Genomic DNA, 131,203 nt, shown 5'->3' on the forward strand with positions numbered 1-131,203 from the left:
CTCGGATCACGAGGAGATGGAAAGGCTGCTCATCAGGAACTTTAGAAGATCTGATCCAATAAGACAATGTGGACTTTTCAATTGCCTTAAGAAAAACCCTGTTTGAAAGAGGATATATCTGGAGGATATATAGCTTCTGCTCAAGCACAAAGGACATCCATAGATTTCCTCAGTTTTATCTTACCCCCTGAAGGGAGATGACTGAAAAAGGTCAACGTGATTTTATTTGGTTTCTATAAGTCAAATAAATTAATTATTCTTAAAGATCCACCATATTTGGGCACTGGGGACACCAGGACAAACGATGTGTGCCCTGCCCTCAAGGAACTTCCAAGAATTTCTCTGTACACCATTCATTTAGAATGAGGTGTTTTATTCCCCAACAGAGAAAATCACTACTAAGTGGATTTCACAGTTTTCTGCCCTTTTGTCAGTAATTCCAAGTCTTCATTTAAAATGTCAGAGGGGAAAAGGCAATGCCCTCTAGAGAGACCAGAGCCGCTAACTCTTTCTTCACACCAGCCGGAAATCTGAAAGATGTCTGTGACTTTTCCTTCTCCCTCACCCTTCACATCCACTCGGTCACCTTGAACTAGTCTTCCACATTTCTCATTTCCACTGCCACGGTCCTAATTAGGGCTTCATTGCATCTCACCTGGAAGATTTTGAGTGCATTCTGGCTCCACCCTCTGTCAGTCTTATCTAGCACTTAACCACTCCCCAGACTCTATCATAACTGCCTTTTTCTATGTCAACCTTTATGCTAGATCATAAGCCCTTGAAGGCAGGCACTGAGTTTTTAACCTCTGCATCCTGGGCACCTGGCACAGTGAAAGGCTAAGAGCAGTCACTCAGCCATGTTTGTGAAATGTATGCAAGGAAGGTAGAAGGACATATGTGGGCATGAATGTCTCCAGACACTGCGTTTGCAGTTCCTCCTCTTCAGTTTTCTCTCCAACGTCAACAATCACTTAGATGCTTTAGCAGCAATACTGCTTCTTATTCATTTATTTTTACTACCCTAATACATTGTTAGTTTTCATCTACTACAGGCCAGCAAACCGGACAATCAGTTTTTAGAGAGTGTGTATATAAGTAAGGATGACTGGCTCTGTCTGGGTCCCTTTTCTACAATTAGAGCAGCTAAGCTTTGGGGCACGGTGTTTTCCAGAGCTGTTTCAGCACCTTGGGAACTGGGTTCCACTGCTGGGTTGCAGACTGCAGAATTGTCAATATGCCTGAATTAAATTTTTCAGTAATCGGTGATTTCAATTTTTAATTTCATTTCAACAGGAATCTTTCAAATTTGCTTCTGGAAATGTACACAGCATGACTCGCTTTTACTACATTTTTAAAATAACAAATATGAATCTTTAAAATGTTATTAAAATTTACCTCATTTATATCTTTGCTGTTTAACTGTTTCAATCACAGTGTAATATGAAATGAGACAGCATATAAAAAAATCCTTATTAGGCTGGCCAGTGTTGCTCAGTGGTTGAGCATCGACCTATAAATCAGGAGGTCACGGTTTAATTACTAGTCAGAGCACAGGCCTGGGTTGATCCCCAGTGGGGGGTGTGCAGGAGATAGCCCATCAGTGATTCTCATCATTGATGTTTCCATCTCTCTCTCCCCCTCCTTTTCTCTCTGAAATCTATATCTATATATCTATCTATATCTATATCTATATCTATATCTATATCTATATCTATATCTATATCTATCTATATATACATATATAGATATATTTTAATGTTCAGGTTAAAATGAATATAGAGTATCCTCAATTGTAAATGCATGGACATTGTATTATCCTGTTAAAAATCTCTACTTAATTCTATTTTTATTGGGTTCTTTATCAATGGAGAGCTGAGCAACACAGCCCTGAAATAGTTCTCAGCATAGAGCACTGATTTCTGCTTTTCCTTTTAAAACTATGGTTGGTTATATTTGCAAGTGAAAATGCTGAACACCCTTGAAAAAAGCAGTTGAGCTTGGAATTGAAGCCAACTTCTCCTCCATAAAAGCACAGCCTACACCACCTCCTTTGAAATGACCTTCCACCTGAGCTCCTGCAAATATAAGCCTGGACAGCCAGGAACACGTGTGAACACCTGACATTGGATCAACAAATCCACAGGCAGGACTAAGCCAATTGGATACTTTTTCCTGGAAATGTAGAGCCAGGGCTCTGAGACAGAATTAATGGGTTGATGTTGAGCACTTGACCTGAAGGGATGGAATTGAACTTGCTGGACTATACGCAACCTGGAAAAGCTCATTTAGAGAGAGAGGAAGCAAAGAGAAGCATTTTGAGGCTCTAGGAGAGACACAGAGTGGACCTCAATCTGTATAACTTGCAGGGTCTAGTGCAAAAGGCAAATGTGAAGCCCCTTTTCATAAGCAGGAAAAATGCCATTAAAGGTGCTAAAATATAAGGATTTTTCTTTTAAAAATATTTCATGATTTATAAAATGTATAGGCATATATTAGTCAGCTCAGGCTGCCATAACAAAATACCACGTTTCTGGAGAATAGAAGTCCAAGATCAAGATGCCGTCAGGGTTTCTGGTAAGACCTCTCTTTCTCACTTGCAGATGGTTGTCTTCTTGCTGTATCTCACATAACATTACTCTGTGTAGAGAAAGAGAGAGAGAGAGAGAGAGAGAGAGAGAGAGAGAGAGAGAGAGAGAATATCTAAGGACTCTTCCTCTTCTTATAAGGACACTAGTCCTATGGGATCAGAGCTCAACCATTATGACCTTATTTAACCTCAATTACCTCTTTAATGGCCCTATCTCCAAACACAGTCACACAGAAGGTTAGGACCTCAACATATGACTTTGGGGTGGGTGGACAAAATTCAGTCTTTAACAAGGGGTAACAGTGATACATAAGTAACAACATAAACTTACAAATTGAAGGAAATGATATTTTGGGTGTTATAATCTGAAATATGATAAGTAATATTTTATTATTATTCTAGATTGATTGATTATAATATATTTCTGGCTCACTTCTGCAAACATATTAGATCATTGAAACGTATACTGTTAACAACTTCATTTTCAATTGGTATTGTGGAAAGTAACATGAGTTGCTCTTAGAAAATTCAAAATTACAAATAATGTTTTATCATTTTTCATTTTGAGGAAGATCTATCTGCTAATGCCACTGTTGCTGGAGCTGTAAAGAGTATTTTATAGGCTGTGAAAACATTAGGACAAACTTCTGATTAACTATTTTGAAATACAAATATTAGCACAGTTAGAACTGATGATTCTGGAAAAACATTTTTCCTAAAAAATAATTAACCCTTTATACAAATCAGTTTCATGTGTCTAAATTTAATTTTAAATATAAATTTGTACAATGGTATTTTAATATTTCCTCTTACATTTCCTGCACCTTACGGAGGTTATACAAAAAACTGACTTCATAATTTATATATTATTCAAACACCTGTTTTTACATCCTATCTCTGTATGTTGAATTACAAGAGAAAATTAATTTAAAAATTATCTTCATTAATAATTGGTTCATCTGATGCTTCATATGAAAATAGTGTTCTTTTCCATAAAATGTGATGGGCTTTAAATTTAATTTCTATTTGTAAGCTTGTGGATACTTGTTTTTCAATGTTGTGGCAGTTTTCAAAACCCAAGATTTTTAAACTATGAAGAATTCTACTAACTCCCTGGTAGGCTTTATTGCAATGTCCGTGTGTGTGGTTTAATTTTTTAATAATTTACTGATGAAGATTTACCACCCGAGTGCCAACAGTTCCTAGCCAAAGATTAAGATTTGTGTTGATACCCCAGAGATGGACTCCAGGGTCAGACTAGCAAACTAGCCTCCTGCCATGGGTCATTGTCCTCACATGGGGCCCCTCCTTTCTCACCAGGGTTATGGCTACCGCTGCCACTGTTGCCATCACCATCATCACCACCAATCTGGCCCAGGTCTGGCCTTGGCATGTGCAGCCAGGCTAACTGCTACATGCACGTTGGCCGCTGCTCACCGTGCCACAGGACTAAGTCAATGTGTGTGTCTATGCTATAGCTTCACATATCTCCTCCTCCCATGCATGTTCCACCAGACTTAACACACAAGCTCCTCATCGGCCAGTTCGGCACCGTCCCTCAGGAATCCAAGCTGTGCTTGTATCATGTTCTTGGATGCCCATAAGATAGCCCTTTGTATTTTTACCAAAAAAATCCCCCATCTGGTAGATACTGCTGGATGCCCAGTCATTGCCCATTTTCTCTTCTTTGTTAAAAGAAAGTTATTCTTTCCAGGGGAGCCAAGTGCCAACTTCCCAAAACTCCTTACATCTAAAGTAATTAGCTAACTCAGAGTCAGTGAAAAATAATCACAAGTGTTCTAGAGATTTCTGGGAAATGTTTGCTTTCCTGATTCACAGTCTTCTTCTTCCTGCCAGGAATGCAGACATAGGCTGAAGATGAAAGAGCTATCATGAAGCAACAAGCAAGACAGAGTGGGAACATTGTTCTCTGATAACATCAAAAAGCAGTTACACCATCCCGGACTGCCATCCTCTGAACTCTTTATATTAGAAGCATAAACTCGCTTGGTTAGGCACTGAGTCTGGTTTCTCTTACATGCAGCCAAATGCAATCTTAATTGAGATACTCCTTTACTTAAGTTAGCTTGGGTAGATTTTTGTTTCTTGTAACTTGCTGTTTGTGCTCCAACCATTTCCTATGAGATCATTTTGTGCACAAAGGCCTTCCCTTAAGTTGTTTTCACTCCTACCAACCAGTATCTGCAACTCACTGTTAGAAGGCTGCTTCGTAAGAGTCATAAGTGCATGGGAATTTACATTGACTGGCAGCTATCCGTAACCCTCCCCCTAATTGGGTTATGGATAGCTCCCAATTAGGGTTGAGTCAGAGTTATGTCCTGTGGGACTTTAATATAACCCTCTTGCATGTCTGCACTCCCCCACCAGTTTCTTCTGGGGACATTTCCTAATAAACTACTTTTACATTAATCTTACTCTCAGAGTTCACTTCTGGGAAACCCAACCTAAGATGCAGTCCAAAAATGCCTGACTAGAATAGGTATTACCATGTGGTGTGGACTGAATGTTTGTTTCCCCTCAAAACTCCTTTGTTGAAACCCTAATCTTCAATTTGACAGGATTTGAAGGTTGGACCCTTGATAAGTAATTAGGTAATAGGTGGACTACCATGATGGCATTAGTGCCCTTATAAAAAGAGGAAGTGATGCAAAAAAATCTTTTTCTTTTTTTAATATTATTTTTTTATTGATTTCAGAGAGGAAGGGAAAGGGAGAGAGAGATAGAAACATTAATGATGAGAGAGAATCATTGATTGGCTGCCTCCCGCAGGCCCCAAACGGGATTGAGCCTGCAACCCAGGCATGTGCTCTGACCAGGAATCAAACCATGACCTCTTGGTCCCCAGGTCGACGCTCAACCACCGAGCCATGCTAGCCAGGCAAAACCTCTCTCTTTTTGTGTGCATATGCCAAGAAAAATCGATGTGAGGGCTTGACCAGGAGGAAGAATCCTCATTAAGAACCTGAACATTCTGGCACCCCATTCTCAGACTTCTAGCCCCCAGACCATGAAAAATAAATGTTTGTTGTTTGAGACACGCAGTCACTGGTAATTTATTATAGCAGCCTAAACTGACTAAGATACTAGGGATTTAAAAGCAATTTAAAATCCAATCAGTTTTGACATTTTTGGTGTATTCAAGGCTTCAATAGAAAGAAAGGCATCCTTCTTTGCAAAATGCATAAGCTCAGAAAAAAAATCCCATCCCTCTTCCTATATCCCATCTGATAGCAGCCCAGGAATTTTTTGATAGTTGAACTATATAATATGATACTTCAAATAAATATTTATTTATTTGTTTAAAAATAATACAAAGATAATCACCGAAAGAAGAGAATGCCACTATCTTGATACCAAAAAGATGAACAAAATACAAATATATGTTGGCCAACATGTTGATTTGGGGCTGTCTTCCACACCTCAGGGCCCCTTTGTGGGAGGAGCACTGCAGTATGGCGCTGACTCCAGGGGGACCACAATTTGTCACTCCCAACCTCCCAACACTGTACTTTCCTCACCCTAAAGTGCTAATTATCTTGATAGTTTTTTTTTGTTGGCCACATAAGACATGCATTTCAGAGCTGTAGCAGCTTTATTCACAGTGTGAATATCTTTTATCTTGATGCTATGAGTCGCCACTTTGATGTTAGCAGGGCTAGGGATTATTTTTAAAGACCTAAATCAGTACTTTCATTGAGAAAATTGAATCGTGCTGGCTTGTAAGCTCCAGATGAAAAGCTGAAACCCTTTCCAACAGCTCACTTCTGAGGGCTAAGATCAGGGCAGACGGCTCAGAGTTCCTTGATATGATTTGATTACCTGTCACTGCCAGATGCCCAGTCTGCGGTACGTGAAGAGAAGCACAGACAGCTGTAGCTACAGAGTTTAGGAAACAGAGGTGCCCTTTCAATTCAATGACTGAAAAGCAAAATGCTCCTGCAGATTTTAAGAAAACACAATTTTTGAAAATGGGAGATGTCTTCGTATCTTAAGAGGTCTGTCTAAACACATTCCCTTCTGCCTCTTGGTTTTCACTGACTCTGACATCATGCTAGAGTTCTACCAAGCTGGGTTTAGGAAATACCTTTCTGGGGTTGGCACCTACAAAAGCTAAGGTATGACAAGAAGACATTAGGCAGCACGGATGCAGAGAGAGGACACAAGAACTACATATATACTGCGAGTGTATGATTGCCTTGCAGGTGCCTCATATGCAATATCCAAGGCCATTTTCAGCCCATCCCCACTCGGAATGGGTGAGTGAGTGGTATTCTCTAAAGGCAGCAGAGGTCAGATGGGGCTAGAGGACATAACAGGGCGGAGGCAGCGGGTTCAGGAGACACGTCTAAATAGAAAGGGCTGTGCAAGAGGGTAGGGTGGGGCCCTGGCTGACGGACCAAAGACTGAAAACCAAACCTCATTTAGGAGCTGGGAAATGAGCTGGACAATGTATAGGAACCACCCCTAACCACGACCTCCCATCTCCACCCCGACTTCCTCCTTGAGTTCTGAATTGATTGGAAGACAAACTCAAACCTAAAGTCAATAACTGTTTTGTGCCTGAACTAGCTCACATACCAAATAAAAAGCAATTCTAAAATAAAGAATAGTTAATAAATTAATAGAAGAGTTTCTGAGTACCTATTCCCAGATGTATTTTACTATCTAATACTCTCTCCTGCTTTTCCATCAACATCTAGTTCAAAACTTAATGCCCTCCGTACCTTTTTAGATATGTGTATGTCATAGTAAAAACCAAACTATTAGGTTCAAATGCCTGCTTCACCATTTGCCAGCTGTGCAATTTCCAATAGATTGCATAATCTCTTTGTGACTTGTTTTCTTCATCTGAATAGTAGAGAATAAAACACTTTATAGCATTGTCAGAAAGATTAGTATGATAAGGCAAGGAAATCACTTGGAAAGTGCTCAATACATAATGAATACATCATAAACAGTGTGTATGTGTATGTGTTTTTTTAATGTGTTGTTTTCAACATTATACTTGGAAAGTTCTATAATATCACCATTATAAATGGAATGAGTGTGTTTTTAAAAACACACACTTTTCTTCACTGGCATTCCTGTAAGGAAGTGTTGTACATTTATTTGAAAGAAATATTTTAATAAACTGATTGGGATTGATGGTAAAACCTCAAAATCAGGCTTTAGGTGACAAGAATACTGTTCAGATTCAAGAAGCAAGTTGAGAAATTTGTTTAGCTTCTGAGAAAGGGAGAAGAGGAGAAAAGCCAAATGGGAAGTAGAACGAGAGAATGAAAGGAGAGAGCAACTCCCAAATTTCATGCCCAGGTTAACTAACCAGGAAGACACACAGGAGAGGGTATTCACAGCTAGACTGTCTGGCCTAGGAGAAAATTGTTCCTTTGGGATTTTGGAAAGGATTTTCATATAGTTTTGTGAAGCTCATTCATTTTGCAGAGGGACAAATGCCAGGACTGGACGAGCCATTTCTTCTAATCTACAAGCTGGGCAATCAACAAGATCATGTCTCCAGAAATACTGACAGGGCACCAGGAGCTATGAAACTACAGTCATGGGAAGGGGTACTAACTTAAGATATCCACTTCCAAATAGACATGGCCACACATTTTGACTCAGTACTTCCCTACCTTTATTGTTTTCAGCCTTCCAGAGACCTATCACTTCAGGGAAGTTAAGGCAATTTAATATGTGCACACACTCCATTAGTCTGGGGTACACCTGGACTGTTTCAGTTTTTTCACCCTATAATATTTACTTTATTTTGGAACACAGGCTTAGCTTTTGGCAGTTTAATTCTCTTGCCATATCAGGAAGGCCAACTGGGAAAAATTAGCCTCTGTTATCCATTTATATCTAAAGTTTATCCGAGGTCAACAAGCCTGGTGATGCCATTTGGCATTAATTATATTCCATCACGGCAAGAACTATAAAACTCATGAGACAGATATTAAATAGACTGTTTGCAAATGAAATTAAGATCTGCCCCAACTCAGTCACAAATCAGAGACTGCAGATAAGACATTGAAGCCCAGAGGGTATTTTATTTTACATGGTAGAAAGTATGGTGGTAAAGTTAGTCCAAACTTGTTACCTGTAATGCACAGGCATAGATCACTCCCTAGCCTCGGTCATTCCCCAAGTGTTGGGCAATGGGAACTGAGGCAACTTCATTCAAAGAATTGCTTTCCTTTTTTTTTTTTTTTTGAGGTGTAAAGAGAAATTAGAACAATGGTAATGAAGATTACCAGAAAACTTTTTAACATAAAAAAAAAAATCTTCTCCCCACCCTCTACACACACACAGATTCACACAGAAGATACAATCAGTGATCCTACCAGTGATTAGGTGACTAATTGCTTGGCTTTTGTACACCAGCCAGATGCGCTGGAAAGGCAAGCTCTGGAAATTGAAGAGAGGGAGAGAGGGTGCCTTAGCATGTAGAAAAGGCACCCGAGTTGGGGAAGTCATCTAAAGGAGAAGTGGAGGTCGGAAAGGCCTAGTTCACAATCTGCCTGGTGTCCCTGTCTGCATCTTCCTGACCCTCATGCCCATCAGCTGAGAATCTCAAAGGGAACCTCCCCAGGGAGCTGAGCCACATAAAGGGCCAGTTTAAGGCACGAAAACAAATGCTGGTATGTACTATTTGTTCAGGACATTCTGTTATGCAATGAAGTAAAAAAATGGTATCACACATGATCACCTGTGGGTAAACAGTCTCTGGAGCTAACTTTGTGTGTTTTTTGGATTTCTGTTGCATCAGTTTTGAAAACTGGTTTCGCATACTCGGGGTAAAAATCTACATTAAGCAAATTCAATTTCAGCCATCTACATTTGAACAAAAAGAAAGCGAAATGAGTTACCGCTTTTTTTGCATTTATAAAAATAATACAAGTGTATTGGATAAATACAGAAAATATAAGGAAGAAAATTTAAAAATCAACATTAATTCTAGCACCAAGGGAAAAACCCTATTAATATTTAAGTATTTACCCTCAAGTTTTTTCTATTCATATGTTTAGAAATACTTTTTATCGTTGTCCTATATTATATGCAGGTTTTACCTTTGAAATTATTTTAAAAGATAAGACATATATCTGGCATTAAATTCAAAAGGCCACACAATGAAAATAAAACTCCAGCTACCAAACTGCATTTTCCAGAGGCACCTAGTGAACAGTTTATTTTAGACTAGAGGCCCAGTGCATGAAATCCGTGCACTGGTAGGGTCCCTAGCACCTGCCGGCTGCCTGCTGGGTACTTCCTCCCTTCCCCTGTCAGGCCCCTCCCCTTGGCCGAACTCCAGGAAGAACTCCCAGTCGAGGGGACAATCTGCATACTATGCTTTTATTATATAGGATTCTTCAGAGAGAGAGAGCACTGCCCTGATGACACCTTGATTTTGGACTTGTTGCCTTCAGAACTGTGAGAGAGAGAAAAAAGTCTGTTGTTTTAAGTCACCGAGTTTGTGGTACTTCCTTACAATAGGCCTAGGACATGAAAGACTCTCTTTATAATATATAAAATACTCTTATGGACTATTTTCTGTTTCTTAGTTTTATTGATATATATCTATTATCTATTTTATTAAAGTTTTAAAAATTTATTTTAATACTCAGTACTTTTCCCTCATTACTTTTCTGAATTTTCTTAGTAATCTGACAAATTCTTCTTTACAATGTTTTAATTTTAGAATGAATATAAGTCCTATTTTCTGTAAAACACAAATCTAGTCATTTCTATATATACCGTGATTTCTTACTTAACGACAACAAAAATTCACAATATGGTTACTTTAAATAACGGAAGCTCCATTCATTTAAGATATGATTTGGATTTTAAAAGCTGATTTGCATTTAACAATTTACATTTATTCCAGGAAATTGCACCAATGTGTGTTTTTAAAACAATTATAGATCTTAAAGAATTATAAAATGTTTGTATTGAAGGAAACTATAGTTTGAAATGATAATATAGTGTTATTGGTAATAATGCATGTTTCTTTGATTTCTGCATTATTTAAAATGTTTAAAAACTCTTTCCCATCATTTATTTCAAGACATTCTACCTAAAGGATGTTTCCATTCACCATCCATCCAGCCCAGTGCCCCAGCTTCAATCATAAATGTTTTTCCAAAATCCTTCCCCACCTATCTCAAAGTCTTCCTATTTCTACATCATGAATGTTTGGACTCCACCAATCCTTCAAAGCCCCTCCAGAGTTTCTGACACCTTGAAGCCTTCCAGCCACCCTAGTTAGAAGTAATTTCTCCCCCCCTAAACTTGTTTATAGTCCATCTTATACTTATTATTTAATTGTGTAATAATGTTATCTTTTATCTATGTTTGGAGTTTGAACTAAGATTTATTAAGTCACATTTATTTGAGCAATATATCATGTTACATTGCACACTAAGATGTTTTTTAAAATCAGATTGGCAAATTCCACTTACTCCTCCTAAATTTGTTCTTCCAAGTTACCTGTTCTTGACATGGAACTGGCCTCACCTAAGACATGTCTGGAAAGGGGAATGCCCAGCACAGAAGGTGCACCTTTATGTAGGTCAGGGTTGGTCCCTACAGCGATTCCTCTGCGTACTAGTTACGGTCATGAGTACCACAGTGCTGTTTGCCAACATGCTGCAAACAGGACTTTGCCAGTGTGAGGAAATAAGCACTGGGCACAGGGCCAGAAAGGCTGGGTTCAAGTTCTGACTCTGTTCTAATCTGTCACTTCTCTGGGCCCATTTCTTCATCTGCATAATGATGTTATTGCACTAGAGCGCTGCCACGATTTTGTTGTTTTAGTTTGTATTTTCTTTGCTTTGTTTTGTTTTTGTTTTGCTTTTATTGCAGCAGCAGTAAAGACTTCTTTAAAAATTAAAGTGAAGGGAGGGGCAATAATACATAACAGAGAAGCTTCCCTGGTAGAAGCTGGGAGAAAGGGCTGGAAGCCTGCCTCTGGATCCCCCCACCCGCAACTCCCCACACCCCCACTGCAGCTCAGAAAGCTCTTCTCTGTCTTGAATCCCAGGGTAGTTCCTGAGAACACACTTTGAAAGCATTAAACTAGGTCAGGGTTTTCTAAGCTTTAGGCATCCATATACCAACTTGTGATTTTTGCCAGAATCAGCATCTACTATGTGCTATGTATTCATTCATTCATCCCATCAGCGAAGATGTAGTGAGGCCCTGTTCTTTACTGGGGACTCAGCAAAATCAGGGCTCCTTTCCTGGGGGAGGAGGGTACAGATTACATTCGACAGAGCTGTATCTCATGCTGTTAGGAGTCCACACTCTAAATTTAGACAGATCTGGTTTGTCTGGATTCAGACAGTTCTGTCCCTTATACTTGTGTGAATTGGAGCAAGTTACACAACTTTTCTTTGCTTCAATTTGGTTTCCCATAAAATGGAACTCAATTAAACTCATAGAGTGGTTTGTGAAGATTAAGTGAGGAACTACATACAAAGCAGTTAGTCTAATACTCGGCACACAGCACTTACTAGTAATAATGACAGCTGTTATTTTTCTAATCTATTTCCCTTTTAAATTAAGTATTTCTTTAGCCTCATTCTAAGCAAATAAATTTAATATACTAACCATGCATTTCTAACACACTTAAAGATATAACACAATTCCATTTAAAAATGTTCTTCACACTAAGAGTCAGTTCAGTAGCCCTTGGTAGGTGTGACCCATTTGGGAGGCATAGCTGCCCTCCTTTCTTCCAGCTTGAGCAGCCATGCCCTGGTTGAATGCCACAGAAGGACCTCATTTTCCTTTGTGTATGGCTCTCACTCCTATCCATCTTGAGAAAACAGTCATTAGGTGCCTAATTATTGCCTGGTTTCTATCTAGGGAACAGCTGGCACCCCTTTCTTCACCATCCAGATAATAATCAAAGACACACTAAGGTGTGATGAAACCACATGCCAGGTCAAGCAGGTACCTTGACAAAGATAATAAACCAATTCATGGAAAGGTGATCACTCACGCCTATCATATACTGCTTAGGAAGGATTTTTCAGAGATAGAGGCAAGAGTGAGGTACTGAGAGTGAGGTTGGCAATGGGAGCTCCATGGTCAGGTGACAAGTCCACCCGTCTTCCCAGTGGCCACACTCCCTCCACAAGGGCCTGGCTGCTGCCTATGAGAAGCCTGCAGTGTTCCTCTCTCCTCTCTCCATTGCCCCTGGGACAGAACCTGGACTCTGCAAGGGTCAGGTCACTAGGGAACCCCAGGCTAAGGAACTTGCTAGCCTCCTATTATGCCAACACAGAAGTGCAGCCTTTTCTAAAAAACAGACCCTTCCTAGGGCCTGCCTTTCCAACTCCCACTGCATCCAACTATGCACGAACTTCTGTTACCATGAATTACCTGCCATCTACTAGTATTGAAAGATTGCTATGGCAACCAGACCAAGGTAGAGAATCTTAGAAGTGAATGCAGACGTTTCCGGGTGACGGGGCTGCGGCCAGACCTCTGTGTAATTCGGGAACTCTCTCTCTAGACACCTAGTTTCTGCTTCAACCTTAAACAGAGGCCGCCCCCCCCGCCCCCCCCCCCCCCCCCCCCCCCGCCACACACACACATCCTCCAGGTACAGCTTGCATCCTGATTGGTGGCCATATCCATGTAGAGTCAAAGACCTGCATTCTAGTCCCTGCTCTGTCTATTACCAGGTCTGTGACATTGAGCAAGTGTAACACCTCTTGGCCTATTTTCCCCTTTTGTAAACTGGGGAGTGTGTTTGATGGGATTTCTAAGATCCCTTCCATAATAACTAGCATTTAATCAATCTGATTTCAACCGTCTCTCTACTTCATGGCAGCTCTTCAAATATTTAACTGCAGTATTCATGTCATCTCTTCCTCAGCAAATGTCCCCCCTTCTTTTGCACACGTCCCCGTCATGCCTGGTTTCCAGATCCCTCTCTGCCCTGGTCACCCTCCTCTGGAAGGGGGCCAGCTCATCAGCTCGGTTCAGATAAGGGGCACAGCAGAGCTCGCCTGGGATTTCTTCCAGAGCACCTGCTCATTGCCAGAACCGAGACTGTCTGCCTCAATTAGAACATCTGGTCACCTTCCCTTGTCCCCCTAATCCTATTGCAAAACCACTGGCTTCATAGATACACAGGGTTAGATGTATAGTAATGGCTATTAGGGAAAAGACCAAAAAGGTACCTGCCGATGCATAACCTCATCTTTTCCAAGATATTCATTTAAAAAAGAAAAACACGAATAAAAATCCTTGTAATAAGAACTGTGATGATTCTCTCCAGCTTCTCATACAGCAACTTATTTCTGAAAGTAGTAGCAGAGAGAAAAACCATTTCTTTTTCTGTAGTTATAGAAAAAGCGCTAAGCCACTGAACACAGCCAAGAAGATACTGCTGCCACCTTGTGGTGACAGTTATTATATAGCACCTGTCCATCAACAGGACTTATTGTTGAATCACCGAGTAAAAACAAAAAAAAAGGATATTGGCTGATTTTCATACTAGGAGTGCCTAGACAGAGAAAATTAATGGAAATAGCACAATTGTCCAAGACTTCGCCCAGATTCATTCCCTCCTGTTTATTTCTCTCACCTCTCAGACCGAATGTGCTTACCAAGCCCCAGCAGTGTGGTGTCCACTCCTAGGGTAGAGGCGGCAGCATCTGTGACTGCCCACCTGAGTCCCAGAGTTTCAGACGATTCCTGAACCACAGCAGCTTGCTCTCTCTCTCTCTCATTTCCTTGCCCCTACCCAAGCGATGTAAGCAGTGGCAGATTTCTCTGTGATTCTCCTCATTCCCTCAAACTAGTTTAACCCCATGGCCCAGTACTCAAATAACACCACTGTAGAGTAAACATATTTGTCCACAGTCTGCTAGGTGCAGCATGGGACCCCCTGAGGTCTGACTTCCATCTCTGCAGGGAAGATGAGCCACCTCCCCTCTTAGCATTATGGACATGTGATCGGTGTCATGTATGGTCTCCACCCAGAACTCTACCTAGAGATCTGCGTGCTTGGTGGAGGCTCTGGGGTAGATGGACAGGGCTCCAGGGTGGATGGGATGCACGGTCACAGATTCTGACGGTTGGTCTCTCTGGATTCCAAGATCCAGGTGCCTGTCTTCATGAGGATCTACGATACCAGCTTCTCCCCCTCAAAAATGTGTCCCCTTTCCTCCCAAGTGTCCTAGTGCAGGACCATAGAAGTGGAGGAGAAGCAACATCCAGGAAGCAGGGGTGTCTATCTAGTCTAGTGATAATCCCAGGGGCTGATTTCAGGAAGTTTGTCAACCTTAAAATAACTTACTTTCCCCATCACTAGCTCACAAGTGCTATGAGCTGCGGGGCGGGGGGGGGGGGGGGGGGGGCGCGGGGTTGGGAGGAAAGGTGCAAAGAAGAAGGAGGTAGTCAATTAATCAGTAATGGAAAAGTGCTAAAGTAAGCTTCTTTTGCAGCACAAACTGATATTTACCTAAGTACCTTTCCCTGGCAGCCACAGAAAGAACTGTTGCTATCTTAAAAGAGAGAAAGGGACCCACGTGTTCTGGTTATAGGACGATAAGGAGAAATCATGTGGGGTCAGGGGAGGAGGAGGAGGAATGATGGAAACATAAACCAAATGGAACACACTGAGTACTCGCTTCATGGTCTGGAGCAGAAGATAGAGCCACCAACGCATCATAAACCTGTAGTTTATGGGAGGAGGGATTTGCAGACCAACCAGTAACCACGTAGAGCTGCTTGGCCAATGCAAGCAGCTGACCTCTGTGTGTTACAGAGTCATCCATGCAGTGGGGCCCATGGCCAAGAATGCTGTATTAGTCCCTCCAGGTCAGTGGGACACAAGTCCCATGAAATACCTAAAAGAGTATCTGGAAAGATCCATACTGACCTGTGACTGCAGTTACCTTTGGGAGTGTAGCTGGGAAGATAGGAATAGAGATGGGTGGTTAATGGGAATATTAGCCTATAATACTTTTTTTCCTTTTCAAAGAGAATGTATTCATTTGTCATGGGTAATTTTAAAAATACATTAAAATATGTTACCAAAAACCAGCAGGAGGAGCATGAGCATAAGTTGCACACCTAGGTCAGGTGTCAGCTCTATCTCTAGTTTACTAGTGTTGAGCTTTGGGTAAGACACCAAAATGCTCGAGTCTCAGTTTCCTTGTCTATAAAACGGAAGCATTAAAACCTAATAATGGGGTTGTTGCGTTGACTGAGACGGTAATAGGATGTACTTGAAATTCAGTTGGTCCTAAATAAATAATTGAGAAAATGGAGAGATTATTGCTGAGACCAGAGGTAATGCAGGCTTATGAGGATGGTGGCAAACAAGACAAAAAAGGAGAAAGATGGGAGAAACATTTCAAAGACAGAAAATAAGATGATTTGCCAACAAAGCTGAGGCTTACAGCCCGAAGCCTCCTTCCCTGCACCCCTCGCCGTCCCTGGCCGTCCTTCTGTTATGCTTTTCTCCTTCCTGGTGGCCAGCATGTTGCCGTTGTTTGAGAATATCAAGGAAAAGAGAGAAAAGATTATGGCAGTCCTGCCATCTCTAAGAGTCTATATCTTGGAACATATTTCTACTTAATATTATAGGGTATAGAGGTTTGTGGAATTTTACTTATATTGTTGCCTTTGCTAAATATTTTGGATCCTGTTTATAATTTATCTGATATTTTGAACAGATAGGAAATTATAATCCATTTAACCATACACCATGACACATCATAGTTTCCAAAGGGAATATTTATACCAACAGAAGAAGCCTGTTGTATACATTTTTAAACAATCACACTCAATCTGTTGGATGGTTGAATGGATGGATGGATGGATGGATGGATGGGCAAATAGGTAACTAAATGAATAAATGTTCTTGCTATCTATTATTAGATATAATTCACAGGTGACAGCTAGGAAATTAAGTGGCAGGTGTATGTCTTTCGGCAATTAAGGATGTTGGACATTGTCCCTATTCTAATAATAGGCCTATGGGTGGGTCTGCATTTTGTGTTCTAAGCACACTTCCCCAAGGGCTTATTGGCACTTTCATTAGACTCCCTGCTTTCTCTCTAGTGACACATTTGAACAACATGCTGCCTTTGCTGACAGCGGCCAACGACCACGCTGATGCCTGTAATAACAAGAAAAGTCTCTCTGGTGATACATTTCCTTGGTCCCTTTTCCCTTAGGGATTATGACATTTATAGGTTGCTGCTCAAAAGTCAGAGTATAGCCCAGCCAGTGTGGCTCAGTGGTGGAGCATCAACCCATGAACCAAGAGGTCACCAGTTCCACTCCTGGTCAGGGCACATGCAGAAGGCCGCCAATTGATGTTTCTCTCCCATCAATGTTTCTATCCCTCTCCCTTCCTCCCTTTCTAAAATAAATAAAACATTTTTAAAAAATAGCTCTCTCTCCAGGGAGTAAGCCAGTGCCTTTCCCCCCTCCCCCATTCCTGCCCCCCTCCCCCTGCTCTTCCCCTCCCCGCTCCAGAAAAAGAGTCAAAGTGTGTTTTCTTCTTCCACAATATCCCACAAACAAACAAACAATCTAGAAGCGCAGACACCCTACACACTTTGCACCGCTTACAACGTCAGTAAAAATGTTAAGGTATCAAGAGCAGTGACACATTGTCAGTATTTCTACGAGGAAATTTTCAATCTAGAAGGGCTTTTTTAAAGCAGTTTTCTATTTTGCCCTAACAAATTAACATAATAAAATAGCTGTTGTTTTATTATTTAAGTATTCCCAACTGATATATAAAGCCCAATTGACAAAAGCGAATTCTAATATCCAGGCGGAGAAACTCCATGGCATATGCTTCCTCTGTTCCCCATTCAGCAGAAGATCTCCATTGTCAACACTACCCTGTGATCCTTGCTTTAGTGGCCACTTCCTGCAGCTGCCATGGGGCTGATTAGAAGGGGTAAAGGCATGTGGTGACAAACCCCAAGATCATTACTCCAAGCCTTTGGGAAACAGAAGGAAATGCTTGGGATTCTAACTAGAGACCCGGGACCCACTAATAGACAGTTCCAGCAGCCTCCAAGAGAAGAGGGTATGTCTGGGAGCAGCTCATCCCTCCACGTGTCATATTCCACACTCTCCATTAGGGTCCTCCTTTCACTTTAGAATAGTCTCTGTGCTTTATTGTTTGTCTCAATTACAAATCTGAGTGTTTAACCAAGACCCCATTATTAACAGCTAAGAATTTCCCCTGTGCATTGGGCCTACAATCGCACCAGGGTGGAGTTAAATTCTGGGAACTCAAGGCAAATAAGGTAAACTCCTGTCCTAAAAGTATTTAAAACAGTCAATTTGTTTTTTTGTTTTTGTTTTTTTTTTCTTGACCGGAATCAAACCTGGGACCTTTCAGTCCGCAGACCGACGCTCCATCCACTGAGCCAAACCGGTTTTGGCTAAAACAGTCAATTTGATACTCCCCACTGCCTCATATTTTTCTTTATTTTTTTTCTTCCTTCCTTCCTTCTTTTTGAATTTTTCATCATATAGCCCAGGGGTTTAGAATGCAGTCTCTGAGTCCACACTAGATTGAAATCCCCACTCTATTTTTTTTTTAATATATTTTATTGATTTTGTACAGAGAGTAAGGGAGAGGGATAGAGAGTTAGAAACATCGATGAGAGAGAAACATTGATCAGCTGCCTCCTGCATACCCCCCACTGGAAATGTGCCTGCAACCAAGGTACATGCCCTTGACTGGAATCAAACCCGGGACCCTTGAGTCTGCAGGCTGACACTCTATCCACTGAGCCAAACCAGTCAGAGCCCCCTCTACTTTTTTTAGTATGTGATTTAGACAAGTTATTTAACATCATGGGCCTCCATTTTCTTATCTGCAAAGTAGGAGAAATGATAGCTCTTGCTTTGTAGAGGTGCTTAGAAGATGTTAAACGAATAGGACATGTTAGCTATTATTAATGATACATCATTTTCTCTTGTACTGTCAACAGTGGCATTATCTTGTCTTTCATCTCCATAAAAATTATAACTAAGATCAGAAAGGCAACACTGGAACTGTCAATCAATGTCAGCAGGTAGCTGAAACATATTAATTGGAGTTCTGATTATTGCTTTAATTACTAGAGAAGTTGAATGTTTCTTTACACATGTATCACCCCTGTGTTAGGGGGGCATTCAGAGTCCCTGGATGTGGGTGTTTCATATCGTACATTTGGGGGCATCCAGGCAACTTCATTTGGTCTTTTTTAGTGAAGAGGAAGTTTGCATTTTCTTTGAAAATGGAATTACCTTCATTGTTCCCCCTGATTATAAGGATTAGTCATGTTCAGTACAGAATTTTTGGAAAATACAGTAAAGTATAGCCAAGAAAAAAAGCCACTGAAAATATCAACTGAAATAATAACTGGGAGGATTTTCATATATATCCCTCATGAATTTTTATGCACATATATTTAATAAAATAGTAAAGATAAAAGTTAACAATGGTGAGAACTTATCTTAGGCCAGACACTATTCCATAAAGTGCTATACATGTATACCTTAATTTTCACAATAACCCTGTGAGATGGACTACCAATAGTATCTCATTTTACAACAAAAGAGACCAAGCACAGAAGAAAATACTGTAGGTAAAATGCCGGATCAGAGTACTCGCTTTTTAATACTTTTCATGTTTGGTGCCAAGTTGCCCTCCAGAGACCTCCCTCCATTAGGGTTTGAGAGTGTTTCCCCCACACTTTTGCCAAAACTGATAAAATTTTCATCAGTCTGAGAAGTGAAAATATCATTGTTTTTTCAAATTTCTATTTCTTGATTAGTACCTGAATATTTCTTTATTACTTAATTATCTTTTATAATACTTTTAATAATAGCCTTGTCCTCCTTTTTTCGAATGGAGTTTTTAAATTTTTCTTATTGATTGTAATTTTGATTTGTGTATTAAAATTAACCTTTTTATGTCTGATATTAGATGTTGAATATTTTCCTTAGTACTTTATGAACTTGGCAAAGGAGGGTTCTTTTTCCTCCTTCTCAATGCCAAAATTATATAGTTCCTTAAGAAAAAACCACTAAGATTTTCATGCAACCACTCTGATGGGGACCATAAGACATTTTGGGGTGCTAGCAATCTGAATTTGTTCCAGTAACTTGCCTTCTCCTGCACACTCTTGCTGGCCGATAATTAACTCCATTTGTAAAAGAATGTAGGAGACTAACAGCCGGACTCTGTACCTAGTTAATCAGTGTCCCTGATGCACATTCCTGATAGCCTATAATGAAGTCACTGCCCCTTCCTTAATTATCTGGTCTTGCAAGAGCTATTTACCTAAATACTCCCAATTTACAAGGGCCATAAACCAAGGACGTAACAGCTTAACTAGAGGGAGGTCATTGGCGCCATGCAGGATGGGCATTAGATACAATCTAAATTAACTATTCTAACTGACTGGGGGGGGGGGGGGGGGGAGCTGTGAGAGCCCACTACAGAAGCTTGGTAGTTAGGAAACAAAGAAACTCAGACATACATAAAGGGAAAATCTCATTGTCTAAGTTGTTCAGGACTGGATCTTAGAGTCCCCTGAACCATCAGGGTGGCTTTGAATAAAGGCTTTTCCTGAACCTCCCGAGTGTTCAACTGTCTTCGTCCACGCCTATTCCATAACAACTGTTAGGTCTGATCAAATAATTGAATGGATGCCCCCCCCCCCCCCGGAACTGACCTTTAGGCCACTTCACAGTGGACATTCCACTTGCTTAGACCTCATTCCACCTGCTAAGACCGTTATCTCTCCCCTCCCGAGTTTCCCAGAATCCACACCTGCACAGAGAATTCTCCGCCCAGAAAAAGCCCACCTAGAGTCCTTTAAAAACCTCTGACTCCCCGTCTTTGGGTGCTGGCGCCATTTTGGGGCTCAGCCCACCTGGTATCCAGATGACCTAATAAATTTATAATCCCTTACCATTTTGTCCTCGAGCGTTCCTCCTTTGGTGATCCTAACAACTACCACTTTATGGATACCAATAAAGGAAAGAAGACATTCCCTAAACAAACCAGAAAAAAAAAAAAAAAAAAAACCACAAGAAAACAAACAAAAAAAAACTACTAAGCTGAAAACTTGGGTTTATAATAGTTTTAAAGCCAGGGAAAGGGCCAATACCAGGCTAATAGAGAAACGATTTCACAGGTGAGGAGCGGGAGGTTGAGTTATTGCATGACTTGGCCAGACTCACAGTAGAGGCAGGGGGGTTACAGGAGTCTCCTGGCTCTATGCTCCATTGTCCCATCAGACTGCACTTAAAACACACAAATTTAAAGATCAATCAGAACTGCAAGAGGGTGACCAAAAATATTGGGATGTGGGGTCCCTTCTGGGTGTGGGCCTGGTGTGACAGCACTGGTCGCTCACCCAGGCAGCCAGCCCTGCCATGGCTCCTCTTTCTCAATCGGAGCTCCCCGCCCCCCCCCCGCCTCCCCCCCCCCCCCACACCCCCCGCCTGAGGATTGGTCTGCGCACACTGAGCCACGTTTATCTTTCTTCCTCCTCTCCTCACCACCCCAGCCCACTACCACTAAGCTGGCTGAGATAAGCACAAGCCACCACAAGGAAAGACAAGCTGCCCTCCCATGTGAGGTCTGCGGCTGGTGCACCAGAAGTGCATTCCACTTAATTACTGGGAGAAATTCTCCAGGATTGCTTTGATACTATTCCCAGAACCAATAAGCAGGAACCTTTCATTTGCATGCAACGTGAAGATGCAAAAACAAATAACTGTGGTGTTGTATTTTAACAGCTTAAACCGTTCTGTTTGTTTAGTTTACCCAGATGAATAGCTTTCCAGAAATACACAGAAGAGCACTTCAGGGCCTGACAAACACATAACAATGACAGCTGCGAAGTCACAGAGGACGTACCATTTAGGTGGCATTTGTTAATGAGTTGTATTTTGGGAGAGAAAGAAAAAAGTTGTAAAAATAATGAAAGGCAAAGCCAAAATAAAAACCACTGCAATTCCAGGGAATACAGTTAACATTGTTGTACTTGGTCCATCATCCTTGCTCTGCTCATGTCTAACTGCCTACCACAAAAGCAGTGCTGAAAACTATGAAACTCATTTCCAAATATTTTCTTCAATTTTAAAGTTATTCAAAACAAGTTAACAGAAGAGTTTCATGAACTTGGAATTCAAGCAAAGATTTTTTTGTTCTGTTTTGTTAATTCTCACCCAACGATATTTTTCCATTGATTTTTTTAAAGAATAATTCTTTATTGTTGAAAGCATACATATGTCCTTCACACACACACCCCGCCCTCCCCCTGCCCCTCCCCACTCCTTCCAGCCAGCCCTAGGCCCTCAAGGCCCCATTGTCTGTGGCCATGGGGCTCATGCATATATGCATATAAGGCTCTTGGTCGGTTACTTCCCACCCCCACCCCCCCAGCATGGAACAGAGTCCACTGATTTTTAAAGAGAGTGGAAGGGAGCAGGAGAGAGAGAATAGAAACATGGATGTGAAAGAGATACATCAATTGGTTTCCTCCAGCTCCTGCCCCAACCCAGGCCAAGAACTGAGCCTGCAACCCACGTACATGCCCTTGACGAGAATCAAGCCCGGACCCTTCAGTCCAGGGGCTGATGCTCTATCCACTGAGCTAAACCAGCCAGGGCTTAAACAAAGATTTTTTTAAATTAATTGTATTTCTTTCTTTTCATCTATTCATTCAAAGATGGTCTTTAAAAATTAGCTTAACTGCTTTTCCACCTTAACAAGCTAATCTTAACATGGATAATTTTGAATTATGTTGATAACAGTGTAAGCCTGATAGCAAACATTCCCTGAATTTATACAGACCTATCGATTTAATCTGTCTGATCAAATTAATAGACTGATCAGAGAAATGGCCTGTTTCTGAATGACACTCAAAATGTTCGTGTTTTATTACACACAAAATGCAGATCCTTAGTAGTTTTGAAAGAGCTGAGAGATAGTATACTCTGGTTGAAAGATAACTGAACTGTATTATCCCAGGTCTGTGGACATTTTTATTTAATTTGAGGAGAGTAAGCAACATCTGCTGCTAAAACCGTGCTAATGACAGAAACCAGTGACACAGAATCAACCTGCCCACTATTTATCCTAAATCCTCTCATTTCTCCCAAACTGTATCTTTCCTATCTTCTCATCTTGACCTGTTTTATAAACCTCACATTCTAATTTTATTTCATTTCTTAACTGAAATCCTGAATAAAAATCAGCTCCTCCAATAGACACAAGACAATAACCCTGGGATCTAAAACATTGTGCTCGAGCTGATGAGTCAGTGTCTAATTTATAACACAGAGGGGCAGCCACAGCCAAACCTGAATTAACTCCTGTGTGTCCTTTCAGTGCTTCCCTAGTTTCCTTGACTGGTGCTGCCTTCTTCCTGCTCACTTCTCCCAACCTTGTCATCCCAAACCTTCAAAAAGAGTTTTGTTTGGGGGTAAGAGATCAACCGAAGGACTTGTACGCATGCATATAAGCATAACCAGTGGACATAAGACACTGGGGGGTAGGGGAGGCCGGCGGGAATGTGAAGGGGGGGGGGGAGTTTTGTTTGGGTGGTGTTTTTTTTTTACCAACTTTTTCATTTTGAAGACCTATCCAAATGGTACTCAAAATAGGCACAGGTAGTTTTGTGGAAATCAATTCCAAGATCCTCAGCATCTATATGGGTTTTTCCCCCAAAACCATTTTACCTGAGAAAGAGTCTGTGATCCAGGTGTTCTGATGGTTTTCTGTTTCCATCTCCCCTTACACAGGCACTCCTGTCACCTAAAAAAGTGAAGGCACATCAGGGCTCATCACTTAGGACTTAAAACCTCTGAGGCATCCAAGATAGAACCAATTTTAAATAGTGGGGTTGGTGTTGGTATTGAGACCATGAATGACTCTAATGACTGGCTAACAAATCCTTCTGCAAGTCAAATGCTTCTGGTTTTTTTAAGAGCTGATAAAACATTAAAAATAATTTTCATCATAGATTAATATGTAACTTTGTTAGGATGTATCTTGGGGAAGTGAATGGCTTTCCTACACCATTAAAACTCTTTCCATTAATTACCATCTACTTATTTAGTGAATAAAATTTCTCAACACATCTATAAAAAGGACAAATATAATGAGAATTGGATCTGAAACTTGTCTTTTCTAACCATAATTAATATTCATCAATGAATACATGAAATAACTTTTAAATACCTCATCTATCTCATTAAGAAATGCAGTTCCAATATAATATTATTTTTATATTTAGTAACTATTAACATTTGTAGCATAATGATGCTGAGGACCCACTGAGTACTAATAATAATTGTAATGATAATTCCATTCCAGAGAAATATCTTTAAACATTTAGGTCCTGTAATGAAAAAATTAATTTCAACTGGTATGCATATTCTGTTTCAGAAAAATAATTAAAACTTTCAAGCATAGAAAACACTGGGATAAAATTTCTATAGGGGAATGGAATAGAAATATTATTTCAAAGAGGTTATGGAAAAAGGAGGATGATATAAAATGCACATGTCTTTCTTATTACTATGGGATTTAGGCTCTGTTGACTACATTAATAATTACATACCAATTTTGTTTTAAATAAAATAAAAGTGGAAATTACATCATTTGCAACTGCACAAACTCAAGTTGAAAGTTTTTAGATATCAACCTACACATGTGCAAAGAATCAAAGAATACATAGCTTTTGAAAATTCTCTTTGAGGAGATAAAAGCAAAAACATTTTAAGACTACTGGTCTACCACATTCTACTCTACACCTTTTACATCCCCCCACCTTGGCTCCCCCCTCCCCGCCCCCAGCATTACCATCCAGAATGTTCTGCTTTCAGCTATGGTGCAGTGGTCAAGAGCATATGCTTTGGAGTCAGGAGGGCCTATGTATAATATTGGGGGCTAGAGTGAGGCAGGCAAGGAACCCAGGGGGCAAAACTTGAGACACTCCCAGGTTCATGCAAGCATCAACCTGCCCTTGCACAAACCTGAGAGTTTGCCTCCTTAAATTTTGCCCTCTAGGAGCCTCTCTTGCCTCACCCTGGTATTTTCCACTATTATTGAGTGAGCTCAATAAATTATTTAGCTTCTCTGAGCCTCAGTGTCCCTAATAATAAGCAGGAAAAATAACACTGCTTTACAGGGTTGCACTAGGATTAAAGTAGAGAACAGGCAGAGTATTTAGCAAAGTGCTGCCTGTTATCACCAATCAATAGTAAATGTCTCTGCTATATTCCAACACTGATAAACCAATTCATAACGAGGCGATAATCACTGAAAGGCTTAAAGGATTATCATTCACAGATGGTCCGATTTTAGAAGGCCCTTGGAGAGGCAATATTTTCACACTCGTGCACACACACACACACACACACACACAGATACCCCGAATAGCCAGGTGGCTGACAGGTAGAGGCTTCCCCCTTTTCCTCTCTTCTGTCCTCTCCCACCACCCTCTTGCTCTGCTGAGACTGACATGTGCTTTCTCTGGGCTCAGGACTGTCTCTGTTTTTCAAAACAAACCTGAAAAGGACTTGGACTTGCCTTCCTCTGCGATAAGCATAGATATAAGCACTTAATCTGCATAATGCTTTAAACATAATACAATATAACCTAACCACCTGGTCTCCAAAATGTCATTATTAGTGAAAATATTAAAATGTGCAGGGAGGGTTGGTTTCCACATGGGTGCGATGAATAATTTTGTGAGAAGCCTAGTGAAGATTTGATAAGTCTCCTTTCATCCCCTGCCTGTCTTAGTCCATTTGTGCTGCCTGCATAAAAAATACCACAGACCAGGTGGCTTATAAACAGTAGACATTTATTTCTCACAGTTCTGGAGGCTGGGAAGTCCACGGTCAAGGCACCAGCAGATTCTGTGTCCAGTGAAAGCCTGCTTCCTTGTTCATAGACTGCCTCTTCTTGGTAGACGGGGACAAGGGAGCTCTCTGGGGTCTCTTTAGTAAGGGCACTAATCTCATTCATGAGGGCTGCATCCTCATGACATAAACACCTTCCAAAACCCCCACCTCTTAATACCATCACACAGGCATTAGGGTTCAACATATAAATTCTGGGGGAACACAACCTCTCAGACCCTAGCACTTCCCACTGTTAGGGTCTGCCTGCAGGACCTGGCTCCTCCCTCAACATCTGGTTACCAACACTGAGTGTGGATTATGCAGGACACAGTTCCGGGGCTGGATAGGATGCAGAGGTGAGTCTCTTTGCTGATTACTTTCTAGCCTCACAACACCAAAACTGATATTTTTGTTTGTTTGCAAACAAACAATAATATACAGAGTCATGCCCAGAGTCACAGAGCTACTAAATGTTCACTCAAATATTTATTCATCAATAAATTTGAACTGCCTGGTATATGCCAGGCAGCTGTGTGGGTGCAGAGGCTGCAGCAGAAACAAAGTATATTAAAAAATCCTTGCTCTCAAGATAAATATTTTTTGGAGAGAAGTGAGATAAAGGAGGTGTCTCTCTTAATAATTTAAAACATAAACCCATAAGGTTCAGGCAGCCAGGGAGAGCCCAGCCTCTCTCTGCAGCTAGCTGTACCTAATGCTCCATTTATATTATTGTTTACAGGTGGCTCTGTAGATATTCTCCGGGAGGATATATAAATTACCTGAGGAAACCACACCAACTGATTGGCAATAATCTGAGGACAACATGAGAAAAGTCCATAAATAAGCATAGGTATGAATGTAGCTGCTGAGAGTGTGGGCCCAAAATGTGGTCAGAGGAGCAGGAGGGAGAGGCAGGGAAGGCCTCTTTGAAGGAGTAGAACTTGGATCAACGTGGGATAAAAACTGACGGGAAAGAGGGTATTACTAAGAACCTCCACTGCTACCTTGCCCACTCCCAATATCTCCCCTCTCCATTATCTTCTCCCCTGTAAATTATCTCAATCTCAGCAGCCACCACAGCAGGTGACTGGGGGCCTGGCCACAGCCTCTGAGGCATTGATGGCTGTGTTTAATGGAAAGAAACAAAAAGAATTTGAAGAGATCTTAACTCTGTAGAAAAAATGAGGCTTTGGGTGATCACCCTTTCATTCCCATTTTATTGGTAGAACACCCACTGAAAATAAAGCAATAGTAAATGCCAACTCTAAGGGGCTTCCTTTCACCTGGGCAAAGTGAATTTTTGTAATTGTAAGGTGGCTGTTTCTTACAGATATTGATCTCCACAAAAAGTACAAAATTTCCTCAGTATTGCATATCCCCACCCACCCACCCTCAATGATTTTCCATCATCGCAAGGTCATGGGATAAATATTCTTTTCCTTTTAAGTTAAGTTGATCTAGACTTTGATGTAGAATAACAATGAAGAGGCTTATTAATAAAGATAATTTTCACCATTTGCCCCTGTATTTTTATCTTCTATGCTTATTTTTCTGAGGAAAAAGAGAAGAGGTCAAAAATATAACTAGCACTTACTTGACTTCCAAGGAACAAAATCTTTGTTTCTGTGGGATTGGTCGGCCCCTGCTCAGCAGTAATTTCATTCTAATGGACACTCTGTTCTGTTTTTGCAATTTACATATGAATTCTAAATATTTTTCTTTGATGCATTTCCAAAGAAAGGGTCAGACAAACATCTTTTTTCTTTTCTTTTAAGGGTAATATTAACATCTCATTCTATACCAGTTCTCTAGCTGCCTCATTAAGTTTTTAAAGTCATCACCTTTGTTCTATCCATGGAGGTTTGTTAGAAGGGGGAGGGGGGGGAGGTTAGAACAAGATGAAGATGTTTTCCTCAGAGGAGAATTGTTCCAGGATGAAAAGCTCTCAGGAATATATAATGTGTTTCAGAGGAATTAAGGAGGAAAAAGCAAAGGCAGGGAGGAATCTGATGCTGTGGGTGTCAGACTCACTAGAGAGCCTGACTGCTCACACATGACATGTTTCAGATCATTTGACACGGTCATGCAAGCAACAGAAAGTTATATGGTTTTTAGTCTTCAGGTAGCAGTGAAATGACAATGTGGGCGGATCAGGAGAAAAATGAACTTCTCTTTTTTTTTTTTTATTAAAATTACTTTTGAGCTAGTTCTAGACTGTGGGGGAGTTGATAAGCCACCAAGTTCAAACACACATATACCTCCTTCCACCTCCACAGCCACAGCAAAGTTTTCTGCAGACTTGCTCTGGCCAACTCATCACTCACTCAGATTGCACTCACGGAGGGACTGGTGCGTGTGTTATGCCCAGGAAAACAGATGAAAGAACACATTTCCTGCCTCTAAGGTAAATGTCAGACAGGTAGACAAACAATCACAACACAGAGCGGGAAGTCTACTGGTATGAGCAGAATTCTATGAGCCAGGTGCCCAACCCAACTGGGGATGGTGTATGGAGGGGGGAAGCCTTCCCAGAGGGTCTGACAGTTGGCTGTGTTTTGAAATATGGACAGAAATTGTTCAGGAAAGAGGAAGGACATTCTTGACAATCCCAGCTGCATAATTCCAGGACAAAGAGATGGGATGGAGCCCTACCTGGTTTGGTTCAATGGATAGAGAGTTGGCCTGCGGACTGAAGGGTCCCCGGTTCAATCCTAGCAAACGCACATGCTCTCAGTAGGTGGGTGAGCAGAAGGCAGCCAATCAATGATTCTGGCTCATCATTGATGTTTCTATCTTTCCCTTCCTCTCTGAAATCAATAAAAATATACTTTTTTAAAAAGCAAAGCTAAATGGAAAAATATCCTCGGGTGAGGATTAAAATTTTTTTAAAAAAAGATATGGAATGGAAAAGTTAAGTTTGGAAAAGAAAGCCGGGGCAATCACAAAAGGTCTTTGAGGCTATACTAACAGTTTGAACTTCATTCTGAAGTAGATGGGATTACTAGGGTTTTTAAGAAGGGAATAATCACATTCACATTCACAGCACCAGTAGTGGGCTTAGGGTGTCACCGCCTCTCTAAATGACTCAGATCAGGAAAACCAACAGGATAAAAGCAGGGCTAGAGCAGTGAGCATGAAGACAAAGAAACATACGTGACTCAAGAGCATTTGTAAGAAAGAGGTGTACCAAGTGTGTTGATGGATTGAATGCCAGTATAGAGTCAGAGATGAGGCAACAGCATAGATGGTCCAATTCAGAGCTCAGGAATAAGGGACCTCATAAAGAAGGAGGAAGTAGAGGGAGTGGCAGTAGTAGGCACAGTTGTTTGAGATGAGTTTAATCAATGGAAGCATCCCATGGGCAGTTAATATAGAGATCTAATGCTCAGGAGCCAGGGCAGGGTAGAAAGATACACTAGGGTTCCATTCAAGGGGTAGAAGTCACAGCTGGGGATGAGATGGTCGAGGAGAGACAGGGAGCCCTGGGGGATACCTGCACTTAAGGGACCCTGAGAAAGAGACTGAGAAGGAAAGGGCAGTTGGGCAGAATTAAAACCATAAGAGCCATGTAAAAGTAAAGGAGAGGAATGTTTTTTAGAGGCAGAGTGATCAAATGCCACAGAAAAGTAATGTGATTTAGCTAAAGAAGGGATTTGGGTTTTGAAACCATGACATCCTTGAAGATCTCAGTGAAGAGTTTTAATGAAGTGGTCAGAGGATGACCCAGATCTCAGGGGCTGAAGACTAGATGGGAGAAGGGAAAGCAGAAACAGCAGCACACACTCGAATTTCAGGAAGCTTGATATCAAAAGCAAGTAGAAGGGACAGAAAATACAAGGTCAAAGGAGAGAGAGAGAGAGAGAGAGAGAGAGAGAGAGAGAGAGAGACAGTTGGGGGGACGTGAGCTTTGCTTTAAGAATGTGCCATCTCCTTTAATTTCCTGCCTGGTGAGAACTCTGGGACTAATCTAATACAATTCTCAGGTTTGAAACAAAAAAATACTGGTGTAGGAATTCATAAAATGGTTACCACATGTCAGAAGCTTTATGTATTTTTTTTCTCTTTTATCACCCCAGCAAGTAACTGAGTCAGAAAGGTTGCCAGCATGTGAACAATAGAGTTGGAATTTGGTTCCAGATCTATCTGAATGTAACGCCTGGAGGCCCTGGGAGTGAAAGGGTCAGCCACTCTCTAGTAGTTCCATCTCTAGCAGCCTGTAGTGGTTCCTGTGAAAAGAAAGCTTTGGACTGTGAGGTGACAATCACAACTTGCTTATTCTCTCTGGTGCACTGCGCAGTCCAAACCCAAGTGTTCCAATTAAGGAGCAAACCATGTGAAAATCCATCCATTTGTTTTCTTGCCACCTTAACTCCCATTAACACCCCTGAGCACACAATTCTATTATTTTCAAACTCTATTTTAAGTGTAGGAGGAATCAGGTTAGTTTTAGCACCTTAATGGCTGGCTCAGCATGATGAAGGCCCATTACACTAAACACAAATGCCCTTCCCAGCTAATTTCAGAAGAGCTAGTCTGGTAAGGAGATCTTTCTTCTTTATACCGGTTGCTTGATATGTATTTTTAAATTTTAACTGATATGTAATATGCATTCACAATGTGTACACCCCCTAAGTATTTAGCTTGATGAATTTTTACCAGATGAACCCATCCATGTAACCAGCACCCAGATGGTTGACTCTTTTTGAAAATTATTTGCTCTTTGTTTTCACAGTTATAAAGCTTACTTGGTAATTCAACTCTACCTCACAGTGAATTGAGAAGGGCTAGCTAATTATAGCTTAACTGTAAAACACTTTGACAAACTTGAAGTAGAGAGCTGCTTAAATTGATTATACTGTCACATGGTTCCTACTTGAAGTATTTCACCTGAGAGAATGTCAAACTGTCCTCATTAACAGATCATGAGAGAGATATGTTTGAAATTCAATTTAAGGGAGACTTGTGAATTCTTCTTTTTTCGGCTTTTATTTATTTTATTTTTTCAGTGATCATGATAAATGAGACTAGAGCAAGGCCAAACAGCTATAACTTTCAAATAAACATTTTTAAAAATATACTAGACATTAGTTATAAAATACAACGTTTTAATGTCAGAATTTACCTTTCAAAAATAAATACATCAAAAATAAAGACAAGTTGGACTTTAAGAAACTATTAATGTCTTGCCAAATTAATCTTATCCTGTGGTTGGCAAATTGTGGCTCGTGAGCCACATGCGGCTCTTTGGCCCCTTGAGTATGGCTCTTCCTAAGCCTTAGGAGTATCCTAATTAAGTTAATAACAATGTACCTACCTATATAGTTTAAGTTTAAAAAACTTGGCTCTCAAAAGAAATTTCAGTCGTTGTACTGTTGATATTTGGCTCTGTTGACTAATGACTTTGCCGACCACTGGTATAGGCTATAATGTAAAATAGTAGCTAACATAATTAGTTATTATTCTGTACACTCCAATACATCAGTGCTCTGTGCTATTTTATTTTTCTTTATTGATTAAGGTATTACATATGTGTCCTTATCCCCTCATAGCCCCCCCCCCCCCAATTAATGCCCTTACACCCTTGGTGTCTGTGTCCATTGGTTAGGCTTATATGCATGCATACAAGTCTTTTGGTTGATCTCGCCCCCTTACCCACACCCTCCCCTATCTTCCCTCTGAGGTTTAAAGGTCTGATCAATGGATACTTGTGAGTTAAACTATTGACAGATTGTAACCCGAAATTTTCCTATTTATATTCTCCGAGTCAGCCTTTTTCCCTTCCCATAACTCTTTCTACATTCCTTCTGTAGCAATGGGAAATTTTGCGTTTGAAAGTAATGGTGGTCACCAAAACCTCCATGTATTACACGTCATATGATTGGCTATCCCTGCTTCTCAGCCTCAATTCCTATTTTGCAAACATTGTTAATGATGCTTTGTACAAAGCAACATTCAGATTCCAGCCTTCTCCAGAAATAGGCCATCTTTCAGAGTCTCATCTTATTCTAGGTCATTTCTAATCTGAAAGGCCATGCTTTAAAATGGTTCAAGTGCCCAGCCGGTATGGCTCAGAGGTTGAACATCAACCTATGAACCAGGAGGTCACAGTTCAATTCCCTGTCAGGGCAATGTACAGGTTGCGGGCTTGATCCCCAATGGGAGGTGTGTAGAAGGCAGCTGATCAATGAGTCTCTATCATCATTGATGTTTCTATCTCTCTCTCCCTCTCTCTTCCTCTCTGAAATCAATAAAAATCTATTTTAAAAAACTAAAACAGTTCACGTGGACTCATCTCAATGTAGGAGGAGTGAGCAGAAAAGCTACTGCCTCTTTTGAGGATTATGTTTCTACCTCTGCAAGGGGAAGTGGGGGGGGGCAGGGGGAAAACTTCTATGTGATAAGGACTCCGATGGTGAAATCTAATGAAGAGCAAGAAAAAAAGTTGACTAAAATGTGCAAGATTTTGATCCCAGAAAGTCTATATGTTACTCCACAATGACACGAACCAAAGAATAATAATGCCTCTTGTAGCACATGAAAGATATCTCATTAATATGACTTGTATTTACTCGTGCTTTGTGTCCAGTCATTCCAACATGGCTGGGAATTGCTGGAATCATTGGTCTCCTTTCCAGTAATTATTTTAATAAATCTAGTCATTTTATATCATTTCTGGGAAATGAGTTTTTTTCCTACTTAGACAGATAGTTTTCATTCCCAAATTATATACTTCCAACCTTCCAGGCTTAGAGACTTACCAAGAGAGTAAAATTTAGCCCAGCTTTGGTGGTTACTAACTTTATTCTGCCTTGGAGCAAACATCTATAGTTTGCAAATTAAAGGTCTGTTTTTGGTGGTGTTTGTTTATTTTTTTTTGTTTTTGGCACTGGCTTTTGGTACTACCTAATTTTGATTTGTCATAAAAGTTGTATAAATTCAAAAAGTCTCTTTTGAAATTTAAACCAATGTTGCAGATAATAAACAAATCAGCCATTTGATAAGGTTGAGTATCACTCAGAGAGAGTAACACCTTTTCTTTGATAATTCTAATAATAGCTTCAGGTGAAGACCAATCATAATCCATCTTAGAAAAGGTAAGACTTTTCCCCCATGAGCAGCTAACAAAACCATCACAAATGCTTCCCTACACAATGTTTCAACTTATATTCTTATTATTGGCTTTATCAATTTGTACAGTCTCTGGAAAACATCATTTTACATATCTGACAATGAAAATTATTCTCTCAGCAAAGTGCAGCACCTCTCTTAAGCAAATTCATAAGAATGACATGAATAGAAGGAAACGAAAAAGGTTCTTGGGGATGACTGTAAATGAACAATGTAGGGATTTCATTGACCTTCTCAGAGAAGACAGTCTTTATACTACTTAACTAGTGGTATTATTAAGTATTTCAAATGCAAAATGTGAATATGTCTATTTTGCTAATTAAGATGTCTTTTCAACTCAAGTATCAGGCACCTCATTTAAATAATTATCTAGTAGGTATATTGCACTTCTGTGTTGTATATTAAAAGTGTTCTATCAGGAGCAATTTTAGCCTGCTTCAGAATGTTTGTTAATTAAAAAATTTGGAGATTTATTTATTTATTTTTAAAAATATATTTTATTGATTTTTTTACAGAGAGGAAGGGAGAGGGATAGAGAGTTAGAAACATTGATGAGAGAGAAACATCGATCAGCTGCCTCCTGCACACTCCGCACTGGGGATGTGCCCCCAACCAAGGTACATGCCCTTGACTGGAATCGAACCTGGGACCCTTGAGTCCACAGGCCAACGCTCTATTCACTGAGCCAAACAGGTTAGGGCAGATTTGGAGATTTAAATGGAGTACCTCCAGCTTTGGGAAAATCCTCAAAGTTGAGCCAATAAAAACTACAGCTCTTATTGTTCATCCAGAACTAACAGCATGTTCGAGCAGGCATTTGAATGCACCCTCAGCCACACAGAAGTAGCTCCACGGAAGAGACCACTTTACTGCCCTTCCAGGGCTGGACTCTTCCTACTTGTCCAGCTTTGCTAGTCTCCCCAATGACCTTTTTTCTGAATCTGAAAACAAAACAAAGTTTTTTGTCTCTAACTGTCCAGCTTACTTAAAAATGACTTGCACAAGTTTGAGGATAACATAATTTGCAAGTAACAGATTAATGGTCAACATAATAAAAAGAGAAGGAGAGTTAACTGAATATCCATTTTAATATTTTGACAATACAATAACAGGAAATTCAGGAAGGATTTTCAATACATCATCTTTTTCAAGGTCTGTTACTAAAGGGCCAGTGAATTTCTTTATTATGACTGTTTCTTTGATTTTCATGACGAGTTTTTGAAATTCTGTTTTAAAAAATAGTTTCAATAACCAAAACCCATTCCAAGTGCACCAGAACAGATTCATGCATTGAGCAAGCATTTGCTAAATGCCTACTAGGTGCTATAAATCAGTTATGAGGAGCATAAAGATGAACAAATATAAATAAAGCTACAACAAATACACAAATATAAATAAAGCTACAACCAGAACTTCAACAGGTGTTGATAGACCCTACTAGGCTCGGCTTGAGAAAGTGGGAAAGGCTCCTCACATATGGTAACTGTCTACCTAAATGAACTGTATTTCAAATACTTCTGTAAACCAAAACATTTATTTCTTTTCTTAGCTTCATTGTCACATATTAAGCTTTAAAAAATTACCTGAGGAATACTCATCATTGTTAAAATAAAACAAAAAACCTTATTCCTGAAGCTCTTTGATCATCCCAATTTTTAAAGAGAAAAATGGAGGCCACCCTGCATAATAATGGGGACCTGCTGCCACGCACATATTCATGGTTTGCAGGTCTCTATACAACTCTTTATCTTCCTGCGAACACAACTGGAGGCCTCGCTAATTAAATCTGGTTTCTATTTCAGCAATTAGTCAACTGTCTTCTAAAATGGGAAAAACTGCCTTAATTTTTCTTATTGAAACATTAAACTTAAGAATGCTCCTAAATCCAGAACTTCTATTGGAGTCTCATATAATTCCTCTAATTATGTGCACTTTTCCCCCTTGCATTTGAGTCTGGGACTACATATTTTCTTTTTATCATTGTGTTTTAATCAGAGATTTCCTTGATTTTGACTTAGATTGTGTTTGCACTGGATACATACCCCACATCACTGGTGCCCCTACAATGTACCTTAGACTTCTTCAGGGTCACCAATTCACTCCCACTAGCAAACTCTTCTGTTGTCCTTAAAAAGGATTCCTTTCTCAACAATAAGAAAACAACCCCATTAAAAAATGGGCCAAATAGCTAATTGACATCTTACCAAAGAAGACATACAGATGGAAAATAAGCATATGAAAAGATGCTCCAGATCATATGTCAAAAGGGAAATACAAACTAAAACAACAATATGATACCACTACGTACCTATTATATGGCCAAAATCTAGAACACTGACAACACCAAACGCTAACAAGGATATGTGGCAACAGAACTCTCAAACATTGCTCGTCAAAATGCAACATAGACCATTCAGCAGTTCATTATCAAACTAAACATACTCTTACCACATAATCCAGCAATCACACTCCTTGGTAACAGAGAAGTTAAAACTTTTGGGTCCATACAAAAACCTGCAGGTAGATTATTATAACCTCTTTGTTCATAATTGCCAAAATTTGGAAGCAACCACAATGTCCTTCAGTGGGTGAATGGATAAATTGTGGTACATGTGGGCAATGGAATACCGTTCAAAACTAAAAAGAAATGAGTTATCAAGCCATGAAAAGGCCTGGAAACTTACATGTATATTATTAAGTGAAAGAAGGCAATCTAAAAATTACTTGCTGTATGATTTCAACTATATGACATTCTGGGAAAGACAAACTATGCAGACAGTAGAAAGATCACTAGTTGCCATGGGTGGAGGTAGGGAATGAGAGGGAAAGGGATGAATAATAAGAGCACAGAGGATTTGGGGGCAGTGAACATAATCTGTATGATACCATAATAATGGATAGATATTATTAGACATTTATTCAAACTCAGAATGTATAACACCAAAAGTAAATGCTAATGTAATCTATGTACTTTGGGTGATAATGATGTATCAATATGCTAGTATATTCAGCAATTGTAACAAATGTACCGTCTGGTGGGGGAGAGAGGGGGCAGCTATGACTGTGTGGGGGCAGGATGAATATAGAAAAATCTCTGTACCTTCCTCTCAATTTTGCCATGAACCTAAAACTGCCTTAAAAAATAGGATTTTGTTTTGTTTTGTTTTTTACAAAGAAGGAATACCTCCCTGTTTTCTGCTCATTCACCCTCTGCTATGGCTCCTTCTTCCCTCACTCACTTGGTTCACTTTCTTGCTATCTCTTTTGCTTCATGTTATCTTTGGCTATTGATCAGCTTCTCTAAGATAACTCAATGCTAACCTAGTAGCTGCTAACTGTTCTGTTCAGACCAACGTTCCCCCAAGCTCTGCATGACTGGTAACCCAGGGTGTCCTCTATGATGGGGCCCCATTAGGGAAACTGCTGGCCTCCACTGGGCTCAGTCTAGTCATTTCCCAATTATTAGTTATATTGATTACCACACCCAGAGGGAGGACAGAAATCCTGGCTCAGATATTAACTCCACAATACAGAACAAATCTGTTCATCTGCCAGGAGCGCTTTCAATTCTGTTCAAAAGATTAAAGAAAAGCCAGGACAACTTCACCCTTTATTTTTTTGTCTGACCTATTTTCTCCCTTCCCTGTCTGAATTGTTAACAATGTTCTATATTATTTTTCAAGACAAGCATCCTAGCCAAAAAAAAAAAAATTCTTTATGAACATTTTTATTGGATTGAGCCACAGCAAGTCTCCTAAAATTTGACTGCATGGAGCCTTGGGGCGCCAAGTGTGCTTGGCCAAGCTCTCCTTACTGAGTAGACTTCCTAACAGCCTGCACCGAGCCATCCTGCCTCCCTGCCTTTGCAGAGACTACACAGCTGATTCCTTATCCAGCAGATTCAATTTACAGCATTTTATTTTCCAAGAATGGCACTATAGGGAAATCAGGCTAACCTATCAGGCCATCTTAAAAGGAGCTTATAACCCAATGGAGTTTCCAATTGAATGAGAAAACTGAAGTTGTGTTTTGATTTCATGACTTGGATTTCTTTTGCCAATCAGCAAGTACTTATTGAGTAGTAAACAATGTTCAAGACACAGCATTGGGCAGGGGGAAGTAGAAAAGCAGATAAGACAGTGGAATGCCTGCCTCAGTGTGGTGAACTGTCCAGGCTACTATCTCCCTTTCTGCAATCATCTCTCCATATAGTTATGGAATTCGAGGGGATGATATTTGCTTACAAAGTCATTCATCAAATACAAAAGGTAGTACCATCCTGTGATTACAGCAGTGCTCTGGAAGGCTTAAGTAATACTAGGCAAAGTTAATTTCCTTTTATACTATTGCAATGACAGTAAGTGCCTACAGAAATGGCTGCTTACCAAGTCAGTAATAACATTTATAAAATATATTGCAGATTTTGGAAGGCAGCCACTAGGTGAATGGCAAATGTAAACCTCTTCCCTATTTGCCTACCCAATTCATTTAAAAACTGAACATCATTTCTTAAAAATGGGGACCTAACAATTTGAACTGGGTTGCTTATTATGGGGTATTTTAAGGGTAACTGGGCACAGAAATTATTGATGAGGAAGAATGGTAGCCCTCTAGAGAATTGGGCAATCAGTGTGAAAGCATTCCATGTACAGCCAGGGTTTTTGAATTTCAGTCATGACCTATGTAACTCCTACTCAGCCAAGGTAAGGTTTCTCTCCAGCAGAGATTTATAACTGTTGGCATTTTATTAAATCACACAATAGATTAACATCCTAGACTCATCATAATTGCATGGAAAGCCGGCCCCAAGAGCAACAGCACCTCTCATTTATTAAGAGATCTTGATACAAGGAAACACACACACACACACACACACACACACACACACCCCACATATGAATGAAGCCAAATAGCCAAACATAAAGCAAGAAATTTAGGTCACTGACCAGATACTCTAAATTAGGTACTCTGCATTGGGGTACAAGAACATCAAGATGAATAGGGGTTTAAAATTTTTCAACCTGGTGTTTTGGCATGAAATGTTTAGAATCAAAGGTTCTCTCTTCCATCACATCAAAAGAAAAGGTTGATCTAGAGGCAGGAATGGATCAAACACATTTGGAATTACATCACGTGGAGGGACAATATCAAAGGCATGCCCTTTGCTAATAAGTAATGACTCTTTCTGTTGCATCTTTATTTCATGGATTATTTTCAAAACAATTATATGACTGAGGTCAATCTATTATTACATTCTTGCAAGCTTCAAAGATCTACCAAATCATCGTATGATAAAGAAGGGACTTGAGAAAAATGATGGTTTCTATCCTTTTCTTTTCTTTCTTTCTTTTTATTTTTTTAATCCTCACGCGAGGATATTTTTCCATTGATTTTTAGAGAGAGTGGAAAGAGAGAGGGAAAAAGAGAGAGAAATGTCGATGTGCGGAACACATCAGTTGGGCCTGGGACGAGCCTGCAACCGAGGTACATGTGTGCCCTTGACCGGAATCGAACCCGGGACCCTTCACTTCGCAGACCAATGATCTATCCACTGAGCCAAACTGGGTAGGGCTAGCCTTTTGTTTCTGTGTTCTAAAATATTTTCTGCAGTGAAATAAAAGAAACAAATGACAAATAGATATTATTAAGACAGGTAGGGAATTTATTGATTTTGCTCTTTTTAATATAGTTTATATATTCAATTGACTCTCAGCATAAACCACAAACTAATTTTTTAGTTCTTCAATAGATTATTGTTATTCATTGAAACTCAATCAGTTGTTAATGAAATACGTGAAAAGGCTGAATAATCATAGCTTACTCTTATATAGAGTACTGTGCTTTTAACAGCTCTGTAAATTAAAGGTAAAATTGTGTAGCTGTACAGGGAGTACAGAGCCTTGGGCATTACTGATCACTAGCTTGGTATAGGTCTGGATGAGGGAGGGAAAGAGTAGAAGAAAGAGGGCAGAAAGAAGCCCTCAAAATCACTCTTTCTCAGGCAAATGTTTTTATCTGAATACTAGCTAAGCTACCAAAATACAAAGAGCCCCAAGTACAAGAGCTCAACACAAAAAGCTCATTCTCTCTCACAAGAGTCTGCAAGTAGGGATGGGGCTGGAATGGTAGAAAGCCTCACTCCCAGCTTTCTTCTGCATGTGCTCTGACATTCCCGAGTTTCATCCTAACTGGTCAGTGCCACATCCACAGTGGAGCCCAGGGATTGGAAAGAGAGAAGGGAAAGGATAACAGGTTCCTTTTACTTTTTACAAACAGTTTTATTAAGATATTAAAGGCCCCGTGCACAAAATTTGTGCAGTGGGGGCGTGGGGAGGAGGTCCCTCAGCCCAGCCTGGACCTCTTGCAGTCCGGGACCCCTCAGGGGGATGTCTGCCTGCCAGCTTAGGCCCTCTCTGCGGGGTTCGGGCCTAAGCTGGCAGTCAGACATCCCTCTCGCAGTCCAGGATCCCTTGCTCCTTACCGCCGCCTGCTTGCTGCTCCTTAGCACTTGGCTCGCTGCTCCTTAGCGCTGCCACAGAGGCGGGAGAGGCTCCCACCACTGCCGCTGCGCTTGCCAGCCATTAGCTGGGCTTCTGGCTGAGCGGCACTCCCCCTGTGGAAGCGCACTGACCATCAGGGGGCAGCTCCTGCATTGAATGTCTGCCTCCTGGTGGTCAGTGCACATCATAGCAACTGGTTGTTCTGCTCATTCCGCCGTAATGGTTGCTTAGACTTTTATTATATAGATAATTTATATACCAGACAATTCATTCCTTTAAAGTGTATAATTCAGTGGACTGTGGTACATTACATTATCAGTTTTAAAAATTGGCATAAAATATATTGGTATGGATTGAATGTGTCCCCCTGAATTTTGTATGTTGAGGCCTAATTCCTAATGAGGCAGTGTTTGAAAGTGGGGCTTTTGGAAAGAGATTGGATTTGGATGAGGTCATGGTGGTGGAGGCCAATATGAGGGAAAGAAAGGACCAGAGCTCTCTCTTGGCCATGTAAGGGCATAGTGAGAAGGTAACTGTCTGTAAGACAGGAAGCGGGTCCTTAACCAGATCCCAACCTTGCGGGCACCCTGATCTTGGACTTCCAGCCTCCCGGCCTATGAGAAATAAATGTTTGTTGTTTAAGCCACCTCTACAGAATTTAGCTATGGCAGCCTGAGCAGACTAAGACATTTGTGCAACATAAATTTTCCATTTTAACCATTCTAAGTGTATAATTCAATAGCACTAATTATATTCACAATGTTATGTAATAATAACTGCCATTTCCAAAACTTTTTCATCAACAAGCAAGTTTCTTTAAACAAGTGATATATGGGCCTTGTCTTGAGCTGTTCCATTCACCTCCCATTGGCTGCAGCCACCTACAAGGAGACCTGGGAGTGTAGCCCGAGCTCAGAAGCCAGGTGCCGGCTGCAGAACAGGCACCCTGGTGCTAAAAGGGGAAGGGAGAAGGTATGCCTGGAGAAAACTGCAGTGCCCACCAAATATATGTTCCTAAAAATCTCTCTTACTCACTTTGGCTGCTGTAACAAAATACCACAGACTGTGTGGCTTAAATATAACAGACATTTCTTTCTCACAGACCTGGAGTCTGGAAATCCAAGGTCAAGGTGACAGCAGATCCCAGGCCTGCTGATGACCAGCTTCCTGGTTTTCAGATGATCATCTTTTTGTATCCTCATGTGACAGAGAGCAGAGGGAAGAGGCAAGCTCACAGGTCTTGTCATATAAAGTGAACTAACTCTATTTATGGGGGCTTCCCCCTCATAACCTAATTACCTCCCAAAGGCAGCATCATCCAATACCTTCACATTGGGGGTTAAGATTTCAACATGTGAATTTTGGGGGGAATACAAACATTCTATCTAGGAACTGGTGAAGACGACTGCTCTTTTGCTTTAGAGAACAGTGTGATCACCCCTCCAGTTACTTCTTGAGTAAAATATTGAAAAAAATAAGGACCTGGGGGGCTTAAATCTACAGGAAGGGTGACTTTGGGAAAGGGGACTATTCTGAGTAAGCGGCGGCCCACAACAGAACAGCAGCCAGGGTCCAAGGAGAGAGAGGACTTGATATGGACTTTGAAGAAAAAAAGTATGCAACTCGAGTTTTACCAAAGTATCTTTGCACCTCATTGGCTATGACCAGGGCCCATGACTATGCTGAGTTTCCAGTGGGAGGAAACCCTTTGATTGGATTGGCAGGAGTGAAACACTGAGGGTGGAAGGATGGAGTCAATACCATCTGAACACATGAACTCAGAAATGGGGAGGGGATAGTTCCCCATGGGGGGCCTGGGGCTCCATTTTACTAGTTGTGTATCCTGCTATTCTATGTTCTACTCTATTCTGTTCACAGGCTCTTTTCTGAACCCTGTCGTTTTTATCTCAGGAGCAGGACAAAGCAGATACAGAGAGGAATATATGCAGAATCAGACATGCTTGTTATGTATGTAAGGGGTGGGGCCCAGGGGCAGAGAGTGGCCAGGGAGAGGGAACAGGTTCAGCAGATGCTGTGATGAAGTCCAGCCTGGCTGACCTAAAATGATACCTAGAGACGGAGGCAACAGGTGAGTCAGGTCAGCAGTCATCACTAGAGGTTAACATTAAACCTATGGGTATCATAGCAGGTAGTTGGAGCATGGGAAAAAAAAATCCAGAAGAAGATATTTCTGATGTAGCACCCCAAGACAGAGAAGGGGGGGCATACTAATGACAATCTCATTGTGCATTGGCTCCTGCTCACAATGCACTTGGACTCAAAAGTTGCCCACACTCACATGCATATGTCACCATGCTTGAGTGCAGGAGTGGCCACCACTGAGCATGAGATGTGAGAGGGCAGGAGTGACAAGAAGGGCCAGTAGCTTTGGGTGCTTGTATTTTCTTTTGGAAATTTCCTTAGGAATGTCTAACTTCCCTTCACAACTTCCGTCTTTACAGAAATCAAGCTGTCTTTTCAAAAGTGTTCAATCAGGACTTCTGGTTCCAACTTCAACATGTAAAGAGCTTAGAAGTTGTTACTCCCATTCTTATAAGAAGAAAAAGATAAATTAAGAGAAAATCAGCAACTTTTCTAGGACCCATCAGAGAAAGGGGCAACATTCCCTCCCCTTGCCCCCACCACCTCTGCCAAATCTGGATAAACAGGTGAATCCAGAAAGTTACAGCGAGACCTCCTTACCTGGGGGAGAAGCCACCAAGCTATACATTGGTATAAACACTCAAATGGCAAATATGATCAATTTCTGGAGGCTGAATATGGACTATCATCCAAGTGAGAAACTCCTGGGAGAGCCCACATTTTCACAGATTGACTTCCAGGAAACCTTGGAACTCTGGGAGTCGTCATTATGAAATACTAGAGGCGCGGTACACAAATTTATGCACAGGCGGGGTCCTGCTGGCCTGCACCAATTGGGGGCAATTTGCATATTAGCCTTTTATTATATAGGATACCGAGAGGGTTCTCCATAAGAAGAACTACACCCTAGGGGAAAAGACTTCCCAGGGCCTTATCCCATCCTGGGGAAAGGGCACTTCTCCCACTCTACACCCCTCTGGCCTTCCTGTCTCATCTAAGGGGAGAAAAAAAGTAAGGCTAAGAAACACTCGTGAAAGTCACAGAACCAGGGACACAGGCTAAAAGACTGAGACATAATAAGATTGTAGAACCCTTCCCATCCCCTACTCCCAGCACACCAACAAAGCTCCAGTATCGTAAGAGCTGCCCATGGCTGAGGCGCTTCACATGGTCCCACCCCCTTGTTCACATGCCCACTCCTGGCAGTTCACCTGGCTCCATCAGCTTGTTCACTGCCCACTTCCGGGTGTCCACGTGGCCCCACCCCCTTGATCAGATGCCTACAGCTGGCTGAGCGTGGGGCCCTGCCCCCTTGTTCAAGTGTCCTCTTACCACATGGCCCCACCCCCTTGAGACCTCAGTTGGTCTGTTTCTGGGGTGCCATCTCCCTGGTTGGCTGTCTGGCCCTGCTCTCCCACTTGTCAACAGTCCCTTTGGCAAAGTTGTTTCCAGACAATGGTTTGTGTGTGCCCTCTCTTTCCTGCGGGGACTGTGACAGCTGGGACTGAGAAGGAGACAGGACAGCAAAGGCCTGTCCAGGGTCCATGCAAGTGGTCCAGAAGGGACTGTGCAGTCCCTGCAAGGCTGGGGGAGGGGAGGGTGGTGAGGCAGGAGTGCTGACTAGGAAGTAGAATGCCCTCCTGGGAGGAGCAGCTGTGGCCCATTGTCCAGGTGAGGCTACCGCAGCACAGAGAGGGCAAGTGACTTCCTCCAGGGCAAAGAGCAGTTAAAGGCAGAGCTAATGATAGAACCGAGTGGATTACAGCTGAAGGAGAAGGAGGGTAACAAACTAAGCAGGAGTTCTTAAAGAGGCCCGAACTTCTTGGTTCCATTTCTCCGGTAAACTCTACCTGATACAGTGCCGGGACACGTTTGTTTACAGGAAGGAGTTAATCTTTTCGCAATAAATACAAACCCCCAGTTTTAACCAAAAGAGATTTTTTTCAGTGAAAAATAATCATGCTATCCATTTACCTGACAGTGGTATTAACAAAAATATATATACTTCATTCAACTTTGCTGCTTTTCACTAATTCTCATTAATTTCATTAAATAACGTAAACACTTATTCTTAAGAAGTTATTATAACCCTAGCCAATCATTTGTTAACTGCAGTCATATGAGAGCTCCTACATCTTAACTATCTTCTAGAGGTGCCTATGGAAATGATCAATTGCCCGTGAAAACCAGTAAACCAGGAGCAATCACAGACCACCACAACTGCACTTGCTTACCTGTTTGTCGAGTCAAACTGATGGAGCTGAAACTCCATTTCTGGCTCTGCTTTTTGTTTTGTTTAGATTTTTGGGAAATAAAGAAAAATTTAGGATGCCACCACCTGAGAGTCTCATGTTCATACTGGCAAATAATGAGAGTGCTTTTAGTGGCGAAGTACCTCTCCAGGATGGGGCTGGCCAGAAGATTCTGCTATTCCACCTCAAACTCCACTTGAACTGACATCAGCTGTGGATGGCTTTCATTCTGCAGCATGAGGCAGTATTTTATTTTACTTTATAATGGTTTTCTTGGCTGGAAAATGAGAGTGTATTATTTGTGTTAAACTAAACCACCATGCTAATTTTGGAAGCTCCCAAGGGGGTGACCCCTACATACCAGATGCTAGACACCACGCATTGAAGGCAAACACGAGCTACACAGCAACAACAGAACATCAATGTGTCTCCAACAAGTGTCTAACAATGTGCCTTTTAGCAGATAGACTCAGACTTTATTTCGACAAATGTAAGATAGAAAAATATCAAGTGAATATAGCAGTTGCTCTTTCTGTAACAAGGTTTGGAATGTGCAATGCGATTTGCAAGGACTAGCTTAATAGGAAGGTTTTACTTCTGTTTGGGCTTCTTAATGCTGAATTCTATTTCAGCCATTGCATTTGCTTGAAAGAATATTGGACACAGTAAAACTGGTATTTAAAAAGGTCATGGCATTCAATAATAAATATTACAAAGCAGTGAACCAAAACAACTTTTAAAATATTTTTATAGTAATTACTAAAAGCCAACATGAAACTTGATGATTAAAGCTAAGAACTCATATTTTCAAAATAGCTTTGACATTTCTTACCAACATATAATAGAATAGTAGAACACTTATTGTTTAAAAACAAGTGAAGAAAATTAGAATTAACATGATATTTCAGAGACTATAAACAGTAAACATCAATTCAGTGTATTTATATATCTTTTCAATAATATACTCTTTGCCCAGCTGGCCATAAAAAACTGTAGTTCTAGCATCAAAAATGTGCCCTTGGATGTAATCTTTGAGCTTATTACCTGCTGCCATCATTTCTACACTCCATCTTTGAGGGTGGTTGAGGGACTCAGTACATGCAGATATTTGGTTATGGTTATAATGTCAAAAAAATGTGCGGAGAATCTGCAGCTGAACCCACCGTCTTATTTTGTTAAGCACCTTCATATTCTTTTGTCTTTGTTATGCCTCAGGTGAACTGACGCTAAATAATTCACACCAGTGCTAATTTTGTTGCTGTCAGTCTGGTTCAGATTCTTTCTTTGCTTCCCTGCCCCACTCCTCAAAGAATAAAACTGGGCAGCCCCTCATTAAAATATGTTGTCTCTAACATATAAAATAAGTATCTATGTACACATATACATACATGCGTTTCCTTTTCAAGGACTGGGTGACTCCTCATTTTCTACCAAGTAATCCTTCTTCATATACTTGGTTCCCCTGACTAACCTCCACACTACCAGGTAAGCATCCTTCAGTGACCTCCTGCTGGCTTCTTCAGCGCTGTCTGCCATCTGCCAGGTACTAGCCGCCAGCGGGACTCCTCTGGGGCTGCCCCTCACCCCTTGCCCCCTTTGCTGAGCGGAGCCACCTGCTACCTCTCCACCTTCTGCCCCGCCAGCTACCTCCTCCGGCAGCTCCTCTATGACAAAAGGCAGCTGGTCTCCACCTGGCTGCGCCGCCTCTCCCTGCGGCTGCGTCTCCAGGTCCTCGTAGTTGCTTTGCTTTCTGGTCTCCAAGAATTTGACCACACAGTAAATGATGGAACCCAGGGTGTTCACCACGACCCCGGCAATGAAGAGAGAGGTGGGCGCCACGTCGCTGAAGGCCACCATGCCCACCGTGATGGTGGCGATGCTCTTCACCACGCCCACGAAGCTGGTGGTCACGGCCGAGTTGATGTAGGTGCAGTGCAGCGTGGTGAAGTTCATGGCGCAGCCGATCAGGACGCAGGCCACGAAGATGCAGACCATCGTGGGGTCCTTCCAGCCGGGGAAGGCCCAGACTTGGATCGCGTCGGTGCTGGCGAAGGACAGGACGACCAGCAGCGGGGTGGCGGAGATGGCGATGGCGTACTGCGCGGTGAGCGGCCCGTGCTGGGTGTCCGCGCTCGCCTTCTGGATGAGCACCAGGTAGGCGGCGTGCACCAGCACCGCCAGCACTCCGGTCACGTAGCCCATGGGGTCGCCGGTCAGGTCGCCGGCGCCTGGGGCACAGGAAGTGGGCCGCAGAGCCGGGAAAGAGAAAGAGAGGACACCGGGTTGGCGCGGGTGGCTCTCCACCAGGGAGACGCGTCGTCGGGTGGGAAAGTAGACGGGTGCCTGCCCCACCTCTGCCCCTGGGTGTAAAATGGTCAGTGCCCAATGCGAGGCGGGAGGAGAGGCGCCGTCCCCAGGGCATTCTGTCTATCTCTGTCCCCGACAGAGGCCCGGAGAGCGTAGGTGCCCTCGGGGAGGCGGTGGCTCTCAGAGCCGACGCGGAGGGGGCCCGGTGTTTGGTATCCTTGCCCCTCCGTGGGTGCCAGAGGGAAAAGGGATCCCCAACTATAGAGTCTAACTCCGGCGGGCTGGGCGCGGGGCGAAGAACCGCCCTCTCGCCCCCAAAGCTTTCCCGCTCCCACCGGCTCACGTCTCATCCAGTCGGCCAGACCCACGCGGCCTCAGTGCAGCCCCTTCTGCCCCGCGCGGAGCCGCCGGAGCCCTCCCACCAGCCCGGCGCTGCCAGCGCCCCCACCCCCACTCCAGACCCGCGTGACCCAAGGAAGTTCACGGCCCCCTCCTTCCGGCGTGGTCTGGGATTCCAGCTCCCGGCTCCGGCGGCTCTCCCACCCCTCCCGGAGGAAGGAAGGGGTGACGGGGGCCGGGGCGGTGGGAAGGACGATACGGGGTGAGACAGGGGCGGGGGTCGAAAGCCGGGACGGGGGCTGTGCGCTCTGAAAGGGGGGCCGCAGCTCTGGGGAAGGCTCCTCTGGGTCTCACAAGTCGCGCTTTTGAGCCGAGTGACACGTTCCAACTCTCCGCAGGTCTGTCTCAGCCGCCCCATCTGGAAGTGAGGACGCTGCACTAGCCATCCCTGCGGTCTCTGCCCGTGGGGTGGGGTGGGGTGGGGTGCGATGGGGTGGGAGGGGGTCGGCGCGCGTCCGCTCACCTGCCAGAGCCGCGCCGCAGGTGGTGATGAGCACGGCGGCGAGCACCCCCGGCGAGGGCGCGCCGTTCTTGAGCACCAGCACGCCGATGAGCATGGTGACCAGGGGCAGGCAGCGCTTGAAGACCACGTACATGGGCAGGCTGAGGCCGCGCAGCGACCAGAGCGTGAGGCTGGACTGCAGCGTGGAGAGCACGGTGACCCCCGCGAAGGAGCGCGCCAGGCTCAGGCCGAAGGGGGGCACCGCGATGAGCCCGAGGCGCCGCAGCAGCTCCAGGCTCAGCGCCGCCGTGGAGCTGGTCAGGCACTGCACCAGGGTCAGGAAGGAGAACCGGTAGCGGCTGAGGAGGAACTTGAGGAGGATGTTGAGGGAGCCCGAGAAGACCCCGTGCGCGATGGCCACCGAGATGCCCAGCAGGCGGCCCCGGCACAGCTGCCGCATCGCGCCCGCTCCGCCGCACCCGGCGGTGGAGGACCTGCGGGAGGAGAGCGGGGAGGAGAGCCGGGAGGCGCGCGGCGAGGGCGGCGCGGGTGCCAGCCCAGCGCCGTGGGCGAAGGGCAGGGGGCCCCACGGCACGGCAGGGGGCGCCGGCTCCGCCGCGGAGGGCAGCTCCAGCCAGGCGTCCTCGCGGCTCGGTGGCTCCGCGTCCGACTGCCCCGCACTCGGCAGTGACGGGGGCGGAGGACTCCGAAAAGTGGCGGGGTGGGGGGGCTGGTCTGAGAGGAGTGGCGGGAACCCTAGCGACAGCAGTTCGTAAGGAGGTGACGAGCTGCAGTGGGTTGTGTCCCGCGCGGGTTCACCGTCAGGGAGAAGACTGAGCCTGGAAGCGCGGGCAGCTGCCGCCGCCAGCGGACCGGACCCGCGCCCCTCCGGCACCCAGCGCCCACGCCAGCGGGCTCTCGGGGTGCTGCCCCCCTCCCCCAGCAGGGTCAGCTGCTCCTGTTTGCCCCTTCTTCCCTGCTCCGAGTCAAGGGGATCCGGGCACAGCTAGAGATTTTAGAAACCACGCGCCCCAGGGGCGAACACCCGTTATTCGCTGCAACAAGTGACAGCGCCCAGCCTCCTGCCCCCGCGCTGCCTGGCTTTCCTCCCACGGCCCCTGCCGGCGACCAGCGCGGTCTGTGCCAGCGGGCGGCGGAGTTCCCTGATGCTGCAGGTTCGGGCGCTGACCCCCGACATGGAAGGGGAAACCAAGGCCCAGGAAGGGGAAACCTGCGTGCTTTCGGACGGGAGGCTGGCCCCGTCCGGTCCCGGCACCCGCACCCTGCGCGCGCCTTCCAGGGAGGGACCTGCCATTACGCGCACGGCTCTGGGGGGGCTGCCGGGGGCGCAGTGGCCCCGCGCAGCTGTGGAGCCTGGGGCGGGGGCAGGGCACGTGGTCCACGTGGAGCAAAGACGTGAAATTAGCGAACGAGCAGAAACTAAGACTCTGGAGAAAGTAGCCAGTAAGGGCTCCAGAGGAGCCTGGGCGCCGGCGCCCCGCGGGTGGGCTGGGAGCGACGACCGCGGCGGGGAGTGGGGTGGGTGGGGGCCGGGGGTGGGAGGAGAGGGCGTGGCGGGCTGGCCCTGGGATCAGGCGGAGCTGAGACTAGGTGTGAGCTTCCCCTGGGTCCCGGGACCCACTGCAGCCTGCGGGTCGTGGCGAGCCGCTTTGGGCGAGCAGGACAACCCCTATCTCCTATCTCCCGCGCCAGGACATCTCCGTGTCCCGCTGGACTTCCCACTCGGCTAAGAGAAAAAGAAAACTCTTACGTTCTGATGCGCCAGACTTTTGTGACCCTTTTATCTGAACTTCCGTCCCTGGAAAGCAACGCCCGGACCCCGTCATTCGCTCAGAGGAGGTCACGGTTAAGAGCCAGGCAGAGTTTAGTTTTCGCGCTCCTTGGACACGGTCAGGGTTTGGGTGCCAGGGGGAGAGCTCGAGATGCGCTCCACCACTCCTTTCGCTCTTTCCTCTGATCCAGCCACGCCGTCCGCCCCTCCCTCCCCCTGGCCCCCCCGCAGCCGCACCCCAAACTCCTAACGTTTAAATCCATTTCTCTGGGGGTTCTTTTTTGTCCTCCATATTCCCACCTTTGTGCCGAACGCGACTCTTCCAGCCCAGATGGAAACCGTGATTACCACCGCAGCAGAAAAAGGGAGTTACACCTGGGACTGGCAGCATCCCTGGGCCAGCTTTGCCTGTGCTGGGAGCTCACTTTGGTGAGAGAGAACTGGCTCTCAAACCAACCTCCAGCGCCCGTGCTGAGCGCCTAGTAGGGAACCTCCCCGCCTCGCACAGGTGGGCACTCAAAGTGTTTGCGGATGACCCACTCCTCTGCCAGCTTTCCAGGCATAACACTGGAAAGCATTATAGGGAACCCCGTGCTCCCGGTGCCTAGGGAACTCTTGGTTTTTGTTAACAGCTCTGGTTACATGGCTATTTCAAGGACTCTGCTTCTTCTTTTCTTTTTTTTAAGTGATAACTGTTCCTTCTTTAGGAAATAATGAAGTCTGAAGCAACAGTTCAAATTATGTGTGTGTGTAAGCATATATCCAGAGTTCACTCAGAAAAGAAAAAAAAACTGAAAATTAACTTTTAAAGCCACCAGCAAATAACAGATCTCTGCTTTTGGGGGCCATTACAATTAAAGGATGGTTGCTTTAAGCCATCTTAAGTGAACACAATAAAGAATTGTCTGCACAGACCTAGTTTTGGAATGATTCATTTCTGCCAGCAATTATAACTGCTTCCATTTGTGATACGAACATTAGGTAAAAGATTTGGGGCTGATTCAGCTCTCTTACCCTTCTCATTTAGGCAAGAATATTTAGCTTAATATTTGAAACCTACACTGGCATGAAACAGAGCACATTTTCTCTATTGCATATAATTCTTTTCCATTAGGGCTCTCATTTTAAAAAGTTAACACCATCTCCCACACCAGTTACTAGATAGGATCCCAAAGAAAAAATGAAATAAGAATACTGTATGTAGCAAGATAATTGAACAAGAATGGGGATCTGAAGGTCAAAAAGCTATCAAGGTAGCAAGGATCTAGATTCGAGCTCTATTATCTTTGGAGCTACTCAATAAATATCGGAGGCATGACATGCACTCATTCAACAAACATACAGAGCAAGTATGTTGTGCTATGCAGTGTTAGCTACAGAGGATTCAAAGCTGAGCACTCATCCTAGTCCTGAAGATTCACAGGTAGAGGTGAGGCAGCACGAAGAGGCTCATGCCACAGTGGGGTCTCGTGGCAGAAACAGGAGCACTGAGGAGGGCAATACAATCAGCTTCACAGGGTGTCAGTAAGGCTCCCTGCAGAGGGAAATAGGGTCTTATTTCATTCTTTTTAGTAAGAAAATAACACGTGCTCTTTATAGCGTATTAAAGGAAAACAAAATTCATAGATAAGTGAACATGCTCTTTTCTTTTTTTTATGAACATGCTATTTTCAATATTCCCCACCCCCAACCCCATACCAACCCCACTACACAGAGCTGGCTAATGTTATGAGTTTGGTATGAGCCATTCAATTTTTTCTTGTATATATATATATTTATACATACATAAATCCCCTTTAAAAATAAAATTGAAGTACAATACATATTTGCGTATAATTTGCTATTTTTTAAAAGCAGAGTGTGGTAACCAGCCTCCAAGATAATCCCCAAAGATCTCCTGCTTCCTGTTATTCACATCCTTGGTTAACCCCTTGCACACGGTACCAGGGTTGGTCTGTGTAACCAACAGAATACAGCAGAAGTGATGGTGTCACTCTTGAGATTAGGTTATAAAGAACTGAGGCATCCATCATGGACTTTTTGTTGTTGTTGTATCACTCATTCTGGGAGAAGCCAGATGCCATGTTGCAGGAACACTCAGCCAATGGGGGGTCCCACAGGGTAAGTTTTTGAGGCCTGCTGATGACCATGTGAGTGACTCTGGAAGCTGATCCTTTAGCCCCAGTTGAACTTCAGATGTCTGTAGACCCAGGTGACAGCTTATCTGCAATGTCATGAGAAAACCTTAGCCAGAACAACTCGGCTAAGCCACTACTGGATTCCCGACCAATAGAAACTGTAAGATAAAGAAATGTTTAAGGGGCTAAATTTTGGAATGATTTGTTACACAGAAATAGGTAACTATATACATATCAATAGGAATGTATTTTCCATGTCAGGCCACATAGTTCTACCTTATTCTTTTAAATGACTACTCTATAGTATAACCTTTCTTCTGTAGACAGGGATCTAGGTTTTACCAAACAAAGGTGTAGTGAATATCTTTGGAAATTTGTACTTAAGTACTTCTGTAATTATTTGTAGGGGTAGGGTGGGGAATGAGAGGAGGAAGGGAGGGCAGCAGAGGCAGGGAATCCTAAAAATGGAACTGTTGGGTCAACTGGTAATTTATATATCACATTGCCTTGCAAATAAGTATATGACAGTACTTTTACTTTAACCACTATTGAATATTATCAATATTTTACATTTGCCAAACTGATAAAATGGGATTTTAATTTGCATTTCTTTGTCAGCAGTAAGAAAAAGTCTGAATATCTTTTTGAAGTGTATTAGACATTATCATTTCTACATCTGTGAATCATTTGTTGACAAAAGTGGACAAACTTCTTAGTGACTGTGAAGAGTGCTTTATCAATTCTACATACCCATTAGATATACCGCAACTATATCCTTCCAATATGTCTCCTGTCTTTAAGCTTTGCTAATGATGTATTAAATATTTTAGTTTTTTGGAATATTTTGTATGTTGTCAATCTTTTTCTTTAGTCATTTCACATGACTTTCAAATAATGGCTAAGAATTTGCCAAGCCAAGAACAAGACAGTTCAAGCACATGGACTGCCTTGAGCAAAGAGAGAAATGAAAACCTGCATATTTACATGAGGAGTTTGTGAGCATGCTGGAGTTGCTGAAGCACAAAGTGTGTGACAATGTGGAGAGAAGCAATGCTGCAGAGGGGCAGGGGCTGGCCCTGAAGGACCTTAACTGTCTGCTTAGTGAGCTTGAACTTTTTCTTGTAGGCAATCCGGTAAGCAGAGAACAGTTTGACACTGAAATTTGGGCAATCAGATTGCCTTTTAGATCAGTCTCTGGCAGCTCTGTTGAAGAGGATGGCTCTGAGGGGACAGACCGAGAAACAGATGCATCACTTAGGAAACTGCTTCGATCGCTTAGAGAAGAGCTAACAATGGCCTGGACTGGGGCAGTGGTGGTTGAATGGTGGGGAAGAGACAGAATGGAGAAGTACTTAGGGGGCTAAAGGGACAGGACTTAGTGACCTATTTGATGTGTCTTGAAGTGGAGAAATGGGAAAAAGCGAAGGAACAAAGATGGTATTTAGGTCTTTAGCTTGAGCACCCAGGCGGACAGTGTTGGCAAAAGCAAAAGAAGAAATGTGCAGGAAAAGCTGGTTCAGAGAACAAGATGAGTTTGGTTGGAAGAACATGAGTGCAAAGGTTGTGGGAGGCCCAGGTGGGGAAGGCAGGAGATATAGATTTGGAAGTACCCAGTAACATATGGAAGTAAAAAACATTTACGTAGATTATTTCATTCAAAAAGAGGCCTGTTAAGTAAGAAATGAATGAGTTCATTTTTGGAAGAGCCAAGTCATAGCTGTTAGGCAGTTTAAAAATGCCAAAGCAGGTGACAGACCTTGGGAGTCATTCCAGACCCAGGGTCAGCTTCTTAGCTCTTTAGTCTTGAAATTCAACTTTGTCAGTTCTCTCAGGAATGATCAGGATAGAGTCACCAGAGGTCCACATCTTTACTGCTTCTCAGTGGGCCGACTTCTGCTATTCTGGGGAAAAGGAGGCCATGAGGCAGAACCATAGGTTTGGATCCAGTTATAGCAGATTTCAAATTCCAGCTCCACACTTCCTGGGTATTATGACCCCCGAGAGCCATCATTTCCTTGTCTGGAAAACTGGCAGGGCTTCCTTGCAGGGATGTTATGAAGATGAAAAGGGGTACCATACAGAAGGCATCTCACGTAGTGCCCAGATCACAGAAATGCTCAGGGACCCGTGTTCCCTTTCCCTGACTCACTCTGTGGTGCTGTGCTGTCACTGCAGGTGCAGGAGCAGCTTGGGGAGGCACACAGGGTGAAAGCTAAGAGCTCAGTAGCCAGAAAACAAATGCCTTTTCCCAGCCTGGAGGGAATGACTCTTGTCCTCTTAAAATTCAGAGGCTGCTTGGCTTGTGGACTACCAAGAATTCAAAAATCTTGCCCATTCTCTTTTCAGAGAGAATCCAAGCTCCTTTCCTTCTAGTTTTCCAATCTAGTTTTTCCAATCCCATCTCTAGGGAATCCACTGGGCAATGTTCACTCACACTCGTTTATATGGAGAGTCTCCAAGCACCTGAGTTAAGTATTAATGAAGTTAGTATCCTAAACATCTCTAACATTCCTAATATAGAGGGGAATAATAAATATTTAGAAAGATGTTAGTTTCTAAATCACAAATATTTGTCTCAAAAGATACACGGTAGATTATTTTAATAAAAGTCTCTTGTATAAGGAAAATAAGTAATTTCAATTAATTATAAGTATGATCTGGGTTAAGCATTTGTACAGGTCTATTATAAATTCTGCTGACACAGAGAACACCCACAGTGAACCTGCTTTTATTGAACGGCACTTGGTGTGATGCCATTAGTTCCTGTAGAGGAAGCAACAAGAAACAGCTCTATGAATCTCATCGTCGTGACAGCTCTAAGGATGTTTGCGCTCCTCGTTCCTTACCATATATCCATGTTAAGCAGTGTCCTCTTTATGGGGCTTCTCGAAAACAATTAGTATTGATTTGTCTCAGCACGAAAAAGAGCTGTACTTTCCCCGAGTCCTTTCATTCCTTTAACGGATATTGAGCATCGTCTATGTGCTAGGCATGATGCTAGGCCAAGCCCCAGGACTAGGACAAAGTTCTTGCCCTCAGGCCTTGGGTACTGAACTGTGTACTTGACCAGGCTTCCCATTTATGCTGCCAGTTGCAACTTTCTAGGACTCTGAGACATACATTTTCAAGCCCTACTCCTGGCTCTACTTCGTCTCCTTTTGTTCTATTTTTGATATTATCTCATTTTTTCCTTTACTTTGTAAGCTGTGTTAACTTTTTTCTGGAATAAGTAAAGAAAGATATGTAAATTAGACAATATACATATATTTTAATTTATTCTGATTACTACAACTGTATTTTGCTCTTTAAAAATTCTAAAAGCTTGTTAAAAACTTAATGACAATTTTTGCCATTTATAACACATTTTAAATTTTATATAAAAATATAAGTGTTATGCAAAGTTGTTTGTTTTACTACTTTTTCCCTTTTAACCTACTTTTTTTTTACAGGTCATCAACACTTAGAGATTTTTCAAGGACACCTAGGGAGGTAGTGAGGAAGGTTTATAGCATTATTTAGGGTTTGTTTCCAGGGTAATTGCTTGAAACCATAGTAGGATCTAAGACTTCTTGCCCAGTGACAAGTTTTCTTTTTCTTCTTTTTTAAATATCTGATAGTAGAGAAGTAGAAAGAGAAATATAGGATCACGGATACAATATCTAAAAAGATTTGCAGAACTGTAAAAAAAGAAAAGCTCAGTTCACAGCATTCCATATTCTTAAAGCATGGAAACAGTCCTTGAGAGAACCATTCGGTCTATTTGTCAAGCACATGGTAGATGCACAATAAATAACTGCTAAAAAAATTAAATCTGTATTAGAGCTCTGCTACTAAAGCGAAGATATAGCTACTTACATATAGCATTGCATTCATATGTACACTATATTAGAAAAGGCAATCTTGTTGGGAATGTCATAAAATGATAAGTGATCAAGAGATGCAATTTATTTTTATCAACAGCAGTGATTATATTTCACATCAAAAATGACAAATTAAAAATAAAATATATCCCTACCTATATAACCTATATCAATCAAATTTTCATCCATTTTATAACACAGAGTTTACATTTCAACAGATACTGTAAGATATACCATAACATCAATTATTCCTTAGAATTTTAAGAAATATGGCTTATGTGTCAGGCTTAAAGGGTGAGCCAAAGTCTGTATCAGCTGCCTCTAAACTGATTCAGGGTAAGTTTTTAACATTTGAAATCTGAATAGCATATAAAAGCATAATGACTATGTTATCAATAGTTAATTTATTTCCTGGTAAGTAGTTCTTCAGCCAATGTTCTTTGTTTCTGACCAGAGTAGTGTGTCTCAAGCAGGCACAGTAAGGCAAATAGGATCGTATATCTTTATCGTTTCATCCCAAGCACAGTCAGCCACCTAGAAAACAAGAAAGTAAGAGGAAACATAATTTACAGAAATTCAAAACTGACAGCAAAAGCCTAAGTCATTTAGAGAGTAGCAGATCATCCACAAGTAAACATATCTTTAAATAGCAAGAACACGCAGTATCTTTTCGATCAAAGGCCTATTTTACCTTTCTAAGACACACTCAGGGATTGTTTCCAATGGACTAAAGTTGCCTATAAGGATTTCCCCCTCCCCCACCCAGAGCTGCATAATTCCCTATACCTCCTGAGATAAATGTTGGAAAGATTTACTCTTCAACTGTGAACAAAGGCACTGTGCTAGGTATTGTGGGAATGGAATGGAGATAAAGCACAGCCCTGGACTTCAAAGAATAGCTCGTTCAAGACTGAAAGTGATAAATGCTCTAATGGAGATTTTCCTAGGAGGAACTATTTGAATCCAACTGTGAAGTCAGAAGACTTCACAAATGCCTGGGCATTCACACTGGCCCTCTTTTGGGGCAGACCTGAGACATAAGGACATTCAAGTCTAAAAAGCCATATTAAAACATGAAGGGAAGACAGTCCATGGTACCCAGGAACTGTGTGTTAAAAACTTGGTGAATGTAATAATGTCTCAGGGTATAAGATTAATATATAAAATCAATTTTATTTCTATATACTAGCAGAAAAAAAGTTAAAAATAAATTTAAAAATCTATGTAAAATAGCACCAAATAACAAAATACTTAATAACACATTTAACAAAAGACATGCAAATTCTCCACACTAAAAACTAAAACATTGCTGAAATTTTAAAAGGCCTAAATAAATGGGGAAATACACACAAACACACACGCACACACACACACACCATATTCATGGGTTCAATATTGTTAAGAACTTAATTCTCCCCCAAAGTAATTTATAATTCATAATCCTAGCAGGCTTTTTTTTCCCCCCGCCCTTGACAATCCCCTGGCCTTCTCTACCCCACAGTGTCTTATGTCCATTGGTTATGCTTATATGCATGCATACAAGTCCTTTGGTTGATCTCTTATCCCCCTCCCTTCTGCCCCCCCAACCCTCCCTGGCCTTTCTGCTGCAGTTTGACAATCAGTTCGAGGCAGCTCTGCCTCTGTATCTATTATTGTTCATAAGTTTATAATGGTCTTTATTATCCATGAATGAGTGAGATCATGTGGTATTTTTCCTTCATTGACTGGCTTATTTCACTTAGCATAATGTTCTCCAGTTCCATCCATGCCGTTGCAAATGGTAAGAGTTCCTTCTTTTTTACAGCAGCATAGTATTCCATCGTGTAGATGTACCACAGTTTTCTAATCCACTCATCTACTGATGGGCACTTAGGCTGTTTCCAGATCTTAGCTATGGTGAATTGTGCTGCTATGAACATATGGGTGCACATATCCTTTCTGACTGGTGTTTCTGGTTTCTTGGGATATATTCCTAGAAGTGGGATCACAGGGTCAAATGGGAGTTCCATTTTTAGGTTTTTGAGGAAACTCCATACTGTCTTCCACAGTTTCAGGTACAATCCTAGCAGCCTTTTTAATAAAAATGAACAAGGTGATTTTTAAAGTTATGTAGAAATGCAGAGGACTTAGAATAGCCTGAAGAATCTTGAAAAATAACAAGAAAGTTGTACTTATACTACCTATCTCAAGACTTACTACAGTAATCAAGACAGTGCAACATTGATATAAGGATATATAAGTAGATCAAAGGAATACAACAGAATTCAGGAATAAACCCTACACTTGGCCAACTGCTTTTCAATAAATGTACCAAAATGTACCAATTAAACAAATGGTGCTAGAATTGGAGATCCATATGGAAAAAAAATGAACCTCAACTCCAACTTTACACCATAAATAAAAATTAATTTGAGGTGGATGGACCATAGCCCTAAATATAGAAAATAAAGGTGCAAAGCTTATAGAAGAAAACATAGAATATATTCTCAATCTGAAAGTATGTTAAGTTTTCTTAGACAGGATACAGAAAGCTATAACCAAAAATTTTGATAACTTAGATTCAATCAAAAGTAAATCTTTCACAGCAAAGGAAACCACCAACAAAACAACAAGAAAGCCCACTGCATGAGAGAACATATTTGCAAATGTTATAACTGAAAAGGGTTTAATCTCCAACATTTACAGGGAACTCATACAACTTAACAAAAGGAAGATAAAACAACCCAATCAAAAAATGGGCAAAGGACCTAAATAGATACTTTTTGAAAGAAGACAGAAGAAAGGCCAAAAGACATATGAAAACATGTTCAAAGTCACTAATCATCCGAGAAATGCAAATCAAAACAACAATGCGGTACCATCTCACACCTGTCAGAATGGCTATCATCAACAAATCAACAAATGACAAGTGCTGGAGAGGATGTGGAGAAAAAGGAACCCTTCTGCACTGCTGGTGGGAATGCAGACTGGTGCAGGCACTGTGGAGAACATTATGGAGTTTCCTCAAAAAACTAAAAATGGAACTCCCATTTGACCTAGTGATCCCACTTCTAGGAATATTTCCCAAGAAACTAGAAACACCAATTAGGAAGGATATATGCACACCTATGTTCATAGCAGCATAATTCACCATAGCTAAGATTTGGAAACAGTCTAAGTGCCCATCAATAGATGAGTGGATTAAAAAACTGTGGTACATCTACACAATGGACTACTACGTGGCGGTAAAAAAGGAAGACTTCTTACTATTTGCAACAGCATGAATGAAACTGGAGAGCATTATGCTAAGTGAAATAAGCCAGTCAGAGAAAGATAAATATCACATGATCTCACTCATTTGTGGAATACAATGAACAACATAAATTGATGAACAAAAACAGATCCAGAGACAGAGAAGCATCAATCAGACCGTCAAACCTCAGAGGGAAGGTAGGGGAGGGTGGGGGTAAGGGAGAGAGATCAACCAAAGGACTTATATGCTAGCATATAGGCCTAACCAATGGACACAGACAACAGGGCGGTGAGGGCATGAGTGGGGGGGATGAGGGGTAATGTGGGGATAAGGACACATATGTAATAACTTAATCAATAATAAAAAATGTAATTTAACATTAAACTCCTGTAAAGACAATAAAAAAAAGTAAATCTTTCGCTCATCAAAAGATAATATTCAGAAAATGAATAGGTAAGCCACCGAGTGGTAGAAAATATTCACAAAACGCACATCTGACAAAGAACTTATATCTAGACAATATGATGAACTACTATAACTCAATAATCCAAAGACAACCCTATTAGAAATGGGCAAAAGACTTCCTAGTAGTTATATACTCAGTTGTACTTATTTACCGCACGCGTGTCTCAGCTCTTTAAGAAAAATGGCTTGTGTCTTCCTATAACATAACATGGACTATGTCTTCCTATAACATAACAATGTCTCAATAGATACTATCTCACAGAATGTATTTTATAGGTTAAGACCTCACAGATTAATTTTTTTCTCATGGTCACACTAGAGTAACAGAGCTGGAAACAGAACCTACATTTGTTGAATCTGTCTTCTAAAATAGTGCCTCATAAAAGGCAAGCTAACATTCATTATTTGCCTAATCCTGCAGTTAGGATTATATCCTGAAGTTTTAAGTTTTTATGCTATGGACCACAAAGATCATTATATAATTTACCCCTATTTCATATATGTTTATTTTTTCAAGTGCCAGGCCTCTCTATATATTAAGTGTCAACTATTATGGAGAAGAGAACCAGAGAAGAAAGACTTAGGTTTCTAATATAAAATATTCATAAAATTATGTTTCTGAATTTTTATTTAGCACTCTTCAGTCCAGCTTCTTATTTACTCAGAACTTATAACTAACAAATATCAAGGCCACTCAGTCAGTAAGTGTACATAACTCTACACTTATATTAACTGGTAATACAAGAAACACCTAAAACTGAACTGTGAATAGAGTCATTAAAATGAATGCAAATAATATTTCTCAATTAATTAATTATACTCCATCAAATTTTAAACGTTTTTAAAAGCTTACAATAAAAATAACAATAAGGTAAGAATAAAAGCACTTTACTAAACTAACAAAGAGTCTCCAGCTTCTCCAAGGTAGGCGCTGTAGAAACCATATGGTAAGAAAAGATGACCTTGTGATCCCCAGGAGTAGGAGGGCTCTCATTAATTATCATCAACCAAATGGCCTCTGGAGGCACTGCTTCCCACTTCATTTTATGACTGAGACTAAACACAGGGCTTCTTCTTCATGTCCCTTTCTATTCATGAGACTAGCCTGAAAGACATTTAAAAAAGATTTTGCTAACCTTTATTAAAGGTTAACATAAATGAATGAATGAATGAATGAATGAATGAATGAATAATAAATAAAGTGAATAACATGGAAATAAATAATCTGCTTTGCAGCATGAGATCCACTCATTCATTAGCTTGTCAAACGAAGAAAGGAATCTTGCTTAGCTCCCATCCTGCTTCTTCAAGACAAAAGCCACCTTTCCTTCCCATCCCTGGCAATGCACTCCTGGCCATGAAGACTCCTTCAAGGCCAGACTCAGGACAGCGATAATGGGGTATCCCCTTTCTCATCTCCCGAAGATCCTCTTTCTCATTTCAGTCTCCTACAGGAGGACTCACTTCTCTGCCCATTACCTTGCTGTCAGGAAAAACTGTAAAAGATTGTAATCAATCAGCAGAAAAGATTGCGAGGTGTTCTTTCAGTGGAATGCTGGCATTGTGCTAGGGCCCCACAGGGTTACCTGATTCTATAGGGGTCTATGCCTTTCTCTGTCTTTGACTGGATTATTTTACAACTCTGAAAGCTATAGAAAACTGATAGTAATCAAATGATTCTCATCCATTAAAGTTGCAAAGGAATGTCCTATGAAGATGTAGTTGATGTTTTTCTTGCTCCCCAAGAGATGATTCCAAACATGACATTTTATTGCCGTATGGATATTGAACAGTTTTGTACCTCTTACTACATTTATTTCAGCATTCAGTGACTACCTATATGTAGTCACTGAAATATCCTACCTATCTGTTCCTTTGAGCTAGTTGTAAAGTCTTTCATAAATTACATAAAATCTTTGATATGTGTTCACATTTATACTTGTATGAGTCAGGATTGCCATTTTGAAAATTATCCTTTAGCATGGCCACATGCAGGGATATTTTGCCTCAACAGGGTAACAATTATTCCCATGGAATACAATAACACTTGTTTCTCATAGGAGATAGCACAGTAAAAGAAAAGCCATTTCATTAAAAGAACAAACATGAAATGTAGAGATGGGGCAGATAATTAAACTGGAAAAAGAGACTAAGAATAATGGCTAAAATTAGACATGAAATTGAGCTCTACACCTCCTGGCAGCAAAGGTAAAAACGTCAAACAATAATATAAGATATGCAAATACCCTAATTTACTGCTTCATCAGGGAAATGAAGTTTTTTCTAGCACTTGACTATAAAAGAAATATATACTATTCTTCCATCACAAAAATCATTCATTGCCAAGACCGGTTTGGCTCAGTGGATAGAGCGTCAGCCTGCGGACTGAAGGGTTCCGGGTTCGATTTCGGTCAGGGGCATGTACCTGGGTTGCGGGCGTATCCCCAGTGGGGGATGTGCAGGAGGCAGCTGATCAATGTTTCTCTCTCATCGATGTTTCTAACTCTCTATCTCTCTCCCTTCCTCTCTGTGAAAAATCAATAAAATATATTTAAAAAAAAAATCATTCATTGCCAAGAGTGGTTTTACAAAATATACAAAATCATTCTTCATATGGCAGACTTTCTCCTTAAACACATGAGAAAATTATATTAATAATTTAAATTATGGTTAATAAAAATATTTTTATTTTATTTAAGATTTGAACCTTGTTCAGTTCTAAATGGACTGACATGGTCTATAGATTAACCCACAGACCAAATAAAATAAATATAGATTTAAAAAAAAATCTGTTCTAAAGAGAGCAAAAGCATATTACAGAGCTGAGCATATTATAATATTTGTATAATAAATTAGGCTCTATGCTGTATGAAAACAAAGGAGAAAATGAAAGCATGCTGGGTAATATAGTTTCTGTCTTCTAACAATATTCACATATGGATGTAAACACTTCTGTACAACTAAACCTGAATAGGACTTTTTTTTAGAGTCAGTGATTATATATCTTCATCAAATCTGTATTTGTTATGATTTGTATATAGTACTTTTAGTAGATGCTTGTTGAATGAATGAATCAATGGAGCCATGTATGAACATTGGTTTCCCTCCTCCAAAGATTTTGTTGAGTAGAACCTCACACATGGTAAAGAGCATCAAGCCAGGTGTGAGGTCCAATATCTGGGTAAAGGCAACATGGGATTTGAGGGATATATGGAATATCTGAGTGTCATGAATATTATTTAGAGAGGTTTCACAGGGAGCTTATGTCTCAGGAGCTGTTTTTCAAGTATTTCTTTGCACTACAAAACTACTTTAAAAACATAATTCATATATATATATACATACTTATATTCATCCATTTATTCAACAAATACTTATTGAGTACCTCCTCTATGTTAGAAGTATGCTGAGGATACTACAGTAAACAAGATCTGGAGTCCAGGAGAGGATGGATAAGTAAACAGACACCTAGGATGTAGAGTGATATGGACGATGATTGGGGAATTATGGGGTCCAGTAGATGTGTATCCAAATGTGAGGAAAGTACATACTTTCAAGAGGAAATCTGACCTAAACTGTGGCTCAAAGGAGGATAGACCTTAGCCAGAGAGTGCTTATTGTTGTTACTGTGTGGGGTGTGGGGACATAAAGGAGAGAGGGAAAGTATTCTGGGAAGTGAAATAAATAAGAATAAATGCAGAACTAAAAGTTCTAGCTTTAAGGCAACTAAACTGCATTACACCTCCTCTGATAAAATTCTTAAACTTTTGAGAGAGGCCTTTTTTCTGACTCCTGTCTGACTCCCTTCTAGCGTTTCTTGAAGGCTGGCTGCCAAAACCTATCTGGTTTGACCTACTTCCTTACGGTGAGTGTGCATGTGGGCACCACAGGGTGGGAGGCTCCAGGCTCTACCTCTTCTGCCCAAGGAGATGCCAGTGGAAAATGTATTTCTTAACCGGCAAGCCCCCACTCTAGTACATTTCATCCCTATGGTCTATGAATTTCCTTTCATATGAGTTCAAAATGCAAATCTTTTCATTAAAACTCAGAATCAAAATTATTGACATTATAGGAAAAATTATTTGTCAAAATGTTATATTTCTTTACTGAATTAAAACCTTAAAGATATAATTCATCTTCATAATATTTTTTAAAGCTGCTATCTTCTAAGGTAGTGAAAAATAACTAAATGAACAGGGCCAGATTTCATATAAGTTCTATTTTTAGTTATTTCATTTTCACTTTTAATGGCAAAATAGATATTTCTAAATTTTCGTAACATGCACACTAACTTTTTGCTACTATCCTAATATGTCAATTTCTTTAAAATATACAATGAAGCATTCTTGGAAAACTGAATATTTGTTATCTATCAAAATAGCCTAGTAAGTTCTAAATAGAGTTATAGCATATATATCATGAAATTATCACATGGAATGCTTGAGAGCAACTGTATTAAACAAATATTTCAGTATTTCCTATTTACAAAGTAATAGACTAGATTCTACAGTAGACCCAAGAATATTAAAAAAATCCAGTCAATAAATGGTTTATAACAAAAATTTATTATTGGTGGATCAGATAAGACTTGCTATAGAACATCCTCAAAACAATAGTCCTATAAATGCAAAATTTGGAAGAGGAAACATAATGAAAACACCAGATTTTAAATACATGTGTAACTTACAAAATTTATATTAATTTTATCAATTCTCTCTATTTTATCAAAATGTTTACACATGCCTCTGATAACACATAATTTATTTCAAATGATTTAACACGGCTATTAATCTAACAAAGAATTCCTACTGACTCATTAAGAGATTTACTTTATTGACAAATTTTCCATTTCCTATCTATAATTCTATTCTATTCTCTCAATTTTGTGGACAACTGCTTTTGCCCTTGGGAAACTTGTTTAATTTACTATAATTATTTATATGACATATGGCCTCTTTAGCAAAAATGAACCAGAGAAATAGGCAGAAGGATATAGAGAGAATGAAAAACAAAACAAAATCATTAACAGTCAACTTTAAATTTTGAAAAAGAAGCCCAGTCACTATGCCGCATTGTACTACATCATAGGCTCAAGTAAGAACATGTTTTACTTACTCAATTAGCTTACAGTAGGAAGTAACCACAGAGAAGAACATGGTTTATTATGTCAATCTGTATGGCATTTAAGTAAAAATAAGGAAAGAGTTGACTAATTCTACTAAAATCCTTTTCATTTATTCATTCACTCATTCATTCAATACTTATTTTATTTATGTATAAAATATATAACATATATAAGATATAATATATATACACACTTTGAATAATTATAAAGGCAATGTTTATTAAAACACATTTCATTTTCAAAACTGAGCTATTAGATGTTAAAATGTGTATACATTTTTGAGGGTATATTATATATATATACATATCTATATCAGGTAACTTGCATTAATCTACTATGCATCTTCTGACACATAATGGACACTCAAATATTTACTGAAGCAAAAAGGAAAGGAGTGAAGAAAGAGAACTTATTCTGACTCTGAAAGGCAGAAAAACTTTGTATAGGCAAAAGTTGGGGAGAGCAAGAAAAACTGGCAAAAACAACAAATAATAAAATATAATTGGGCCGAAACCGGTTTGGCTCAGTGGATAGAGCGTCGGCCTGCGGACTGAAGGGTCCCAGGTTCGATTCCGGTCAAGGGCATGTACCTGGGTTGCGGGCACTTCCCCAGTGGGGAGCGTGCAGGAGGCAGCTGATCGATGTTTCTCTCTCATCGATGTTTCTAACTCTCTATCTCTCTCCCTTCCTCTCTGTAAAAAATCAATAAAATATATTTTTAAAAAATATATAATTGGTATGTAATAGAAGGATTACATATAATGATGATAAATACAATTAGAAAACAACACAGATTATATTGAATCTTGAAAGCAAGTTAAAAATTCAGACTCTACCCTGAAGGTAATGGGGTTTCTTTAAGGTTTCTGAGATGACACGAAGATGACAATTTAATTTTTTCTATTTATAAATTAAAACTTTTATGTAACTAGTATAGTTAATGGTCACAGTAGGTAAAGAGCATCACAGGAGTGGCTTACCATGAGTTTGTAATATTTGTGTTAGATGAGAAAGACCTATAAAATGGTAGCAATAAGGAAATAAATGTATTTTATTGCAGGAACATAATATATCTGTTCTTTTATTCTGGTCTTTCTTAAAGGTCCCTTTGTAAAGTTATATAATTTTCTTTATCTGTGCCTGCACATTTTAAAATTTGTAGTCCTCTATGTATCTCTCTCTCTCTCTCTCTCACACACACACACACACACACACACACACACACAGTTGTTGCCATGTAAAGGTAATTTTTCCCATTTTATTTTCTAACTGATGATTATGAATATCTACACAGTATCCATTTTTATATATTTATTTTTACTAAGCTTATTGAACTCTTTACCTTTTTAATGTTTTTTATTGATTTTTATAGAGAGAGGGAGAGAGAGATAGAAACATCGATGAGAGAGAAACATCACCGATTGACTGCCTCCTTCCTGCATACACCCTACTGGGGATAGAGCCTTACCCGGATCGGGAATTGAACCAGCAACCTCATGATTCATAGATGGAAGCTCAACCACTGAACCACACCAGTGGGCTCTTTTTATTGATAATAGATTTAAAGTCACAATCATATGAAGTACAAATAATCATAAATTTTCCTACATTTAAAAATACTTATATTCTATTTTATTTTCTTCTGTTGCTAATTGGTTATAATTTTTAGAACCATATTGATTAACAGTGGTGATAGTAGTAATTCTCATTTTGTTCCTGATGTCTTTAATGGGGCCACTGATATATTTCAGGTCAATGACTAACAAAATCAAATTTGCATTACGAAAAGCTGTCCCCTAAAGCAGTATTAAAAATCAATGGAATGATGAAAAGAACTTAGAGATCGATTAGGAGATTACTGCAGCACTCCATGGCAGAGGTACTAAAGAAATGCTTATCGAAGGTCCAGATTTCAGAGGTACAGCTAAGAGAGAATTTATAAACTTAACGTCCAATGAATTTGAGGGTACAGAAAGACAAAACTACGATGACTTCCCAGGTCTCTGGTCAGGCCTCAGCATACAATCAACTAACCAAATTAGAAATACTTCAAGAAAAGCAAGACATCGCTTCAGATCATATAATAAAGGCAATTTGATTAATGGACCAAGCATCACTAGCATATAATTAAATGACAGTTTCAAGGGGAAGTTGCAGTATCTAATAACGTAAGACAACAAAAATTCAAGAGGAAGTTCTAGATGTGTAATAATAGGAGAGAAACAGAATTTACTGGTTGAGAGATAAGAGAGTGGCATCAAATGAGCTTTAAAAAATAGAGGAAAAAATTCACTGAAGACCTAAAAAACAGTGAATAATTGTGGAAACAAAGACCTGGATGAAGAAGCCATTGAGAAAATTAGGAACCCACTGGAAAGGGGGGAAATAGAGATAGAACATAAATATTTTGAGAGAATAGAAATAGAAGAACATATTCATCCTTGGTTATTTTTATAGTAAAGTAGGAGGTAAGTCAAATGTAATGTCCCTATAGAAGGTTGAGAAAAGATACTGTGGAGAATGGACTAGATATAGCGGTTCTCAACCTGTGGGTCGCAACCCCTTTGGGGGTCAAATGTTTCACAGGGGTCGCCTAAGACCATCGGAAAACACATATATAATTACATATTGTTTTTGTGATTAATCACTATACTTTAATTATGTTCAATTTGTAACAATGAAATCGGGGGTCACCACAACATGAGGAACTGTATCAAAAGGTCGCGGCATTAGGAAGGTTGAGAACCACTAGACTAGAAAATAAAAAAGACTTTAAAGGTAAGTTGAGTAGGATCAAGAGCCCTAATATAGTGTTTTGGAAAAGTAGTTCATAGCGTGCCAACTCAACATTTTTGTTTGGTTTTTAGAAGCCATGCTCCATAGTCTAGAGAAGGAAATGAGTAGAGAGTGGATGATTCAGGAATGGGAGCTCAGAGGCAGTGGTACCAGAGGCTCAGACGTCAATCATTCTGGAAGCGCTCACTGCAGGGCTGTACATGGAGTGCAGAGGGCAGCAGACACAGGCTAGAGACGCACCCATCTTAGGAGCACGCCAAGATCCTACAGAGCTGGATCTGGGGAATGTTTCATGGCTGGCAGAAAACAAGCACTTGTTATATAATTTTCAGCTAAATATTATACAATTATTAAGCATCAGGGAGGAAATAGCAGAGACTGCTGCCTGAGGACAGTGGATGCTTCTAGTACATGTTTTTCCAATGCTAAAGGTAGTCTGTGTGACACATGCAGAAAGTACCACCTCAGATCAAAAGTGCAAGGACACAGATACACTAATTGCCAATAATGCCAGTCCTCTTCTAAAACCTCATTTCCAACCTTATACTGAGAAATTTAAAATATTTACCCATTGTCAACCTCTAAACCTGGTATCTAAGACTGTCAGAATAGGGATTTGAATAAAAACATAAGGTGAATTTTAAATAATGAATATTTTCACTAAAACATCAACAAAGCCAAAGATACTTTTTAAACCACATCTAAAGAACTTGTATAAATCAAATCTAAGCACCTTCCACCAAACAAAATGAAAGTATACAAAATTTCTTCTACCCCATTTTAAGGGTACTATAAAGATACCTAGCATGGATGGACCAGGATATTCATTCATCAATGATTATGTTTACCAAGTATTTTGGGAGTCCCAGAAGAAAAATTCTTATGTGTAGTGTAACTACAACAATTAAAAATGTGCACAAATACAGAGCAGTTACCTTTGGGGAGAAGGGAGAGGGTGAGACTTTGGAGGAATATTGAGAGGGCTCCTGGGATGCTGGCAGTGTCCTATATCTTAACCTGAGTGATGGATGCATGGGCATGGGCATTCTTGATAACTTACTGAGCTGCACACTAAAAATGTGTATTTCCCAGTATGAGTGTTATACTTTAATTTAAAACTTTCTTTAAAAAGGACTGAAAAGAAATATTAATATGTTATCACTGATTTTTTACAGAGTGGTAGAAATCTTGTTTCTTTCTTTTATATGTAATTTCCCATTTTCATCATGGGAAAAGAGATACATTTTTTTAAAAATATATTTTATTGATTTTTTACAGAGAGGAAGGGAGAGGGATAGAGAGTTAGAAACATCGATGGGAGAGAAACATCGATCAGCTGCCTCCTGCACATCTCCTACTGGGGATGTGCCCGCAACCCAGGTACATGCCCTTGACCGGAATCGAACCTGGGACCTCTCAGTCTGCAGGCCGACGCTTTATCCACTGAGCCAAACTGGTTTCGGCGAAGAGATACATTTTATTGAACATACATGTGATATCTTGGAATGAATTAATAATTTATACTTTAAAAGAGAAATAAGTATCTTCCAAAAGAAATGTGTAAAGATATGTAAACCTGTACCCAGTTATAAATACTAGACTAATATCAATGAGCATTTGAAAAAGCAGAGTTGATACTACAGATCACAAAGTCAAGAATTCTAAAAATATATTCATACAGGAAATCCCATTGATATAAATGGGTGTCTTAAAGATCTAGAATCACAAAGCTAAAAAAATAGAAAAAGAGTATCCAATTTAGAAATAATAAGGACAAGAGAGAAAAGGGAAAATGCCAAGACTGTATAAATCATGATCAGAGGGGGGAATAATCAAAGAAAACTTTTTTGAAGTGAAAGATAACTTCAGCCTGGTTAACAAGTGAGGGCACAAAGAATTTCTTAGCAATTATCCTTAAAGAATGACCCCAGACACTTATTTGTCAAGTTTTAAACATTTAAAGACAAGAGCTTACATTCTGTCAAGAAGAAAGGTGTAATATCCTTGGGTCTCATCTTTCAGATCTCTAAGAACGGAGAAGCTAAAAGGAATTATAAATACAAGAACTCAGATAAATCTTCTTTTAAGATAGATAATATATTAAGACACAGAGATCCTAAGGTGACGTCAGCAAAGTCCTACAGATGTTAAGTTCACCCCAAGAGACAACACATTTTTGAAAGTATACTGAAAGGCACTTACTAAGAGGTGAGAGAAATATACTATACACACACACACACACACACACACACACACAGTGGTGTCTTGACTTACGAGTTTAATTCGTTCCGAACCGAGCTCATTAAGGAGCTCATTAACTCAAATTACTCTATCAATTCAATGCAAAAAATCGGCCGAGAGACAGCTGGTATGTCAAAAAACTCGTTTGTCGGGACACTCGTAAGTCAAAGCCCCACTGTGTGTGTGTGTGTGTGTGTGTGTGTGTATTATTGCTTTCAGAGAGGAGGGGAGAGAGAGAGATGGAAACATCAATGATGAGAGAAAATCATCGATCAGCTGTCTCCTGCATGCCCCCAACTGAGGATCAAGCAACCTGGGCTTGTGCCCTGACCAGGAATCAACCGTCACCTCTTGGTTCAAAGGTGTACACTCAACCACTGAGCCATGCCAGCCAGTGAGAAACATACTTTTTAAGGAAATAAACTATGAAGAAATGGTGAAATAAATTAACATGCAATCAGCAAACTTGACCACATACTCTGAGAATAAAGGATAAATATGTCAAAAATAAATTAAACTACTAACTACACCAGCAAAAATTAATGTGGTATATTTTAAATGGCTACAATTTCCGTGTGGCTACTCCCATCAGGACATGGAGTCTCTTTCTCACTCCTTGAATCTGATTAGCCTGTGACTTGCTTTACAACAGAAGGGATGTTGTGTGATTTCGAAGCCTAGCCCTGAAGATACCTTGCGGCTTTTACTCTCACCCTCTGGGAAACCTATTGGAAATCTACAACAGCTAAGAGAAGAAGCCTGGGCTCCTCTGGAAGCTCAGGGCTCAGAAGACCACCAGCATGTACCTACACATGTGGAAGAGGCCCTCTCCCACCACCCAGCCGGAGCTAAGCCCCAGATGACGGGGGCCACATGAGTGACCCCAGGTGAGAACAAGAGAACTGTTCGGCTTAGCCCATCCCAAATTACTGATTCACAGAGCTATGGGGAAAGGAAATTGTTGTTTAAGCTATTAACTTGTGGGGAGTTTATTATATAGCAAGAGATAATAAACTGAAATGAAATAAGTGAGAGAAAAATAGGGAGCTGCACCAAGAACTTGACTCTTATCTACCCTAAGAAGAAAGAATGTTAATGCTTCCTGGTAAAAACAAAAGTTATTAATATAAACAATACAAATGTTTGTGTTAAAATGTGTCAATGTTAGGTATGTGAAAAAATATTGGTTGAAATTTTAGTTAGAAAGGGAAGAAAGTTTAAGGTCCAAAACAGAATATAAATAAAATGGAGGGGGGGAAAAGGAAACATTGAAACAAACATAACATTTAGTCAATAATCTAAACATTCCATTTTTTAAAACACGACAAGTCAACAAATATATTTTCTTAAATTCTAATGTTGAATAATCTACAATAAATAAGGAAGAAATACTTTCTTTCATTTTCAAATACGATCCATGCTCTCTGCCACTGCAGCGTCTGTAACATACTGTTACCTTAGCCTGTTATGATCTTTCTTCCTTTTGTCTCTTCATACAGTTAATGCCTACTCATCTGATCTCAGGTGACCCTCACTTCCTTACAAATTTCTTAAGTAGGCCAAATGTCTATCCTGATTATGAACTCTTGAGCAACAATGTACTTCTTTCATAGGGTTGTTACAACTCTCATTTACATTCATTTCTTGAGATTATCTGATATAACAGTGGATTAAATGCTCTATGAAGGCAGGGCCCACATTTATTTTCATTCTCTACTGAGTCCCCAGTGCCTGGCACAAGGTCTGGCATATGAAAATGTCTGTGGGAGGAATACATAAATGAGAGGGAGTGGTCTTGTTTCTTAGGTCCCTTCTAATCCCAAAATTCTGTCCCACTATGAATGAACGCAATGGAGATTTCTAGCACAGTTGAACTGTACATTATGCCAGTGAACCTGCAGGTTATGTACAGCCTGAAGACCCTGCTTTTCCACTCTTATTTCTCTCATAGCAACTATTTCCTTAGTACAACTGAAATTTGGTTGTTGAACAGGAAGAGATGGGTGACAGTCACCAGATTTACACAAAATATAGGACCTTGTAATACATTCTCTTATTTAAGAATACATAAAGTCTAATTAATAAATCCTCTGAAAAAAGTTGCTTTTAATAAGGCGGTCTATGTGGAGGATTTAGAAAACATTTGGCAACTCTCAGACAGGGGTGAGGAACTGACAGGACCGAGGAAGTCGAGAAGGCATATGTGTTGCCTTGGGCCACAGTCTGGGACTCATGGAACATAGGTTAATAGAAATATATGAGAGAGGAAAATACTTATTTAGGGTCCTTTGTTTGGTATGGTCATTTTCAATATGTACAGCTTTTTTCTTAACTAGGAGAGCAAACAGGTATGAATATTTTATTAAAAATCATCTATAATAGATTTATGTCTCAGAAAAAAACTAGTTCATTGGAAGAACATTGTATTTACATTAAAGGTAATGCCATTTGACCCAAGAGACTCTTTCAGTCTCTTCTCTTCTTAGTTGCTATGAAGTCATTTTACAACAATTATTTTAATGTTAATGAGACTATTAATGTTAATGAGACTATTCTAATATGAGAATATTTTAAGCTCAGATTTATGTCTTAAATTCCTAAAATAAATAAAAAACTGTATTCATTTAAATTTAAGAACACAGCAATGAGAAATGGGATTTGTTTTTGTCTAATTTCTAAAATTTGTCATAAAAACATAATTTCTTAGTCATACTCTAAAATTTCCACATATTATATTGTTTCATTGATATGTTAGTGTTTTCACACAGTCTGTTTTCAAGTGCCTTATCATTCAACATATTCTAGTGTTTCTGATCTGGGTTTCCAAAACTGAAACAGCTTTTTAAAAAGCCCTAAATATTTAAACTCTCAAGTCTTCAAGAAAATAAAACGTGGGAATTTTAAAGTTTATTGATTAAAACAGTAGCTATTCTCCCTTACTTTGCCCCCCATCGGAAGCCTCTCTTTTAACATAGTTTCTGGTGGCAGTCCCGAGAGGGAAGTGACTTGCCCATCATCTCACTTGCTTGTGGGGCAGCTGAAATGAGGACCACACACTCTCGATTCCCAACAACCTCTGGGGACAATCCTTCCCCATTCCATTCTTCTCTTGTCACCCTTCCCACAGGGAGCCTGCAACATGTAAGGCACAGTACTTGTGGGGAAGGTTCCTTTCCTCTCAGAAAAGTCAGTCTTTCAAGAGGAGAGCGTCATGTCAAGTTCCTGGATACCTCTCTTTCCCCAGTGTTTCAAATGCTCCAGCTTTACAGCAAAAGATATCAGGATGATTAAGTAAATGTACTTTGCTCTTGCCTTAAGGCAGCAATTTTGTTCAGAAAAGTCACACATAGAGCTATTTGTGAACTGTATGGGAAGAAAAACCCCAGGAGATCTCATTACCTGAGTAGGGCTCTGAAGACTTAAATCTAAACCACAAGTAAACTCTGTATGATGGTCCACTATTTCAAGAAGAGGATCAGGCTTTGAAAAGTTCCAGAATCTGTGAATATAAACAAAAAAAGTAATTTAAGTACTAAAACTACCAAAAAATTTACCTAAGAAAAATAGATATTTAACGTATCAAAGATTTCATCAGAATAGGTCCAACCAATTAATAAACGCAGAGCTCCATTGCTGACCCACATTAAAAAATCAAATAGCCCTAACCGGTTTGGCTCAGGGGATAGAGCATCGGCCTGCGGACGCAAGGGTCCCAGGTTTGATTCTGGTCAAGGGCATATACCTTGGTTGTGGGCACATACCCAGTAGGGAGTGTGCAGGAGGCAGCTGATCGATGTTTCTCTCTCATTGATGTTTCTGACTCTCTATCCTTCTCCCTTCCTCTCTGTGAAAAATCAATAAAATATATTTAAAAAAAAAAATCAAATAAAGAAAAAAATGCACTCCATTCAATTATATAACAAATGGGATTAGTAATCAATCTACCCTGTAAACAATGATTATATTCCCATTAGTATACCTTGTAGGGTGAAACTTCACAAGTGTTAGTTAATTTTTTTTATATTGCACATGGACATTTGAGATGAGAAACATCAGGCTTTTTTTTTTTTTTTTTTTTTAGCAATTTCTAAAAGCATTCACTGCTGTAAAAGAAGAATATTGGAATAGATGCACTCTAACATTTTGCAATTTTAAATACTATTTCATTTCTGACATGAAAAGATCTTAGGTTTAATTAACATTTCAATAGCAATTCAAATTCTTAAAAAAGACTCTGTTCTCTTTAAAAATATCTCTGTAATTCTGAAACTATCTTTTTCTTTTTTCTGAAGCACAGCCCTTCTTATAGATTTCATGGCAATGTAATTTCTCAAGTCAAGAAAAACGGAAATGTGTTTTCCTGGGCCAATATTAAGTATTGTATTTATCCTCTATAGACGGGGAGTGGTAATATTTACCATGATATATCTGATTTCTACTGTTCAGAGAAGAGTTTGGCCCTAGTTTCAATACACAAAATAGCACTTTATTTGTTAAGCTTTATTTGCTCATCCTCTTTCTTATTTTAAACACACCATAAAAAATGGCACATTCTGAATCATAGAGTCATACTCCAGCTCAGCCTCTCTAATGATGCACAACATAGAGCACGTTGAAGGCTTAGCAGATCTCTTTGTAAGAGAGTAAATACACAAAACCGGCAGTCAGTTTGTTTAACCTGGCGGTATTATTTTCCTAATAAATACAGAGTTGGTCTTATTATGTCTGAAAAGGATTGTTGCTATGGATAATCTATTGTGTGGTACCAGAGAAACAATGAATAAATAGCTCATTTATCAGATTACTGAAATCTGCAAAATATTTAAGGAGAGTGACTTTACTTTTGAAAATCTGCCCATTCAAACAAATGAGGGAGCAAGCTAAGCTGCAGTCCTTCTCAGAAATCATAATAATGGTATCTACTGTCTTTGCATATTTGTTCCTTTGGGTCTAGAGACAATGAATTTTACTACAATCTAATTTTCTAGCTCTTGATAATGTTTATATAAGCAAAAGTAAATATGTAATTGTATAATTTCATTTCTAAAATATGGTTATATACTGATTTGCAATATCTGAAACAATAACCAAATCATTTTGTACATACCCACTATAATCCAAAAGTATTCAAAAGTTTTAAAAATATGTATTTAATATGGAAAAAAACTGAGTTAAAGGAAAAGTAAGGGTGGGAGAGTAAATTCAAATCTGTAATATTTATAAACAAAGTTATATTCCATAAAGTTGTGTATGACTGGCAGGGGAGGACCTCTCAAGATGCTAAGCTTTCCAGTAGCCAAAGGAAAAAGGGAGACACAAGAGATCCCTCAATTCATAATGTCTACAACTAAATTGCTCTTGGAACTCAGAAGGAAATTCACCCTTGGGAGTCCATGGAGTAGAAATGCAATGCTTATGTAATGAACTCCCTGAACATTTCTTAGGGAAACACAGAGATGCTGTTTCATGGGCTGCTACTCATGAGTCACCCCAAAGAGCAGTTTGGTGGAATCATTCTATGGGGAGGTCAATTAAATCCAGGTAATCAGCTCTCTGACTTCATTTGGGATTTAGATTTTATTTCAGTAAAATTGGTAGGATAAATGCTCTTTAGACAAATCATAAAAACTGATTTCCTTCTGAACTATTTAAGGACTAGAGGCCCGGTGCACACAATTCATGCACGGGAAGGGGGCCCTCAGCCTGGCCTGCACTCTCTCGAAATCCGGGACCCCTCAAAGGATGTCCTACTGCCAGTTTAGGCCCGATCCAGTAGGGGATCGGGCCTAAACTGGCAGTCGGGCATTCTTCTCATAATATGGGACTGCTGGCTTCTAACCGCTGGCATGCCTGCCTGTCTCATCGCCTCTAACCACTTTGCCTGCCTGCCTCATCGCCCCAACCACTCGTCTGCCTGTCTCATCGCCCCTAACCACTCTGCCTGCCTACCTCATCGCCCCTAACTGCTCCTCTGCCTGCCTGCCTGATCGCCCCTAACCATTTTGCCTGCCTGCCTGATTGCTCCTAACCACTCGCCTGCCTATCTCATCGCCCCTAACCACTCTGCCTGCCTGCCTCATCGCTCCTAACTGCTCACCTGCCTGCCTGCCTGCCTCATTGCCCCTAACCATTTTGCCTGCCTGCCTCATCGCCCCTAACCACTCGCCTACCTGCCTCATCGCCCCTAACCACTCTGCCTGCATGCCTGATCGTCCCTAACTGCCTCTGCCTCGGCCCCCGCTGCCGTGGCTTCTTCCAGAAGGACGTCCGAAAGGTTGTTCGGCTGTCCGGTCTAATGAGCATATTACGCTTTTATTATTATCTACACTAATAAAAGAGAAAAATGGTAATTGGCGTACGGCGATACCTTTTTCATTGGCTAATCAGGGCTATATGCAAATTAACTGCCAACTAAGATTGGCAGTTAACTGCCAACAAGATGGCGGCTAATTTGCATATGTAGGCACAATGCAGGGAGGCGAAAGGGAAAGCAGGAAGAAGCCCCCTGCCACTGACAGTGATCTGAAACCCAGGGGCGAGCTAAGAGCTGGGGGGCAGGGCAAAGGCGGCCCTGGGGCCGCCTTTGCCCTGCCCCCCAGCCATGATTAGAGAATCAGGCGCCTTTGCCGCCCTGGCCAGTGATAGCAGGAAGTAGGGGTGGAGCCAGCGATGGGAGCTGGGCACGGTCAAAGCTGGCAGTCCCAGGAGCTAGGGGTCCCTTGCCTGGGCCTAAAGCGAAGCCCACGATCGCGGCGCCCCCAGCTGCCACTGCGGGTCCCCGCTGCCTGGGCCGGACGCCTAGGCAGGGGCGGAGCCTGCAACCGCGGGGAGCTGGGGGTCCCCTGCCCAGGCCTGACACCTCTGCTGGAGGCCTCAGGCCTGGTCAAGGGGCCGATCCGGTGATTGGTGATCGGAGGGTGATGAGGGTCAACTCCTCTGGCTGAGGCATCAGGCCTGGGTGGGGGGCGGAGCTGGGGATTGGGGGGATATGATGGTCCCCTTGCCCAGGCCTGAAGCCTGGGTCAGAGGCGTCAGGCTTGGGCGGGGGGTGGAGCAAGCGATCAGAGGGAGATGGGGGTCCCCTGCCCAGGCATGATTCCTGGGCCAGAGGCCTCAGGCCTGGGCGGGGGCCAGAGCCAGTGATCGGGGGGAGATGGGGGTACCCTGTCCAAGCCTGACACCTCTGGCGGAGGCATCAGGCCTGGGCAAGGGGCCGATCAGGCGATCGGAGGGTGATGGGGGTCAACGCCTGAGGGCTCCCAGTATGTGAGAGGGGCAGGCTGGGCTGAGGGACACTCCCCACCCCCCACACCCAGTGCACGAATTTTGTGCACCGGGCCCCTAGTAGATAATAAAAAGCAATAAGGATTCATTTATTCCCTCCTAATCTGTTCCTAAAATGCAGTTTTGTTGTTATTTTCTTATTTAAACCTGTTAAGGATAAGGCTGCACTGAGGACAAGACAGGTGAGCCTTATGAAAATTAGGATGCTTAATAAGGGCACATGTGTGAAGCCATCCAATTTTAGCTTGAAAGTGTGGTAAGAGAAGTTGCACATGCAGGAGGGCAGAGAGTAGATTCAAAAACTCAATTTAAATTTGTCTAATATGTAGCTTCGTGGGCTGTCAAGGCTACAATTCCACACTATAGTCACACCCATCATAATTTTAACCTGGGAAAAACTATCAATACTTATTTATTTGCATTTTGCAAAGAACTCATCAAATAAAACACATGCTAAATATGAGCATAACCAATGGACACAGACTGGGGCAGGGGGAAGGAGGGCATGTGTGGGTGGTAGGGACGGCGGGGGAGAGGTCAATGGGGGAAAAAAGAGACTTATGCAACACTTTTAACAATAAAGAATTAAAAAAAAACACACACAAGAAAAAACAAGACCCATATGGGCTCTCTACAAGAGACCCACCTCAGAGGGAAAGACACACAGAGACTAAAAGTAAAGGAATGGAAAAAGATATTTCATGCAAATGGAAATGGGAAAAAAAAAGCTGGGGCAGCAATACTTACATCAGACAAAACAGACTTTAAGAAGTATAGAGTTTCAGGTTTAGAAAATGAGAAAAGTTCTAGAGATGAAGAGTGGTGATGGTTGCAAAAAATGTAAATGTTCTTAATGATAGTGAACTGTACACTTAAAAATTGGTTAAAATTGTAAAGTTCATGTTATGTATATTTTTCTACAACTAAAAAAAGCTAAATTAAAAAACAAAAAAGAACATGCTAAAACTCTAAGGATACTATTTGGTGAAGGGAAAGTTAATTTAGTGAATGACATACAAGCACGACTGTTTATTACACCATTTCACAACTCTGACAAATTATGTAATACACAAAGTATAGGTATATATGTGGTGCAAACATTATGAGAGGTTCATTTCCAGCAGAATGGCTGACTAGGAACCTAGGCCAATACTCTTCCTGAAAACAATTAAATTTGCTAGATAAACTGTGAAAACAAACAAGTACCACAAAACTTCATAAAAGCATCAGTGAGGAACACTCAAGTAAAAACTAGAATGATGTCTGAAACCCAGAGCAGGATATGGAACAATGAAGGCAGCTTTTGCCCTGAGAGAATTTGCTAAATATAGAGAATCTAAGCTTCTATATTTTTAACCTCAAGGAGATCAGGAGCCAGTAAAATAAGAAAAATTCAATATTTATATTTATTTATAATTTTAATATATTTTTCAGTAAACTGAAATATCTAATCAAAAGTATCAAGTCAAATACAGTAAATTGCACAAGTTAAATAGTTGAGAAAATCAAAAGTTAATGTCTATCTATAAACTTTATTTTTAAACCACAAAAGGAATAATAACAAAAGAAATAAAATAAATGTATTTATTTTACATTTATTCATTTCCACTCTTTAAATGGCAACCATGGTCAACAGTTTGATGTGTACAGTTCAAGATTTTTCTATGTGTCATCATTCAATTCCACCAGGAAGGGGTGAGTTGTAAGGAGGAAGTAGCAGGAAGAAAGTGAGCATTTCACCAGGTTTTCTCACGTTTGCAAATAGGGAATTGGCAAAGTCTCTCTTCGCACTCTTTTTCTGGACTCAAGGGTCCCATAAGTTCTACATATCTGAGGGCCTTCGTGTGCCTATCATACAAGTAAAATGAGCTCCTTTTTATCACTAAGAAGTCAGGCTACATATATCATTAAGAGGTCAAATAAGGCACATCATTTTTAAATGATGGTTTTCTGGTGCAGCATATACACTACTTGGTGCCTTTTTGTCTCTTTGCTGATGAAATCACTGACTATTTAAGCTCTTTCATGGGAAGTAAATACACTGGACAGGCTTCCAATGATTAAAAATATTACAGAACTGTAGGAACATTTTTCATTTAAATTGGAGAGGTAGAGAGAAAAATTCATCATAGTACAATGTCTTGGTTAAATCCCTTTTTGCTTCTGACTCACAATTCTTTAGCAAAGCAAGTATGTAGCACTGTGTTAAATAAAGCATCAAAACGATTTCAAAAATGAAGCTAAAATCACTTTTTTACTTTACCCAAATGCAATTTGAAATCTCTATACAAACACTTTTAAAATTTAGCCAGTACATGAATTCAGTAGGTTTAAAATATTTTTCAGTTTTCTTTCCTGTTCACAAACTACATGTTAGTAATTCTTCATGAGTCTTTCCTAACTATAAAAGTTGGGGAAAAGTTTTGGCTACTTTGCAATGCCTTACATGTACCTTAACTTTAGTTGTGTTTTTAAAATTTTTAAGCGAATTGCAATCTTATAATTATCTTTATTTGCATTGCTTGGCTATGTAGCATTCTCTAGTGGTGAGCAAAAAATGTCACAACTGCTTGTTTTCTCCTCATTTAATTACTCATTCATATAACAATTTGTGAGTGCTAAAATGTGCCTGGTGCTGTGCTAATAATAAGCACCAAAAGCAAGAGACACGTGGTCACAGCCCTCCTGCAGCTCCTAATTCCATGAGATAGATGGACATTAAAAAACAAAACACAACAAAAACACAAATGTAACTGCAATTGACGGCTGCCCCCCAAAACAACGCAGGATGATGTAAGAATGTTGTCCTAAAGTGACACTGAACTGAAGCCCGAGTTCACCAGGCGGAGGGCAAAGATGGCAGCTTGTCCCTTGTCAGCAAGGAGCCTGATGGTTTGTGACTGAGAGGCCACTGGACTGGGGCAAGAGAAGAGGAGAGTGTTACACAAGGCAAACAGGACCAGGTCACAGAGGTCTTGTAGGCCATGTGAAGAATTGGGAATTTTTCTCTTAAGTGTAAACACACACACACACACCAGTGAGAATTTTAAGCAGAAGGTTTATATACTCCGTTCTGCCTTCTTAAAATTTTTTAAAAATAAACTACTTCTTTATTTTAGAACTAGAGGCCCGGTGCACAAAGTTCATACACTGGGAGAGGGGGAGGGTCCTTCAGCCCAGCCTGCACCCTCTCACAGTCTGGGACCGCTCGCTCCTTACTGCTCGGCTTGCTGATCCTTAGCGCTGCTGCAGAGGCGGGAGGGGCTCCCGCCACCACCGCTATGCTTGCCAGCTGTGAGCCTGGCTTCTGGCTGAGTGACACTCCTCCTGTGGGAATGCACTGACCACCAGGGGGCAGCTCCTGCATTAAGCGTCTGTCCCCTGATGGTCAGTGTGCATCATATCAACCGGTCAATCTGATCATTCCACTGTAATGGTCGCTTAGTCTTTTATTATATAGATAGTTTCAAATTTGCGGAAGAACTGTGAAGATAGTATAGAGAGTTCCCTTACAGCAATGGTTCTCAAGCTGTGGGTCGTGACGCCTTTGGCAGTCAAACGACCCTTTCACAGGGGTCGCCTAAGACCATCCTGCATATGAGATATTTACATTACGATTCATAACAGTAGCAACATTACAGTTATGAAGTGGCAACCAAAATAATTTTATGGTTGGGTCACAACATGAGGAACTGTATTTAAAGGGCCAGAAGGTTGAGAACCACTGCCTTACAGTATAACTACATGTAGTATGGTCAGCTTTGACTTTTAAAAGTCTCTCTGGCCACTGAGAGAAGAATGGATTTGAGGGCTTAAGAGTGGATATGCGGCTACCAGTGGTCTAAAAAGGGATGATAGCAGCTTGGATGTTAGGTGGCACAGTGATGATAAGGAAAGGTTGTGGATGGATTAGAGATATATTTAAGCAGAAAAATTAATAGGACTAAAGAAATCAAAATGATTAATGGAACAGAAGATACCAAGAATGATGCATTTGTTTATTTACTATTTAAATTATTTATTCATCTATCTATTTTCCTCTAAAAGTCACTAAGTTCCTTACACTCAGGGACAGTATTCTATTCTTTGTATTTCTTGCATGTATAAAAGTATCTGACACATGGATAGTCCAAGAATGTTTCATGAATGATTAAACAATAAATAAGCATATTATGGATAAGATAAATAAATAATGAAGGCCAACCTCACAAGTAAGATAACTTTTAAATCACCTATAGACCTGGTTCCCAAATGATGGACCAAGGCTCATTATATCAGATATTTAGAAAAGACACATTCCTCAGGTTTGCTGAGAAATTTTTTCCTAAAAAATTCTGATTGTGTAGATCAGTATGAAATCCAGAAACCTCTTCCCAAGAAATGCTGATAGGCCTGGAAACACCATGGAAAGCAGTGGTTCTCACCCTTATATCAACACCAGAGGCCCGGTGCACAAAATTTGTGCACTTGGGAAGAGTCCCTCAGCCCAGCCTGTACCCTCTTGCAGTCCGGGAGCCCTCAGTGGATGTCCGACTGCCGGCTTAGGCCCATTCCCCGCCTCCCAGGCAGTGGGCCTAAGCTGGCAGTCAGACATCCTTAATGCTGCTACTGGGTGGGAGAGGCTCCTACCATTGCTGCTGCGCTCACCAGCCTTGAACCTGGCTTCTGGCTGAGTGGCGCTACCCCTGTGGGAACGCACTGACCACCAAGGGGCAGCTTCTGTGTTGAGCGTCTGCCCCCTAGTGGTCAGTGCGCATCACAGCAACTGGTTGTTCTGCCGTTTGGTCAATTTGCATATTAGCCTTTTATTATATAGGATACATACAGATTAGATAAATTCCCATTAGAAACAATAGTGATTTCAGGAAGAAGGGGAGGGGAGAGAAAAAGGCAGTGATTCTCAACCTTGACAGTATTTTTAAAAATACTGATGTGTGAATGCTCCCCAAGAAATTTTAATCGGCCTGGAGTACATCATGGGAATTGAAAGGTGCAAACGTTCTCTGGGTGAAGGTAATACGCAGCCAAGGTTGGGAAGCTCTGACCTGGGTAGGAGGCATTACCCGTTTATTGAGTGAGAATCACTGATCTAAACAGCAGTTTTCAAACCTAAGTTTGCATCGGAACCACCTGAAGAGCTTGCTGAGCATGAATACAGATATATGCAGTGTGATTGGAGAACTTATTTTAGAAACAAGTTCCCAGGTGATGCTCACGTTGCTGGTCCTAGGGCCAAACTTTCAGAACCACTGATCCAGACAGTTGTTACTGGTTAGAATTATCACTTTATTGTGGCTCTAACCACTAATGAAGGCAAAACTTTGGGAAGGGACAAATACATTAGAAGCAAAAGACAGGCAAATAGTTTCACAGGAAAAGTAACACTATTATTTCATATAATTTAACTTAGCAGACTAGGATAAAAAGCTGCTGAACAAATAAGTATTAGTGTTAGCTCCAGTTTCCCAATAATGAAGAATAAAGATGATCCAAAACTTGGTTCTCACATTACCCAATCCATCCTCAGCAAGAAAGACTTTGACAGTGTGCATAGTCTTCCCCATTATCTTATACTAGAGGCTCGATGCACAAAACTTCATGCAAGAGGAGGCCTTCCTTTCCCTGGCTGCTGGCACCAGCTTCCCTCTGTCATCCGGGACCCGGCTTCACTCCTCCAGCCGCCGGCAGGCAACCGAGACCCAGGATGCTTCCCTCTTCCAGCTGCCCACAGGCACCCGGGACCTGGGCTGGCTTCCCTCTGCCCCAGCTTTGTCAGGAAGGACATCCAGAATGACATCCGGAAGACATCCAGTCTAATTAGCATAGTACCCTTTTATTATTACAGATTGCTTTGGAAAAGCATTAAAAATTTTCAAGGTAAGATAAAAAGGGTATACAGTAGTCCACACCTATCAGTAGTTTAAGTAACCCACAGCCAATTGTGATCATATAGTATTAAATGGAAAATTCCAGAAATAAGCAATTCATGTTTTTAATTGTACATCCTTCTGAGTAGCGTGATGATATCTCATACTTTCTCCCGTCTGTCCCACTCAGGATGTGAATCATCCCTTTGTCCAGTGTATCCACACAGTTTACGCTCCCCATCCATTAGTCATTTAGTAGCCCTCTAGGTTATCAGATCCACTGTTGCTGTATGGCAGTTATTTGGATTCAAGAAACCTTTATTTTACTTAATAATGGCCTCAAAGTGCAAGAGTAGTGATGCTGGCAATTCGGATATGTCAAAAAAAAGTCATAAAGTGCTTTATTTAAGTAAAAAAATAAGTATGCATAAGAAACAATGTAAGCTATATACACTACAGGACTCAGTACTAGTCAAGGCTTCAGGCATCCACTGGAGATCTTGGACTGGATCCCCAGTGGTTAGGGGGGGACTACTGCAATCATTCTCATTTCAGAGATGAGGATAATTGCTCAAGGAAATTAAGCAATCCATGGTGACACAGCAAATAAATGGCAGCCCTAAAGCACAGACTCTACTGGCATCAAGTCCAGGACTTTTTCTACTGAAAGATGCTGCCATTCACTTTTTTCTCTAGATCTGGGCCATGATAGTGAATCTGGAATATAGATGGCAGGATCTGGGATTCTTTAGGCATGATCTCGTGCCTGAGATCATGATACTATTGCATGAGTGAAGTTCTTACCATATTGTTTATTGTCACATATTTATTGGAAAAAAAGTTCATGGTTCTTCATTTGTGCCAGTAAGCAGTACTGATTAACAACCTGAAAGTTCAAATGGACCTGGACCAAGTTAGGCTTCCCCCTGACTCCTCAAACTACATAGAAAATCCCATAAGCCAAAGTCCATGCCAAGATCCCATTAGTGTGCCAACTTACATTCAAAACCAATACCCTAAGGAAATTATGAATAGAATAAATATGCACTCCTGTAGCAAGGAGTTCAGAAATTATCCCTTCTCTGTTCTATTTTTTTTTTTTATATGCACTTACGATATCCTCTCACCTACTTTGCTGTCTCCTCCTAACTTAGGTATCACTCAAGTGACTGGCTCTTTTTGTAACCTCAGAGATTTCTATCCTTTAAAAGTGAATTCCTTCTGAGTATATCATGGGCTTATTACTTTATCATCTGTATTGCTTTCGGAGAAGATTAAAAATAGAAATTGTAAACAAGCAAAATGTTGTAAAGGGCTAAACTTTCATTTATTAACTCAAAAATATTTAGTGAATGTTAATGCTCATTTATTTACATGACTGGGTTGGGAAGGTGCTTATATTTTGGTTTTGGAACTGGTAATAACAAAGTTTAAAATAGGAAAACACTAACTGCCTGAATATATGATTAATTTTGAAGAATTACTGAACAATTTTCAAAGATGACTTTTAGAACACTCAATAGCAAATATCCAGAAACCATACCATATTCATAAACTTTCAAGGTTAAAAATAATAAAATTCTAAACTTAAGCTTATCCAGCAAAATGAATTATTCATATTTCAATTAAAATTTTAATTAGATCAGTACTGTGGAGGGGCTGACTCCACTTCATCACAATAAACATTAAGTCCAGGAATCATGTACCACAAAGCCTAGAGTACCTTTGACAAATTAAAGAAAACCATTAGCTGATGGAAGGCTTGTTCTGGGGGTGTTTATGGCTGTGATCCACAAGGATGCAGGATGGCTTTTTGAAGAATGACACATCTCAACAAAAAGAGATGAAGGGGAAAAAAACCTCCCATAGAGTTTGTTTACTGCTTACTGGCACAAATGAAGAACCATGAACTTTTTTTCCAATAAATATGTGACAATAAACAATATGGTAAGAACTTCACTCATGCAATAGTATCATGATCTCAGGCACGAGAATAGTCTATATACATCTGAACTGTAACTGGCACCAGAACGTGACTACCTAGAGCAAAAGATCATTTCACAAAGTTCAGAGGATAATGTGATCAGATGAGGTTTAAGTTCCACACCTAAATGTAGAAGAACGTTAAACTTACAGCAGCAACCTGCCTGTGCTTCTGTCTTGATTAGCAATGTTACCATGAAATACGTAATGTTCTCATCTCTGCAGCTGAGCATTTATGAATAAAACCACTCGGGGTATCAGGTTGTGAAATGTCAACACAGCGCACAAGGACCTCTTATTTTACAACTCTCTCCTCATTGGAAGATGGATACAGTGTTGGGGAGAAGAAGACAGACATCAACTAAGGTGAAGAAAGAAAAACAGACACAGAGCAGAATACACAAGTCTGTTTACTTTCTGGTGATTGGACATGAAAGCTTGGGGAGAAAAAAAGATCAGTCTGTAGAAAGAAGATGAAAGTTCCTGATGAAGCAGGAACTCAGGGTAAAGCAGTTCCAGTACCTTGCCTAGGCCCTGCTGCACCACTGCCCTGGGGCAAAGGGAGCCCAGAGCCTAAGAAACAGTTTCCATTTTTTATTTAAGCTAGCTTAAGATAGTTTCTGTTTCACACGGGAGTGTACACAGGTGTGCTCACACATGTCCTAAAATATATAATGAAGAAAGATAAGGGACTCTGCTGAATTTTATTTAAGATGAAAACAGATTAATAACCATGATTTTATTCTCTGTATGGTTTATTCCATTAGGTCAAATCTTGAAGAATTCAATATCAGAATATTTATTTAGTGTTGCCACTCTAGGTTGGAGTTTCAGGACAGGCCTACAGGATGCATTATTTATCCCTGAATTCTTAGAGGACAAAGTAAATTACTGACAACTGACAGGTAATACCCAGTTGATCGAAATAAATAGGCTCACTATGTTTGTAAATAACTAGGAGAGGGAAACACTGAGGTTCTACTCAAGTACCTTCTTAAAAACTACACTTGAACAGATCTGCGTCCACTAATTCTACAGGCTTGTAACAAACAACAGCAGCTTTGAGCCATGTTCCCTCGATCTTTCACCTCAGAGGCAATCACTTTAAATTCTTTTAGCCGTTTCTTCTGATTTTTTACTCTGTATTTTGGAATAATATGCTCAGAGAATTCACTGATTATGTTCATTTTCAGATATTATCTTTTTACTTCCTACTATGGAAGATGAGGCAAAGCAATATCTACATTAGGAAATGTATACAACAAAACCCACAGTTGTCTTATTGAAACTGCACAGAGAATTTTTTAAAAATTATAATGCAAATTAACTGACAAACTCCATAAATTTTCTGTTGGGACTAATCAGCACAATTCAAAGTTCAAAGCAGTGACTTACATGGCATTAACCTCAGGCTTAACATTCCTCATGTGCTTGCATTAGGGTGTGAATTAGACACAGATTTGGTTTGATTCTTAAAGAACACTGTTAATACTAAATAATTCTGAAAACATTCTGCAATTATAAATCAAGGTACTTAAAATCAAATGTCTTACAAGAAGAAAATAAAAGTCTTACAAGTTTCTTTCTAATTAATGCATGTTGTTTCATTTTATAGGAAATTATTTTCATTTTTCACCTGGCATTTAACTTGCAAAATTACATTTCACTTCATCAAAAGATCTTCCAGGATTGCAATAATCATCACAAGAATTTTCTAATTTAAACAAGTCAAATGGAAAAACTCTTTTGGAACATATTAAAAAAAACAACCAACATAATAAACTCAGGAGTTACTGCTTCATACATACAAATATCTTAAACATTAGGTATATGAAGCTCATAGAGATTTATCAGTAAATCACATATTACAATTAGTTGTGGAAAAATAATATCTATCTGTAACTTTAGTTAACAATCAGGATATCAATACAATGGTTCCAAATTTATTAAATACTAAAATGTTGCAATCTAGTCAATACTGATTTAAACAATAGAACAGCAAGTTTTCTCCGTGAAAAATATCATTTTCTTATTCCAACAGGACTTTCCACTATAATTCAGTTTTAGTGATGACTATTTTAAATACAAAGTGAAAACCATATTAAAATATAATCATTTGCAGGCTTTTAAAAAATAAATATTATTATTCATTTCAGAGAGGAAGGGAGAGGGAGAGAGAGAAATACCAATGATGAGAGATAATCATTGATCAGCTGCCTCCTGCATGCCCCACACTGAGGATTGAGCTTGCAACCCTGGCATGTGCTCTGAGGAGAATTGAACCATGACCTCCTGGTTCATAGGTCAATGCTCAACCATTGAGCCATGTCGGCTGGGCCATTTGTAAGCTTTTACAGTCAGTGACCAAAGAGTATCAACATTTTTTATATAATTTAAATTCACTCACATTTATAAACAAATGTATTTGGTATATCCATGTCCCAGATGCCAGGGACAAAACAATGAAACAGACAAGTCCTAGCCTGTAATCAGGCAATGTGTTTTATTAAATATATCCAGTACAAAAATATCCTTATAAGAATTAAACAAATATATGAATGCATATATTCTCATTCTTAAAAAGAAAACTAAGACAACTACATTAAGATGCTTTCCTATTATCAGTGGTGAAGTCTAGTGAACCTCTGTCAAAAAGCAAAAACTGTGATGCGTTACAAAGACATTTATATCTAAGATATCGGAAAGATACGGAATATTAAATCACTCTTTGATCATTTAAAAATTCACAGTTCCTGCAAATAGTATCATATCATTAGCCACATAATTTCTGGTGATTTGATAAACAAATGTAAAGGAATTACAACAACTATCTTAAACATGAGGTAAAATGATCATTTGAAGCTGCATATGAGCTCACCTTCAGCCACATTTCTTATCTATTTACTTTGACTGACCTTTTTTTGTGGGTAAGGGGGACTAGGTAAAGTTGAAATGAAAGGTTTGAGACAGAGTACATATTCAGCTATACTATCTGTTTACTCTGCCTGACCTTTTTTTATGGGGAAGGGGAAGAAAGAGAATTATCTGCTTCTGAGAATCTCTATGCTAATAAACATAAGGATCAAAAAAGCCCATCAACCATACCAAAGTTAAGACACTTACTGTATAAAGGCAAATCCCATGAGAGTAAATGTGACAAAGATAAAAGGTATTTCTGTATCTGCTGCTTTGTTAAGAGTCTATGTTTACTACAATCCAATTAAAGGCCACTTTCCTGTTAATGCAATATAATAAAGCTATTTATATTACAATTAAACAGTATATTAAATGTCACATTTATTAGAAGGTATTAGTAAGAAATGTTTATTTTACAGCTGACTTTCTCAAATGTTTCTATTTTGAAAATGACTAACCAACAGAAAAATTCAAAGAATAATACGATGAACACCCATATACTCTTCATCTAGATTTACCAATTGTTAAAACTTTGGCGTATTTCCTTTATTTTTCTCTCTCTACACATACACACATAAAATAATATTTTTTATTATTCAAAATAAATTGCAAACACCATCAAGAGTATGTATGTATAGTAATATGGTACTAAGTATAAAATTTGAGGAACATATATGTGAATGAAAAAAGGAAGGAAACTTGAGTGATTGAAATGGCCAGGCACTATGTGAACAGCCTTGCATATATTGATTTTTAAACCTCATAACAATATGTTTTATGAGTGAGGAAACAACAGCTCAGGGAGATTTAGTGACTTTATAAGAGATTAAATATAACAATAGCTAGTAATGGTATATCCAAGATCTTAAACTATACCTCTTTTTCTATTACACTAGAGGCCTGGTGCACAAAATTCGTGCACTGGAGGGGTCCCTCAGCTCGGCCTGTGCCCTCTTGCAGTCCAGAATCCCTCGGGGGATGTCTGACTGTGGGGAGCAGGCCTAAGCCGGCAGTTGGACATCTCTCTCCCAGTCCAGGACCCCTCGCTTCTTACCGCCTGCCTGCTCGCTACTCCTTACCACTTGGCTAGTTGCTCCTTTGTGCTGCCATGGAGGCAGGAGAGGCTCCTGTCACCACCGCTGCACTCGCCATAAGCACAGCTTTTGGCTGAGTGGCGCTCACCATGTGGGAGTGGACTGACCACCAAGGGACAAATCCTGCATTGAGGGTCTGCCCCCTGGTGGTCAGTGTGCATCATTGCAACTGGTCATTCTAGTTCCGCCATAACGGTCACTTAGGCTTTTATTACATAGATTGTGCTATCTTCCTCAGAAATAATTTCTAACAAGTATGTAGATAAAATATAATAGTTTAGAAGAAAATATAGGTTGAATTGAAGTGGAAATGGCCACATGGTTATAGATTTGAATAAAAAGATATATTCAACTTTGCATAGTACATCTGCTGTTCTGGTTCATGCTGTACTATATTCACAAGGTACGCTTCCCCCACCTCACCTTGACAGGGCAATAAGAACTCCCATTCACAAAGCTCCTTAGTAGCTTTAAGCACATAATTACATTCTTATAATTATGCAAGGTAGGCATAAATAATGGCTATCTTAACTCTCCCTATGGAACTTACGTTTTAAAATAGGAAACATACTATTAATATTCTCATTTAAAATATCTGTTACTACAGGCCTGGTGCATGAATTCGTACACCAGTGGGGTCCCTCAGATCAGGCCAAAGCTGCCATCCCTGGAGGGGTCCCAGATTGCAAGAGGGTGCAGGCCAGGCTGAGGGACCCCACTGGTGCACAACTGGGGCTGGGGAGGGACGCAGGAGGTTGGCCAGCCGGGGAGAGACTGCAGGAGAGCTCCAGGGAGTGTCCAACCCATCTCGCTTAGTCCCGATTGGCTGGACTCCAGCAGCAACCTACGAGTCGGAGCGTCTGCCCCCTGGTGGTCAGTGCACATCATAGTGAGTGGTTCAGTGGCCTTAACATATCATTAGCATATAAGGCTTTGATTGGTTGAATGGATGACCGGATACTTAGCATATTGGGCTTTTATTATATAGAATTTCTTTGAGCACTAATTATGTGCCAAGAGCATTTCCAGATACTTTCATTTAATCCTCCAAACATCTCCAAAAGATAGGTATCATTTCCTGTATTGCATGACTAGCAAATGGAGGAGCCAGCCTTTCACCTCAAATCTGACTGACTCAAAGATCCATATGCTCACCCCACCACACAGCGGATTTCTAACCCACAGAACTTCCCTGTATGCCTCCAGTAGCAAGGCATGGGGAGGGACAAGGCTAATTCTAGATAACCTCCTATCACTGCTTTGTACTTCTCTCTCACCTCCTTGTTAATTTGGAATTTTATTAAATTATACTTTGAGTTCATGTTTAGAAAAAGCTATTCTATTGTAACTTGCACTTAAATATTTCTTTTGAATGAAATAGTTACCGAGTCTTGGTCCTAGATTATCTAACCTCCCTCCCAAAACCTTAAGGTTATATAATTTCAAGTAAAATTATATTGCTTTCTTTTTCAGGAATATATCCCATATATAACTTGGGAATCAAATATAATGTTTTAATAATTTAGTTATAGTTATATAATTCACTTAACAACAGATATGGTATGTATTTACTATGGTAATATTGTACGTACTTAGGAATCTGACTTTTGAGAGGAACAATAACCCAAACAGAGAGCCCAAAAATATAGGGAAGTGTGTATATGTGATAAATAGCTATTTTTAAGTCTTAAATTTTATTAAGTGAGCAGATTAAGACTTGTACACAGAAAAGCATAATAACATGATAGCTAGAAGTGAAGAAGTATAGGAAAAAGATAAAGAGTGAAAGAGTTTGGCCAGTGTGGCTCAGTGGATTGAGTGTTGTCCTGTGCATTAAGAGTTCGCTGGTTGATTCCTGGTCAGGGCACATGCCTAGGTTGCAGGCTCGATACCCAGTAGGAGGCGTGCAGGATTCAGCTGATTAATGTTTCTTTCTCATCAATATTTCTATCTCCCTCTCTCTCAGAAAAAGATGAATAAAAACATATATATATATATATATATGGCCTTAAACTTATGAGTAAGGAAAATAACAATTCGGGGTGATGCCTGAATTCTCACTGCTAATGTGAGATGAGTTTTTGAGTGGGTAAAGGTTGCCCCTAAGGTGACCCACCTACTTTGCAAAACACCTGGGAGTTTCAATCTGCCCGAAAACAAAACAAAACAAACAAACAAACAAAAATATTTTTTTTTAAGTGAAAGAAAAAAACTATAAAGTGAACTTTCTGGGGACCACAGTTCATTAGGACAGTCCTGTATTAAACAGAACATTTCAATACCTGATAAAATGCTAGCTGTGGTCAGAGGAAGTTACAGTTCTGTTAAGGAAGATTTAAGGTGGTGTTGTTAAATTATAACTCAATTAAAGAAGATAAAAAAAAGTATGTGTGAAATCCCACACATCAGTAATCTACTTAAAATTCTGGTTATACCTTTCCAAACATTTTTCAATAAATGTTTATACATATGTGTATGTTTATACATGTGTACAAGTGTGTATTATCCTATCCAATATAATAAAAGCCTAATATGCTAAGTGTCCAGTCATCCATTCAACCAATCAAAACATAATATGCTAATGATATGCTAAGGCCGCTCAACTGCTCACTATGATGTGCACTGACCACCAGGGGGCAGAGAGTCAACCGGTCAACCGGTCGCTATGACGTGCACTGACCCCAAGGGGCAGATGTTCCGACCGGTAGGTTAGCTTGCTGCTGGGGTCTGGCTGATTGGGACTGAGCGAGATGGGCTGGACATGCCCTGGAGTCCTCCCGCAGTCCCTCCCCAGCTGGCCAACTTCCCGCATCCCTTCCCGGCCCTGATCATGCATCAGTGGGGTCCCTCAGCCTGGCTTGTGCCCTCTCGCAATCCAGGACCCTTCAGGGGATGTCGGAGAGCCAGTTTCGGCCTGAACCCGTAGGCCACTCCAAGAGACCCCACTAGTGCACGAATTCGTGAACCAGGTCTCTAGTATAGATATAATATATATATATTATAATTCCAAAATGTTTTAAAACCCATCCTATATAATAAAAGGCTAATATGCAAATGGTCATCACTCCCTCACGCCTAACGACCGATCAGCAAGAGGCTGCATGCGCAGCAGGCGCACACGGGCGGGTGGAGCTGCGTGTGCGGTGAGGCGTATGCAGGTGGGTGGGGCTGCATGTGCGACCAGTCACCAGGAGATGCCCGGAGCACCTCTCGGTCCCTCCTCCCCACCCTCTCCCCCTGGCTCCTGCAGGCGGCGGCAGCAGCTCCCTCCTGCCTCCCTCCCGCAGAAGTGGCACAGCTCCCTGCTGGCTCCCGCGGGTGCACTGTGGCTCCCGCCGGCTCCCACGGAAGCAGTGGGCGGCCTACTGAGCACGATTTCGCATGCTGGGCCACTAGTATTAAGATAAAAATTATGGCACATAAACTTTTATGCATCCATCATTGTCAAGAATCACTTATGTGGAATACTTCAATTCTGAAATGATTATAGAGATTAGAGGCAATATTTTGTTATTATTAACTTAGTCTCTATGGAGAACATCCTTACATAATAGTGAAAAACAGAAATACATAAAGTCCCTAGGATTAAAGAAGTTTCTAAGTACCGAGTAACATAAAAAGACTTAGACATAGAAGATCTAAGTGCAGGTCTAGCTCTATTCCTTGCCAGCTATGTGACCTCGGCCAGCCCTCCTACCTCACTGAGTCAACTGTCTTCTAGATAAAGTAAGCACCCCACAACAGTGTGTGTGGATTAAAAGAAATATTTTATGTGAAAATACTTTGTAAACTAGACACGGCTAATCAAAAATAAGAATTTAAATAACAGATATAATGTAAAAGAATTTTAAGTATAATAAAGACTTGTCTTCTCTTAGACCAGTGGTTCTCAACCGGTGGGTCGCGACCCCTTTGGCGGTCGAACGACCCTTTCACAGGGGTCGCCTAAGACCATCCTGCATATCAGATATTTACATTACAATTCATAACAGTAGCAACATTACAGTTATGAAGTAGCAACGAAAATAATTTTATGGTTGGGTCACAACATGAGTAACTGTATTTAAAGGGCCAGAAGGTTGAGAACCACTGCTCTAAACTCATCTCCGCCCTAACCGGTTTGGCTCAGTGGATAGAGCGTCGGCCTGCGGGCTCAAGGGTCCCAGGTTCGATTCCGGTCAAGGGCATGTACCTTGGTTGCGGGCACGTCCCCAGTGGGGGGTGTGCACGAGGCAGCTGATCAATGTGTCTAACTTTCTGTCCCTCTCCCTTCTTCTCTGTAAAAAATCAATAAAATATACTTTAAAAAATAAAAATAAAAATAAACGCATCTCCTTTTAGTTTATTCACTCTTACAGACTGAATTATCAGTAAGTTAATGACTTTTGAATCCACATTTATAGCCCTTTCCTCCAGTCAATGATCTAGCTCCACAGTTTCAATCTGGAAACACTTGGGGTGGATGGAAAACAACTGATAATTTTTCTTCTTTTCTGCCACGTTGCCGTTATTTAACTCCCATGCTAAAAATTCTATAATAACTCTTTAGTATTTTATATATACTATTTTAAAAAACAAAACCTGGTTATGGTATCATTTTAATTGAGAGCTGGAAGCCTCAGTGTGATTATGTTTCCTGGTTTATCTCCCTGCTTTTATTATATCAGTCAAAAAAAAAAAAAAGTTAAAGCACGCAATTTCTCTCAAGGCATTGTCATTTATTCTATTAGAAGTACAATCTACACAAACAAAGTTATTTAGCTTCTCCCATATAAAATACTGACTCAGAAGGAGAGAGGAATTCTGGGTAGTTGAGGCAATCAGGTTATGTAAGTCTAAAATTCTTAGTGTATCCTCACAAAAACCAATACAGAACAACAAAAAGAACAATTAATACTACACAAAACTCAGATCTTTAACACATCCAAACTTCCAATCACATGTAAAACGAAAAAGACAAAGAGAATACCAATGAGCTATCTCCCACGTTCCAGCCGCAAGCCTGTGCGGACAGTGAGGGCAGTTTAGGGAAAACAAAACTGAACAGAGAAGAGAGAAGCAGAGACATAAGGTCCTCATTTATTAAAAAATTTTAAAAATCCTATCAAAATAAAATGGATACAATAATTCAAACAATTCACCTGACAAACGATTCACTCCAAGAAAACAGACAGCAAAGTAGAAGAAAACTAGAATATAACATCCTAAACTGAAGTAAACATCTTTAAACAAGCATTTGGAGACATCAAAAAAAGAAAAAAGCCTTGATCAATGTAGTATAAGAGTAGATTTCATTTCTGTCCCTGCTTCAAAATACAGGGCTCCTAAAACCCTTGGAATTTCCTGAATGACAGAAGAGTATTTTGTTATTCATGAGGAGCCTCCTTTGAGCACACCAGAGTTTTTGCTAATGAGGTAATTTAGGATGGGTCCCCTATATAACCTCTGGAAGGGGCTGTTCACCATAAAGACCAAGGGATTAGAGGGCTAGACTTTCAACCCCACCCACTAACCTCCAGGGAAGGAAGTAGGGGCTGAAAATTAAGCTCTATAAAAACTCTTGAACAATAAGATCTGATGAGCTCCAAGACTGAACACAACCACAAGCTGGGAGAGTGGTTCACCGCAGTTTCTGCACTTGGGACCTTCACGAACTCTCCCTATGTACCTCTTCATCTGTTTATCTTTATCCTTTATAATATTTTCAAAATAAACTGGTAAAAGCCATTCTAAAAAATTATCAAGTCTGAGGAGAACCTCCAATTTATAGTTGGTAGGTTAGAAGTACAACCTGAACTTCTGACTGACATCAAAAATGGGGCAGTCTTGTAGAACTGAGCCCTTAGTCTATAGGATCTGATGTTATCTCAGAACTAGGGTAAATTTGTAGGATACCTAGTTGGTGTCTGCTGAGAACTGAAGAATTGCTTGGTGGGAGAAAACCCCACACACATTTGGTCTCAAGAATACTGACAGTAGAGGAGAAAAATAGTTTTTCCCTTATAATCAGGAATTGCAAAAACAAAGAAAAGAAGTGGGCAAAAACAGAAAGAAGTGAAATAGAGCTGAATAAACACAAGAAAGAAACAGAGGGGGAAAGGCAAAATTATATCAGAAATGAAGACAAAAATTACATAGTGCCCAAAGAATACATTTACATAACATAATAACGGCTCTGAAAACAGCAGAAAAACAACCAAGAGAATGAAAATGAGATTTTTTTTTAAAATTAAAAAGTAAAAAGCATCAGAGAGGAAGCATTTGATATAGAAGACTGCGAAAAGAGATTCGATTTATGTTGAGAGCCTCTGTAAATGATAACCCGTTGTCCCAGAACTAATATTTCAAATTATAATCCAAAAAAATCTTTTGGAAATAAAAGAAGACCTGAAGCTACATTATTTAAAGAACCCACTGAACTCTTTAACCTGCAGCAAGCAAATGGAACTGAAAAAAGATCAAATAACTCACAAGGACAAGACCATCAACTGCCATCAAAATTCTCAAAAACAACATAAAACAAGGCCAAAATGAGGGAGCATTTTCAAAAAGCTGCAGGAAAGAAATGTAAATTTAGTTTATGTTCAGTTAAGCTATCCTTTAAGTATCGAGGACACAGAGAAACAGTTTTAAACATACAAGGGCTCCTAGTCATCAGCCCTTCTTGAGGAATCTACTAGAAGAAAAATTCACCAAACCAAGAGATGATGGGGAAATTTCAGCAAAAAAATTGGTGATGAATACTTAATATATTTAGTTACATATCTAAAAGCAAAACAAAGGTAGAAATAAGAGTAGAAGAATAATATATAATATGACGGTGCTATATGTTATATATTGCATGTTGTGACAAAGTATAAATAAAACAACTCAAAATTTGATGGAGAAGGGAGAGTGGAAAATAAGGAGAGTAAATTCCTTGGTTATGTATGCAATCAATATAAGTTAAAGTAAATACCATTAAAAACTCACAAACCAGTGGCAAATTTTCAAATGCGCCCAGCTCACATTTTTTTATATTAGTAAGATAAATACATTATCTTCCTAAAAATTGCAAAGATGCAACTGCTATTAGGTATTTCACAATGAAACTTATCCCAAACTACTGTACCTTACAGTAAAGTCATAGGAACATGAAGCCAGCACAGAAGAATGAAATGGTGAAAACTATAAAACAAAATATTTTATTGGTTAGCTGTAATTATAACATGCTTAATAAGTTAAAATCTAGTCAGGGCTGTCACTAAAAATTATGCTTTTCTGAGCTTTATATGCTTTAATTCAAGGCAAAAATATTTTAGCCTTTTATGTACATTATCATCTACAGGAAAAACACTTAAATTTAAAATAGTATATTTTACATAAGTAATAACATACTTTCATAAGCTGCCCTTTGCATGACATTTCTTTATTGTCTTTCTCACCAGTACTTTAATAGTTACATACACATAATAACCAGATTTGCCAACTTTCTAGTTTGCAAAATACTTTCACTACATTACCCTATTTCATTCTCAGAAGCACTGTGAACAAAAATTGAAAATATCTTCAACTGCTAAAACCTGTGTGCCAGGGCACTGTGTCTCATATGTTAAGTTGCAGTCAGTAAAATTTAAAATATTAATTTAATTGAAATTTTAGATTTTTGAAATAGGAATAGCATAATTATCTTATTGAAAAGATCAATAAGCCCAACTGGAGTGGCTCAGCAGTTGAGCATTGACCTATGAACCAAGAGGTCACAGTTCGATTCCCAGTCAGGGCATATGCCTGGGTTGCAGGCTCAATTCCCAATAGGGGGCATGCAGGAGGCAGCTGATCAATGATTCTATCTCATCACTGATGTTTCTATCTCTCTCCCCGTCTCCCTTCCTGTCTGAAATCAATAAAAATATATATTTTTTAATAAACAAAAGATCAATAGGTACTTTTTACCTTCAGTGTTCAAAACAAAGAATGAAATTCAAAGATGTGACTTAGTAAGATGTTTTCTACAGTGAATTAGCAAAGCCTACCTAAATAGAAGCTGGAAAACTAAATTATGGCTGTTATAAGCAGGCAAATTTCTTAGGAGCAGCAGAAAAAAGTTATCTCATGCTCTGCTGTTTACAGAGTGGAAAACTTTTTATACCTCAAATGTTTGTGAACATTCATATATACTATCATGGTAGAGAAAAGAAAAAATTAACCATTTTGCTATATGAGTTTCAACAAAGTACAGAGACCGTCTCACTGAATGGAAAATTATGAAGCATATAATACTAAAAGTAATTAGTATATATTAAAAAATATTAAAAGAATAGTAGATTGGGGATGACAGAATAAAAAAATTATTTAACTCTAAGTATGAATTGGCTACATTGTCCCAATTCATTCAACAATTATTCAAATATTTTACCTAATATTAGCTTTCAATGTTCACTATAACTAGTTGGGTAACAAAAACATGCATAAAAAATAATAAATAACTCCAACCCATAAGCACCTTTTATACTTCATTGCTTATATTTTATTCTATGTATAAAAAGAAAGGATAAAAACTTACTTTCACTCTCCTGATAGCATAGGTGTGACCAAGCAGTTCAAACACTGGTTGTCGAACATTCCTCAAGTCCCAGCCCCTCAAACTACAATCAACTGCCCCCGTCACCAGCAAATTCTGAAAGCAATGCAAAGTAAACTGTGACAACTTTTCAATTAAGTAGTGTCCAGGCTTTTCTACCAGAAACAATATCTATTTTCAGATCATTATTTAATTAGAACACAGGAGTCATTCTTGAGAAGTTATATGAGAAGTATAGAAAGGAATCGAAATATACATCAGAAAAGCAAAAATTAAGTCTGACTTGAGAGAAAAAGAGCTACATATACTTTAAGCATGTGTGGAACACTACACACTACAGAAAAAGGCATAGTCCCAAATAGCATTGTAGATTTTCCAATCCACCTTAGTAATATTAAGAAGTACGTAATGGATTAAAAATTACATCTGACAATGAATTACCTTTCTCTTCAGCATGCCCTGGGGGTTTATTGGGCATTAAAAGGCAAAAGTTCTGTTAATTTAGAATTATTTTAAAGCAAAGGTATAAATTAAATCTTTATATATTTTTCTAAATCTAAATCAATCATTGTTCCCAACTCCCACAGGCCATATCTCAATATGATGTCTAAACATAACAGAAAATCTATGCAAATAATGATAAGCCTCCTTATCTAGTGGGTTTTGAAACTTCTGCTTTTTACAAACCCAAGTGGATCCAGAGTTCCTAGCTGAATAGACCAAGTGCCGAGTTCACACTCAGCTCTATCCCACATCAACCAGAGCAATAATTCATTGTCTGAATGAGTTGGGCTTCAGTATAAGCTCATTTAAAGATAAGTTTCAATGTTTAAAAATAAAATTTAAAGCACTCTCAAGTGTCAATGGGCATCTGTTTTAGAATTCCCAAATATATAGTTCACAATTTCATTTTCCTATATGAAAAAAATCATTATAATGAGAATAAACTATAGTTGTCAGCACTGAAATTTTTATTTTGATCAAGTATTACTACTGAACAGGTACTGTATTTTTAAAATCTATTTTATTTCTTTTTATTTAAAAAACTCTGCCAATATAATGTGCTCTTAATTTTTATTCATTAATTTAACACAGGGGAAAATAAGGCATATGTTTTACTTCTTTGTCACAGCAGCAGACCACTTCAGGTATATAAATATATATATGTCAGCACATATTTGATTCATTGCTATTTCTAATTCATATGTTTCTGTGGTTAACTGAAGTGTTACAAGATGTTACAACTGGACACTGCTATCTTAAGAAGCATGAAGCTTGGTTAGGCTTATAAGGGAAGATAAAACAGAAAATACTAAAAACTGATGGAATGTTAAATTAAAAATCAACCTACAAATAGTTCAGCAGTCTGAATAGCAAAATGAACAAGGATGGAAAGCAAAAGCTGACACAAATTGGCAGGGTTAAGAGCAATAAAGAAAAAAAAATCACATAAATTGTAAAGCAGTTTCCGAAACAAACAAGTAAGGCTGCACTGTTGAACTTTGAGAATTTCTGTTTCTTATTCTGCCTGTTTTATGTGCACTTAAATCCAATTAATGCTAATGCAGGTCACTCACAATCGTCAATTAGAAGTGAAAGGGACTAAATTTAACTTAATGGTTCATAAACACTATCAAATCCACATAAACAAAGACAAAATAAAATCTAGAACATTTCACCATTAGGAAGAGCTGAGCAGATCAGGATAGAGCGAGACAGAGTACCTCATTGTATTTACACCAGTCGCAACTCAAAACTTCTGCCTGATGTGCTGGAACCACAATTCTGACTCCTGCTGCCTTCACGTCCCAAATCCTTAGGGTCTGATCACCTGGTGAAAGAGGAAGGCTTGATCACTGTGCATCACACAACCTGCATACTCAGTGACATGTATTCATGATGGAAACTCATGGGAAACACACTGCCTTCCCTGACAGGATACTGCCATGTGTTTATCACATAAATACACATATTGTTTTCAACTATAATAATGCACTATAAGACCTACTAAAACTGATGAACTCAAACAAATAATACACCATGACAATGTTTTTTAGATGTATTCAAATTGGAAAAATCTGAATCTCACACTGAGAAAAGCACAGTGCTGATCAAACACACATCTGTGCTTTTTTTCTTCAGGAAAAGAGCCCCCAAATCCTTGCTTCTAATAAATAAAGTTAGTGCCCTGTACCAGCACATGCTATAGGAAACAAAACAGTAACAATTTTACTATTAAGTGTAGGCAAAGTCTACCAAGCCAAAATGGAGACTTTTTAAATCTTAGTTTTTATGTTTGCCACATTTTAATCGGCCATCCAGAGAGATTTTTTCTCCTTGGAAAAAAACAAGTTGAAAAATTTTAAGAATTATACTTTGCATTATTACAAAACCGGTTTACATTGCTTAGCTACACAAAGTCACCCCTGATTAAATGTTTTATGTGCTGTTTACCTTGAATTTTTGTAAACTATGAGAAAACAACAAAATGCCCAGATGAATAAATCCCAGGATAAAAAAATATATACAGCTACATCAAAAGTAAATTGCAATTCCTGATCATGAGAGAAAGCTCGTTCATATTGATGGTAAGACTGTGGTCTATGGGATGGTGGCAGTCAAGGTCTTGAATTCCATTAGTGGTTGTGCGACCCTGCACAAGTTCTATGATATCTCTGAGAATGATACCTCATTGCTAAAAAAGAAACAATGCTTACATGTAGGGTTGTACAAGAATTTAGTGTAATAAAAGTTTCTGCAAAGCACCTATCATGACTGCTAGCACAGAGTAGATGTTTTAATAAATGGCATATAGAAGTGCTAAATCTTTAAATTATTCTTTACTTACCTACATATATGTTCCTATATTTCAGATTCTTAATCAGATCATTTAGCTAAATTTAGCTATTTTAGATAATTTTTTTCCTGATTTCCTTGGATGTTGCTTAAGAAAGATAAGTATAAATTTGTTGGTAGTAATGAAATGTAGAGGTTGCAGGTCTGCAACTGATAGGAGAAGCTGACCAGACAGGTCCAAGCAAGGCCTGTAGGCAAAGGAGATCCCTAATCATCTTGGAGGGAGTGATGAAGTTCACTTGGAGCTTCAGTCGCTAAAAGCCGAGTCATAGACAAAAACATTGGATTCTGCACAAGGCTTCCAATAAGACATAGAAAGTGCCTAAATGGTGTACACCAGCTTTCAAAAATTTATTTTATACTAGGGGCCCGGTGCACGAAATTCGTGCACTGGGTGTGTGTGGGGGGGGGAGTGTCCCTCAGCCCAGCCTGCCCCCTCTCACATACTGGGAGCCCTCAGGTGTTGACCCCAGCCCAGGCCTGACGCCTCTGACAGAGGCGTCAGGCCTGGGCTGGGGGCAGAACCAGTGATGGGGGGAAATGAGGGTCCCCTGCTGGGCGGGAGAGCGGGTTGGGGGCGAGTCGCCCTGCCGGCCCGCATGATTGGTCCCGGGCGACCACAGGCACTCATGCCCGCTCTCCCGGGTTGAGGGCGTGAGTGCCAGTGGTCGCCACAGCCGCCCCGCCGGCTCGCGTCCGGGTTTGCCGGCCGGATCGGGTCCCGGGCGACCACTGGCACTCACGCCCCCTACCCGCTCTCGCGGGTTGGCGGCGTGAGTGCGGGCGGACGCCGCAGCCACCTCGCCGGCCCGCGTCCAGGTCTACCGGCAGGATCAGGTCTCGGGTGACTGCTGGCACTCACACCCCCAACCTGCTCTCTGATGGCGCTGTACCATCCTGCCTGCAATATGCAAATTAGCCGCCATCTTTTTTGGCGGTTAACTGCCAATCTTAGTTGGCAGTTAATTTGCATATCTCACTGATTAGCCAATGAAAAAGGTATCGGTTGTACGCCAATTACCATTTTTCTCTTTTATTAGTATAGGATTAGGGCTGAAACTATAAAGTCTGCTATAACTATTAAGCATTGTTTAAAGTTCAGAGAGCTTGTGTTCACCCTAAAAATTACATTATATAGATATGAATGATTTAAGGTGACAAAATATTATAATGAATGTTGACTAGGAGATTAAGAAATAACTGTTATTCTAACAACAATATGGATGAATCCCACAAAGAATGTTGATCAAAAGAAACCAGACACAAAAGGCAATGTTAATCTATGCTATTAGAAGGCAGCACAGTGGTCACCCTGGGATGCGGGGGCAGTAATGACTGGAAGATATGAGGAGGGCCTCTGGAAACATTCTGTTTCTTGATCTGGTTGCTGGTACACAGATGTGTTCATTGTAAAAATCCATTGCCTTGTACACTTAAGATCCTGCACTGTTCTATATGTGTATTATCCTATATAATAAAAAGGTAATATGCAAATTGACCCTCATGCCCCCACATCATAAGATGGCCGCCCCACGTCGTCACAAAGATGGCCACCCCACGTTGTCACAAGATGGCCAGCAGGGGAGGGCAGGTGGGGAGGACCAGGTCGGCAGGGGAGGGCAGTTGGGGGTGATCGGACCAGAAGGGGAGCAGTTAGGTGTCAATCAGGCCGGCAGGGGAGCGGTTAGGGGGCAATCAGGCAGGCAGGCAGGTGAGTGGTTGGGAGCCAGCAGTCCCGGATTGTGAGAGGGATGTCCGACTGCCAGTTTAGGCCTGATCCCATAAGAATTGGGACTAAACCGGCAGTCAGTCATCCCCCAAGGGGTCCCAGATTGGAGAGGGTGCAGGCCAGGTTGAGGGACACCCCCCCCCCCCATGCACGATTTTGTGCACCGGGCCTCTAGTCTATATTTATAAAGGCCTAAGTGACCATTACAGCAGAACGACCGAAACCCAGTGGCTATGACACACACTGAGTAGGCAGGCAGGTGAGTAGTTAGGGGCAAGCAGTCCCAGATTGTGAGAGGGATGTCTAACTGCCGGTTTAGGCCCGATCCCCCTCAGACATCCCCCGAGGGGTCCCAGATTTCGAGAGGGTGCAGGCCAGGCTGAGGGACCCCCACCGCCCCCATGCACGAATTTCATGCACTCCAATAGAGACCAAACAAAACAACAACAAAGGCTGGGTAGTTGGTTATTCTAAACTTCTCTAGGACAATATTTTAGTTCCTCACTATCATTCCCAAACAACATTTTTTTTTTTAAGTGCCATGGCCTGTCCCCTCTTGCAGTTAATTTAAAGGATACCAATTGCTCTGCAGGAGCTAAGAATTCACTTCCTTGACAGTCGCTCCTGCTGCACACATTTGGTACTTCATCCTCATCCATTGGTTTGCCAGGTAGGATAGAGACTTTCTGGCCAAATGGCACAAAGACTCGCTCAACTCTCTGAGCCACCAGGACACCTGTATTTGCTGTTTTCAAATCATATTTTCAAAAAAACTGGCCTTTCATTGTCAGCTGAACATTTATCAGGGCCCTGTAATGGTGCCATAGACCCACCTGAATTACCAGCTTCTCTTATCAGTTGCAGATCTGCCAATGGCAGCAGAACCAATGAATGAAAGTGCACAGTGCGGAACAGGAAGCACTGGCTGCTACTACGTCTAAATTTCAAATTGCAGCAGATAAAAGGAAGTTGGGTAGAAAGAATGAGTGTGAATGTTGAATTTGAAAGAGTGAAGTGAACTGTTTGGGCCCAAATTATTTAATTTAATTGAAATACCAGATGCCTATCAGATATCATATGACTTTTTCTTAGAGTAGAATGAGGTTTTCTTAACTACTAGACCCAACACATTCACACATGGCTATCATTTATGCAATTATATGGCATCTGTAAGAGCAGTATCTTAGTTTTCATGGTTCACAAGAAAGTTTACTTCACATTAATCCTCTTTCCACAACAAGCTCAAATATTCTTCCCTTCTAGCTCATATAATTTAGAAATATAAATTCTGTACTAATACAACTACCATGAACTAGACAAAATGCAACATCCTTAGAGAACTCTGCTATGGAAGGTAAATCTAGATCTAAATCTCTAACAAATCCCCCGTTTTGGCCTGTCTTAATTTAGCTAATGATAAATTTAGTTCTACTAGTAGATTTGCATACAACTTTTAAGGTTACTAAATCTTTGAGTAAATTTTTTAAAGAAACATATTTCATAGCACACAGGTCTAGTGCATGATTTTCATCAAAACCCCTCAGACCTATTTCAAGCCTTGAATAAGTAGCATTTTAGTGACAGTTGGCCCCCTAGAATGTATCCATCTACTTCCACCGAATCAGGAAGCAACTCTTTCCATTCTCAGTGTATGTAGTTTGGGCACCACTCTCTCCCATTTCCCATTCCCAACTGCAGGAACTAAGCGGGAAAGAAGCAACTAACACATTACACGCCCCTCTCCAACCACAGAGACCCTTCAGAGCCATGAGAGAAACGAGACTTGCCTAGATGTCTGAGAACCTCTCACTTTTTCCTACTGTGCAGAAACCAAAAAGGATGTGGGGGTTACAACTACTGCCATTTTGCTATCACGTGGTACCTGATACTGAAACCAACTGAGCAGATGACAGAACAAAAATTAGGACAAGAACATCCTTCGAATCCCATATCCAGTCATGTCTCTTTAAAGCCAGTTCTAATTCTGGACTTTAAAACTATGTGAGCAAATAAATAATCTTCTTCCTTTACTAGTTTGGGTCAGAATTTTTTTCAATTTCAACAAAATAAGTCCTGGTTAATATGACCACTATTTATATTCATTTCTAATTATAACACATGCAAATAATGTCATTAAACAGATGGTCTTTTTTTTCTACTAAAGCTAATGAACACTGTTGATAAAAGACTTTTATACACTATCTATTTACAACATACAGACAGTTTTAAATATTAAGTTTTATGATTATACTGCTAACATTCTACATATAATTAATCTTTTTCTGCTATTCAGTCTCACACTGAACACTCTATATGTAATATCCAGAGTCAATATTACGTATACCATGCTACACAAAAGGCCAATGAAACAAGTGGTGTGTGTGACTCAGTTCAAATAAAGGGCTAATATACACAATTCTACCTGACATTTAAATAAATGCAGCTGTGTTAGTTCATGATTTTGTCACTGTCAGATTTTGCATTTGGTCATGGGCATAAAAAGAAGAATGATTAAAATAAAATGGAGACAATTTTAGAACTTAAATAATAATATAAAATAACAAAATTATATACAATAATAAGACAAAGGAATTTTTAAAAAATATGTTAGTTCAGGGAGTTTTACTTACTAACACTTTTCCAAATATGTAAAATTGCACTCATTATTAATTCTAGTTTATTATGAATAATGACAATCAGAGCTCCCAGCGGACATGTCTTCATTGTTTTACCCTTGAAGCATGTTTCAGTTCATTGAAAGTGGATCTATTCCAGCGGTTCTCGACCCCTCTGGGGGTCGAACGACCTTTTCATAGGGGTCTCCTAAGACCATCGGAAAACACATATATACTTACATATTGTTTTTGTGATTAATCACTATGCTTTAATTATGTTTAATTTGTAGCAATGAAAATACATCCTGCATATCAGATATTTACATTATGATTCATAACAGTAGCAAAATTACAGTTATGAAGTAGCAACGAAAATAATTTTATGGTTGGAGTCACCACAACATGAGGAACTGTATTAAAGGGTCACGGCATTAGGAAGGTTGAGAACCACTGATCTATTCTATACCATTAATTCCATTCAGGGTTTGAAATGTCTCCTTTGGAACTGTAGGATAAAAGGCTAAAGGGCATGCCTTTTCTAAGAAAATGATGCTAACGTAAATTTGATTCACATCTTCATTAAAATTTTAATTTAATTGTACTAATACTCTATGTTAGAGCTTTTTACTAATAGTAAAATTATAAAAATTACGTATAACCATTACACTGAACTGTGGTCATCTTATAGATGTGATTCACTATAATCATGAAACTCATTAGCATTTACAATAAATTAAAGCACAAAAGACGATTAACTCAAGTTATATATAGAGGCTAAAGAGTTAATTCAAATTAAATGTATCAGTATTGCTATCATTTACTTAATACACAACTGGCCTTATGACTAACTGCACAACAGAAAGATAAAAGATGAAAGGCCAAAACCGGTTTGGCTCAGTGGATAGAGCGTCGGCCTGCGGACTGGGGGGTCCCGGGTTCGATTCCGGTCAAGGGCATGTGCCTGGGTTGCGGGCACATCCCCAGTGGGAGGTGTGCTGGAGGCAGCTGATCGATGTTTCTCTCTCATCGATGTTTCTAGCTCTCTATCTCTCTCCCTTCCTCTCTGTAAAAAATCAATAAAATATATTAAAAAAAAAAAAAGATGAAAGAAGAAATTTAAGCTTGGAAAAGGAAATGTGACAAGAAAAAATATATTCTTCTTCCCATCCCAAAAGCCTTGATGTACCTCTTTCTCTACGTTAAAATTATTTTAATAAATTTAAGTATATAATATAAATGCATATATAATTCACAATATATAATTGATGGATATTCTTTTCCATCAAGTTTATCAAAACTATGGTCCAAAACCTCTTTCTGAATGGTGGTATGATTTATTCAATTCAGCTATTATACTGTATTAAGATTACTAAGAAATCTCCACAATCAAAAACTGTTTTCTAAAAACAATGTTTTCAATGGGAAAAAAGAATTTGGGAATCTGGGACAGGAGAATTCTGACTCATAGTCACAAAGTTATTTTTCTATGCAATTTCAACAACAACAAAGGTTTTAAGCAGATAAAACTTAACATCACTAAGCAAATTCAGCCTTTAAAAGTATCTGACTTTTTCCTCAAAAATATTCCCCACAAATATTTTAAATCTTTTGTATCATATATTCTGGAGTGGGCAAAAGAATTTTTATGGAGAAACACAAGAAAATGTTAATAATGGTTAAATAAAGGGGAGGGGGAGGGGAGGCTTTTACTTTTTATTTGGCATGTTTCTGTGTTGTCTGAATTTCCTCACTGTAGGTACATGGTTGGAATAGGAATTATCTGGAATACCACTTTTTTCTTTATAAATTTATTTTTTGAAAGTTATAAAAGTAAAAAATAAAAAGTGATGATCTTACTTAGTCCATCACCACAATATTTATGATTAATTAGCACACGTTACATATTCTTATAACTGTTACTCCAACTTAGCAACCTTTGTTCTGATAAACAAACCAAAGATAAAACCATTTATGCAAAGCCGCTCAGGGGCTAGTGAAAACAGCTAGACTGGTTCCTACTTTTGAAAGATTTATAACCAGTTGTAATCTGCCTAAGAGAAACTGTATTTGTTCATTAATAGTGCGTTCTATCTAATTCACACTAGTAAAAGTCTTGGTGCAGCAGATTTTACAATATCACTAAGAACTGGTATTCCATATTCTTAACCACATGAACTCTAACTCCAAATGCCTTTCAATGCACTGCTTCCTCTCTGTGGAGAACAATTCTCTCTCTAACCACAGGCAGAAGGGGTTGCTCTTCCGTTTCAGCTTCTTCCCCTGTCGTCTCTGGAGGACCCTGACACTGAATTTGTTCATGTAAAATCAGGAGAGCACAAGAGAGAGGCTAGACTGGTGGGAAGAAAGTACAAGAGCTGTGAGGGCAGATTGAAGGGGTGTGAGGAGAATAAGGCAAGTGGCCCGGGGAAAGGAGCTCCAGAGCAGCTAGAAATGAGTGAAGACCAGACAGCTGGCAGCTGGACTGCACTGCTGTAATGGCACTGCAGAGAACCTGGGCAATGTGTCTCTACAACTCATAAGTTAGACTGTTCAGATTTTACATGACTTATGATTGGCCCACAAATCACATTTGTAAATCTTTATGCAAACAGTACAAAGTGTAATTATTACGGTTGACAAAATAAATTTTCTCTATAAAAAATAGAGACATAAATATAAGTATCTACTTTACCTTAAAATTGCTAACATCAATCAAAAGCAAAGCAACTGTCAAAAAAAAGATCATACCAAAACCTATCCTTGCTATATGGCTTAGTGGCAATGAATTACAGAGAATACCCCTAAAAGGAGGGTAAACATCAAAGAGAGACTGATGCCCAAGTCCTCAACTGCTCTTTGTCCTACACCTCTTACCTCATCAAAAAGAAATATGTAAGTCAAATGGCTAGAATCATCAAAAAGTAATCCAGGTTGGGAAAGAATGAAACAGTCTAAAGAGCACAAAGAATTGGGTTTTTTGGTGTGTTATTTCCTCGGAATCTAAGGTACACAGCGCCACCTATTGAGGAAAGCAAGACCACCATTCACTACAAGTAAGACTTTTGGTAAATATGGAATTATTTACCTGAGGCTGAAGCAAAGCAACCAGGAATGTGGGGAGACCAGATTGTGCTATAAATGACACTTTCATGGCCTCTAAAGGTGCATAAAGACTTGCCAACATTTGGATCCCACTACAAATAAATGAACAGATCAATTACTTAACAGGTAAATTCAAATGTATGCTTTCACATATATAAAATATATATATACATATACACATATGATATACACACATGTCTCCAGGACTTTTTAAAAATCTATTTTTACATAAATCAAGATGGTATTTAAGGGGCCAAAATAATCAATGCTGAGCTGATTATTAGTTTACAGCCAAAAGATTAGAAAATATTAAATTCTAATAAATGCTTTCATACATTTTTTTTGAAAATAAAATTAGCTGCCTAATTTAAAAGCTACATAAAATATATTCTAGAATAGAAAAAACACAGTGGAAGCTTTGGGGAAAGGAATATTTGTTTTTAAATACAGCAATGTCAACTTACCAATTTGATGGTTTGATCCCATGAACCAGATACCACAAGGTGTTCACCTCTGGTTTGGCTCCAATCAACACTATATACCTATAAACATTTAAAAGTGTTATTTAGAAAGCAAAAGAGCATCAAGTTCAATACTATATTTTATCTCCTTATAACAGTGATAGCCAGCTAGAACAACTAATTTACTTTGTTGAAACATCAAGTCTACAAATCTTAACATGGTGTCTGAGAAATGGAAAGTTACCTTGTCCACTCCTCCAGACTTATTCCTTACAGATTCTACTTAATAAAATTCTACAGAATATTTCCAAATCTCCTTCACTAACACAAATTATACGTATTTTTAAACCTACCAACAAGTCACTGTTTGCAGCGCCCTGAGGAAATGTCAAAGTAGATCAGAAAGCCATCCAAAAAAGCTTGCTGGGTCAATGTTTATCAGAAAACATTAAAATTCAATTACTATCACTAGCTGGCCTTTCTTAGAAAAAGCTTATAGGAACCAGGTGATCCTTTCAGATCTCTTGGTAAACAGCTTTAGTTATCCAATGCTGCTATTCTAATCTATGCTTCACTGCCCTCAGTGAACCATTTCAAATAAACTATTTGGAAAAATTTTCAATGTCATTTTATACAATAGACTAGAGGCCTGGTGCATGAATTCGTGCACCAGTAGGGTCCCTCGGCCTGGCCTGCGGGATCAGGCCGAAACTGGTTCTCCGACATCCCCCGAGGGGACCTAGATTTTGAGGGCGCAGGACAAGCTGAGGGACCCCACCTGTGCATGATCGGGGCCAGGGAGGGATGCAGGAGGTTGGCCAGATGGGCTCCCACACAGTGTCCGTCCTGTCTCGCTCAGTCCTGATCAGCCAGACCACAGCAGCAAGCTAACCTACCGGTTGGAGCGTCTGCCCCCTGGTGCTCAGTGTATGTCACAGTGACTGGTTGACCAGTCAACTGTCTGCCCCCTGGTGGTCAATGCACATTATAGTGAGTGGCTGAGTGGCCTTAGCATATCATTAGCATATTATATTTGATTGGTTGAATGGACGACTGGACAACCAGACACTTAGCATATTAGACTTTTATTATATAGGAGGATTATGTACAGATCACTACTATAAGCTAAATTCAACAGAATACTCACATAATTATACTTTATAAAAGTAGTCCCGACATGGATCTGAGTGTATGTCATTAAATGTGATCAACAGGTTATTTTAAATCTAAAAACTCTAACTACCATATTTATGTAAGAAGTATGAGTGTCTGGGGTTTGTAGTGGTTTAAGTATGGGTTACCTGTGCTCAGCTGCCTAGTGCTAAACTGAGCCATGTTGGAGCCTGAGTAAAACCAAAAAATTAGTAATTCTGTTCTATTTTTATTTAGAACTGATGTTTTGCTAATCATAGATTTTTTGCATTAATTTTTATTTTTTTAATTACTGCACTAAGACATTATTTATTTTGACTACTAAGTTTTTTTTTTGGCTCCCTTAAATTATGTACTCAAGGTGAGTGCCTCATCCAGCTTGCCCTAGTCCTGGCCCTGCTGCTTCCCAAATCCATGCAAAAGAGGAAAGAACAATTGTAACACTACTGAAACCACAATCCAGTAACAGAGAGCAGCTCATAAAGCATACAGAAGGGGCAGAGGAAACCAAAGACTGCTACAGTCATCTGTTAATTATGGGTGGAAAAGGCAGGTTTGGAAGCAATTACCGAAGATTCTGAGAGCTGAAGAGTTTGATTTTATCTTCTAGTCCAGGGCTCAACAAACATCTTCTGTCAAGAGCCAAATAAATATTATAGGCTTTGTGAACCATTTGCTCTCTGTCAAAACTACTAAACTCAGTCTAGTAGAGCACAAAAGTAGCCATAGATAATATTTAATGAACGGGCATGGCTGTGTTCCAATAAAACTTCCTTTTGTGCATTCCAACAGCACCTACTTCTGATTCAGCATTTACCATATTTTACTAATATCCACGTTAAATAACTGCCATACCTGCTAGATTTCGAAAGACCCCTCTAAGTAAAATCTTAAGATGTACATCTTATACATCTATGCTCATTGCAATATAACTCAATAAATGTGAATTAAAATAATTAAACCAGCCAAATTATCTTCACAATCTGTAACTCTGCTTTAAGTAGGTATAAAGAGCTATTGATTTCATTTTAAAAGATAACTGAATACAACTAAAGACTAACATCATGAGCTCACACTCCACTGCCTCTATCCATTTCCAGCCTGATACAGGATTTGAAACCCTATGACCCCTCACCTTTTAAAACTGCAAGAGCCTCCACAGGCTCAGAGAGAACCCAGCCCTAATGAGATCAAAAGCTGGAGGTAAGAAAACTATGCTAATGGCAGTGTCCTGCCAGCTGTCTTATCTGTCACACAACATGGCAAGCATTAGGGCTCTGGATAACACTAAGGATAGGCACACATGATGAGGTTAAAAATGGGTTAATGAAGAAGGAAATAAAGGTGACTCAATCAGTAACCAGTAACCAATACTTTACTGTGTTTAAAGTATTAGGACATGGGGAAGTAAGTAACTAGCAGTATAAGTCAGGATACAGTGTTTAAAAAAAAAGAACTATAGACATAAGTATAAAAGTGCTGGGGTGGAAACTTCAGCTTGATGCCCAGAAGAGAAGGATTCAAGCAGGGCCTTGAGGGCTGGCTACAATGTTAATAGCAGGAAGCAGAGGTGCAAACACTGACCAGAAACTCCTCCAAAGATATATATGGGCACAGAAAGCACCAAGATATTAGGACTAGTGAACGCTGCATAATGCCAAGGTTTTGTGCCTGGGGACTGTCAGTGATGGTGGCTTTAACAAACTGAAAGACTGGAGGAAGGAAGATAAGGTGTAATTTTAGACACACTGAGTTTGAGGTGACAGCAAGAGTCAAGTTGAAATGTCTAGTAAGAACAGGGGTTTTGCATTAACCTCAAGCACTGGAAAAAGTTTATAGCCATAAGGATGTTTGGGATAAGCTCCATGATCCCAACCTTAAGTCAACTCACTAATCTATTCAGCAAGTATTTATTAAGCACCTACTATATACAAGGCACAAATTGAGGGGTGGGAGGTAAAATGTAAGACACGAGAGATGAAGTCCCAGCCCTCATGGGTGTTATATTTTAGCGGGAAAAACAGGCTGTAAATAAATAAACAAATAAATAAATAAATAAATAAATTTATTTTTAAAAAATCACAAAGCCAAGTAAGGAGACTAGAAAACAATGACAAGGGCAGGAGGTCACTTCTCAATGGTGGTCAGGGAAGACCTCTCTGAGCAAAGAACTCTGTGCAGTAAAAGAGAAAACTCTGCAGATTTGAGAAGAAAGGCTTTCAGTAGAAGAACAGGGAAAGACCCTAAAGCATGAAACAAGTGTGTCATGTTTGAGGAAGAGCAAGGTCAAATAGGAGGGACAAGAACCCAAAGGGCCATGGTTACGGGTTTGTATATAATTTCTCTTAAGAGGCCACCCATCAACTACCAGCTAGATTATAGCATTCTTCTAAATGTTCTCCCCATTCATTTTTGCTCACCTCTAATCTGTTATCTACATTGAATAAAAAATTACCTTTGTAAGACACTTAATGTCGACCCCCCTGCACAAAGCCCTTCAGTCATTTCATCCTATATAGTTCCTGCAATTTACAATCCTCACTCTACACCAAGATTTATCCATGCTGTTATTTACTATTGGAAGATAAAAGCATGCAAAACTACACATGATTAGGGATTCATACATATATAGTAAAACTAAAAGAAAAAATACATAAACAGAAAATTCAGGATAGTGGTTGCTCCTGGGAAGAAAGGAGGAAGGAAAAAGGGAGGGAAAAGAATAGGATTAAAAGAAAAAAAAAAGGAGATAGAAGGACAATAACCAGGAGTTCCACGGTATCAGTAAGGTTTTATTTCTTCAGCTAGGTGATGACTATACAAGTGTTCATCATACCTTTTTTACATACTTTTATATGCATGAAATATTTCAGAGAAAATTATTTTAAATCTTCAATGTCTTTCCACTGATCTTAACATAAGGGCCAAAATGCTCACTGCTCTGGGCACATAGGCTCAATCCTTCCCCTTCCAGCACACACTTTCCTTTGCTGCTAACCCTGTTCCTCTGACCTCTCCACCTAAATAGCCAATTCCTATTCTCCTGTCAGACTCAAGGACATCCTCTGCCCCAGACAAGACATCCCATCCCCTCCTTGCAGCACGCTGCACATTCACAGCACTGACCACATTGTAACTTAGATAACCAGCAGCTTAGGACTCTCTCCCCAGAGGGGCAAGGACTCCAGAAGGGTAAGGATCCTGCCTGACTAGTTCATCTTCCCCATAGGCCTCTGCAGACAGTGGAGTTAATTAAAGTTTTTGGAATGAATGAAGGGGCAGAGAAACAAATCTGAATGGAAAACACATCTCCCAATAGTCCACTCTTCCATCTTTTTCCTATTCCCAATTCCCCCTCCTCTACCACTCAAGCAGTGCGCATGGCAAATGGTCAAAGTACAAAAAAGAAGAGAAATACGCAGCTATGCTTTAAAAGCAGGGTCCTCTAAAGGCCTATCTTATGAAATTGCTCTTGGCAGTGGTGAAGAAAATTAATTTAAAAATTGCAAAAAGAAAAAGACACTGAACAATATTTTGTGCTACTTTATGAAATCTAAACCTCATCAAAATCAGTTTGGGAGGACAAATTTTATTACTGAAACTAAGTCCCAAAGAGCTCATTTTTAATCTACTGCACAATAGTGCCCTTTTTAAAGTTGGTTTATTTAATTAAAAATCATCAAAGAAAAACTGTCTGGAATGTTCACACTTATCTGTATCAATACAAAGGAAAGGAACACTGACTTTTAATTACTGAGTAGAAAGGGCTACATGCTTCTTTTAACGTGAAATGAATTTTTTAATCTTTCATGACAGAACATTTTTAATGTGCATACAAGTAAAGAAAACAGAATAATAAATCCCTGGGTATCTGTCATTTACCTTCTATAGTTATTGACATTTTGCCTATCTTGTTTTATCCCATAATTGACTACTGGAGTATTTTTCCCACTGGGGATGTGCCCGCAACCCAGGTACATGCCCTTGACCGGAATCGAACCTGGGACCTTTCAGTCCGCAGGCCGACGCTCTATCCACTGAGCCAAACTGGTTTCGGCGGTTTTTTTATATATGCACAAAACCATTTTCAAACCCAACAAGATGAACAAAAGTTCCTTAATATCACCTAATACTGTCCATTTTCATATTTCCCCAATTGTCTTAAAAATGTCTTTTTACAGTTAATTTGAATCAGGATCCAAATAAACCCATATTTTACATTTAGGTGCTATCTCTGAGGTGTCTTCTAATCTAGGAAAGTCCTCTTTCCCCACCTTGCTTTGCCTGCCCCCCTATTCCCATGACATTTATTTCTTGAAGAAACAAAGTTAATGGTCCTGTAGTATCTTTCTTTATATTCTGGACTTGGCTAATTGTTTCCTCATGGTGGTGTTTAACTTTTCTTCTACCTTTCCTATTTTCTTTAAATTGAAGTTAGATCTAGAGGCTTCATTAGATTCAGTTCAATCTTTTTTTTTTTTTTTTGCTTCCTATTGTATTAGAAGGTATATAATTTCTGGTTGATCCACTTGTAGTGATCCTAAAATTGTTCAGAAGATGTACCAGTCTTAAATTAACGGTTTCAGCATCCATGCATAACCCTTACTTAAAGTCATTTATTTAGGGGCTACTAAATGGTGATATTATTCCTCCTGCATTTATTAGCTAGAATTCTGTTATAAGAAATTTTCCACATCAACTGTTTTCTCCACAATTAAATTCATATAGGAAAGGCAGGATAAATGCCTTCATTCCTTACCATTATTTATCAATATTCAGAATGAGGCAGTTATCCTAGTAATCTTCAATGGTGACCAGTTGGGGTTTTTTTATAAGTGAAAATATACATATAAGTGTGTCTATGTGTGTGTATAGTTTTTCAATCCATTGCTGTCATTCCTGTTGATGTTCAAATTGCCCCATCATAGTCAATAAGAGCCTCTTCAGGTCGTATCTTCTAACCTTTTGACAGGATCTCAGTGGCCTTTCATAACTTTCTGACCAACCATCTCTATGTGCCACAACATTATTTCTTGTCTTTCTCACAATTATTAGTAAAAATCAAACTACACCAAGCAGGGTGATGACGAGAGAGAGGGAGGAAGGGAAGAAGAAAGGGAGGGAGGGAGGAAGGGAGGGAGGGAGGGAGGAGGGAGGAGGGATAGGTATCTTTTTGGTTGACAAATCTGTTATTGGATAGTTTTAAATATAAATACATTTCTAAAGAGAACAAAATGGTGTTAAATGCATGAGTTGTCATTCTTCATTAATAGTTTTTTTGGGTACCTATCATTATAATCTTGTCAGCTAGTATCATTATCAAAGAGGTAAATAATTGACTGTTTTAAAATAAGGCACATCTTTACTCTGAAATGTATAGTTAAATACATTTTCTCCACAATATACTACTTGTTGGATAGTTATTTAAAAAATACATTTTACTAGTATAAGCAATGATAAAAAAAACTTTAAATGGATCAAATATCTTTTAAGTTTTCAGCAAATTGATAAGCCTTGCCATTTGACAGTGAAGACAAATTTTAACTATTTTTAAAAAAGGTAATAAGCACACTGAAAAGTAGACATTGAAATAAACACTGTCTATGACATATTTAAAGTGAGTCTGAACTTGCTTTCCATAGCACAGTGCTGTAAGTCATGAAGTAGAGAAACAAAGATAAAACTCCTAATTACCCTCTTTTTTCTCCTCGCTGAACCTTTTAAAATTTTCCTATTCTTCCACTCCTGTTATACACTCAGCAGCAGTCTAAGCTAAAGGCATTTTATGGGGCCCAAAAGACATAACGGCTCTGCAGCTGCCAGTTAACATGGAGAACTTGATTTCTGCTTTGATGCTAAATTTAGAAGCCATGCAAAGGAATAACGTCCATGATTTTCTTTCATTTCACCAAGACCTTCATTCCTCAACACCTAAAATATATCTAGGTCTTGGATTTCTCCTTTTTGCTTCAATACCTACTTATCTGACTATCTGAAAATGGATTGTTGGACATTTTTCAGACAGTCACTGAGTGGTGAAATGAGCAACTGGAAGATTCCTAACTTGTTTCATGCCTTTACAACCCTATTATAATAAGAGCAAATAATAATAGCTCATATTTATTTAGTGCTGGCTCTGTTCTGAGCACTCACAGCAAACCTAAAACACCAACTATTATCCTCATTTGCAAATGAAGAAACTAGGTTTAGGGAAAGTAACTTGCCAAAGGTCACACAACTGGAAAGTTATAGAACCAGGATTCAAAACCATGCTGTTCATCATTCTAAACTCTCTCCCATGGGAGAAAAGGACCCATTGTGTGCTATTCTATTGTATAACAAAGTTTCTCTGGACACATTGGTGGGAAAAAATAGGAATCACCTGTGATCATTCACTTACTAATTTATTCAACAAATTTTTATTAGCTCCTCAAAACTCTCCTTTGACTTTAAATCCTTTTAAGTGTCTCTGCATATTTGGTATAAGAGACAAACTTTGAATAAATGCTGTGCTTCTCTTTAATGAAAAAAACCCCAAATATTCGGTATTATAATACTGAGTTTTAAGTTCATCATCAGAAATTCTTTCTCTTAACAACCTCATGGAGGATGACTTTTATGAGATTCCTACAATTCTCTACTCATCACCGTTCTTGGTGTAATTTGAGTTTTATAAACAACTAGAGGCCCAGTGCATGAATTCGTGCACCAGTGGGGTCCCTAGGCCTGGCCTGCAGGAACTGGGCCGAAACCAGCTCTCCAACATCCCCTGAGGGGTCCCGGATTGCAAGAGGGTGCAGGCCAGGCCAAGGCACCCAACTGGTGCATGATCAGGGCTGGGGAGGGACATGGGAGGTTGGCCAGCTGGGGAAGGGCCACGGGAGGGCTCCAGGGCATGTCCGGCCCTTCTCACTCAGTCCCTATTGGCCGGACCCCAGCAGTAAGCTAACCTACTGGTCGGAGCATCTGCCCCCATTGGTGATCAGTGCACATCATAGCGACTGGTCGACCGGTCGACTGTCTGCCTCCTGGTGGTCAGTGCACGTCATAGCGAGAGGTTGAGCAGCCTTAGCATATCGTTAGCATATTATGCTTTGATTGGTTGAATGGACAATTGGACAATGGGACACTTAGCATATTAGGCTTTTATTATATAGGAGGATTGTGAGAAAAACAAGAAGTAATGTTATGGCACATAGAGATGGTTGGCTTACAAAGGGTTCCTTCTTGTTCATACAACCCCCTTTGTCCTTCAGGAAAAGCTCTGTTCCTTCCTCATCTGAAGGATGAATCTCATTTAGGTGAAAGCAGGAGTGGTATAGAGTTAGAACTGGGCATGTGATGCTCTTCTAGCCACTGAGACATGAAGAGGTACTGCTATAAGGCTTTAGTAAAGTCCCAAGATAGGGACATTCACTTTTTTTGCTCTTTGACCTCACAGGGTGATGAGATAATAGTTGGAACTATAAGGAGAATAAGAAGAAAAGAAACCCACTAAGGATAAGAGAGTGGAAAGACAGAAGGAACTTGAGTATTTGATGGCATTGTCTGTCTCAACCTTTGAATTAACCAAGCCTAGACCCATTCCACCTCCATATGCTTGGTTATGCGAAATAATAAACTCTGATTATTGCATGCATTTTTTTGTTCAGTTTTTTATTATACTAACAACCAAGGCATCCTAACTTTGAAAAGAAAATGAGGAAGGTCAATCTAGAATAATAGTCTGACAAAAAACAAACAAACAACAAACTATGACCTCAGTTAAAAAAAACAAGTTACATAATTAGAGGATGATGTAAACCTAGTTTAACAGCAGTTCAAATAACAAAGATTGAGGTACTTTAGTAATAGATTCAAAGTAACCCAACACTATGACATGGCTGAAGAAAATATACAGCCAGATTAGGTAACATTATTAGAATTAGAGGCTCAAGATTATGTTGGCAAAGTCTTATAAAGCCCAGCACTGATCAACACATTTATGGGATAAATTAGGTATAGAATATTAAAAGCAACATTAAAGAACAGGAGAGTATGCAAAGGAGTTTACCAGGAGGGTGACAAATGTAGAGACCACGTAATCTGAGGACAGGTTAAAGGAATTACAAGTGCACAGTCTGGAAGAGAGAAGACTGAAGGGGACATGATGACTATTTTCAAGGGTTCTCCTGGAAAAGGGAGATTGGACTTAATCTCACCACCTCACAGAAAGGCATTAGAAGCAACAGTTGGTTGCCTGGAGAATAGATTTGGGCTTAAGAGAGCTGTTTCTAACCACTACAGCAATCTAAAAGTCAGGCTAGTTATGGAAACAGTGAAATTCAATTTCACAGAAATGAAGCAAAGACTGAGAGACCATCATGAGGAACATTCTAGAATAGTATTTTCCAGAAGGTAGTATGTACAGGGTGGGGCAAAGCAGGTTTACAGTTGTGAGTACATGAAACACAGTTTATTCTTAAATTATTATTACTAGAGGCCTGATGCATGAAATTCGTGCAAGGGACTCGGCCCTTGCAGCTGCAGTCGTTTGCCTCGGCAGCTTGCCTTAGCCCTTGCAGCCCCAGCTTCGTCCAGAAGGTCGTCTGGAAGGTCGTTCGGCTGTCCAGTCCAATTAGCATATTACACTTTTATTATTACTGATTAACTAAAAGCCCAGTGCATGGAATTCATGCACGGAGGCAGGAGGTCCCTCAGCCTGGCCTGCACCCTCTCCAATCCGGGACCCCTCAGGCGATCCCACAAACCGGCAGTTGGACATGCCTCTCACAATTCGGGACCGCTGGCTCCTAACCACTTGCCTGCCTGCCTGACCGCCCCTAACCACCTCTGCCTGCCTGATCACTCCTAACCACCTCTGCCTCGGCCACGCACCCAGGACCCAGGCTTCCCTCCTCCTGCTGGCCGCAGGCACCCGGGACCTGGGCCGGCTACAGCTGCTGGCACCGGGACTGCAGGCGGGCAGCTTCTCCCGGGCCCAGCTTTGTCAGGAAGGACATCCAGAAGATGTCCGGTCTAACTAGCATATTACCCTTTTTTCATATAGATTATTGCATTATTTTCCATACAAACAACTGTAAACCTACTTTTGCTCCATTCTGCAGTACACACACCACTGGCAGTATGAGATGATTTTAACTGGTACATAGACTTTATTTTATTCATTATATGTTTATTTTAACATGTTACAATTTAATAAATATACATACTAAATTAGCTATCAATCCTATGGTTTCATGAATGTAACTATTTTAAAATGAGTGAAATAACATAAAGCTCACTTAAAGAAAAACATTAAGTGATATAGCCTACTTAACATAATTAGATATTTTATGACCCATTAGTTACAGCCATAGAATTTATATAGATAAACAATACACGGCACCAAAGATTTAATAAAAAGAAAAAAAAACTTTTGAAAGAAAAAATATTTAAAAAAAATTTTTTTAATTAATTATATGTAGTATAAGAATATGGCAAAAATCAGGAAGGTACCACAAAAATGTCTGCATTTTGGACATCCTGCTCTGTGGAAATTCTTGCATTGAATATCCTGAAACTAAAGTCCCTCTTTACCAAAGCTGTCTTAATTTTCAGTGATTCTATGAAAATATAATAATTTATAACTACCCTTATTCAAAGAGCCTTCACAATAAAATAGAAAAACTATAATTTTTCATAATTTTCACTCACAATTTTAGAAACACTGATTTTTAACAGCTATAGCTATAAAATGATGTCTGGAATCCTCATCATGAATCTTTTATCACAAAAGACTAATATTGCATCTGATAAGCATTTACTAAGTAAAGGCTTCTATGGGCCAGGCCCTGTGTAGACACACATTTTAAAGTAAATTTGCAAGTTTTCATTTAAGATTTATTGCTACCTCAAGAAAAATGTTTAGACATTTAAAGTAAAACATCAAAAGAGGATGTCTTTACCATCATGTTCATTAAAAATATAGATGTATTTTAATATAACTTAGTAAGATCAAACTATTTTTTATGCTACACACTATCTAGAAATATGAACCAGATTTAGATTTAAAATCTCTTCAGTAATTGATGCTCTTGCTCCAATATATTCTGAAAATCCTCTGGAATCCTACTGAAGACCTAAAGGCAATCTTGCAATGTCTTTGTGAAAAGTCCGCCTACCTCTATCTTGAGGCAGATTATGGCAGGCATATTCCCACAGCATGAGGACAGTGACGGGCCACTCTGGAGGAACTGATGCCACGGTATGCTTACTAATGGAGGCATTTCTACTGACTAATGAGAAACCTGACCTCTTCTTTTTTCCTAGCTCTTTCGACCAAGAGGTAGTTTATGTCTGAATAATCAAATAATAAGTGACTTACAACCTGTAGGACAAACACCAAAGCTTAAACTTCTTATCCCCTAAGACATTTCCCCAAGTTTGCATCCCCAAATATATTTCACCCAAAGAAAAACCAAAGGCCCAGGGAGACTCCCTTCCTACCTCCTGAGTGTGCTCCTTGTAGACTTGCAGTGGCCCTGTGGGTTTGGCGGTGTCCCAGAGCTGCAGCGAGCCATCCCCACTACAAGTGACCAGGACATGTTCATTGTTCTCACTCCAGGTCACGTCAAACAAACCATCGTTCCAGTCAAAGCTATACCAGGAAAAATTACAACAAAAACATCTAGTTATATAGGCAGTTGAATATAAAATAAAAATAACATTACAGTTTTTTTAAGTTTATCACATTTTAACACATACTATCTCACCTGATCTTTACAACAATGAGAAATAAGTACAACTGGCACTTGTCATATGCAGAAACAAGTTCGGAGAGGTTAAAAGAATAGCCTAAAGCTATATTAAAATTAGGTCTGCCCACTAGCAATACAGCACTATTTACATGAGGGCATGCTGCCATACTTGGGTGCTCCCTGTTTTTTGTGGTTCAGAGGCGGGACGAGCAAGCACTTTAAAATACTAATTTAGAGCAATAATTTCAATGTCTCCCATAAATCTTTCACATGAGCCATGAGCAGGTAGTTATTTTCTGACAGCATTTCCTTTCTTTTCTCTACCTTGACTGCTCTGACGGAGGTGTTGAGTCCAACATACAGACAAGACATGCATGGAAAGACAGGAAAGAGATCTACAAAATGGGTAATTAGCTTCTGAATGAGTGAAGCTAAACAACATTAAGAAGAGAGCAAAGATACAAATGTCACACAGCAATATACTAATTAGTTTATTTTTTAGTTTTATAATTGGACACTAAATGGACACTAAGAGACAAGAGCTGTAGAAGAAAAATGACAATCAAACTTGATGGCAAAAATAAGTTCTACACTATGGAAATGCTGAAGTTTCTTTTATACTGCAGATTTTAAAATTTAAAAAAATTGTATGGATAAAGAAGATTCAAAACCAAATTCTAAAAAAAAAACAACAAAAAAACCCAAATTCTATTAAGGCTTTAATAGCAAAAGAGAATACATATAAGTTAATAATTAGAGAACCATCTTACCTTCTAAAAATCCTAAGCCCAGATTCATCTTGATCCAATATTAGCAGAGTTCCACAGCCTAAGGGAAAAAAAAAAAGTTGAGGTCATGCTGTTGAACCCACCAAGGGACCATCTAGGTCAAGGAGGGATGAAGCACTGAGTACCCAACTTTACTACCATGAATTTCTCCTTGAAGTTATTGAGACCTTATTTACAAAATAATGGGTTTGTGTTCTCCATTTGTCTTTCTATATTGTGTTTCAATCATTAAATATTAAACTTACCATCTCACCTATGCTTGGAATCCCAATAGCCCTAACAGAGGAGATATTTGAGTTCAGATTCTGTGGCCAGGCAGGTACCAAGCACACAAATGTCCTAGATGGGTATTATCATCATCCCTATTTATAGGTGATAAACCTCCGGCTTACAGACCTGCAGGCCTCTGCTCCTGCTCCATCACACTGCCTCGCCAATAGATCTCAAATGCATTAAACATGGGGTTTTAAGACAAAATAGCTGGTGGAATTTACCACAAACTTGGTGGCAAAGTGCTGAACAGAATATATGTTAGATATCAAAGATGAATTATTTTTATTAAGGGACCAGCATATTTTAAAAGTTTATTTGTTATAGGAACTGAGGAGGGGACTCTTTTATTTATACCTGACTGGTTTGTTTGTTTTTAAATACTAACTCCTTTAAAGTTTTTGTAAAGGTTTTAATTTAAAATATCACAAACTCATGAGTCTACAACCTAACTGATGGGCAATTATTGTCAATCTAAATGTGCAAGCGCTAAGAGCTAATGGTGAAAATATAAGAAAGCAAATATTTCCTCCGAGTTTTGGAAATCACAGTATTTTTTTCAGGTGTAGGACCAAACAAAAACTACTGCAGGAAGCTGACATTATGTAGGGACTTGTTTCGTAGATTTTCGGTGTTTCAATAATAGCTAGGACATGAATTAAGAGAAGAAAAATTAAGACTGGAACCCTGCATTTCAATCTAGTCCATGACAATGAACTTAAACCCCAAATAAGTGCTTGCAAGTAAATGTCTGTATTCCTGCTGGGACAACAAGCAGTGAGGGCAGAACTTCATACATTTCATAATGGCAATTGCGAGGAGACTGCAAGCGCCGGCTCGGGGGCGCTCGGTTTACCGCCGACGGCCGAATGCTGGCTGCGGGGAACGGGACGAACCAACAGGCCCTGGGGTGACCCCGCGGACGGTTGTCCAGGTGCTGTGGTGGGTCCGACCGGTCCGAGGGGCCCCGCGGGCTAAACACACTCCCCAGGGCAGCGTGTGCCTGGGGGATGGGGTGTCAGACGGCTGCGGAGTCGGCGCGCTCCCAAGGGATAAGCACAAGGACGCGGGCCACTGGGCATCTTCCACCAGCTACTTCCGCACCGTAACCGGAGGGCGGGGGTGGGGGATTGACACCAGCTCCCCACACTGGGCAAAGTGGGGCGCGGGGCCGACCGGCTCCTCCGCTCCCCCTGGCGTTCGGTTGCGGCGCCGTCCGCTGTCGGAAGTGCTTCCCGACGAGCGGGAGGAGCCGGCTCGGCTGGAACCCGCCCCCGCCCCGGCGGCGGGGCCCGGCCTCACCCGCGATTCCGTAGTGCTGCGCGGCGGCGCAGGCCAGGCGGCCGGGCAGGTACGGGGAGAACTCGGCGGCGTAGCCGTGGCGGCCCGGCACCCGCAGCGTCCGCACCGATCCGCCGTGCGCCGCGCTCATCGCGCCCGCGCCCCGGGGCCGCGCCTCCCGGCCGCTGGCGCCCAGGGACTCCGAGGCGGACTGGCCCAGGAGTTGGAGCCCTGTGGGACAAGGCGGAAGTAAGGGCACCCGGTGTCCTGAATGCTGGGTTTCTATTGGTCGCAAGTGAAAGGGCATAGACGCCAACGGAATTCATTTTTGTTTTGGGCAAAACAAACTAATTGGCGCCACCTGCAATGAACTGGATAAAACAGAGCAGTGTGGGCTAGGTGACAACTTTAATTTTGCATATCAGCCTCCATTGCGGGGCTCTCTGGGTTTTATTAATTCATTGAGCTTTTGAAATTCTGGCATCAGGAAATGTCCCTCATTAATACAAAATGAGACAAGCTACCGCAAACTCTGAAATCATGCAAGCTAGTCCAAAAAGCAATTGAGAGCTATGTTACCCAAGATAACTTGAAGTAATATTAAATCAAGTGGAGTGAAGCTAAGTAAAAAAGGCATTAACTTAAAAAGAAATCTCACTACATATATCGTATAGTAAGTGCTCAGATGCAGAGCTAATTAAGGAAAACGAAGGCTTGTTCACTCATTCATTCAAACATTGACTAACCACGTATTATGTGGAGGGCAACCATATATAACTTATCTGGCGGACAAGACACTCTGAGAGTGGAAGAGGGTGCGGTTAATAAATAAGCGAGGTGAACAGACAGCTTAACTATACACCAAGTACAGTGCTAGGCACTTGGGATTCAAAGCAGTAACATATACTCTATGTCCTCAAGAGATAAGTCTGGTAGACATGTCATCACTTAAATGTAATCAAAATAATTTAGGTGCTAGGAGAAATATATATGGGGTAGACAAATATATATGGGGTGTTTTTTTAAAAGTAAATTGTCAATGCTGGAGGATAGGGGACAAGGGTCAGAAAGGAGGTAATGTTTATGGTGAGTAAATGATGGTGATGTTGCCTTTAAGTAGACAAGTAGATGGAGGTCACCGCAGGAGCAGGTATAACATGAACAAACCAAGGAACCTAAAACAGTATGATTGTGACTGCCAGGACTCAGCCTAACCACATGGAAAGGGGATGGTGAGGAGTATTGGGTGGAGGGATTAGATTGTTGTTCCGGGGCTGGATCATGAAGAATCTGTGTGCCATACCAAGCGAATTGGATTTCTACTGTAATTTAAACAATACAGGACCATAGGAGTTTTCTAACATGAGAAATTAAATTACTGAGTTTCCATTTTAAAAGATCTGGGCAACACTAATCTGGAGGACAGAGATTAGAAATGGGAGGTTGATTAAAAGGGTTGAGCAATAGTTCAAGCAAAAAATAAGATTTTAAACAAAGATAATGGAAATGTTAAGTAAGAGATGAGATTTTAAGGCAATAACTCATAGTATATGACATCTAAGTAAGAGGGAGGAATCAAAATGACTTCCATATTTTTTACTTACATGCCTGGATGGATGTAGGGCCTCCTCACTGAAATCAGGACTATGGGAGGAGGAATAGGTTTTTGGGGGAAATGAGCTTCAGTTTTAACATATTGAATGTAAATTTCATATTGGACACGCCAGTCAGGAGCTAAGGGAGTTCTTACTTGCATGTAAAATATATGTGAGCCATGAAAAGGATTGCCCTCACTCAGGAAGAGAGTGGTATGAAAAGTGAAAAGGGCCAAAGACAGAAAATACCAGATGTAAGATGTGACAGAGGAAGAGGAGCTAGGGAAGGATTGGGAATCCTATTAATTAATTACAATGGTCAAGAATACAGCTCTAGTTGGGAGGATTTGCATACAACCCTGTCGTACATATTTAGATGGATAGATTGAGAGTGGGTCCTACATTGGGAAAACGACTCGGCAGAGTTTTAAGAGTATCAGAGAAAATAAGATAAAACATCTATTACAGTGTAGGCATGCAAAAAATATGACACCCATTGCTATTATAGCAGGAAAGAATTTTCTAGCACAGACCCAAGTATTCAAGAAGTAGAGGATTTCTTTATTTTCTTTTTTTTTTAAATATATTTTATTGATTTTTTTACAGAGAGGAAGGGAGAGGGATAGAGAGTTAGAAACATCGATGAGAGAGAAACATCAATCAGCTGCCTCCTGCACACCTCCTACTGGGGATGTGCCTGCAACCAAGGTACATGCCCTTGACCGGAATCGAACCTGGGACCCTTCAGTCTGCAGGCCGATGCTCTATCCACTGAGCCAAACTGGTTAGGGCATCTTTATTTTCTTGAACAAACTTAAATCTCCATCCCCCTGGGCCGTTAGAAAATTCAAGCTCATCAAATTTGGGGTTTCCTGGCATTCCCTAGGGTCACACCAGAATCTGACACTGGAATGTAAAGTTTAAACAGTAGGATCATCCGCACCTGAAACAGTGTCTGGCAAACAGTGAAGAAGAGTCTCTCAGCTTCTGTCTGTTAGGGTCACCATAGACATCTCCCTGTGCAAGTCTGGATTATTGTGGGAATGAGCATTTCCATGACATGCTTGAAGCCAAGCAGGGCCCAGGTATCTTTACTGAGATGGGCTCCCACTAACCAGGAGGTGGGTGGAGACGGGGATGAGGAGGGGGTGAAGGCCATGAAACCATTTCCACCAAGGGGCAGGGCCACGGCCAGGGTGCTGGCCCTTCTCCAGGCTGGAGACACTTTCCCACTGATCTTTCACTGCCATCACATGGTTATCTCTTGCCTCCCTCTTCTCAAGGACACATCAAAACTCTGTTCAGCAAGTTTCAAGACTATAAGCAGCTTCTTCGCCAGTACGTCAAGTGCCCTGAGGCCAGGAATCACACAGGAACTGGCTATCTAATTGGAATAGGGAAAGGGAAAAAACTCCAGTACAGCAAAATACAAATCAATACCAAACCAATTGTCCTGGCATACTGTCAATGAAGAAAAGGAAAACATCAATTAACCATTAATTAACAGTAAACACATAGATGTTTAAAAGCTAACAGAATGTTATGTATGCTTCCTCTCACTCCTAATCCACACAAGCCCCAAACTCTTAGTATACTCCCTGAGATGGGACATGGGTGCCTCATCACCCAGGCAGTACAGTATTCTTCATATTTCATATCCCTGCCTCTGAATCTCATTGGGTAATTTTTATAATGCAGATTCTTAGGACACACCATGGACATAATCATTCAAAATCCCAGGGCCTGGAAATGTGCGTTTTAACAAGCTCTTCTGAGCAATTCTCATTCATTGACTAAAGCATAGAGAAGAAAAGCACATTTGAGAAGTGCCCAGCACTGACAAGGACTTGAACAGTGGAAGCACACACTGGGAGCAAAAGGGAAAAGACACTGCAGGCAGAGTAACCTGGCATTCATAAGATGTTCAGGAAGGGATATCATTCGTAAAATATTGACATCGTATGTGACCTAAGCATTACACAGCATCTCCTCCTGAACCTAGAGAAGACCACCAGAACTGAATGACTCCCACAGCAAAATGGAACCAGGCTCATGTCTAATTCTTACCATGGACTTATAGATTGCATCCGAGAATTGGAATTTAGCTATCTACTTTATTCATATTAAAACATAAATATACAAAATGTCATTTAATTCAACTCAGGAGTTTCTATTTGAGGGGAACACTTTGTATGTTTGTTTTCACGTCCTCTGCACTTGGGTAAACCTGAGATCCAGTGCCACTTCCTTCACAGCCCCAAGTGTTCTCAAAGGTGGCACAAGACTTGTGAGCTCCTGGGTCAGTGTCAACATGAAGGCTGTAGTCACTTTTTTTTTCAGACATGAACAACTTAAATTCCAATTTAAACTGCATTATCCTAATCGAATAAACACAGAGTGGGAGCACAGTCACCAAGAAAGACCAAAGAGGCAACAGCTAGCTGGCCATGGGTTCCTGCACCTGCAAACGAAAAGGAAACATACATTAGTCCCCAAACTGTCCTTCTAGGAGTAGCCACTACATATGAAAAGGCGTGGGAAGGATGCAACACATGTGACCATTTTATTTAGTGTTATAAGCACAGTGAAACCTTCAACATTAGTTTGGAATTAAATAAATACTCATAAGCTTAATAAATGTTTTAATTTATTTAACACATAACGGCAGGGCCTGGAATACCTTACTGTGCCAGAGAGTAAGGACGTGCACACACAAAATTGCACAGATTGTATAAAGGACATAGGCCCCTGCTAGAGGGGAGCTCCCCCTGGACACATCTGGACCAATTAAAATATTGGTAAGTGTAGATTATAACCTACTGAATAAAGCAAGTGTGGTAAAAATGTTTAAAACGTTTGTTCCTAAATAAATTGAAAAGTTTTAGAATTTAGTTTTATTCTCCACTACCCTGCAGAGACAAAACTTTCAAGAAGCTCAAAAAGAAAGTGAAATCTCCCCTCCCCCATCTCACTCGCATGGATTGCCTACAGATTTCTTCTGAAAGATTCTTTTGTTCCCTACACCCACTGACTTTTCTGGGTGTTCTTAATGCTGCCCCCTACGCAGGAAAAGTCCTTACCTTCTTATCCCACACCCCACCTCTGTCCTCTTTCAAATACTCCCTCAGGATGGAATACTTCCAGAAATTTCACCTCATCTCTAAAATTTAACTTCCAACTTTGAAAAGAACACGTGTCTAATAAAGTTTCTAAGAATTGTAATTGCTTTTCTTATTTTTTCCCTTTTTTGGGGGATTATAGCAGTCATATCCTTTTTCTGACAAATTTAGTGAATGAAATACTTATAAAATAATTATGAGTAAGTATCTGCTTTGTGTTTTAGGGCACTTTGCTTTACCTTTTATTACTTTATATTCTCATGTGCACAATAAATATGATATAGTGTGATACTTTTTATCTCTTAATTAACATCATGACCCCAAAACTTGTTATAAAGACAAGTTATTATAACTGAAGGTTATTTTTATTCAAACTAAGACAACCAGGTGGTAGCCACACTTTATCTCGAATTTTGGATTCTATATTTCATAGACAACAGAATAATGTTTCCTTTCAGTGGTGACTTGATTTTGGGGTAGCATCATAATCCAAAGCTTAATTCAGAAAGTAAATGTTGTTTCCAGTCAGGATAGCTCAGTGGTTGAGCATTGACTTATAAACCAGGAGATCACAGTTCGATACCTGGTCAGGGCACATGCCCAGATTGTGGGCTAAATCCCCAGTGTGGGACATGCAGGAGGCAACCAATCAATGATTTTCTCTCATCATCTGTGTTTTCACCTCTCTTTCTCTTTCCCTTCCTCTCTAAAATAAGTTTTAAAATATTTTTTAAAAAAGAAAGTAAATGTTGCTAAAAAAAAATCATGCCCCTTGAGAAGTAAGAAGTTAATGATGCCACAAAATTAAAAGAGAAGTAAAAGGACCTTGAATTGGCTCTCTTTAAAATCTTACTACTTGTATTTAAGATCTTCATCCAAATATTAAGAATATGCAGAAGCTACCTCATATGTATGTTTTATAATTTAAAAATTAATATGTGCACATGATTTAAAAATTATTCAGAATGTACAATGAGAAGTATCTCTAAGAAGCTAAGTGTTCTTCTCACTCTAGATCCTTAATTTTTCTGTCCACCTCTTCAGAGAGAAGTATATTGTTTACTGAAAAAAAATCAAAGTGAAGAACAGTGCTTATAATATGCCACTAATTTTATTTTCAAATGTGTATATAGTAGTCCCCCTTAACTGCAGAGGGGATTTATGTTCCAAGACCTCCAGTGGATGCCTGAAAGTGTGGATAGTACCAAACCCTATATATATTTTCTTATATACACCTAACTATGATAAAGATAATTTATAAATTAGGCACAGTAGGAAATTAATAACAAATAATACTAAAATAGAACAAGTATAACAGTATCTATATATATAAAAGCCTAAGTGTTAAACTGTTCGACCATTCGACCTGTAGCTATGACATGCACTGACCACCAGGGGGAAGACGCTCAATGCACAGACATGGAAACATGGAACACACAGATGAATCTCAGAGGGAAGGGCAGGAAGAGATTAACCAAAGATCTTTGTGCACTGGTGGGGTCCCTCGGCCTGGCCTACAGGGATTAGGCCAAAACTGGCTCTCCAACATCCCCTGAGGGGTCCAAGATTGCGAGAGGGTGCAGGCCAGGCCAAGGGACCCCACGTACACTGGGTCTCTAGTCCTATATTATAAAAGACTAATATGCAAATTGACCAAACAGCAGAATGACCGGTTGCTATGACGCACACTGACCACCAGAGGTAGATGCTCAATGAAGGAGCTGCCCCCTGGTGGTCAGTGCGCTCCCACAGGGGGAACTCTGCTCAGCTAGAAGCCAGGCAGTGACGGTGGTGGGAGCCTCTCCCACCTCCATGGCAGCACTAAGGATGTCCATGAGGAGTGGGCCTAAGCCATTAGTTGGACATCCCCCTAGGGCTCCCAGACTGCAAGAGGGCACAGGCTGGGTTGAGGGAAACCCTTGAGGGCCTCTAGTACTATAATAAAAATTATGTGAATGTAGTCTCTCTCTCTTAGGACAACTGAAAAAGGTGCTATTGCTTTTGTTGATATATAGGCCTATCTTCAATTAAAAATATTTCAAAGACAATTATTAATCTAGCAGTTAAATAAAATGCTGTGGCAGTTGAAGTTAATCAGATTCATTTTGCAAATTAGGAAACTCAGGCCTAATTTGAGCTTCTTCCATGACTGAGCCAGAACTGAGTTTAGTCCAGGTGCCCACTGCTTTAGAGGCATAGGTCTTTCCCTGGGGCCCAGGACATGGTATCTCTAAGAAGCTAAGGGTTTAGAGACACACAGGATCTTTCCTGAACCAAAAGCAGGATCTCTCAGAGAAGGCTTTTTTCTCAATTATGTAAGAGTTCAGCAGAGATCTTTTTTTATTAATTATAAATACATTAAGAAACTTGCAGATTATTTTGAGAACCAAGAATAAGGGATTACACTAAATGAAATGAATGACAGCACATAACCCACACTCCTTAAACACTAACTGTCTAGATGGGATAATCAGCACTCTAAAATTTTAAAGATGGGCAGAAGCCAAATACTTAAAGTTAAAATTTATACATGTGATTCTTTTTTTAAAGAGCACGTACAACAACCCCAGAAGTACTACATGTATTTGACAATTCCTCCATTTGTTGCTCTAAAATTTTTTCTTATACAACTATCCATCCATCCATCCATCCATCCATCCATCCATCCATCCATCCATCTATAGATACACACACATGCACACAAACACATCATGTTGAAGATTAAGATATCTGTGACACTGTTGCCTAACCAGTATCTGCTGGGAGCCGGTCCATGCTTGCTGTTTCAAGGGACCTGGCATATATGGCATACTGTTCTTAATATGTTTGCTCACCTTCTTGGCACTATGTGTTTTAACCAAGGTCGCCTCTCTGAGAAAGGTTGTTTCCCCAAGTAGGGATTTTCCCCTGAAGTTAGGGAGGGAATAAAATCCCTTAACTAAGTGCCAGGCGGGTAATTAATCACTTTAACTACGAATAATCATGCTTAAGCTACATAATCTTTACTCCCTGGAATGGAGATAAGAAACGCCCTAACCTTTGTAATAGAGATTGATAGGATTGGAATCAACTGGTATAAATACTGTTGAAACAAGACAACAGCAGACAGAACTTAGGAGACAGAGAGAGAGACAGAAATTGACACAGAACCTACACAGAACGTTCTCTAGAGACAGAAGAACTTCGCTGGAGAGAACATGGCAAAAGATCCTGGACAGAAACTGGCCTCAGAACCTAGAGACAAAAGATCCTGGACTGAACCTGACTACAGAAATTGGCAAGAGAACCTGACTAGAACCTGGTGACTGAACCTGGCTGGAGAACCTGGACAGAACCTGGCTGGAGAACCTAGTGAGGGAACTTGGCTACAGAACCTGGCAATAGAACCAGGCAAGAGAACCCAACCATGCTGATCAACTGAACGCTGCCTCCGTGTCCTTCCTTCTTCTCCGACTCTGTCCACACCTTTGGGGACCCCTGGACCTGCTGGGGTTGGACCCCGGCAAGTATCCATTCTTCTTTTCTTCTCTGGTAAGAAAGAAAATTCCTACATTTTGGTTGCATATATGTGCCTACATTTAAAGCTTGTTTCCAGCCTCCCTCGCAGATATCCTGGCTGGACTACAACAGCCCTCTTCTGATCATGAGGTGACCCTGAGGATGGAAGCTATGAGATAAGGCTGAGAAAGAAGACATGGTGAAGGAGTCAAGATCCTTGGTGACAACAGAGCCCCCAGTGGAGCCCTGGACTGAATAAATCTGCACTTACTTTATATGAGAGAAAACATTGTATCTTTTCTGAACCTCAATTATTTCAGATTTTTATTATGTATAGGAGCTGGAATATATGTTCCATTGAGCCAGGAATCTCTACCTGTTATGCTCACTGTATATCCCAAGAATCTGACATAGGCATTCAGGAAATATTGCCATTGAGTGAATGCAGCATTATACAAGCCTAAACTCTCGCTGTATTTTTTTGTAGTACCATAAAGGGTAAACTGAAAAAATTCTGAAGATTTCTTTTGCTATGCTAAAAAGAGGTTAATATAATATTGAAGTGAGCAAACACAAGGCAGCTGGAATGTTGGCAAAGAGTGATGCAGGAGGATTTACCCAATCTAAGCTAAAAATAGTGTGGTCTCTCTGGGAAGAACAGAGGCTGGTTCCAGCTGGGTAAACTGCTGAGGGTGATCCTGACCACAGAAAAATATTCTGAGGGGCTCTGAGATAGTAGCCACTCCTTACCTAGCAATACATGACTCCAGCATTGTAAGATAGTAGCCACTCCTTACCTAGCAATACATGACTCCAGCATTGTAAGATAGTAGCCACTCCTTACCTAGCAATACATGACTCCAGCATTGTAAGATAGTAGCCACTCCTTACCTAGCAATACATGACTCCAGCATTGTAAGATAGTAGCCACTCCTTACCTAGCAATACATGACTCCAGCATTGTAAGATAGTAGCCACTCCTTACCTAGCAATACATGACTCTAGCGTTCTACCGGCAAGGTTTTCTAGAATTAAAAAAATTTAACATATAAATAAATCAACCACATTCCTATACTGGATTGGGGTAACTTGAAGTGAAGTCCAAGTCTAATTTGTTTGTGTCTCCAGAATCTTAAAGAATTCTCAAAATACAGTAAACCTTCCATAAATGTTTAACAACTTGAGTTGAATTGGAAGATCAAAGAATAGGAGACATGAAATATTTCTTCTCTTTTCTTATCCCTCCCCACCCTCCCTTCGCATCCTCCCCAGATCTTACTTTCCAAGTGGAGTCCAGGTTTGCTAGGGTTATTGATGAAAGTAAAGTTAAGGACTGTGTGAAATTCCATTACTAGAAATTTATTCCCTGTGAGTTTTTTAATTGATTACTTGAAGAGTCCTCTTTTAAATGCAATTAGGCTAGAGAACAAAGAATTCTGAGTTTTTATCTCAATTTGCCCTTTACTTCTGAATTCCAACTTACCTGGATTTTTGTTTCTCCTTATGTAAAATGGGCAAGTTTTAACTAGATCAATCATTTCTAGGCAAGAGGACTTGAAGACTGTAATAAGTTTACATAAATTAATCTAAATATTGCAAAGCCAAATAGGAATTGTACATTTATAATTCTGCAGCAGAGGCCAGCCTAGAATTCTATTTTCTTTTTTTTTTAGACTGAAATTATATGAATGTAGTGTGGTTACACTCATTCTCTGATGTTGATATTAATTTCTGATTAACTGCTTATGAAATCATAACATTTCTGGGGCTCATGGAGGCAAAAAAAATTGAAAAGTCTTACAGGCATCAGGTTGATCTCTAAGACACTGCAGAGCCAAGAGGGCTAAGGCATAGAGTTGCTGTCATCATGCATTCCTTATTGTGACTCTTTTTTAAAGCTTTATTTGGGGTATAACAGATAGATAGAAAATAGATATACAGGCTTTGTATATGTATACATTGTGAAATAATTCCCACAATTAAACTAGTTAACACATC

The 131,203-nt window shown here is 40.2% G+C and overlaps 2 protein-coding genes across 2 annotated transcripts; both read right to left on the minus strand.

Annotated features, from left to right (window-relative positions):
* Window positions 1-43,955: 43,955 nt before the first annotated feature.
* Window positions 43,956-47,125, minus strand: SLC35D3 (solute carrier family 35 member D3). Its single transcript, XM_081094815.1, has 2 exons — window positions 46,666-47,125; window positions 43,956-45,724 (listed from the first exon to the last, which is right to left on the minus strand). The coding sequence occupies exons 1-2, from the start codon at window positions 47,102-47,104 to the stop codon at window positions 44,898-44,900; spliced, it is 1,266 nt and encodes a 421-aa protein (XP_080950941.1). The 5' UTR covers window positions 47,105-47,125; the 3' UTR covers window positions 43,956-44,897.
* A 7,379-nt stretch (window positions 47,126-54,504) lies between these two features.
* Window positions 54,505-121,256, minus strand: PEX7 (peroxisomal biogenesis factor 7). Its single transcript, XM_081093947.1, has 10 exons — window positions 121,015-121,256; window positions 119,425-119,482; window positions 118,404-118,554; window positions 106,767-106,844; window positions 106,286-106,394; window positions 97,725-97,831; window positions 95,983-96,096; window positions 94,549-94,604; window positions 71,693-71,792; window positions 54,505-54,968 (listed from the first exon to the last, which is right to left on the minus strand). The coding sequence occupies exons 1-10, from the start codon at window positions 121,142-121,144 to the stop codon at window positions 54,900-54,902; spliced, it is 972 nt and encodes a 323-aa protein (XP_080950073.1). The 5' UTR covers window positions 121,145-121,256; the 3' UTR covers window positions 54,505-54,899.
* Between the last annotated feature and the right edge of the window lie 9,947 nt (window positions 121,257-131,203).

The sequence above is a fragment of the Myotis nattereri genome (genome assembly GCF_964212035.1).
Source record: "Myotis nattereri genome assembly, chromosome: 6".
NCBI lineage: Eukaryota > Metazoa > Chordata > Mammalia > Chiroptera > Vespertilionidae > Myotis > Myotis nattereri.

Bases quoted from the DNA above. Each gene is read 5' to 3' on its own strand.
- SLC35D3 (XM_081094815.1), bottom strand. From the start codon at position 47,104: ATGCGGCAGCTGTGCCGGGGCCGCCTGCTGGGCATCTCGGTGGCCATC. The intron at 45,725-46,665 runs GTGAGCGGACGC...CCTGTGCCCCAG, and splicing joins CTGCGGCGCGGCTCTGGCAG to GCGCCGGCGACCTGACCGGC.
- PEX7 (XM_081093947.1), bottom strand. From the start codon at position 121,144: ATGAGCGCGGCGCACGGCGGATCGGTGCGGACGCTGCGGGTGCCGGGC. The intron at 106,395-106,766 runs GTAAGTTGACAT...ATTTATTTGTAG, and splicing joins GGGATCAAACCATCAAATTG to TGGGATCCAAATGTTGGCAA. The intron at 96,097-97,724 runs GTACTCTGTCTC...CATTGCTTTCAG, and splicing joins ACTGGTGTAAATACAATGAG to AATTTGCTGGTGACGGGGGC.